The sequence below is a fragment of the Pelobates fuscus genome, chromosome 6, assembly GCF_036172605.1.
Source record: "Pelobates fuscus isolate aPelFus1 chromosome 6, aPelFus1.pri, whole genome shotgun sequence".
NCBI lineage: Eukaryota > Metazoa > Chordata > Amphibia > Anura > Pelobatidae > Pelobates > Pelobates fuscus.
Genome location: NC_086322.1, coordinates 208,924,135 through 209,047,745, shown reverse-complemented (window position 1 = coordinate 209,047,745; position 123,611 = coordinate 208,924,135). Strand labels below are relative to the sequence as shown.

At 43.9% G+C, this 123,611-nt stretch overlaps 1 protein-coding gene across 1 annotated transcript; it reads right to left on the bottom strand.

Moving 5' to 3' along the window:
- Positions 1 to 40,050: 40,050 nt before the first annotated feature.
- NAAA (N-acylethanolamine acid amidase) lies at positions 40,051 to 122,896 on the bottom strand. Its single transcript, XM_063458692.1, has 10 exons — positions 122,634 to 122,896; positions 115,708 to 115,875; positions 92,709 to 92,835; positions 84,022 to 84,115; positions 63,482 to 63,561; positions 62,006 to 62,178; positions 57,044 to 57,106; positions 55,314 to 55,380; positions 45,490 to 45,518; positions 40,051 to 41,102 (listed from the first exon to the last, which is right to left on the bottom strand). The coding sequence occupies exons 1-10, from the start codon at positions 122,816 to 122,818 to the stop codon at positions 40,994 to 40,996; spliced, it is 1,095 nt and encodes a 364-aa protein (XP_063314762.1). The 5' UTR covers positions 122,819 to 122,896; the 3' UTR covers positions 40,051 to 40,993.
- Positions 122,897 to 123,611: the final 715 nt, after the last annotated feature.

The following is a 123,611-nucleotide window of genomic DNA, read 5'->3' as shown; positions in this document are numbered from 1 at the left end:
AGCTGTAGTAGGGCATAGGAGCAGTGGTGTGTGTGAGTGGTGCAGTGTGTGTAAAAAGGTTCAGTGTGTGTGTGTGTGGGGGGGGGGGGGGAGGGTGTAGTGAGTGAATGTGTAGGGTGTGTGTGTGTTTTGGCAGTGTATGTGTGTATGGGAGCAGTGTGTGAATGTGTATGGTGTGGGGGCAGTGTGTGTATGGGGAGGGCAGTGTGTGGGGGCAGTGTATGTATGTGTATGGTGTGTGTGGGGGCAGTGTATGTGTGGGCGGGCCGTGTGTGTGTATGGTGTATATATAGGTGGGCAGTGTATGCAGTGTGTGTATATATATATATGGGTGGGCAGTGTGTGTGTGTGTATATATGGGTGGGCAGTGTGTGTGTGTGTGTATATATGGGTGGGCAGTGTATGTGTATATATGGGTGGGCAGTGTATGTGTATATATGGGTGGGCAATGTGTGTGTATATATGGGTGGGCAATGTGTGTGTATATATGGGTGGGCAATGTGTGTGCATATATGGGTGGGTAGTGTATGCAGTGTGTGTATATGTGTGGGCAGCGTATGCAGTCGGTGTGTATATAACGGTGGGCAGCGTATGTAGTGTGTGTGTGTATATATATATTGGTGGGCAGTGTCTGCAGTGTGTGTGTGTATATATATTGGTGGGCAGTGTCTGCAGTGTGTGTGTGTATATATATTGGTGGGCAGTGTATGTAGTGTGTGTGTGTGTATATCAATGGGTGGGCAGTGTCTGCAGTGTGTGTGTGTGTGTATATATGGGTGGGCAGTGTGTGCGTGTATATATGCGTGGGCAGTGTATGCGTATATATGGGTGGGCAGTGTGTGTGTATATATATATGTATATATATATATATGTGGGCAGTGTATGTATATGGATGGGCAGTGTATATATAGGTGGGCAGTGTATATATATGGATGGGCAGTGTATATATATATGGATGGGCAGTGTATATATATGGATGGGCAGTGTATATATAGGTGGGCAGTGTATATATATGGATGGGCAGTGTATATATATATAGATGGGCAGTGTATATATATAGATGGGCAGTGTATATATATAGATGGGCAGTGTATATATATAGATGGGCAGTGTATATATATATATATATATATGGGTGGGCAGTGTATATATATGGGTGGGCAGTGTATGTACATGGGTGGGCAGTGTATGTACATGGGTGGGCAGTATATATGTATATATGGGTGGGCAGTGTGTGTACATGGGTGGGCAGTATATATGTATATATGGGTGGGCAGTGTGTGTATATGGGTGGGCAGTGTATGTGTATGGGTGGGCAGTGTATGTGTATGGGTGGGCAGTGTATGTGTATGGGTGGGCAGTGTATGTGTATGGGGGGGCAGTGTATGTGTATGGGGGGGCAGTGTATGTATGGGGGGCAGTGTGTGTATGCGGGGGAAGTGTGTGTATGCGGGGGAAGTGTGTGTATGGGGGGGCAGTGTGTGTATATATGGTTGGGCAGTGTATGTATGGGGGGGCAGTGTGTGTATGGGAGGCAGTGTGTTTATGGGAGGGGGCAGTGTGTGTATGGGGGGGCAGTGTGTGTATGGGGGGGCAGTGTGTGTATGGGGGGGCAGTGTGTGTATATGGGGGGCAGTGTGTGTATATGGGGGGGCAGTGTGTGTATATGGGGGGGCAGTGTGTGTATATGGGGGGGCAGTGTGTGTATGGGGGGGAAGTGTGTGTATATATGGTTGGGCAGTGTGTGTATGGGGGGCAGTGTGTGTATGGGGAGGGGGGCAGTGTGTGTATGGGGGGCAGTGTGTGTATGGGGGGTGCAGTTTGTGTATGGGGGGCAGTGTATGTGGGGGGGCAGTGTGTGTATGGGGGGCAGTGTGTGTAGGGGGGCAGTGTGTGTAGGGGGGGCAGTGTGTGTATGGGGGGCAGTGTGTGTATGGGGGGCAGTGTGTGTAGGGGGGCAGTGTGTGTGTGGGGGGGGCAGTGTGTGTGTGGGGGGCAGTGTGTGTAGGGGGGCAGTGTGTGTAGGGGGGCAGTGTGTGGGGGGGGGGCAGTGTGTGTATGGGGGGGCAGTGTGTGTAGGGGGGGCAGTGTGTGTAGGGGGGGGCAGTGTGTGTAGGGGGGGCAGTGTGTGTAGGGGGGGCAGTGTGTGTAGGGGGGGGGCAGTGTGGGCCTGCTTACCTGTAAAATCTGATGTTTTCTCCCTCCATCTCCTGAAGCAGCACTTGTCAGGCCAGGCTCCTCTTCTCACCCTCCGTTCATGCTGTGAGTGCTCCGTGTGAGAGGGAAGCAGCGGGTGATGTCACTTCCTGCCCCCCCTCCCATCCTCACACGGAGCACTGAGCAGGCAGAGAGAGAGGAGACCTGGCAGTGAGAGGCATGCTGCCAGGTCTCTCACTGAATGATGGGGGGGAGGTATTAGCAGATTGATGGGTTGCAGGGGCCCTTCGACTCATTATGGACCCCTGCAACCTTCTTACAGCACTTTCTTTAACTTCCTTATGCTGTGGAGATCTCTGATCTCCACAGCAGAAGCATGGCTGTGCTGCCGGGCCCCCTGACTGACTCGGGCCCTCGGTCAGTGACCGATCTGCCCGACCTGTCAGTCCGCCCCTGCATGCGGCGATCCGCACAGAGGTAACCACACTCAGGGCTGAACTTACAGCACAGGCCACCAGGGTGCAGGCAACTGAACATTCTGTGCAAGCTATAGGGGAGAGAGTGGAAGCTTCAAACCTTGCAATCCACAGGCAAGGCAATATGCTTTTACATTTAAGACGCCAAACGGAAGATCTTGACAACAGGGGTCGCCGATCAAACATAAGGGTCCGCGGCCTACCTGAACCAGATGGGACAGAGGACGTGGAGGCCAAATTACAGACGCTATTCCGAAACATATTGGGACCGGAAGCGCCGGAATCCATGGTGTTCGACAGGGCACATAGGGCTAATAGAGCCCGCGCAACCGATAATTCGGCAAGAGACATTATATGCTGTATGCATTCCTACAAACTAAAGGAGAAGATAATGAACAGAGCCCGTTCGAGACCCACCTGGCAATTCAGTGGCGCTGAGGTGGCCCTCTACCAGGACCTGTCTCCCCTTACGCTGGAGGCCCGTAGGGCCCTGAGACCTATCACTACGCTGCTCAGGGATAGAGGGATACCATATAAATGGGGTTTCCCCTTTATGCTTTTAGCCAGACACCACGAAGAATGGTTCCCGTTAAGATGGCCAGAGGAAGTACCACGATTCCTGCAGCGCCTTAACCTTCCACCCACAGAGGTCATTGACTGGATCCTGGGGCCAACAGACCAGAGGCAAGGGACCCGAACCCCAGGCCAGCAGCGCAGAAGACGAGACAACACACCACGGCGCCCGCAAGCCCGCAGGCAACTAATACCCACGGATCCTGAGGAGTGAGGTTAGGCACCCCTCCTACTCCCACCAGGCATGAATGGCCGACCACGACACGTGCACCCTACCAGAGCAGGCAGATACCTTCGGACGCCAACGTCGTCCCGTGTACCACAGAAGACAGATAAGTACTGTTTGCACACATACACAAGCAAGGGGTATTCACATGGTCCCCTAGACCAGGCATGGCAGCACAATAATAGCACACCCCTTGGACCGGGAGGCTACCCTGAGTTGACTGGGGTGGGGGGCCTGTTGGGGGAGGGGCACATGGCACATCATACTCACAGGCCCATGGTGGGACAAACCCGATTGTGCACATGTACTGCAAGCTGTGGCACTCCACGGGACTGTTGGCAGATTCCGGGACACTATGCTCAAGCTACAGTGTAATATTTCTGGTACTACGAAAGTGTTCCTGTCGTGCCAAGATGGCACTCTAGAGACTACCTGAAGATTTGCCAGTGGGATGGTCGGGGGGGGGTGGGAGGTGCCTAGAGAAACCTAAACATGGGATATTGTATTGTTTTGTTGAAAATGTTTTATCGGGCTTTATTAGATGAGGTGGTCCTGCGGGTGGGAACAATGTAGTGAATAGTGTATCTATAATTGAGAGCGTAGTGGGATAAGGGGGGGGGACAAATTGGGACTGAAACTATGTCACTCTGGGTTATACACAGTCTTAGTAGTGGGAATATTGAAGACAAGCTTGGCAGAGCGGGGCATAAATGGGTTCCCGGACAGTACAGATGAGTAACACAGTATACTTGATGTAATGTATTTTGTGTGAGCATGTGAGAGAGAATCGCAGCAACACACGCTGGAACTCACCGAACGGATATCCGAACTGGAAGCACAACACAAGCGATCGCAGCTTGAGGAGCAGTACCGCTCACTACTGGATGCCCGCCGACAGTTAGCGGAACTCGTGGCCCGCAAGCACCACAGAGCGACACAGCGGTCCAAGGCGTTCTTCTACATTCACGCCAACAAGAGTGGGAGACTCCTAGCCCGCACGATCCGACCCCAACAAGCCAGGGCGCAAGTACACGAGATACGGAAGACTGATGGCACCCTCACACAATTCCCGGAGGCAATAGCCACTGAATTCCGTAACTACTACCAACAACTGTATATATCACCGACGTCCTCTGATGCCCATCGAGTAGAGCTGCAGGACGCAACAACGCGATACCTACAAAGATTCCGTCCAGACGCCCTAACACCTGAGGAAGCGGACCACCTGGAAGCCCCAATCACCACGGAAGAAGTACTAGCAGCAATTAAGGCAGCGAAAAAAGGGAAAGCACCGGGACCAGATGGACTCTCAGCAGGATACTACAAGTTGTTTAAAGACATCCTATCTCCCCACCTCATGGCAGCCCTTAACCGACTCCAACAGGGCGACAAATTCCACCAGGAAACTTTAGCGGCCACAATCACAGTGCTGCCTAGGCCGGGCAAGAACCCCGAAAGCTGCAGCAGTTACAGGTCGATTTCGCTCCTTAACACGGATGTGAAACTCTTCACTAAAATCATCGCCACTAGACTCCAAACATTTGTGCCACTCTTCATTCACCCAGACCAAACGGGCTTTATACCAGGTAGGGAAGCCAGGGACTGCACACTTCGAGCATTTTCCATACAAGCCTTGGCGCTAAAAGAAAAAACGGGCTTGCTTCTGCTCTCGACGGATGCCGAAAAGGCATTTGATAGGGTTACTTGGAGCTTCATGTTGGCAACACTGCGTAAAGTCGGCATGGGGAGGGGTATGATGACCTGGATAGAGGCGCTCTATACCGACCCCAGCGCTCGAGTGAGGGTGAACGGCGCACTCACGGACACCTTCACTATTCACAACGGCACTCGGCAGGGCTGTCCATTGTCGCCGCTCCTGTTCGCCCTTACCCTAGAACCATTTCTGGATAGGGTTAGGCGGAACCCGGAGATTCGGGGGTATAAACACGGAAACCAGGAACATAAGGTGGCCGCATATGCGGACGATATGCTCTTCTTTGTGGGCAACCCCGCTGACTCTGCTGACTATGCCAACCCTGATGAGGGAATTCGACACATATGGCCAGTTATCGGGGCTGAAGCTTAATTTGACTAAATGCGAATTGTTGAACGTTTCGACCCCCACAGATGTACGAGAGCGGAACAAACGCGAGTATCCCTTCCACTGGTGCCAGAATCAGATGCGATACCTGGGAATTTGGATACCCAGCAACCCGAAAGAACTGTACACTAGGAACTATGCTCCCCTATTACGCACAATACTACTCGATCTTAAAAACTGGAACTACGACCACATCTCCTGGCAGGGACACATAGCAGTGATTAAGATGAACATCCTCCCAAGACTGCTTTACCACTTTCACACCATCCCCTGGCACATCCCACCAGAATTCTTTGCAACCCTTAAGTCAGCAGTAATAACATATGTCTGGAAGGGAGAAAGAGCACGACTTAGCCACGACAAGCTGTGCCTGCCTAGGAATTGGGGCGGCCTAGCATTACCGGATATACGCAAATACTTCCAAGCCGCGGTGTTACAGCGGATCAGGGACTGGCATGCGGCGTCCAACAACAAATTGTGGGTCGCACTAGATAGGGAAAGCACAAACAACGCCCTTCGCAGATTCACATGGCAAGGCTCGGCAGACGCGACATCGAAATTGGGCAATGAATCACCCATTACTCAAACACTAAAGACATGGTCTCTCTTAAGGCGGAACCAACTCATCTCTCCTCAACCAAGCCCCTTGATCCCGATAACACACAATACTGGAATAGGTGGGGGGCTACGCAGATCGGCCTGGCCAATCGAGGGAGATGGGGACTGTTATGTCCCGATATCCGAGGTCCTTAGCAATACTGGAATGAAAACCATACGGGAATGGAGCGAGGTACCACAACTGACGCTGATGCACAGATTTCATTATGCACAACTACGTCATTTCTACTACAACCTCCCAAACCGGGTAGAAATCCACAGAGAACAGACGTGGTTCGAACACCTCTGCATAGCCGACTCTGGTGTAGAAGGTAGAGTTTCAACTATCTACCAACAACTGATCACAGGTGATCACACGCGGAACACTGCGTGTAAGAGGCAATGGGAGGAGTTGACGCCTAGAACGTACACCGAAGCACAATGGGAACAGATACTGATCTTACAACACAAAAGTTCCATAAGCACCAAGTATCAGGAGGTCAACTTTAAACTACTCTCCCATTGGTACAGGACCCCGTCGCTACTGCACAGAATATTCAGGGATACCACAGATGTCTGCTGGAGGTGTGAGCCACATACTGGTACCCTCAGGCACATCTGGTGGGACTGTGCAAGGATTAGGCCATACTGGGAGGACGTACGAAGGGAAATAACGGCTATCCTGGGAGACTTACCGGACTTTAGCATAGAATTGGCCCTCCTTCACTGCACGGAAAGCTCGATAGCCAAATACAAACGATCAATATTGTCCCCCCCACCCCTTCCTCTTCCCCACTTACCCCATCTCTTCTACCTACTTACATCCATTATGTTTACTCAAGTCCATATGACTTCTCTGAAGGGCATCGCTGGGGCGGCCTGACCTGCGCCTGAGGGGGTCGGGGCGGGGAGGACCCGATCATGCTGAAGCACGATATATCGATATGACACGAAGTGATTCTTACTGGTTTGAATCATTGACCTAATAAACTGTCGACCGACGGAGGTAATAAGGAACTGAACGTATGGAGAAATAGTCTCCAAAATATGACACCTTCGACCGACGGGAGGAAGGGGATGTAGCACCAGATACGTGACATTATGGGGCGACACAACACACACCTGACCAGCGGGTTACACTATTAGGCAGACACAAACAAGCTTCTATATGTCACACACGTGACCCATGGAGCTACTCCGTACCCGAATTCTTGACCACATAACGATCCAACTTACCAAGCGACCAATTTCATTTCATACACTCAGCCTCATAATCCGTAGGACAGGGGTCTCTAATGATGGTCGCGAACACTCTCCTGCTCCACCTGTCACATAATTTTGATACTGAAGCTACAACCTTCATTTAAACTGTCCGATTTATATGCTTAACTCTCCAGAAGACCCTTAGAATAGGGTTCGGAAACGACTCCTTGTTTGCATTCAACCAGTTATTGTTACTGTTATTGAAACTGCTCTAGCTATGAGACATGCATCCATCTAAACTTGTTAAACTTGTTTATATTCTATTGATTGACAGCTTTTACGATGCTTGACACATGTGAGATTGTTAAAAAACGATAATGCCTATTGTTAACACTATTGATACCATTGTTCGACTTGTTTTTCAACGCATGTATGATGTCGTGGTATATGCATGTGTTACAGTACTCACTTGAACATCACAATAAAGAATTTACAAAAAAAAAAAAAAAGAAATACTACTGGCGATTTGTGAATACCGTCTTGAAAGAAAAAAGATGAAGGGGCAGAATTAAAAGGACTGAGCCTGAGGTTAAGGGAAGAGGGGGAGGGTTCTTGTGGAATAAATAAATAAATAAAGTTATTTGCTGTGAAACTATAAGAAGGGGGATGCTGGAACTGGAATTGACTACTAAAGGAATTCTGCACAAAATTATCTGGTGGGTTGGTGAAAGGCACAGAAATGCTGGGGAAACAGGGGAGAGAGAGAGAGAGTTGGAAATATGTTTAAAAGAGAAGAGTTTAAAAAATGAAAAGAGTAAGGGGAAGAAAGAGATTGAAAATGGCTGGCGTGGGAGACAAAAGGAGCTGCAGGGAGATAATAGAAAAGGTTAGCAGAACGAGGGCCGACTGAAAAGAGGAAGAAGGTCTGGAATCGTGGTTATTTTCAGTTTTGGACCATGATTCAGCATTACGTCTGCCTTTGTGCCGGTCACACTGTGCTTATGGAAGGTTCTATCTCTGTAAATATGTCACACAGCTTTATCCACTTGTTTCTTGTTTAAAAATGTTTTTTTGCGTACTTGAAAGTAGTCTCAGGCTTTTCTTGTGGAAACATACCGAAGGACTAAAACGGAGCTAGTATATGGAATAGATTGTAAAATTGCTCATTAATATATTGATATATATCACTACCACTATTGGTCAATTTATTGTACTATTATTCTTCATTTGGCTGTATTGTGTTGATAAAGTTACAATACATCTATCTCAATTGAAAAATGTTGCAGATAAACTCTGCTTTGCTACAACCTTACTACATGAAATAATAATAATAATAATAATGTGACGGTGAAGAGTGAGCAGCAGGCAGCATGCATGCCTGGTAGCATGCATCCCTGGACTTCACAAAATAATGTGTCTATAGGCAACCACTATTAAAGGTTCTGCAAATACACTTTCCCTGTTCATTAATTTACTTACTCTGTCATCTCTGCCTGTTTGCTGTTCCTTTTCTAAAGTTGTTGACAGTAACAACAAGGACAAGAAGGCCCTCCATCACCCCCTTCCAAAATGCCGGGCTTGCTGCATATGTTATAGGGTGTATGAGTTTATAGATAGGGTATATTTGCATTTACTTACATATATTCTATATCCTCTACCCAGACTGACAGAAAGCTGCTCACTGAGAGCACCAAACAACTTCCTCTCAGTCCATATGGAGGAAACAGAAGATCCTCCACCAGGGTCCATGTGGCATGGTACAAGAAGCTATGCAGGAACACCAGGAGGGAAAAGGGACAAGGCTGGATGGGAGCAGGGAGGGGGACGACAAAGAGACAAAGTGCTGGGGGGAGACACAGAGAGGTGCTGAGGGGTACACAGCAAGGGACTTGGGAGAAGGAGGAACACAAAGGGGCGTGGGGAGGGGACAAATACACACAAATGTGCTCAGAGGGAGGAACACACAGAGAAACTCGGGAAATAAAGAGATACCATAAGGGACGGGGTGAGACACAGACACACACACACACACACCAAGAGGCGGGGGGGGGGGGGAGCGAGGGGAAAGACACACTAAAAGGCATAGGAAGAGGAAAAAGAGACACACAGAGAGGTTACAGGGGAGAGAAAAGGTACAGGAATGAAGAGACAATGTGGGGCTGGGGAGACAAGTAGACCTTCAATGGGGGCATGGGAAGGGGAAAACTACACACACAAAGAGACTTGGGAAGAAAGAGACACACAAAGGGGCTGGGGGCAGTAAGAGACACATTATATATGTTTTATAACCGTGGAACTCCAATATGTACTTTATACTGCATATTGTTATGGCTTTTATTGCTGTGGAATTCTGTAATACACTTATAAGCACTGAGCTTTACTACGGCACATTGGTGTGGATCTTTCTGATGCACTTATACTTGTACGCTAGACTAAGTTATTTCACTGCGCATTGCTATGAAGTTTATTGCTGTGGAATTCTGCGATACACTGCACATTACTGTTTTCTTGCTGAAGAACTAGTAGATTTATCATTTATTATCCATTTATGGCATACCCGTATAAAACTGACAATGCTACTTCTCAAGCAATGTTTACTCCTATTTTGCTGAGTATGAATCTTTAAAAAATGTTCTTACTGCAACTCACTGTATTTTGTGTTATGGCTTGTAACTCATAATAGGTTGGTTTTTTAAACATTTGCTAGGTAATCCATTATAATCTGGTTTAGGACAGGAGGCAGAGCTTAATTGATTGGGCGGGGTTAGATTAAATGGGTGGAGTCTGGCACCACACCATTTTAAAATATTTTCAGCCACCACTGCTGGACACAGAAGTACTTACAGAGGTAAGCTTTAATAGCATTTACTGGGGTAAGCTAATGGTAAACTGTCATTTTCAGATATGTAGCAGTCCCACTTTAATAATGGATTGCAAGGCATAAATACTAGAAGCTATGCATTATTTTGGCAAAACTAGCAACAGGTAGGAATTATAGGTACTGTGTATCTAATAAATGGCAAGATCAAATAATAAAATTAAGAGCTTTAAAGGAACACTCTAACCACCATAACCACTTCAGTATGCTGTAGAATTGCCCTGGCGCCATCCCACAGTAATGTGTCAAACCATTCTAACATGGTTTAACAACTTATCTTCATCCCCCGGAAGTGCAGCAGCCACATCTGGTCTCCAGCAAGAGAAGCCGAATGTCACTGTAGAGTAAAGCACCGCGGATGCACCTAGCAGGCAGGTGAGGCCTGGTGCGGGTGGTGGTGGGATCCAGGTGTTAATAAAGTTACAAAACATCTATCTCAATTGAAAAATGAGATATCTCTTTAGAAACTTTATCAACACAATACAGTCAAATGAAGAATAATAGTATAATAAATTGACCAATAGTGGTAGTGATACATCAATATATTAACCCCTTGAGGACGCAGGACGGTTCAGGACCGTCATCGGCATTTTTGCTTTGCCGACCGACGACGGTCCTGAACCGTCCTAAATTTAAAATGTACTTACCCGATCGCCGTCGTTCCCCCGGCGGCGATCGGCGGTGCTCCCGTTGTGGGGAGACTGCCTGCAGCCCAGACAGTCTCCCCATGGCGGTTTAGGACCCCTGGGGCCATGTGATCGCCCAACAGGGCGACCACATGGTCACAATAGGTGTCCTAGACTCTGCCTGCAGGGGGACTGTCTGTGCTGACAGGCAGTCTCCCTGCATGTGTAAAATCATAAAAAAATTTAAAGTTATAGTTAATAAAAAAAAAATATATTATTATATATGTGTATATATATGATATATAGACATATATTATACCTATATAATATATGTCTATATATCATATATATAATGTCATGCTAAGTGTATTTTTATATTAATATGTACATATATTAATATAAAAATACACTTATAATTAATTTGCACACGTATATATATAATATATATAATAACTATATATATTGTATATATATATTATTATAAAATACGAATAATAAATAATTTAAATTAAATTAAAAAAATTAAAAATAATAATAAAAAATTGAAAAAAAATTATATATCTATACGAAATTTTATTCTAACTGTATTTTGATATTAATATATATATATTTATATCAAAATACACTTAGAATGAAATTGTATATATATCTATGTATATTTAAATAAATAAAAAGAATGCGAACTATTCATATGTCGATATACAAAATTACATAAATAATTATATAAATATACACGTAGACTTCAAATATATAAATATGCATATATATTTAAATTCTACGTGCGTATTTAGGTAATATTTTTACATAATTAAGTTATTTTATTGATTGCAATTTAAGGGACCTGCCTGCCAACCCAGGCCGAAAGACCAGAGAATTTAATTTGCTATCACTGTATTTTACCCTGTAACGTTCTACGACACCCTAAAACATGTACATGGGGGGTACTGTTTTACTCGGGAGACTTCGCTGAACACAAATATTAGTGATTCAAAACAGTAAAACATATCACAGCGATGATATTGTCAGTGAAAGTGACTTTTTTTGCATTTTTCACACACAAACAGCACTTTTACTGATGATATAATTGTTGTGATACATTTTCCAGTTTTGAAACACTAATATTTGTGTTCAGCAAAGTCTCCTGAGTAGAACAGGACCCCCCATGTACAGGTTTTATAGCGTTTTTGAAAGTTACAGGGTCAAATATATAGGTCAAATATTTTTACATTGAAAATGGCCAGGTTGGTTATGTTGCCTTTGAGAGCATATGGTCAGGGCCGGCCTTAGGCATTTGGGCGCCCTGTGCAAAAAATCTTCACAGCGCCCCCCCCCTCCCCCACTCCTTACCCCTTCCCACACACCCTGTCACACACACACAGGCAGGCAGACAGCCACACACAAACACACACACAGACATAGAATGTGACGGCAGATAAGAACCATTCGGCCCATCTAGTCTGCCCAGACAGTCACACATAGGCAGTCACACACAAACACACACACACAGGCAGACAGCCACACACACAGCCACACACAAACACACAGGCAGACAGCCAAACACACAGAGGCAAACAGCCACACACACACACACAGTCACACACACACAGACAAACAGTCAAACACACACAGACAAACACACACTGTCAGACAGACACACACACACAGACAGACAGACACACACACACACTGGCAGACAGTCACACACACACACGCAAACAGTCACACACACACACACGCGCAGACAGTCTCACACACACACAAACATAGGCAAACAGTCACACACACACAGGCAGACAGCCACACACACACAGTCAGACACACACACTCACTAACAGGCAAACACACTCACAGACACACACTAACAGACACAGACACACTAACAGACACAGACACACTAACAGACACAGACACACTAACATACACAGACACACACTAACATACACAGACACACACTAACATACACAGACACACACTAACAGACACAGACACACACTAACATACACACACACACACTAACAGACACAGACACACACTAACATACACACACACACACATACACACACTAACATACACACACACTAACAGACACACACACACACACACTAACAGACACACACTAACATACACACACACACACACACACACACACTCACCCACATTAACACATTTTTTTAAATTTATTTAGACCCCCCCCCCCCTCCTTACCTTTGGGAATGCTGGGGGGGGGGTCTCTTCCTCCCTGGTGGTCCAGTGGCTGCTGGGCTGGGTGGTCGGGCGGGCGGCCGGCGAGGGAGCACTTCCCCTGACCTGTTTGCTCAGCTCCCTCGCGCGCCGCAGAGTGAGGCTGGGAGCCGGAATATGACGTCATATTCCGGCTCCGCCTCCCAGCCTCACTCTGCGGCCGGCGAGGGAGCTGAGCAAACAGCTCAGGGGAAGTGCTCCCTCGCCGGCCGCCCGCCCGATCGCCCAGCAGCCAGGCATGTCTGTTAGCCGCAAGGCTAACAAGACATTTGCCCTGGGCATTTGGGGGCGGCTTTTTTTGCCGCCCCCTGGAAAATGCCGCCCAAGGCAAATGTCTTGTTAGCATTGCGGCTAACAGACATGCCTGGCTGCTGGGCGATCGGGCGGGCGGCCGGCGAGGGAGCACTTCCCCTGAGCTGTTTGCTCAGCTCCCTCGCCGGCCGCAGAGTGAGGCTGGGAGCCGGAATATGACGTCATATTCCGGCTCCGCCTCCCAGCCTCACTCTGCAGCCGGCGAGGGAGCTGAGCAAACAGCTCAGGGGAAGTGCTCCCTCGCCGGCCGCCCGCCCGATCGCCCAGCAGCCAGGCATGTCTGTTAGCCGCAAGGCTAACAAGACATTTGCCCTGGGCATTTGGGGGCGGCTTTTTTTGCCGCCCCCTGGAAAATGCCGCCCAAGGCAAATGTCTTGTTAGCATTGCGGCTAACAGACATGCCTGGCTGCTGGGCGATCGGGCGGGCGGCCGGCGAGGGAGCACTTCCCCTGAGCTGTTTGCTCAGCTCCCTCGCCGGCCGCAGAGTGAGGCTGGGAGCCGGAATATGACGTCATATTCCGGCTCCGCCTCCCAGCCTCACTCTGCGGCCGGCGAGGGAGCTGAGCAAACAGCTCAGGGGAAGTGCTCCCTCGCCGGCCGCCCGCCCGATCGCCCAGCAGCCAGGCATGTCTGTTAGCCGCAAGGCTAACAAGACATTTGCCCTGGGCATTTGGGGGCGGCTTTTTTTGCCGCCCCCTGGAAAATGCCGCCCAAGGCAAATGTCTTGTTAGCATTGCGGCTAACAGACATGCCGTGTGAGCTATGCGGCCGCAGGGCGCCCCCTGCACCATGGCGCCCTGTGCGGCCGCACAGCTCGCACACCCCTAAGGCCGGCCCTGCATATGGTAGCCCAGGAATGAGAATTACCCCCATGATGGCATACCATTTGCAAAAGAAGACAACCCAAGGTATTGCAAATGGGGTAAGTCCAGTCGTTTTTAGTAACCACTTAGTCACAAACACTGGCCAAAATTAGCGTTCAATTTAGTTTTTTACTTTTTTCACACACAAACAAATATGAACGCTAACTTTGGCCAGTGTTTGCGACTAAGTGGCTACTAAAAAAATCTGGACATACCCCATATTGAATACCCTGGGTTGTCTACTTTTAAAAAAATATGTACATGTGGGGTGTTATTTAGCAATTTATGACAGATAACAGTGTTACAATGTCACTATTGATACATTTTAAAAATGTATGTTTTGAAACCGCAATATCCTACTTGTACTTATAGCCCTATAACATGCAAAAAAAAAGCAAAAAGCATGTAAACACTGGGTATTTTTGAACTCAGGACAACATTTTGAATCTATTTAGCAGTTTTTTTTCATTCGCTTTTGTAGATGAGTAAAAGATTTTTCACATAAAATTCAAAAAACGTGTATTTTTTTCAATTTTTCATCATATTTTTTCATTTTTTTAAAATTAAATTAGATGAGATTATATAAATAATGGTATGTAAAGAAAGCCCCTTTTGTCCTGAAAAAAACAATATATAATTTGTATGGGAACAGTAAATGAGAGAGCGGAAAATTACAGCTAAACACAAACACCACAAAAGTGTCAAAAAGATGCCTGGTCGCAAATGTACAACATCGCAAAAAAAGTCCAGTCCTTAAGGGGTTAATTAGCAATTTTACAATCCAATTCCATTTTACTAGCTCCATCTAAAATTAAGATACACTAGCATTAATCAATCAACACATTTCACTACTAAATAATATGAAAAGTATTAAAGTTAATGTAATAGAAAAGACTGGATAATATGGCACCATTTTTTCAGAACAAATTCTAGTTAACAAAATAAATTTTGTAAAAATACTGCAAAAAAAAATAAAAAAAAATGTGTTGCTAAATTCTTGGATATTTAAAACAACAGCAACAACAAGCCGGGCAAATATTAAACCTTCAATTACTGTTTATCTGAGAACCTATTTCTTACAAAGCAAGTCTCTGCATCTGTCACTTACTCAAACAGGTAGTACATAGTCTCCCTCAGGTAAGTGGAGTTGTATTGCTTGAGCACTGGCTCCCAGCGTTGGTCAGCAGGTACGTCCAGGCTGATATTATATTGAGGTGGCACAAAGTCTTCTCCTCCTGAAAGAGTGATTAGGGAAGGGAAGCTCAGAAGAAGCAAGCAGACAATGCCAGCCATGGTGCAGCCGGGGAGGGAGCTACACTCCAGGAGTTAATGGTTGGCACAGAATTCAGTAAAGTTACTTTAAGATTCTATTATAGAGCAGAGCAGTTCAGGTGTGCACTGTGCAGATTTCTTCACTGAATGGACCCAAGGGCAGCACAAGTTTTAGAGTAGGAGTGTGTTTCTATGAGTCAAGGAGTTTAGGGAAGCAGAGGATCATCCCGAGTAGTGTCAAGTGGGAGGGACAAGAGGATAAAGAGGTTTCACTTTTGCACTGCAAGCTGAATGTGTAATGTAGTCCAAGTAATGTGAGCTAGCTGCATGGTGTTTGTTTACTGGAAGCATTGCTGACTTAGAGGATTTTTCAGCTCAGCTATTCTGGCCTGCAATTTTAAATTAACTTTGAAATACATTTTCAATTCTCACTATAGTGAATAATCCTGTCAGTGTGCAAATCTTAAAGGACCACTCTAGGCACCCGGACCACTTCAGCTTAATGAGGTGGTCTGGGTGCCAGGTCCTTCTAGGGTTAACCCATTTTTTCATAAACATAGCAGTTTCAGAGAAACTGCTATGTTTATGAATGGGTTAAGCCTTCCCCCTATGTCCTCTAGTGGCTGTCTCATTGACAGCCACTAGAGGCGCTTGCGTGCTTCTCACTGTGATTTTCACAGTGAGAGCACGCCAGCGTCCATAGGAAAGCATTATGAATGCTTTCCTATGTGACCGGCTGAATGCGCGCGCAGCTCTTGCCGCGCGTGCGCATTCAGCCGACGGGGAGGAGAAGAGGAGGATCGGAGGAGGAGAGCAGCGGCTTTCCAGAGCCGGGCGGGAGGGGGTCCCTGAGGGTGGGGGCACCCTCAGGGCACTCTAGTGCCAGGAAAACGAGTATGCTTTCCTGGCACTAGAGTGGTCCTTTAAGAATTAGACAAACACAGTTTGATCAAGTGCAAAGCATTGTTGAAGATGGATGATAAAGGGCTTTATTATTTTATGTGGTAAGGACAAAGTATTATGCTTTTCTTCCAACCAATCAGAATGACTCATATGCTATAATTAGGACTACCTCTACTGCACTATCCACTGTCTTTGAAAGATCCTTGATCAAATGTAAGTCAGTGTATAAAAATCTTCAAATGGCGCTTTAAAAAGTTACACTAGGGGGCGGGGCCTGGCCGCCGTCCGGATCAGACACGCTTTGTCTGAGCTCCTGCCTCGGAGCCGAAAAATCGGAGCTAACGGCGGACCATGGCTACACAACAGCTTGAAAATGCGAGCATAACACCACCCATGCGATGAGGATTCCAGGGATACCTGATGGGTCCCCCAAGGCACCAAAGTCACCCGATCGAGGCCTGAGGCCTACGGGCTTGAGCTCGGGTGAGACGGCCGCTCACCCAGTTCTCTGGCCGGCGGTCTGCCACCCCCCCCCCCCCCCCCGATGGCCGAGCGCTGTGGAACGGACAGCGAGTACCAAGATGGGCGACGAACAACTAAACGGCACAACCGCGAGCAGCGCACAAGCAAGTCTGGCTGTAACCTCGTGGCGGAGAACTGCCGCGGCTCCCTATCCAAGCCCACCTGATGACATCTGCGTTAACAACGGAAGGGAATGCGGGGATAGAGGGAGAGCAGGGGAAGGACAGGACCTCCCTGGGCACTCCTTATCAGACTCGAGGCTGGCGCACATAATGGGCCCACCTGGGCTGAAGACCGCCGGGGATGGAATCCCAGAGCACTGACCGCTTATGCTGACTAAGACACACAGCAGCCCCCCCATAGGGGAAGAACTCGGCCTCCCACGTGAGTCACCCGGTTCGCGGACTTGAGGTGCAGGCCTTCACACAAGCCCGGGACTATAGGGGGGACTTGGACAGACCCTGCCCCGCATACTCGCATTTTCCCACACACCCAAACCAGAGATATGACACGGGCTGGGATGGGACTTAATACCTCAAGAAGCATCTACACGAGGCACTGTAACCCGCCGAGACAGCAGTACCATGCCAGACTGCACATATTAACCATGTCTAGCCGGAGACACAGCCAAAGATGACATGCTTTTGTTTTCTAACCTGTTTGTTTCGCAGCCCAGTTTAGCACTAACCTCTAGCACTAACCATAAGCATACTTGTATTACATAGAGTAGAAAAGCCTGTAACCTATTTAGCAGAGAAACTAGTATACTGTAATATACATAGCACTGTACTCTTTGAATAACTCCTATTGTGATAACCTACCTATACTACTTATCATTTACCATTTAATCGAGAGAAGCTTGTTTTTTTCGCAGCCCAGCTTAGCACTACCACAAGCATACTTGTGTTATACAGAGTAGAAAAACCTGTAACCTATCTAGCGGAGAATCTAGTATACTCTACCATGCATAGCAATGTAATCTTTGAATGACTCATCTTGTGATAACCTTCCTACACTACTTTCTTAAACAAAAAATAGTGCACGTACACGCAATTACCCCATTGTTACTTATGTCTCAATGTTACGTGAGGATTGCCGTTGGGGTACCCCACGCACGTATGTTAACTCCATATGCACTGCAAAAAAAAAAAAAGTTACACTAAAAGGGAATAGAAAATATTTAACAAAACCACATTATCCCACAATTTACTGAAAATGCACTTTGCTTCTCTTATTGTGTAATAGCACAACTGTGATACAATGTATACATTTGAGATATTTATTAAAGGACCACTATAGTGCCAGGAAAACAAACTCGTTTTCCTGGCACTATAGTGCCCTGAGGGTGCCCCCACCCTCAGGGTCCCACTCCCGCCGGTCTGAAGGGGGAGGAAGGGGTTAATCCCTTACCTTTTTCCAGCGCCGGGCTCCCTCGGCGCTGGGACTCTCCTCCCTCTTCTGACGTCCCTAGCAAGAGCCGCGCGCGCATTCAGCCAGTCCATAGGAAAGCATTCTCAATGCTTTCCTATGGACGCTGGCGTCTTCTCACTGTGAAAATCACAGTGATAAGCGCGGAAGCGCCTCTAGCGGCTGTCAATGAGACAGCCACTAGAGGCTGGATTAACCCATAGGTAAACATAGCAGTTTCTCTGAAACTGCTATGTTTACAGCAGAAAGGATTAATCCTAGATGGACCTGGCACCCAAAACACTTCATTAAGCTGAAGTGGTCTGGGTGCCTATACTGGTCCTTTAAAACAAGATATATTGGCCTTCCTGGGGAGATGCCACCGGGAGGGGACGCAGACACAAAAGCTCCAAACAGAGCTATCGTTGAACCTGCCTAGAAAGAATTTTCAAAGTCACCAAAAGTTTTTACCCAGACAGTTTAGTATTCATAGACCCACCCTGCCACCAAAGGTATTGACTTCGAACACACCGGCGGGGTGGAAGAGCACACAAATGTCACAATTTGGGACAGACTCACTCAAGCGGTACTCTTTCTGGGCATGCAAAGGAAAGGAACTTAGATCAACCTAACGCAACATCACCAAGTGCTTTCAAGAACTCGGTAAAGTGCAGTGCAGCCACTAACAACTAACAGGCTGGAGGTAGGACTCATCTCCGCATCAAGACAAGCAATATGGCGAAATAGCACGTGGATATTGACTCCACAAAGCCAATAAACTAATTGGCCTTCATGGATTCCCTCTCTTTCTAAGTCGACGTGCAACATACTTTCTGGAAGCAGAGCCCCATTCCAGACCCAAAATTCTTCTTAAAGAAGGACTTTGTATATATATTTTTCTTTTATTTTTTAATTAGGTTTATGTTGCCATTTTTATCTGCTTCATTTTGGCTACAATACGAGTCTTTTTACCACAATATGCCCTAACTATTGTTTGATCTTCTGCAATACAACAAGAGTGATTAGTAAATCAGTACCCTAGAACATATGGGCCAAGTATCTGCTATACTCAATTCAATATCCAACCACCTACTCGGTTAAAAATCAAGCCTTGGTAAATCAAGTTAAACCAAGAACTGTAAATATGTGATATTCATGATTTTATCTTCATCCTCAGTTATTGCCATATTTTGCTACTGTAACCGCTGGCGGTTCCCTTATTTACCACTATAATGTCTTAAAGCATAGAACTTAGTAGGGCTAACCATACAGATATCTTAGCCATAATTTTATATAGTTAGTAAGAGATCCTCTATTTAACATATATAAATAATTGAGAATACAATATAAAATAAGGATTGTCTTGAAAGCAATAGATTTTGTCTTTTAGATATTTATTATATAAAAATATAAATATAGACATATCAAATCCATTATAGCAGAGTTTATAAGATGAAATTAAATGCTTGCAAATATCATTAATAGGTTAACATACCCTTCTGAACATGTCATCATGTCAGCCTCTCAGTCATTTTAAGATGGAGCAGCGTCTGTCTCCAAGTCTCTCCTCTGTTTCTTAACATTTAAAAGTACACTTATTTATACCTTAAGTGTCGTCATTTTAGAGTCACCATAGTTCATATATGAAAAAGTAACTTGTCTACTTTAAATCAATTTAGGACCTCCCTTAATTTGGCAAAGATACAAGGCCATAACTAAAGGGTGTATACGTCATGGAAATTTTCCTGACTTAGTTCAAGATGGCATCTGAAAGTCTGAATAGCTTATCTGTTGTTTATACTAAGACGTAAGTGCACAGTCGTGGGAGATTCCCGGATTTGGGGAAGTTCCATTAACTTGGGGTTACCACAGTATATTGTGTACTGAAAGAGTCGTAGAATAGCCTTGAAGCTTGTTTATGCATTATTGTTATTGTAATTCGTCTGGGACAAAATGGCACAAACATATTATGCACTGAGGTTATTGCTTAAAGAAACATCTATGAAAAACAATATGTTCCATTTCTAACACCTTGTCAGTTTGCAATATCTCTTAAAGACAAAGTACACAGTTTAAGAAATACAACATTTCATTCTAAAACTTGTAATATTTGCATTTGCCCATAACACTACCACATGTTGTCAAGGTGACAACAAGCTCTACCTGACAAAAGACGAGCCACGTGCATATAGTTTGCAGTGGAAAACCACAAATGTCTTCTACCATGGTAATTAGTACTATGACATAAAATGTGCTAGACTTACATCATGTATCAGCGGCGTAACCAGAGTTATGGTTGCCCGAGGCAGAAAAAAAGTTTGTGCACCCCAATGTAAAGAAGTATAAATCAGGGTAGAAAGAAGGGTCATATGTATACACATTATTAAGGGAGGAAAAACCATAAGTCCTATTCATTGCCAATAGAGTGATAACCACATCACATCAGTTAATTGTCATGAATAGGAGTCATCAAAATATATTGGGCATAATTGCTATGTTTTGCCGATGTATTGCAGCCTACAGACACACGTGATTAAATAAACCACGTCTGCCAAGCTACAATTTACAAAGGCATTGATGGAAATGTCCTTTGAAGTCTGATTACTGACCACTGATGAAGGCAGAATATAGTCACAAAACTTACAGTACCCACATTTGAAAATTCCTTTTGTACTCTGAACAAAATTATAAACGCAACACTTTTGTTTTTGCCCCCATTTTTCATGAGCTGAACGCAAAGATCTAAGACTTTTTCCATGTATACAAAAGGAATATTTCTCGCAAATATTGTTCACAAATCTGTCTAAATCTGTGTTAGTGAGCACTTCTTCTTTGCCGAGATAATCCATCCACCTCACAGGTGTGGCATATCAAGATGCTGATTAAACCGAATGATTATTGCACAGATGTGCCTTAGGTGGGCCACAAAAAAAGCCTACTCTAAAATGTGCAGTTTTACTGTATTGGGGGGGGGGGGGGTCCGAAAACTAGTCAGTATCTGGTGTGACCACCATTCGCCTCACACAGTGCAACACATCTCCTTTGCATAGAGTTGATCAAGTTGTTGATTGTGGCCTGTGAAATGTTGGTCCACTCCTCTTCAATGGCTGTGCGAAGTTGCTGGATATTGGCAGGACCTTGAACACGTTGTCGCAAACGCCGATCCAGAGCATCCCAAACATGCTCAATGGGTGACATGTCCGGTGAGGATGCTGGCCATGCAAGAACTGGGATGTTTTCAGCTTCCAGGAATTGTGTACAGATCCTTGCAACATGGGGCCATGCATTATCATGCTGCAACATGAGGTGATGGTCGTGGATGAATGGCACAACAATGGGCTTCAGGATCTCATCACAGTATCTCTGTGCATTTAAAATGCCATCGATAAAATGCACCTGTGTTCATTGCCCATAACATATGCCTGCCCATACCATAACCCCACCGTCACCATGGGCCACACGATCCCCAACGTTTACATCAACAAACCGCTCACCCACATGATGCCATACACGCTGTCTGCCATCTGCCCTGAACAGTGAAAACCGGGATTCATCCATAAAGAGAACACCTCTCCGAAGTGCCAGACGCCATTGAATGTGAGCATTTGCAAACTAAAGTCGGTTACGACGACGAACTGCAGTCAGGTCGAGATCCTGATGAGGACAACGAGTATGCAGATGAGATTTCCTGAGATGATTTCTGACAGTTTGTGCAGATATTCTTTGGTTATACAAACCAATTGTTGCAGCAGCTGTCCGGGTGGTGGAGGTGAAGATGCTGGATGCAGGGCTGGATTAACATAGGAGCTGATGGAGCTGCAGCTCCAGGCCTAAGCCCATGGAATAGGCCCATTGATTTAAAAAATAAAATCATTTTTTTTTACACACTACACTTAGGGTTGCCAGGTATTTTGTAGGGTTTCCAGGTATTTCTCAGAAGTATGTATCAGGTATTTGAGGCTGCCTAGCCGGTGCCGGTATTGCAGTAATACCGGCAATACAAATCTCAGTCTCAGTATAAACAGAGATTATTCTGCAATACCAGCGCCGGCAAGTAGGGGTTGCTGTTTCTGTGGAGAGAAGCAGGGATAAGAAGTTACAACATCTCCCTCCCTCCCTCTCTCTACTCACTGATCCGCAGGGAAGCAGCTCTGCACAGAGTCCAGACAGCAGCTCCGAGCCTGCAGAGACAGCCAAAGCTCAGGTAAGTGAGGGATGGGGGAAAGGCTGCAGGGAGACATGGGGACACAGACACTAGGGGGCACTGGGAGACACTGAGACACTTGGGGACACTGGGAGACATAGGGATACTTGGTGACACTGAGACACTAGGGGGCACTTGGAGACCTGGGGACACTGAGAAAATAGGGGAAACCGTGAGACATGGGGACGGTGAGAGACATAGGGACACTGGGGAACATGGAGACCCTGAGACACTAGGGACACAGTGGCCCCATGTCTCCCAAGGTCCCCTAGTCTCCCAGTGTCCCCATGTCTCTCAGTATCCCCTAGTATAAAAGAAAAAATCTTAGGCACTCACTGTGATAGATTTAAGCAGGTTTCTGGACACCGCAACGCTTCGACCTGTACCCAGGTCTTTATCAAGTCTCCAGTGTCCCCTATGTATCACAGTGTCCCCTATGTATCAGAGTGTCTCAGTGCAATGCCTCACGTCTCCCAGTGTCCCGTAGTCTCATAGTGTCCCAATGTCTCACAGTGCCCCCAAGTGTCTCAGTGTCCCCTAGTATAAAAGAAAAAAATCTCAGGCACTTACTGTGATAGATTTAAGCAGGTTTATTGGACACCGCAACATTTTGACCTGTACCCAGGTCTTTATCAAGTCTCCAGTGTCCCCTATATATCACAGTGTCTCCTATATATCACTGTGTCCCCCATGTCCCCTCGTGTCTCAAAGTCACCCAGTGTCTCCATGTCTCCCAATGTCCCCAAGTGTCTCAGTGTCCCCAGGTATGCATGGTTCCTTAGTATCTCAGTGTCCCCATGTCTCTCACTGTCCCCTAGTGTCCTAGTAACATAGGGACACTGGGAGACATGGGGACACAGACACTAAGGGACTGAGAGACATGGGGACACAGACATGCCCCCCTTTTGGGTATGTTAACCCCTTTTGGCAGTTCTGGTTATGTGATTTGCATCAGTGGCCCACCCTTTTACCCCATCCATAGACTTCCTGCTTTACTGGACACTGCTGTTGGGGGGTATGTATTTACTTGAAAGATGAAAGCGTGAGATTAGCATAGTGATGTGGAAATCAATCAATAAATTTATTATTTTGTGTATCTGCCCCTGGCCAAATTAAGAAACAATGCGTGCACGCTCCCTGAAGTAATTCACACCGGACACAAGTTTCAGGTTAATGAAAAACTTGAGGAATGTTTATTCAGAGGGGCAGGCGACCCCTTATAAAGCACAATTACATCATGAGCATTGTCAGAGATAACATAGAATTATAAATCAGTAATTGGTTAGGGATTAAGTGGTTGATTTATTGCTTGTCCTACCGGGTGTGATGTCCTTGGTATCTTGCAGGTCTCCCCCAGATTCCAGCGCCATCTTGTTAGTGAGGGTATTATTCGATGACTAAGGAAAACTCCCTGGCCCTAGCGGACATTTTAAGTAAATCATATAAAACGATAAATGCTGATTGAGAACTATATAAGTAAATAGACATTTTACTAGTTTAGAGAAATCAGGATTATATTTCATTTCCACAACAGTCCCCCCTTAAAATGGCTATTTACTAAACAGACAACTACAACTGCCCCTAATATGTAAATAAATAGCTGCAGCACATCTGTCTTAAAAGGCCTCGAACACTTCACTACTTCTCCCACGAGAGACTTCTGCCCGCAGAGACAGACGCTATCCCTACACAATCCCTATAGGAATGCAGTTGTCCATTTGAACTGGTGAGACTGCAGGGGTGTGTGTGGTGTGTCACATTCTGTATCATCAATGTCCTGGTGTAGAAATGTGGGAGTTACGTTATCAATAGTCTGTCCTACCGTTTTCTGTAGATATTTCTGTATGCAAGGTAGTACGCAGCATGCCAGGAAAAGGAAGATGACTGTTACCGTGAAGACTGCTATTCCTATCTGGAATAAGGTCTTCTGCCACCGATTCATCCATCCAAACCATCTATCCCACGTATTGGGGACCCCAGAATTCTTTTGCAATTCGTCGGAGAGGCTGCCTAACTTTTCTATCGCCATGGTCACCTTCCCATTGGGCCCGGTATTGTCAGGAATAAAGGTGCAACAGGTCATAGTGTCGGGGAGTATTTTACATACTCCTCCCTTTTCGGCTAGAATCATGTCTAAAGCCATCCTATTTTGAAATGTCATTTGGGAGGTAGCTTGTAATTGTTCTGCTAAGCCCTGTAGGGCATCTCTGGTGTAATTAACAAACCGCTGTTGATTATAATAAATGTAGTTTATCCAGTTGACATTTTTGTTAGCGGTGATTAGTGGAACTAGGGATTCAAACCCTGCTGCTACCTCATCCCTTGCATTAAACTCATTAGGCACCCCCCTTGGCACCCCTATGGCATCAATATAAATATGTGGGTCGAAACTTTCACGAAGGGGAACTTCTCGTTTAACTCGGAAATATGCATGTGGTGAATCTAGTGGGCCTTGGTGATCGTCTGAAATAATATGAATGGGCATTATAGCCTTAGTCAGAGTACATTCCCCCCACCATAGGCCCGCTAACTGGGATCTTAATTGCATATCACCAGATAGCCAATAAATATCCCCAACTGATTTGACATGATTTAACAGTAGTGTTATGGGTGGGGCATGGTAGATGGCACAGTAGCCTGATGGGAATCTGCCCATGAACTTACCTACATTTTTAGGTACCATGTAACAGGTGTAATTACCTGGATATACCGTGACTCCATCAGGTGGTTTGACATTCCCCTGGGTAATGGGATACACCCTTTTCCATGATTCACATGTTGACGAATTAGTAGACGTCTATACATAAAGACTGAGGAAACGCAGCTCAACCTCAACCTCAAATGAGGCCTAGCCCCGCCACATACGTAACAATTAGTCTTGTTGTGTGAATTAGCATTATATCTCATCCATTCCAACCACAGGTTAGTGTCTGAGAACCCAGTCTCGACTGCCATGGTGTCTTCAAACGTAGGGTTGGCAATAGCCACCATATCCTTTAAAGTCTTAATGTGGGGTTTCAACGGATTTACAGTCATGTGTGTGGTGCCTACCCAGTCAGGTGATGTGAACATATCCTGTAAATAAAAGGTTCCCAACTGGTTGTATGAACCTCCTCCCTTCCAATACATTCCCATTACATATTCCCCAGCGTCCCCTGGGCTGGGATGTTCAATGTTTATAGTAAGTTTCATAGGAGTCGACCCTGCGGGTTTACACAGTGTCATTCTATATAGTAGGGACTTCCCATTCCTGTCAACCTTGTTTAAGGCACATTGAGGTTTATAGCCCCACGGTCTACCCGTGTTCCATCCTGCTGCTTTCCAGGAACTACAGTGATGTCCCCACTGGCCCCCTGTCACGCAAATGTATGGATCCTTTTTATTGGGTATGTCTTTATATATAACAGAGTGTTGTGTCTGTGGGAATGTACAAGTAACAATATCACAGTAATCAAAAGTCAAAGTAGCCACATGTGTGTTTGAGGAATTGTACCAAAATGTGTAAACATGATTATCTTTAGTAATAGCAACTTGTTGGGCCTCTACTAGGCCTAGCAGCAATAACACACACAGGAAGCTCATGACACTGCGAGGGTAGCTTCCTCTGGATCAGGTGCTTTCTTGCAATGCGAAGCGTGTATCCAGGAACTTTTTCCGGCCAACTTCACCGAGGTAGCCATGGTCAGTAATACTTGGTAAGGACCGTCAAATCTTGGTTCAAGAGTGTGTTTCCTTGGGAACTTCTTAACCATAACCCAATCACCAGGAAGTAACTTATGAGTGCCTGTATTTGATTCTGGATCTGGATAAGAAGAGAACACTTGGGCATGTATTTTGGTCAAAGCATTAGAGAGAGCAGTCACATAGTCTACCATAGCATCTGACTGAATCTGAAGCTGCTGTGGAAAATAACAACCTAACCTAGGTGCAGTTCCAAACAAAATCTCGTAGGGAGACAAGTTAAATTTCCCCCTTGGGGTATATCGTACACTGAACAGTGCTAAGGAAAGACTCTCGGGCCAGTGCATATTGGTTTCTTGTGACATCTTAAGCATTCTGGCTTTTAACGTGCCATTCATGCGTTCTACTTTACCACTACTCTGTGGATAATAGGGTGTGTGAAAGGCAAGGGTCACCCCCAGTGCTGTCCAGACTTCCCTTGTTAACAGAGCGGTGAAGGAGGTTCCTTGATCACTTTCAATCACTTCGGGAACTCCATACCGGCAAACAATTTCTGTGAGAAGGTGTTTTGCTGTGGTTTTCGCCGTGAGGTTGGCAACTGGAAAGGCTTCTGGCCAACCTGAGAACATATCCACTATTACTAATGCGTATTCGTACCAACTACTTTTTGGCATCTAGATATGGTCGATCTGAATCCTCTGGAAAGGGTACTGTGGTCTGGCTAGATGATTGGGTGCGGCCTTAATGAGTTTCCCGGGATTACAGATAGCACAGGATCTACAATAGTTCTGTGTCAGGGTGGTAATTGTCAGGGTACCTGAAGTCTCTACCTCTGAGGGAGGTAGAGACTTAGAAGTTCATCCGTCCAAAAGGGCTGTTTCCTCCGTCCCTCGCGGTCCTTCCGGTCATTTACACGCAGGCCGCGAGGGATCCACTTCCTTTTGTAACACGACGCCCAGCAGTCGACGTCATGACGCCAACCCGGACCGACCTGTCACTCAATTGTCTGGTAACTAATCAGGACTCGTCGGAGGCGTGTCTACTCTCCTGAGCCAGGGTATTTAACAGTGCTTCTTCCATTTGCTCGTTGCCCTGTCGTGGTTCTAGCCTGTCTAGTCACCCAGCGCTCTTGTATTCCAGTTATTCCTTTTGGTTCCGACCCGGCTTGTTTATATTTCTCTGCTTATCTCTGTTACCCTTTGACTTGGCTTGTTCCTCGCTTACCTGTCTTCTCCTTCCCTCGACCTCGGCTTGCCTTTGACCATTCCATCTTTCTCCGTACGTTAGTCCGGCCATTCTAAGGTCCGGTATACGTACCTTTCTACTGTCTGTACTCTGCGTGTTGGATCCCTGTCCCGATCCTGACATTACGACAGGGCCAATGGATCCTGCAGGTACAAACAGTCAGCTTGGTCCTTCCGATCCTAGGTTTGAAGCCATGGAACACAGAATGGATCAGATGGCCCTAGCACTACAGGCGTTATTATCTCGTGCTAATAACCCACCAGAGGAGACGCGTACTACTTCTATTTCCCCTGTGAGTTCAGGCCTAGAGGTAGCCACTGTAGGTGCCTCTTCCCGTATTACCCCACCAGTACGTTATGGTGGTTCACCTGAGAAGTGTCGTGGTTTTTTAAACCAGATCAGTATCCACTTTGAATTACAACCTCGCTCCTATCCTACAGATAGGGCGAAGGTTGGATTTATTATCACCTTACTCATTGAGAGAGCTCTGAGATGGGCCAACCCATTATGGGAGAATGATAACCCGTTAGTATATAATTATAACGCCTTTGTAGCTGCCTTTAGAAGAACTTTTGACCCTCCTGGTAGAAAGGTCAATGCAGCTAGATTACTTTTGCGCCTGAGACAAGATAACCGAACACTTGTGGATTATGCACTAGAGTTCAGGTCTTTGGCGGCAGAAGTTAAGTGGAATGAGCAGGCTTATATTGATGTATTTTTGAACGGGCTATCAGATGTAATCCTTGACGAGGTTGCTACTAGAGAGCTTCCTGAAAATTTGGAGGATTTAATTTCGTTCATTTCTCGTATTGATGAGCGTTTAAGAGAGAGACAGAACACTCGAGAGAGGAACTTTAGACCTTCCTTTAAATTAGCTCCCGCATTTCAAAGTCCTGATTCCACTACCTCACTGTTTCCTGAACCTATGCAGATAGGCAATACTCGCCTCTCAGAAGAGGAGAGACAGTACAGGAGAAGGGAGGGATTGTGTATGTATTGTGGAGTCAGAGGTCACTTACGCCTGAATTGTCCTAATCGCTCGGGAAACGCCCGCACCTAAGTTTCTCTAGAGGACAGGCCTTGGGTGTTTCTATTTTGTCCTCTACTCATAACTATAAAGATCACAGGCTTCTGCTACCAGTTTCTTTAACTTGGGAGAAGGGAGTACTAAAGACCATGGCTTTGATAGATTCCGGAGCTGCTGAGAATTTTATCGACCAGGCCTTTGCTACTAAACACACTATCCCATCCCAGTTAAGGGATACACCCTTGGCCGTTGAGGCCATAGATGGTAGACCTTTACTTAAGCCTGTTATCTTTCGTGAAACCATACCCGTTAACTTAACTGTTGGTATCTTACACGAGGAAAACTTATCGCTTATGCTTATTTCGTCCCCTTCTGTTCCCATAGTCCTGGGTTACCCATGGCTAAAGAGACATAACCCTATTATTGATTGGGAGTTAGGGGAGATACTCTCATGGGGCCAGGGTTGCCAGGAGAGGTGTTTACGGAGGGTTTCCCCATTGGGTGTAACCAACACACCAGGTAGTTCTACCCAGTCTACAGATTTACAGATACCGCCTCGGTACCTGGATTTAAAAGCAGTATTCGACAAAAGGAATGCTGATACTCTACCTCCACACAGGACTTTTGATTGTAAAATGAACCTACTACCTGGTACCATGCCTCCGAGGGGCAATGTATATCCTCTATCCACCAAAGAGAATTCAGTTCGAGAGGAATATATTCGGGAGAATCTAGACAAAGGATTCATTAGGAGATCTTCTTCTCCTGCCGGGGCTGGTTTTTTTTTGTTAAAAAGAAGGATGGTTCCCTAAGACCTTGCATTGATTACCGAGGGTTGAATAAAATAACCATCAGAAATGCCTATCCGATCCCTTTGATTACCGAGCTGTTTGATCGCCTAAAGGGCTCTAAAATTTTCACCAAGTTAGATCTCAGAGGGGCATATAACTTGGTGAGAATCCAGCAAGGACACGAGTGGATGACAGCGTTCAATACCCGTTATGGGCATTATGAATACACGGTCATGCCTTTTGGTCTTTGTAACGCACCGGCAGTATTTCAGGATTTGATTAATGAAGTTCTCAGGGAATTTCAACATGATTGTGTTATTGTGTACCTGGACGACATACTTATACACTCTAGGGAGATTGAGACCCACCACAGACAGGTCAGAAAGGTATTACACAAACTTCTTCAACATGGGTTATACTGCAAATTGGAGAAATGTAGTTTTGACCAGTCTCAGATAGACTTTCTTGGTTACGTGATTTCTGGGGAAGGCTTTAAGATGGATCCCGACAAACTCCAGTCTATTTTAGATTGGCCTTTGCCTAAGGGACTCAAGGCTATTCAGAGGTTTATTGGTTTCTCCAATTATTATAGGCGCTTCATTAAGGGATACTCTTCTATTATTGCGCCTATTACCAATATGACCAGACAGGGGGCGGACACTAAGACTTGGTCTACTGAAGCTCTCGTTGCTTTCAAGACTCTCAAGGAACTTTTTGCCTCTGCTCCAATTTTAGTCCACCCTAATACGACTCTGCCGTTCCTACTCGAGGTCGATGCCTCTGAGACAGGCGTAGGTGCTATACTGTCACAAAGGTTAGGGGTGGACAAACCACTACACCCTTGTGGTTTTTTTTCCAAGAAACTGTCTGGCCCTGAGAGCAGATATGACATCGGTGTCAGGGAATTATTAGCGGTCATTATGGCTTTAAAGGAGTGGAGACATTTATTGGAGGGGACCTTACATCCTGTTACCATTTTAACGGATCACAAGAACTTGTCCTTTATTGGGGAGGCTAAGCGACTGTCCGCCAGACAAGCTTGTTGGTCCTTATTCCTGACCCACTTCAATTATGTGCTTACTTATAGACCTGGTTCTAAGAACTCTAAAGCCGATGCTTTGTCTCACCAATATGAACCTTCTACTATATCTGAACCTGTTCTTTCCTCTATAGTGCCGAAATTTAATATTATCGCTAACACGAATCTCAGGATTCACTCTCCGTTACTTGCCGAGATCTTAAAGCTGCAACATCTAGCCCCTAAACAGACTCCCGGGGGTCGACATTTCGTTCCTCCTGCTCTTCAACTGGAACTGCTACAATGTTTCCACAACAGCAAGGTGGCTGGACATCCTGGCATTCGCAAGACGTGCGCTTTGATCTCTAAAGACTTCTGGTGGCCTGCTTTACGTAGGGATATCAAAGATTTCATCGGTGCGTGTGAGGTTTGTACTAAGACCAAGCAACCTCATACGCTTCCATGTGGATTTCTGCATCCCTTAGAGGTTCCAGAAAAGCCGTGGTCCTGTTTGGCTATGGACTTTATTGTCGATTTACCTATATCTAAAAAACAGACTGTTATCCTCACCGTGGTTGACAGATTCACCAAGATGGCTCACTTCGTTCCTCTGCCTAAACTTCCGTCTTCTCCCGAGTTGGCAGAGATATTCGCAAGGGAGATTTTTCGTTTACATGGGATACCCTCCCAAATTGTATCTGACAGAGGTTCCCAATTTGTTTCTCGTTTTTGGAGATCCTTCTGCTCTCAACTGGGTATCAAATTGAATTTCTCTTCCGCCTATCATCCTCAGTCTAACGGAGCTGCTGAACGCACCAACCAAAAGATTGAACAATATTTACGTTGTTTTGTTTCCGAACACCAGGACAATTGGGTCGGTTTGATTCCTTGGGCGGAGTTCGCGCACAACAATCTCGTTTGTGATTCTACTCATTCAAGCCCCTTCTTCATGAATTATGGCTTTCATCCATCCATTCTTCCCTCGGTTTCGCCTTCCCAAGGGGTACCGTCGGTTGATGTTCATGTTGCCAATTTGAGGAAGTTGTGGGATCAGACTCGACAAATTCTTCTGCACAATTCTATGCTGGTTAAGAAACACGCTGATAAACGTAGAAGGTCGGCTCCGGTTTTTGTTCCAGGCGATAGAGTATGGTTGAGTACTAGAAACATTCGTTTAAAAGTGCCTTCCATGAAGTTCGCTCCTCGTTATATTGGACCTTACAGGGTTTTGACTCGAATTAACCCAGTTGCGTATCGTCTAGCTCTTCCATCTGCCTTACGCATCCCTAACTCCTTTCATGTTTCATTGCTGAAACCGCTAGTCTGCAACAGAGATTCCTCTCCTCGCTCTGTTCAGGTGGAGGGTCAGGAGGAGTATGAGGTCAACTCTATCATCGATTCTCGAATCTCCCGGGGGAGAGTACAATATCTGGTCGACTGGAAAGGATATGGTCCTGAGGAGAGGAGTTGGGTACCTCAAGAGGATGTTCATGCTCCTCGCCTCCGCAGGGCGTTTCACTCCCGCTTCCCATCTCGTCCCGGTTCCTTCTGCCCGGTGGGCGTATCTGAGAGGGGGGGTACTGTCAGGGTACCTGAAGTCTCTACCTCTGAGGAAGGTAGAGACTTAGAAGTTCATCCGTCCAAAAGGGCTGTTTCCTCCGTCCCTCGCGGTCCTTCCGGTCATTTACACGCCGGCCGCGAGGGATCCACTTCCTTTTGTAACACGACGCCCAGCAGTCGACGTCATGACGCCAACCCGGACCGACCTGTCACTCAATTGTCTGGTAACTAATCAGGACTCGTCGGAGGCGTGTCTACTCTCCTGAGCCAGGGTATTTAACAGTGCTTCTTCCATTTGCTCATTGCCCTGTCGTGGTTCTAGCCTGTCTAGTCACCCAGCGCTCTTGTATTCCAGTTATTCCTTTTGGTTCCGACCCGGCTTGTTTATATTTCTCTGCTTATCTCTGTTACCCTTTGACTCGGCTTGTTCCTCGCTTACCTGTCTTCTCGTTCCCTCGACCTCGGCTTGCCTTTGACCATTCTATCTGCTCCGTACGTTAGTCCGGCCATTCTAAGGTCCGGTATACGTACCTTTCTACTGTCTGTACTCTGCGTGTTGGATCCCTGTCCCGATCCTGACAGTAATACCCGGTGCTTCGAAGTATTTATCAATCAAATAATTCATCAAATGTTTAGACAGGTGAGCAGGTCCGTGGGCCCACTGTACTACAGCTGAATACATATTTCTGGGAAGACAAAACTTGAGGTTAACAGTGTAGACATCATTGTGGAGAGTTGCCCCTTTGTCTTTCCAGCTCTGTTTCTCTTGAGGCGTTGCTGTTTCTCTCAACAATCTGAGATCCGTGGGTAAAGTTTGCATGGTATAAACTGGGATTTCCTCAATGGCCACTCTACTGTCCACTTCCCATCTTTGACGTGCTGCATCCTTGGCGGCTTGATCAGCCAGATGGTTACCTTGGGCCTCTTCTGAGCTCAATCTGCCGTGTGCCTTTACCTTCAGCACAGCCACCTCTTCAGGGAGTAATAGGGCATCCATTAGTTTCTCAATAGCCTCCCATATGTTTCACTGGAGTACCCGTAGCAGTGAGGAACCCTCTGGTTTTCCAGATTAGGCCAAAGTCATGCGCCACTCCCAAGGCATATCTTGAATCTGTGTAGATGTTGACACGTGTCCCTTCAGACAATTTACAGGCCATGGTGAGGGCTGTTAGTTCGGCCTCCTGAGCTGATTTTGACGGTGGGAGTCAGGCAGCTTGTAAAACTTGGTTTTTGGTAGTGACTGGTCATCAGCGAATCTAGAACCGTCTACAAATAGTGTGCTATCTGGATTTAGCAAGGCAACTTCATGCACGGTTGGTAAGTGAGTAGTTTCCATTTTCATCTGTTCAAAGCAATCATGGGGAGCCTCTGGATCCTGGCTCATGGGTGGTTGGTCTTCACATATTTCAGTATGATACCCGGGATAACCGACTGTGTTACAATTGATGATTTTCTTAATCACCCCTGCTGACTCAAGTTGTTCTTGGGTTGCAATACTCCAGGATTTGGCTAGTGGGCCAAGGTCTTTCCATGAAAGGTCAAGGGACTTGGTGAATGAAACATGTGGAACAGCTGTGTCCCAATGGTGGTAGAGGTGTGATACTTCCATTGGCAGATGAACCAATGAAACCATGTTCCCCTTGGAGTCCCACATCAAATCTGTGAGTGTGATGCGTATTTCCACTAAGTGGAATAGCTCTTCCTCGTAATGTAAGTCAGGGCCTGGGGTGTCCTTGAACCACAGCGTACAATGCAACAAGTTCTCGGGTTGTTCATCATGAAGAGCCATGATGGTGGGTACTTGAAATTCCATCCAGACGTCAGGGTTAATGTCCAAACTATACCAGTAGTGTGGTACTCCCCCCTTGGGAAGTGGCAGGAGAGCAGGTTCAAGGTATAACATCTTTGAAGTGTGACATTATCAGGTAGCAGGAGGGAAGTTTGCAGGCGAAGATGGCGTTGTGAGGAAAGGTGTTTAGGCTGGACTTGCTGTAAAATGGCTGAAATGTCATGTGGTGCAAGAACAGTCAAGGGATGACCCAAGACAAAATCATTGGTCTTATCCAGTAAGGCACTGGCAGTGAAGACTGCACGAAGACATGAAGGACTACCCCTGGCTACGGGGTCAAGCATGCATGAGAAATAGACAATTGGCCTTTGTCTGAGTCCGTGTGTTTGGATAAGTACCCCTGAAGCATGGCCCATCTTCTCTGAGACAAACAGTTTAAATGGCAACTGGTAGTTGGGTAGGCCCAGGGCAGGTGTAGAACAAATTGCCTTTTTCAGGGCTACGAAACAGTCCATTATATGTGGTGACAATGTAAATGGCTCATTCTTCAAGACATCATAAAGTGGTTGCATAAGTTGTGAGGCCTCAGGAATCCAAGATCTGCAGTATGTAATCAGGCCCAAGAAGGCGTGTAGCGTTTGGTGGGTCGACGGAGGAGGCAGATTCAGTATAGTTTGAATTCTGTGTCTGGTGAGATGACAGGTGCCATGGGAAAGACAATGTCCCAAGAAGACCACAGAGGGCCGGCACCACTGTAGTTTAGATTTGGAGGCCTTGCACCCTTATTCAGCCAGGTAACAAAGAAGGTCCTCAGAATCACGTTCAGCAATTAAAAGGTCATCAGCACAGAGGAGTAGATCATCAACATACTGGAGCATTTTTACTGGGAATTTTGTGCCCCCTGGGGCATGACTGTCCAAGTAAACTGTTGGCGGTCATGTGTGAAGGCGAAAAGATGCTGACAGGATGCATCCAAGGGCACACTGAAGAAAGCATTGGCAAGGTCAACTACTGTGAATAACCTGGCAGTGGGTGGAACCTGAGAGAGCAAGGTGTGTGGATTGGGAACCACAGCTGTGTCCCAGACAGTTACATCATTAACAGCACGAAGATCCTGGACCATACGGTATTGATCAGGTTGGCCCTTTTCAGTTTTCTTTTTGACAGGAAACAATGGAGTATTGCATTGTGATACACACTTGATAAGGGCTCCTTTTGCTAGAAGACTGTCAACTTGTTTTGTAATAACGAGTGCCTGGGCATGCTTTAATGGATACTGGGGCCTCCGTGGCAGGGCGGCTCCAGGAATAAGCGTGACCACAACCGGTGGGACATGCAGGCAGCTTATGTCATCATGGCCTGTAGACCAGAGTTTAACTGGGATTCTGTCAAGGGCATCTGTGACCCTTGGGCCTTCAGTGGGGGATGTGAGATGCAGCAACAAGGGTAGGGAACACAGAACGGAGGTGTCCTTGCGTGATAGGGGTGTGAGTAGTTGTACCTGACCATCAGCAGTGAACGTAATGGATGCCTGAAGACGGGATAAAACATCTGCCCCCAGGAGGTTGATGGGACAAGTGGAAGAAACTACAAACCGTGAGAGTATATCAGAACCTACACGCAGGAGCTTGGTTAATGGATTATTGCGGGGAGTGCCGTCAACACCTACACAAGATACATCAGTGTCAGACAGGCAGGATGGGTCTGGCAGGTCTTGTTCCCTAAGGACACTACGGGCTGCACCTGTGTCAACTAAAAAGGTGGTAGGATGTCCCTCAACGGGTAGGACAACTGTAGCAAGTGGTCCCCCCCTATCCCCTGTAGACACTGCCATAACAGGGGTGTCAGACACAGGCTTGCCGGTTACCTATTGTAATAAATCTAAGTGTGCCTGGTCAGGGCCGGTGTACCGGCGTGTGGAAGTAGTAGGGAGGCTTGCCTGGGGAGAGGTACGTGCAATACGTCCCTGTCTGGATGTGGGGCATTCCTCTTGTGAATCCTCATTAACATACCCTTCGGCAGGCGCTGGGGGGTAAGCTCTGGCTTCTGGAGGGGGCGGGGGTGCTTGGGAGTACTCAGGTGGAGGAAAATACGGAACTGGTGGAGGTGGCGGTGGTGGAAAGTACCCAGGAGGAAGCCCAGAGGGATTAGTGTATCGGGGAAGCAGTGGCTGTGGTCTGAGTGCAACCCCGAATCATGTTTGTAGCCTGTGGCTGTAAGGAGTAGACCGGAGATGGGGGAACTTCTGTCAGACCTGGGACAGGCGCTGGGGCAGCAAGCATCAGAGGACTATTTCTTCTTAGCTGTGACACAGATTCTAACCCCTTCGCTACCAGTAAAAGTGTATCTAGTGGGATTATTCTATACTCGGGGCGGGAGAGTATTAAACCCTTGCGTACGCTCTCCTTTAAACCGGCTACAAAGGCAGCCAACAACATCTGAGTATGTGCTTTGTTGTAGGAGCTAAAACCAAGGTCAGAGAAAGTTTGGGTTAAGCGTGAGTGATATTTCTCTACAGACTCGAGTTTATCTTGAACAGTATCATTTATACAAGTGGCTTGGTCAGCTAGCTTATCTTGGGCCCAAGTCCGGTGTTTCTCACAGAAGGTGATACCTGATTGAAAATCCGTGTCAGTGGTCAGTATTGCATCATTAAAACTTTAATTTCACACAGACTGTAAAGGTCCCGCCAAGCTGCGGAATATGTTTTACGTATCTGAGCCAACCTATGGTAGAAGGGCATAGGCTGGTTTTCAGGGTCTGGGAGGGAAGTGACCAGAGTGGCCGCTTGAGAAGGGTTGAATGTGACATACATCGGTGGAGCCCCTTCAGTAGAGGGGGGTACCTGGAGATGCACTCCAGAGGCGGGCTGTCTCTGAGATGGCCTGTTGTCTCGGGACGGAACAAGCTATGTCCATGTGTGTTATCGTCCTCAGGTGAATTAGGAAGGTCGTGGTATGAAGCTACTTCAAGGGAAGCCGGGGTTCGCACAACTGTGGGCCTGGCCTGGGGGGGATCAGTGGTAATATTACGGGGAGTAATCATCTGTGACGTGGTGGGGTGGTAACCTGAGGCCGCCGGGGAACCACCCACAGCATGGGGTGGGCCCGAAGCCGCAGACTCGTCCGAGCCGACTACCATGAGTGGATAGCTAGGTTCTGTATCGGGAGATTATGGGGCAATGGGCATAGAAGGGTTAGAAGCAGGTTGGGTCAGGTGTGGAAACCGGGCAGATAGGGCTGAAACAAGAACAGACAACGGATCAGAGGGTACAGGGGTAGACACGTGAGGTGTAAGAGGCAACGGAGTAGGAAGGGTAGGGGCGTCAGCAGCAAAGGGGCGGGTCAGGATGGAAAGGGCAGCAAGAAGGGATGGTGGGTCAGTTACGTCTGGAAGTGTAGTGGGAGGAGTAGGAGAAGTGGGATGGGTTAAGGAGGAGAGGGCAACGAGGGGGGTTGATAGATCGGAAGGGGAGGAATTAGGAAGAATGTTGGAGGGTGTAGTGGGAGAGGCAGGATTAGTGGGATGGGTCGAAGAGGAGAGGGCGGTGAGGAAGGATGATAGATCAGAGGGAGGAGTGTTAAGAGGGTTAAGGAGGGGATCGGAGATGAGAGCATCAGTGGGTGGAGCAAGTGAGGTGGGGTTAGTGGGATGACTGAGAGCAGTAGAGATATCTGTGAGGAGTGACGAGATGTTAGTAGGAGGGGGAGCAGGTGGGGGTAGCACAAGAGAAGAGGAAGAAGAAGAAGAAGACGAAGGAGCAGATGCATCGGAAGGGAATGGGATGGGATCAGAGATGGGAGAGGGAGGGACTAACGGGGGAACAATAGGAACAGGCGGGGACATCGGGAGGGGTGGCGGATAGATGGGCGGTGGGGCGTAGGGACGTCTGGGGAGGCCTTGGAATAGGGTGATGACAAACCTGGGTCGGGAACTTGGAAATGCGACTGTGGTGGGGGAACATGTGAAAGAGTGTGAATCGGCACAGGGTAATAGTAAGCTCCATCGGCTCCAATCACGGGACACAAGGGGGTGGGGGCATGTCCTACATTACTGGGGGGTGGAGTCTGGGCGTTAACTGGGGAAGCTGGGCGGGATCCGCTCAGCACACTTTGGGCGCCATCATAGGGTGGTGGCCGTGGGGTAGCGAGGGGTGCATCATCATTACATACATTTCGGTGATATACATAAATCGTTTGCCCCTCAAAATCTAGCTCTTCCTCTGTCCACCCTTCCCGTTTAAGTCCCCTTGCAACCCTATACCAGGCTTCCACAGCCTTTGTCAACCCATTATCCAACAACAATCCCTCCTTATCGACAAGTAACTTCCTCCAAAACTCAGCCTGTAATCTACCGCTAGGTGACATTTGAAAACCACAAACTTTGGCTATTTTCTTAACTTTCAACATTGCTTCCTCCCCCGCCCTTTCTTTCACGATATCACAAGCCAAAAATCCCTTAGCAGGTCTAGCATGATCCTGCCCCATCTTTACTAAACAAAGAGCGCCACGTGACAGTGACAGTGGGAGAGAAAAGAAGAAGAAGGAAAGTCTACAGTGCTCGACTGCCACGAGGACCTGAGTCCTGTGCGTCTTCCCTAAACGTAGACTAGTCATGAAGGTGACCACGGACCGGAGCGAGCGAGCGTGGGTGACTAACACAGCTCTGGGCAGCAATCACAGGAGAGATAGAGCATGAAGGAAAAGATGAATGTGGAGAGACTGAATAAAAGACACTTACAAAAATCACACACATAGAGATGAGTGTGAACTCCAGAATCCAAGACAAGACACACGACACACACGCACACACCGAGGGTACCCACACTATAACAACAATTAAACAGGATCCACAAAATAGCAGAGAGCAATATGGCCATGTACATAGTAAAACATTAGGCATCAATTAATAAAACACAATGATAACCCCACCTCGCACTAGGTGGTCCCCCAACCTTCTTGCTCAGGTGGTCCCTAGCCCTTTACTGGCTATCAGGAGCGACCCTCTTGCTCAGATTGTCCCCAGCCCTTCACTGGCTGTCTATTTCCCCAACCTTCTTGCTCAGGTGGCCAGCCGTCTTGCTCAGGTGGTCAATAAATTCCCCAGCCGTCTTGCTCAGGTGGGCAATAACCCCACCGTCTTGCTCAGTTGGTCCCTAGCCTCCACCGGCTGTTGCGTCCCCTGCCCGCTAGGCAGTCAAGCTAAAATTATTAAAAAGGCAAATCACAAACACCGTCCGTCATACACACACACATACAAACACTCAGGAGGCAGATAGACAATCGACAGGTTCATTTAAAAGGGACACCGGATAAGAATTTACCTGTCTTGTAGCCTTCTGGAAGCCAGAAGTGGACACGGAGACAGACCGACACAAAACAGGAGAATACAGACAACAGCTGTATTTGGAGGTGATCAGGCTCCGGTTGTCCCACTTTCCAGAGGTCCGCTCCGGTCCGTTGGTTTCCGGCCCTCCGAACCGGCCAATCCGGGGCCCCACGTTGGGCGCCAACTGATGTTGAAATCAATCAATAAATTGACTATTTTGTGTATCTGCCCCTGGCCAAATTAAGAAACAATGCGTGCACGCTCCCTGAAGTAATTCACACCGGACACAAGTTTCAGGTTAATAAAAAACTTGAGGAATGTTTATTCAGAGAGGCAAGCGACCCCTTATTAAGCACAATTACATCATAAGCATTGTCAGAGATAACATAGAATTATAAATCAGTAATTGGTTAGGGGTTAAGTGGTTGATTTATTGCTCGTCCTACCGGGTGTGATGTCACTGGTATCTTGCAGGTCTCCCCAGATTCCAGCGCCATCTTGTTAGTGAGGGTATTATTCGATGACTAAGGGAAACTCCCTGGCCCTAGCAGCCATTTTAAGTAAATCATATAAAACGATAAATGCTGATTGAGAACTATATAAGTAAATAGACATTTTACTAGTTTAGAGAAATCAGGATTATATTTCATTTCCACAATAGTAGGGTATGTGTTTTCTCATAGCTGCATCCTATGAGTTTCCCTTGTTTACACTTGTGAGGTAGGACTGTTTTTGGTCAATAAGATTTTGTAATTAGGCCTATCATAATTGTTAGCACCAGGCCCACTGGGCTCTTAATCTGGCCCTGGCTGGATGTGGAGGTCCTGGGCTGCTGTGGTTACACGTGGTCTGCAGTTGTGAGGCCGGTTGAATGTACTGTCAAATTCTCTGAAACACCTTTGGAGATAGCTCGTGGTAGAGAAATTATTATTCAATTCACGGGCAACAGCTGTGGTGGACATTCCTACGATCCTTCAAAACTTGCGACATCTGTGGCATTGTGCTGTGTGATAAAACTGCACATTTTAGAGTGGCCTTTTATTGTGGTCAGCCTAAGGCAAAAGCGTTGCATTTATAATTTTGTTCAGTGTAGAAATTAGCCACATAGATTCTGGCCGTCGGTTTAGAAACAAAACTCCAAAAATGTTTACTTCTGAGATCTATTGTCAATTTTAAGACACTTTCCAAACAACAAAGCAAACACAAAAGCCTTCAAATCCTTGGACTATAGCTATGCTAGTCAAATTAATTGACCATTTACCAAGCAGTAGGAGTAGTATTTTAGAGAGAGGAGTGAGCACATAGCTCCAATTCTGTAAGAATGTGAATGCTTTTGCAATGCCTGTGACATTGGACGTGAAAAGGTTAGGTTTCAAAGGAATCTAGTTAATCCATGGCAGGAGTATTTTTTATTAAAAAAATAAATAAAAATTAGCTGCAACCTCAAATCAGAAAGCAGAAAAATTAAATATTGAGGCACATATAGAGAGATGAACCTGCTGTAAGGATGATGCTCATTAATAATCAGATTGTCCTCATTGTTTCCATCGTTTCCAAAATGTTGTTAAAATTAGCTATACGCTGAATTGTTTTACATTCTAATTGTGTTTCTCTTTAAAACATAACATTTGAAGAACTATTTGAAATGTTTTATTTCCCACATTGGATATAAACAATATTTGCTTCATATTGAGTGTGTGTATGTTGGCATGGTAATATGAAATGAGTGATTAATAAAAAAGTTTCTTAAGCAGTATTTTTCTGTTTCTTGTTTAGTATTTGAGTGTTCAGGATTCTAAATATTTGTTTGGTCTATTGAGCATGTATTAGTGGGCCGGTACTGCCCCAGATTCTGATTCACCTCACTGGTTGAGTGCCTGAGCCTTCTTATATTTTTAATTTCCAATAAAAAAATTAACACATATGTATAACAGAAGCAGCAGCCACCATCGTGAGAAGAAACAGCCAGCCAATCGAATAGGTTTCTGCCTTGTTACTTGGCACCCGGTTTTCTCCACCACAATTTAGGGATTTTATTCCTGATTGTAGTTGCGTATTTCTCGGGAAACGCAGCACTCATGACTGTAGTATGGATTGTTCTGCTAAATATATAAAATACAATTATTTAGTATGGTTTATTGCATTTACACAACTACAAAATATAACATTTTCCATGTCGTTTTTGAATTTAGCAAATAATCTAAAACTATATCTTACGATTTGGCAAATTAATAAAACATTGATAATGTGAAATGCATATGAAATTAAATCATTTTTAATTTTCATATATTAACAGTGGTGAACATAGGTGTTCAATTCAGAACCTACCTTAGATATAATGACATAATTTAACTTGGGAACTGGTCCTTGATGAACCCATTAAGAAAGGAAATTTTGTTTTTCATGTTTAGTATGTATTGAACATTTTCATATATAACTGTGAATGTAAAAGTAACATATTTTGTTGTACATCATTCGATAGATATTTACATGGAAATCAAGCCACTGATTTTGTTACTGCTAGGCACATATTGAAAATTCGTCTGTGAGAAGAAAATGGTCAAAAAGAGGGGTAAGAAGGTGAGGGGTTAACCCATGGGGGCTTTAAGGCCCAAATACTTGGTTCACATTTTCTCACAATTCCTAATACTTTGTATGGACGACATTATCACATCCATTGGTGGGGTTACTAGGATATGTAAGATGAGAGATGCATTGAGTTTTGTGATATGAGGAGGGAGCATGTCTAGTAAGATGACATGGAGTTGATAGGAGATTATGTCCATAATGTCCGTAACCATCGCGATTAGCTGGTGAATCCTTCTCCAGTACGGTTGAATTAGTTTGAAGTGCCAAAACATGTGGGAAAGGTTTGAAGCATCTTCTCTGTCTCTCCAACTTCTTTGTATCTGTGGGAGTCAAGGCTGTATAGTTTTGGGCTAATCTGCTGGGAACCAGGTACCAGCGAAATACGAGTTTACAATCAGTTTCACAACGTGCTAGACATCTCAATGCAACCTTGAAATAAATTATCACTGTTTGCCATTGGTTGCTAGGGAATATAGTTTAGAGTGCAGATTTCCATTGAGTTTTTCCTGTGATATCGCTAATAGTTGATTAGTAAAAATGGATTGATAGCAAGCAGACATGGGCCTAGAGTGGGGACTTGGGCTAAGACTGAGGCTCTGGAAAGAGATTGTGGGAAACGTGTGATGAGGATGGTGTGAATTCTTTTGTAGGATGTGCTTTAAGCATAAGTATGAAAAGGAATCTGCTGATGAAAGCAGGTAGGGTCTGGAGCTATGTAGGTATACTCAGCAGCCCATTGGCGGAAAATAGTTAGTGTACTTTGGTGACCACCACTGCAGCCAATCTCCAGGCAGTAATATCCTAGGACAAAAGCTGCAACAAAGTTATTTGTGCATAGTATAGACTTGTCACCGTGATAAGAGTTCCTCTCTCAATATCCCAAATTCACAAGGCATGCTTTGTTGTTCTCAAGGCTTTCTTAGTAGGTAGGTACAAGTGAGGATTTATCCACAATAGTTAATCTGTAATGTAGGGAGAGAGGTAGGCATTTTTGAGATGCAAACAAGTGGCTGCTCAGTGGAGCTGTAAGGATCCAAGCATTGATGCATAATATTGTGATCTTATATCTGGGACTCCAAATCCTCCTTTGTTAAGCAGCAAATGAAGAGATTTTTTAAATTTTTCACAGTGGGCGTTTCTTCCATTTATAGGAATGTATTATAGATTGGAAATTACACATAAGCTGAGTAGACAAAGAAATCAGAAGGATGCAAGAGAGGTAAAGTATCAACGATAATATGTACATTTTGATTGTGTGTATACGCTCTAGCCAGGAGATGTTTAGTTGTTCCCATTTGGTCAGCTGTGATTTTATGCTCACTATTAATTAGATTTTTTATTTTATTTAATTTTTTATATTGTGGTCCCAGTAGCAGCTAGTTTGACTCCATTCAAAGGTGTATATCTTTTTTAGAACTTCTTCTGTGTTGGCATGGGAGGCATTAAGAGTGCTTGAGTCTTGCAACATGATTTGTAGATACCCTTTCATACTGATGGAACAGGGGTTAAGGACTCCATGAGCATCAAAGACAACAAGATGTCACCGCAAATGAAAATATTTTTGAGAACCTATTGGGGGTTGGACACCTACAGTGTTCTGCAGTGGCGTACACACAACCCATGGGGCCCCGGTGCGAAAACTGATCCGGGCCCCCCCCCTCCCCCCGCGCGAGCGCTTACTCTGTGCAGGCTGGGGCCGCAACACATGGCGGCGGGCACCTGGTCGCAGGGCTGCGACCCGTGCAACCGCGGTATGTATGCCAGTGCATGCATAAACACATACACTTAAAGGACCACTACAGACACCCAGATCACATCAGCTCAATGAAGTGGTCTGGGTGCCAGGTCTCTCTAGTTTTAACCCTGCAGCTGAAAACATAGCAGTTTCAGAGAAACTGCTATGTTTCACTGAGGGTTAATCCAGCCTCTAGTGGCTGTCTCATTGACAGCCGCTAGAGGATTTTCTGCGATTCTCACTGTGAAAATCACAGTGAGAAGACGCTGAACGTCCATAGGAAAGCATTGAGTAATGCTTTCCTATGGGCGGTTTGAATGCGCGCGTGGCTCTTGCCACGCATGTGCATTCGGAGCTGAGAGGCGGATGGGGACGGAGAGATCCCCAGCGTTAAGGGAGTCCGGCGCTGGAGAAAGGTAAGTGCTTAAGACACACACACACACACACTCTCATGAACAGACGCACACATTTACTGACAGACACACACTCAGTGACAGACGCACACAAACATACTCAGTAACAGACACACACACTAACACACACACTCTAACACACACACTCACTAATACACTCACTAACACTAACACACACACACACACACACTAACACACACACTCACTAACACTAACACACTCACTAACACACACACACTCACTAACACACACACACACTCACTAACTAACACACACACACACTCACTAACACTAACACACTCACTAACACTAACACACTCACTAACACTAACACACTCTAACACACACTCACTAACACGCACACTCTAACACTAACACACACTCACTAACACTAACACACACTCACTAACACTCACTAACACACACACACTCACTAACACACACACACTCACTAACACACACACACACTCACACACACACACACTCACTAACACACACACACACTCACTAACACACACACACACTCACTAACACACACACACACTCACTAACACACACACTCACTAACACACACACACTCACTAACACACACACACTCACTAACACACACACACTCACTAACACACTCACTCACACACTCACTCACTAACACACTCACTCACTAACACTAACGCACACACTCACTAACACTAACACACTCAAACGTTTTTTTGTTTTTTTTTTAATCCCCCCAGCCTCCTTACCTGTGGGAGAGCTGGGGGGATTCCCTGGGGTCCAGTGGTGTTGCTGGCCAGGCTGTCACCCGGCTGGCTGGCGGGCGGGCGCGCGAGGGAGCACTGTCCCCTGGGTGCTCCCTCTTCAGCTCCCTCGCCCGCCGCGTACTGATGCCGGAGCCGGAAGATGACGTCATCTTCCGGCTCCGGTTTCAGTGCGGTGCGCGAGGGAGCTGAAGAGGGAGCACCCAGGGGACAGTGCTCCCTCGCGCGCCCGCCAGCCAGCCGGGTGACAGCAGGGCCAGCCTCGGGGGGCCCGGAGGTGGCCGGCTCCTGGGCCCCCCAGCAGAAGAGGCTGGCCCAGTGACCTACATACCTGGGTCGCAGGGCGGCCGGGCCCCCTGGTGGGCCGGGCCCGGTCGCAGCCGCGACCCCTGCGACCCTGGCATGTACGCCACTGGTGTTCTGTGAAGACTTGTATACCAAGGTTCTAGAGTCAGTATAAATATCAAGGGCAAAAGTGGACAGCCTTGTCTTGTATCATTAGTAATAAGGAAAGGATCGGAGACAAAGCCTGAGTTAAGTACTCATGCTGATGAGTTTGTGTATAGGCTGAGGATATTTTTAAGAAAGGATGGTGATATATCACATTTTATGTAGAGTATGCACCAGATATTTTAAAAATTCTGGGAGGGGTGCACTTGATCCCTTATTGCTTTGGGGCCCTATAAGCTGTCAGTCTGCCCCTGGTCTGTAGGGATGGTTCCAGTTTCTCTAAAATAGTTGATTAGTAATGTTAAATGTGGAGCTAAAAAATCTACAAATTTTTAACAATATACATTAGCGAAGCCATCATATCTTTTAGCTTTGGCAATGAAGACTCAACACTGAAAAAAGGTGAGTAAAAAACTTTTTTTTTAAAATTATATTTTACTGCAAACTGGGGGGAGAAGCAGCTGAATATTACTAAGGAAATAGACACGATAGCACTACAGTGTATATTAGAAGAATTATGTAGTAAATAAACAGTCATACTTACTAATTTAAAACTGGCCTTACTGAAAGCACCTGTGAAAATATAAAAGAGGGATTTTTAGTATTATTTTGTAAAGCATTGGTTACTGTAGCAGGCTTAGCTGATTTACTCAGTATGAGCAGACAATGCATGCCCACATCAAAACATATTTCTACACATGAATTCTTACAATAAAATATTTGTAAAAATGAATTTCTTTAACTAAAGTGGGTTGGAGCTCAAACTCCCAGAAATGTATGTAACAATTTAAAATGTGAGCAGGCAGGATCAATGTCCTGCAATTGGCTGAAGTATATATGATGCTTAGAGCTTTAAAGGGACAACCTTTGTACAAGAACCACTACTAATGTAAGGGTTTAGATGCAAAGAAACAATCCAAGTATTCTCAGCACTGTAAACACTATGTTTTCTGTGAAGAAACTAGACCTGAATAATAAAAATCCATCAGAACTGATGTCTGATCTAAGCTTCATATATCCCCCCTTCCTTTTTTTCTCCCCCCTTTCCTCTCTCTTATACCTCTTTTTATACTATTATACCTCATTACCTTTCCCACCTCCTGAACCAGTTTCCTCACCTCTGGAAGTGAAACAGTGGATGGATTGTGTTGGGAAACTTTTTTTTTACCTATGCAATACTTAGTGGATTTATTCCTCTAGACATACAGAGCTTTATATATATATATATATATATATATATATATATATATATTATGTTACAGGGCATCAGTCTCGTGTCCTTCTTTCTACTTCTGTATTTCTGTATACATAGCTTGAATGACCAAATGGTCAGTAGACCTGAAAGAGTTAAACTCGCATTTTTAAACATACAATATTTTTCTGTTCTTGTGCCATGACACCATCTTGCAATATCCTACACTTGAAAAAAAATAGCATTCTTTCTAACACCTGCAATTTTCAACTAGTTCCTAAATCTAGGCCTGTCTCTTGCATCAGTGAACAGGAGACTAACTAACAGCATTAGGAAATGTTATATGAAAAATTATACTTTTGGTTCTGAGACTCCCATGATTGGTTAATGTTGCCATTGATGTATACACCACTAGACAAACTGTGTTTTATATATACGATGTACTATGCATTAAAATCTTTGAATGCTTATTGATACTACATCTGACTGAGTGATGTGACTTCATTGAGCATGTTGGTTGGTTGGTTTGCTCACGGAGCTAGATTTGCTACGACTCAAGGAATTGAGTAGGTAGACATTGTTGTCTTAAATAGCAATTACCAGACATTTATGTACATCAGTGACTGGAAACAACCGGACTTTAATCTGAGAAACGTTTTTACATGCCCGGGAGAGCTTGAATAAGATTTCCTTACAAAAAAAATAAATAATAAAATTATATATATATATATATGGTCAATACAATGTTAAAATATCAAATATCTGCACGCTACTCAAGCCATAAGACTTGCTGTTCCCACAGAAATCACAAATTTGCAGTGATGTTACTACCGCAAAGGATTCTGGGTGGGCATATGCAAATTAGTTCAACATTTTTGCCTCATTCCATTTTAAATATGGTTTCTTTTGAGTCTATATTTTCTGTATACAACAACTTTGAAACACAACTTAGGAAAAGATGCAAAGCCAGTGAACCACTCATGGACAGCTGTTTAATTGATAATGCAAATCATCAGCGTGAGGTTGGTTACTGGCTTGCTATTGAGGCTTGGCAGTACTTGTGAAGCAAAAACCCAAAAAGTTATGTTGGGGAAAAATTGTGATTGAAAATCCCTTCCACCTGAAGTCAGTTGATAGTCAATACAATGTTAAACAAATATATGCACACCAGTCAAGCCATAAGACTTGCTGTTCCCACAGAAATTACAAATTTGTAGTGATGTTACTGCCGCAAAGGATTCTGGGTGGGCATATGCAAATTAGTTCAACAAGGAATCACATTTTTGCCTCATTCCATTTCACATCACAGCAAATGTTTGATTTCTGTGGGAAAAGCAAGTCTTATGGCTTGACTTGTGTGCATTTTTTTTTTTTTTTGTCCTAAGGAAAGTCTGAAACGTCAACCGGCTATTATACTCTTTTTCCCACATAGTATGGTGGATGTTCATTACAAAAAATATTGAATAAAGAAAATTTTTGAAACAAACACAAAAAGACTGTGAGTGCAGCCAAATTATTTTTATTATATATATATATATATATATATATATATATATATATATATTTTAAATCACACAAGTTTGGCTGCACTCACGGTCTTGTTTTGGTGCAGTTTCTTTATCCGTCTTGATCTTTTAGGTTTTTTTGCTACATGCGTTCCAAGGCTGGAACGCAAGAATAAGTACGACGATATGCGTTCCACTGCTGGAACGCGGAAGTATATGCACGCTCGAAAGGACGCATGACGTTCGCCTAAGGTGTCCAATGAGGAAGAACGTATGGAAAAACCCGGAAGTGCCCGATCTCGCGGCTTTTTTGAGAAGTTCAATGAAAATCACCTGGATCTACAGATATAAAAAAGGAACGTTTAGGAACAGTACTCACATCCCTGAAGAAGTCTCTATAGACGAAACGCGTTGGACTGAGTATTTATACTATTTTATTTTATATTTGTATTTATTTGTTATTTGTTCCAGCACTTTATATGGTACGATCAGCTGTTTCACCATCTGCATCATTGATCCATTTTGCCATCCTGGTCCACTTGTTAGTGGAGACATGCTTGCTGATTGTTACCTGAATGTAAGTGCAATCAGTGTAATAAATTTTTGATATTTTTATACAGTACTACTCTATGTATATCTCTCTTTTCTGCCCATTCTGAGGATTTTACATTTTGGAAGAAAATTTATCGTTTATTCCACACATTGATTCGCTGCAGACACCCGAAAGGGAGATAAGCGCAGAACACCTATACCTTTTGTAAGTTCTCTACCTCCTGGATACTCACCCTCTTGTTCATTCATACTTCACCATATATTATTATATTTATGTTTTAGATCTGTTCAAAGATCCCGGCCCGTTCTAAGGTTGTATTCTCTATTGATGTGCTATCCCTCCCTTTTAGCTTATATTGCTTGTATAGCCATATCTGCTATTTTTTGCTTTTGTATTGTGTATTGTTGAGTGAGTGAGGTACACTCTTGGTGATAGCACACTCTTGATTTTGGATTAACGCTATAGTACACACCTTTTGTATTTCCTTATAATCTTTCCTCACTTGTTACTATATCGTATATCCTTATGGCATCCAATAATGTCTTCAACGAAATGCGCCAAGAACGCAACAAAATAATTAATCTACTATTCCATCAAGATACTTCCCCCATAGATAATACTCTTTCAAAAAAATTCCAAACATTAGAACATTTATTAGAAAAAGAGACTAAAAAATGGTGGGAAATAACTTCATTGGAACAATATTTGGCATCAAATATCATTCCAAGAGGCCTTAGAGTCCTGAAAGTACCAGCTTATGGAATGGAGGATAAACAATTAATGGAAGAATGGTTTAAGGCTAGTGATGAGTGTTCCAATAAGCATATTCAAAGTCTTATAGACTTTCAAAAAAGATCTCTTATACAAATAGAGGATGAAATACAAAAATTACAAAAATGAAATACAAAAATTAGAAAGTGAAATAATCATTCAAAAAGACACCAAAAATGTAGAAATCAATGTTCATTCAGAACATTAACTCCAATCAATATAATCTAAAATTCACCTCAAATATACATAAAGAGACTATTGACTTTCTGGACCTGACCTTGTATGTTGAAACAGGATCACTCAACACAAAAACCTTCTTCAAAAAAACTGATTGTAACACAGCCATTAAAAAAACTAGTCTACACCATCCCACTTGGCTAAATAATGTCCCTAAGGGACAAATAACAAGGATACGAAGAAACTGTTCCAACATTCAAACTTTTGATGAACAGTCAAAAATAATAAAAAATAGATATTCTGAAAAGGGATATAACACAGAACAAATGGAAAAGGAAATTACACATATAAAAAGAAGGGATCGCTCAGAATTTCTAGTTGACAATAAATAAAAAAATAAAAAAGATAACACTCATGTAGAATTTGCATTTATCACTAAATACAATATACATGCCAAGAAAATAGAAAAAATCCTTAAAAAACATTGGGCCATTCTAAAAAAGGACGAAGTCCTGGGCAACGTTATACCTGATCGACCAACAGTTATTTATAGAAAAGCTGATAATTTGAAAAATCAATTAGCCCCGAGCCTCTTACCCATACAGATTCCCAAGTCCAATAATAACAATTTTCTACTCTCTCAAAAAACTGCAGGATTCCACAAATGTGGTACTTGCTCCACATGTACCCATCAAAAGAGAAAGACTATAACTTTTACAGGCACTTACACCAAAAGGACATATACCATTAAGAAGTTTATCCACTGCACATCCACATATGTAATATATTTACTGCAATGTGGATGTGGAGCGCAATACATAGGCAGAACCATCAGGCCAGTACATATCAGATTCCGAGAGCACTTTAATAATATTAGAACCAACAAAGTAGAACATAGTGTTCCGAGACATTGCAATACGTGTACATTCTTTAACTGGTCCACTTTGATTGCAATTGGTATAGACTCTATCGAAAAGCATTGGAGAGGAGGTAATAAAATGCACGAGTTAGCTAAAAAAGAGGCACAGTGGATATACAATTTAAAAACACTAAAGAATGGGCTGAATCAAGACATCGATCTTACAGGATTATTATAAGACCCCTTTTGGTTGTCTCTCCTTCTCTCCTCTCTTTCACTGGGTGGGTTCATTGGAATTTGGAGTAATATATATGGTGTATTCGCATTGACTCGATACTAATTCAAATTTTCTCTCTTTTATAGAACATCTAAGAAGTTTATGCTTGTTATTTAAAATATTATATGTATATGTGTTAGTTTGAAAATATTATTTGTATCATTTTGTAATTTGATTTTTTCTATTTGTGGTCTGTTCTTATGATTTACATGTACATATGGGCGGATTTACATGATACCCTACTGGCTTAATTTTTATGTTTTTCAAGATAGGTTTTTTAAGATTTTTTTATGATTTTTTTATGATTGTTTGTACCTTTAATTATTAAGTCCTATCGGATGACCAAATTGGTCATATATTTCCTATTTAGACCTTTGGGTCTCTTTTAGATCCGCATATATATTGATCTATTGTGTTTTGAGTTTTTTTATATATATATATATTATGCTCCTCTATGTACTCCATCTATGAGTTCGGGCTATCAGGGGGTGGTCTTTTCCACCCACTGCCGTCTTGATCTTTTAGGTTTTTTTGCTACATGCGTTCCAAGGCTGGAACGCAAGAATAAGTACGACGATATGCGTTCCACTGCTGGAACGCGGCAGTATATGCACGCTCGAAAGGACGCATGACGTTCGCCTAAGGTGTCCAATGAGGAAGAACGTATGGAAAAACCCGGAAGTGCCCGATCTCGCGGCTTTTTTGAGAAGTTCAATGAAAATCACCTGGATCTACAGATATAAAAAAGGAACATTTAGGAACAGTACTCACATCCCTGAAGAAGTCTCTATAGACGAAACGCGTTGGACTGAGTATTTATACTATTTTATTTTATATTTGTATTTATTTGTTATTTGTTCCAGCACTTTATATGGTACGATCAGCTGTTTCACCATCTGCATCATTGATCCATTTTGCCATCCTGGTCCACTTGTTAGTGGAGACATGCTTGCTGATTGTTACCTGAATGTAAGTGCAATCAGTGTAATAAATTTTTGATATTTTTATACAGTACTACTCTATGTATATCTCTCTTTTCTGCCCATTCTGAGGATTTTACATTTTGGAAGAAAATTTATCGTTTATTCCACACATTGATTCGCTGCAGACACCCGAAAGGGAGATAAGCGCAGAACACCTATACCTTTTGTAAGTTCTCTACCTCCTGGATACTCACCCTCTTGTTTAATTCATACTTCATCATATATTATTATATTTATGTTTTAGATCTGTTCAAAGATCCCGGCCCGTTCTAAGGTTGTATTCTCTATTGATGTGCTATCCCTCCCTTTTAGCTTATATTGCTTGTATAGCCATATCTGCTATTTTTTGCTTTTGTATTGTGTATTGTTGAGTGAGTGAGGTACACTCTTGGTGATAGCACACTCTTGATTTTGGATTAACGCTATAGTACACACCTTTTGTATTTCTTTATTCAAAGTACACAAAATCCAGAGATCAATGTTTCAGTCCCTCCTGGGACTTTCATCAGGATCAAGATATATTTAATGGTGGGTGGCTAGGATATTAAGGATCCCTAGAAACCCAGATGTGAGTAGGGAGGGGATAAGGACATATTAATAGCATGTCCACCCATATATATAATAACAAACATAAAACAGACTAAATATACACGTGTAGATTGTGATGAAAATAAAAGATTATTAAGGGAAAAACTATCCAGATTGATATAGTTGATTAAACATGCTAGGTTCATGAGAAATAATACCCCTGGCTTCACTATTATACCAGCACTCCAAATAATTTTAAACAAAAAGGCATAGAAGCAAGATATTGTCAGGGTAGGTAAAATGCCTGCTGCAAATATTGTCAGGCCACTAAATGCCTGAGGTAGGACAGTACATGATGGAAGAGCTGCAATCAGCCGGCTACCAGAATAGGGAATCTCAGAGTGTACACAGGAGTTTTGTCTGGAAAGGAAGATGAGCAATATCAGGACGAGATGTCCCACCAGCCCCAAGCCCAAATTGGGGCCTGACATATAGAACAAGGCTTTTCCCATCTGCAGATTCTTCTCCTTGTAACAACTTACCTTGGTTGGAGTCTGTAGCGCAGATAAGTATGCTCACCCTTGCAGATAGACACAGTCCAAGGTGACCAGGTAAGAAGCCACCTGAACTGTGAATCTGTGCACAGGGACTGTGCAGGAAAGGTGATTCCAATACAGTATCTACAAGGATACAAACAGCAGGATAGCCAAAGTCAAAGGATGCCAGAAGTCAGGATAAACGAAGTGTAGACAAAGTCAAGGGGTGCCAGAGGTCAGAATAAACTAAGACAGAAGCCGGGGTCAATATGGAGTATAAGTTCAAGAGACTAGAACACAGGAACTGAACACATACACCAGGATCAAAGAACTGACAAAGTTCCCAGGACGAGTCAGTGCCTAAATACCCAGTTCATGAGTGATCTGCCTCAGGTGAATCACAGGTAATATACAGGTATAACAAGGGTAGAACTACTCAAAATAACAGAATCTGCTGTGGATTAGAGGCAGTATAGCAGGATCCAGGACATGAAGGACCAAGGTTCAAATACCCTGTTGAGTACTTTAGGGAGTGGCCACGCCATCTGGATGGCACACACAGTGACACTCCTAGCCGGGAGCTGCTTCCAGCAGACATTCATCTGCTTGTGTGCACGGTGAGGAGAGGTCAAGCTTGGTATGAGCTTTGGCCCATGCAGGCCAGCTCTCCAAGGGCCAGGCACTTAAGTGGGTGGTGTGACCGGAGGAGGCCCTACCACTCCCTGCGTCTCCGGACTCCTGCTTGTACCACCAACTCCAGCTTTGCCCAGAAGCGTGTGAATATCTCATCTAGTTGCATTAGGGACCTCTCAAGGGACTCATGCCAAGCCCTTTGTTGTTGTAGTAGGCCCTGCTCTCCAGGTAAAGTTGCATCAGCCATCTTAAGCATTAGAATTGCGTGTAGGCAAGAGGTAGGAGTGGGTATCTGGATCAGTGTGTTTAGTGAGATTAAGCCCATTGGGGACCGGTATAACTAGTCCAGGTGTGGGGGGTAAGTGTGCAGCAGGAACAGGATAACAGACTGGAACTCAAGAAGATCATCCATCTCTCCCCAGCCCCACCAGTAGTCAGGTACCTTAGGTCTCCAGCAAAGTATAAGCCTCCTAACCTGCTGTGTGGGTAGGGGGAACATAAGAATGTACCCAACTTATTTTTATTAAATAGCCACCATCCGGTGGGGGAAGGACAGTGTCAACCCTCATTTTTTTTTTTTTTTTTTTTATATGTTCCCCATCCGATGCTCACAGGGAGGATTATGGCCCCCTCCCCCCACCCCAAGTTTTTTTCAAGACCCATCCCATCCCTTTTTTATTAAGCCCAAAGTTTTTGTTTTTATTTGTTTATTTACGTTTTTAGTGTGGCAGGTGTCTGGGAGTTAATTACCGTATATACTTGTGTATAAGTCGATCTCATGTATAAGTCGAGTGCAGTTTTGTGACCAACAATTGTGAAATATGCTATGCCTCGTGGATAAGTCGAGGGTAAAACTTGGGGCTATGAAATTCTGTGATTTTTATAATTATATACACACACACTCATACAAACACACACACTGCATTATATACACACACACACACACTCATACAAACAAACACTCTGCATTATATACACACACACTCATACAAACACACACTCTGCATTATATACACACACACTCATACAAACACACACTCTGCATTATATACGCACACTCTGTGTGTATATAATGCAGTGTGTGTGTGTGTATATAATGCAGTGTGTGTTTGTATGAGTGTGTGTGTATATAATGCAGTGTGTGTGTTTGTATGAGTGTGTGTGTATATAATGCAGAGTGTGTGTGTGTATGAGTGTGTGTGTATATAATGCAGAGTGTGTGTGTTTGTGTGTGTGTGTGTAGTGTGTGTGAACTGGGTGTGGGGAGGGCATTTTTATTATTTTCAATTTTTTTATTTTAATATTTAAATTTTTGGTATTTTAATATTTTACAAAAATGTATTGAAGTATTATTTTTTTATTTTATTATTTACATTTTTTTTAATTTTAATAATTACATTTTTTTGTATTGTAATATTTTTTTTTTCGTCCCCCCTCCCTGCATGTTAGCTGTGTAGGAGGGGGGCCCCCCTCCCTGGATGGGCTGTGTAGGAGGGGGCTGGCAGAGAGCAGTAACTTACCTTTCCTGCAGCTCCTGTCAGCTCCCTTCTCTCACCTCCGGTCCGGTCAGCTCCTCTGTCAGCTCCCACTGTAAGTCTCGCGGTCTCTCGCGGCTCTCGCGAGACTTACAGTGGGAGCTGACAGAGGAGCTGACCGGACCGGAGGTGAGAGAAGGGAGCTGACAGGAGCTGCAGGAAAGGTAAGTAAGAGCTCTCTGCCAGCCCCCAACAGGACCGCCGGGCTTGTAATGAGCCCGGCGGTCCTGGTCTGTATTATGGCAATGTAAGTTGCCATAATACAGACATTAACTAGAGTATAAGTCAAGTTGGGGTTTTTCAGCACAAAAAATGTGCTGAAAAACTCGACTTATACTCGAGTATATACGGTAACTATTTGTCCGTTGGCTGCTAGCGCAATAGTACTTAAAACTTCCCATTAGGAAGGGGGGGAGGGGGAGGGGGGTTCTGCATTACATGACAATTTTTTTTTTATTTGGTCAGTATCATGGACTTAACCCTGCAATGTAAATATTACAAAGTTACATTACAAAGTGTTGGAAACTGCAAGGATAGGGACATTTAACCAAGACCACTTCATTAAGATTAGGTGGCCTGTGTTATTTTAGTGTCCTTTAACCCCTTAAGGACCAAACTTCTGGAATAAAAGGGAATCATGCCATGTCACACATGTCATGTGTCCTTAAGGGGTTAAACCTATCAAATCCCTATATTCCAACAGTTTTCTGCTTTATATTTTACGTGGGTTAACAGACCTGTTGGCTGTTATATATATGACTGCAAGCAACTGAGAAATACATTTAAATACATAGCAATCCACACATACATGTAACTCACCTTAAATAAACTATCTAAGTTGACGTTTGCCTGACCAGTTTTGTTCAAAGCTGTGCAGGCTGTAGTGCTGTTGGACAAAATAAAATATTCACATATAGAATGTTTAAAAGCATCCTACAGTAAGACAGGAATTTTTCATTTTTCACATTTGATTTACAAAACATATGTTATTAACACAAAGTAACACTGTTGCAAAAAAGATTGTAGTTAGCAATCCACTCAATCAGATGTGAGCAGTTCATTTTGTTAAAGGGATACATTTGCTTTGTTAAAAAAAAAAAAAAACACACACAAAAAGGAACACTATAGTGTTAGGAATACAAATGATTATTCCTAACGCTATAGTCAGGGCCATCTTTAACAAGGGGCAAACATGGCAACTGCCCCAAGCCCAGTTACTCCTGGGGGCCCCAAAGCAGCTGTCCCATGGGTCCACAGCACGCAACAATTCGAAGGGGCCTATCAGGTGGCCCATGCATTTAGGTCCACCCCATGGGTATAGCTGAATAGGGGCTCGGTCGGGTGCCATGGCCTCTTAAGAGTGCAACCAAGCCCCTGAAATATCGGCTGCTGGTAGGAAGTGACAGCCGATCACTTTATCCAAGCTTCATAAAAGACCACCGTGTGGGAGGGAGGGAAGGAGGCAGGAGGGCACATAGGCAGCATGGGGGAGAGAGCCAGGAGTGAACTGCTGCATACCCTCATGTTCACTCCCATCAGCCTCAGCCAGCATCTCTAGGACTTTAACCAAGCCACACTCCTGGACATAAAAGGTAAACTAACAGGAGGGTGCAACAAAATCTGAGAATATGAGAACTCTGAGAATGGACAAAGATTTAGAGGAAATCAGTAGCTTGCCCTTCGGTAAATACCTGCTGAGGTCTCAAAAAAGGCTTTGTTCACTTGTGCCATTACAGAGAGAACCAGTTCCAAGGCACATCAGACAAATCTCACCCATAAGGGCAGTCCAGAAACAAAATGTCGGTAAGTTCTCTCTGCAGGAGAGATACAGCAAACCCGGATGATCAGTTCGGCCTTCTTTGGGCAAGATACTGAGTCCTTTATGGTTTTGTCCATTTTCAGAGTGCTCATATTCTCTGATTTTGTAACATGAGGGTGGCTGCAAATATAAAATTATAACGTGTATGTGTCTATGTATGTCAGATTGTGTGTGTGCGCATGTCACTGTGTGTGTATCTGTGTATGTGCCATGGTTTGTAACTGTTTGTCAGTGTGTGTGTGTCTGTGTGCCAGTGTGTGTATCTGTGTATGTGCTCGTGTATGTATCTGTTTGTCAGTGTGTATCGTGTGTAAGTTAGTGTATCTGTGTGTGTATCTATGTGTAAATATGTATCTGTGTGTCAGTTTGTTTATCTGAGTGTGTGTGTATGTGTGTGTGTATGTGTGCAATATAGTGTGTATCTGAGTGTGTGTATCTGAGCGTGTGTCAGTGTGTGTATATGCCAGTGTGTATCGGTGTGTTAGTGTGCGTATATGCCAGTGTGTGTATCTGTGTGTCAAGGTGTAACCAGTATAGTCACTGAGTCCAAGTAAACGTAATATTATTACTGTATCTGCCATGACTGAATGCATTACTCTATTACCAGACCTCCCAACAATCCACATTTAGTTTTAAGGTCACGTTCCACCATCTTTATTTTGTTCTCTGGTGTGCCCACCCACCTATCCCAATTCCATACCTCCCAATGTTATATTACATTTTTACATACCTGCGGTCATCATGCAATGGTGGAGCAGTCCAGTGGTCGTAATTTGTTTCCACACGGAACCATCTGCTTTACAGAACAAAATATAAATAAACTGTAAGAAATTATATCAGATTATTTTTGAGTATAAGGGTATCTTAAAATTTACAGTAAATCCTGTATGAATTAACAATGAAAAACAACATAGCATACTGACAACATATTTGACACATATGTAACGGACCGTTTCACACACAAGAGGATAAAACCCAGTTTAGGCGCTAATCCCCTTTTTGAGAGACAGGCACAGCTACCGCAGAACACCAAACTCCCGAACTGGATACAAGATAACACTCCGAACTGGAACAGCTGAACAAGAAAAGCATACAATCCGCTTACACTCCTGGCAGTCAGCTTACAATCCAATTCCCCCCAAGAACGAGACGACACTTCATTTTGAGGGTTAAACAGGAACTGAGGACTGGCTCATCCAGCCTGGCTTTTATTTCCAACTCACACATACAGGCCACACCCAGGGGGAGGCATAAAAGAACCAATGACATAGATGTTACCTCCCACACATCCCCTCCCCTTAGTGTGACACATAATCCCATTATGCATACAGTTTAAAATATACTTTTACACAACTTTCCTAACTCTAAAACCATACATCACATTCACATAAAAATACATATCCACAATCAATCCATTCAGGGGAACAACATATTAAAAAATGGCATGGATCAGACCAGGGGTTCAAAAGTTAGTAAAGTATCTTTTAAAACCCCTAGCTTCCCAGCTCAGACTGTTTTTTACAGAGCCTTCTCTGTGCTGGAGAAGTAATCTAATTATCTCCAGCACAGAGACAGACTCCATTAACCACATGGTTACAGAAAGACATAAAACACTTTAAAATACAGAAAGTTACTTTTTAACCATAACACACAGACATTTCACATATCCCCAGATAGCTGGGATCTGAGCACACAAAACTACCGAATAGCGCGCAGATCCTATTCACACAGTACAATTGCCATGGAGCTAAAGTCTTTCCCATAGTCTTTCATTATATGAATAGGCTCCATGGTATAGCTATCTGGGGTATCACATTCCCATGAAGTCTGGTCCATAGTCCAAAGGCAGCAGGCGGGCAACCAGGCTTCTCCAGTTCACAGTGGCGAAGTTGGTTTCGCCACAACATACCCTTGGATATTTTCACTGTACACAGTAGCACACACATGATATGCTCAAAACAATTTGTCATCATTAATATACGTAGTACTTAAGAACACTAGGAGGGAATTGCATTTGTCTTTAGTAATGTCTGTAGTATTATTAATTATTATTATTATTATTATTATTATTGGCACATATATAGTGTCAAGAACGCACCCTACTTCAAGAGTGTGCGTGACGTAGTTGTGGTGGGGAAAGGGTTAAAGTTCACTATTTGTCTGCACTAGACCGGAAATAATGACAAAATCCACCTTAACAGCACCCACACTTAACCATAATAGTATAATTATTACTATTTTAACTCTGCCACCACCAAGAGTATTTATAAATGAGGGGCCTTGGTCCACCAGGTAAATCAATAATAAAAAAACCCCACCAAATACAACTTAGCACAATGTCTAAGCAATTGCAAACTACTAATTAGTCTCTTCGGGTAGCGTGAGTCTTTTACCAGACAAAGGCAAAACTTAAAAAAGAGATATTTATTATAAGGAAAAAGAATAGTCACAGTGCATACAAATATAGATGAAAAAACAAATTATTTACACCAACAACAGATAAAAACAAAAGGGATAAAATAACAGAAAGTCCTAATCATTTACTCAGCTCTTCAAAGTAAATACTTCTGCCCAAGGGGGTCTCTGGTAGGAAAGATGGTGACTCACTTAGAATTAGATTCTGGCCCCAAGCAAGTACAATGCACACTTCAGTCTCATTAGAGATATACCCTCTGGATTACCACACCTCACCCAGAGGTGGAGTTAAAGCGTATCTATAGAGACCCTAAGTTACCACCCCCTTGTGTCCAGATCCACATCAATCCAAATGGAATTCTGTTATGTACCTGCCACAGAAATAATAATTGTATCTACGAATTTATTATTTCCCCATTCTATAGATATTTCGCACTCCGTACTTGTAACCCAATATGGCAGACATCACAATTCCCTTCCCTATGGTCAGGTTATGCCACTCATGTTTGGGCTAGTTTAGAAGATGGTGCTTGTCACATTCCAAATATAACAAAAATGAGGCTTAATTATTATTCTGTGGGTAAATATTAATGTGTTTTCCTTTTGAATATGAAACTGGACCAAGGCTAATGGCCATTAACATATCAAAGAGATTGACTCTTCAATTAAGAAGTACAGGACACATGGCTTGTGCCAAACATTCAGGCTTTTCCACTGTAGAATCTCACACCTTGCAGCGCCTTTGATTAATCACAGGATACATGTTTCCCCTTTTCAGATTGCTATGCAATTTTACATTACCCCTTATGTCATCTGACCTCTTTGGGGAGTCCAAGCTTCAAAAGAGGGATTAAGGATGTAACCCTCCTGACCTTCCATACAATCAAATTAACCCCTTTTGACATTGACAACCAGGCGGGCAGGTCATGAATGCATTACACAAATTACATTAAAGGACAATATTCCACAGCGTAATAATGAGTTATGCACCATTGCCGTGACACATAGCGCCAACTTATTCTGCAGCTCTTTAAAATATTATAAAGGCGGAAATGTAACCATAAATGAGACAGTTATAAAATGTTACATGAACGATCGGTTGATGAGCAAACTGCTTCAAAGAGCTTACAATCTAGAGAAGGTGGTGAATAAAAACACAACAGGAAGGGCAGCAGAAATGGAACTTTAAATTATCACCATTATCATGAAGTACAAGTAAGAATTTTTGGGGTCTTTGTCTGTTTTGTGAAAAGCTGAAAAATAGCAGTTTCAGTATACAAAATACTTTTGATCTCTATCTTGCCAATTATGTGTTTCCCACTCTTGTGACGGTGCCCCAGTGAAAAGGTTTAAGGTATTGTTTCTCAATGTGTGGCATGTGTGCCCCATGGTTAATGCAATGTACAATGGGTACACACAAAAGGCTTTTTTTTCCAACTTTGTTGCTAATTGTTAACAGCCAGCCATTATTTACTAAAGTGTTTGTCACTTCTGTGTCAGGATCGGGACAGGGATCCAACACGCAGAGTACAAACAGGTACAGGGTACGTATACCGGACCTTAGAATGGCCGGACTAACGTAAGAAGTAGTAAAGAATGGTCTAGAGACAAGCCGAGGTCGAGGGAACGAGAGAGCAGGTAAACGAGAGACAAGCCAAGTCAAAGGGAAATAGAGGTAAACGAGCTAGCACAGACAAGCCGGGTCAAAACCAAAGAAACTAACAGAATACAAGAGCACTGAGTGACTAGACAAGCTAGAACCACGACAGGGCAATGAACAAACGTAGAAAGACCTCTTTTATACCCTGATTCTAAACAGGTAATCACGCCCCCGACGAATCCTCATTCGTGCTTGGGGCTTGATTGACAGATCGGGTTGGGTTGTCGTCATGACGTCGGCTACTGAACGCCGCGTCATAAAAGGAAGTGGATCCCTCGCGGCCGGCGTGTAAACGAGTGATTCAACCCTTTTGCGAGGAAGAACGTCCAAGTGTCTCACCTCCACAGAGGTAGAGACAGCAGGTACCCTGACATTCTGTTAGTCAGTAGCAGCTCTCTCCAAACATGAAAATCCTACAAACTACAAATTAGCAAAAAAAAAAAAAAAGAATAACTTAAAAACTACGAAACCCCATACATATAGTGATAGCCAGTTGGCCGATACACGCAAAGCTTATTGTCTCTGTTAATACAGGTATTAAATGATAAAAAAATGTGTAGATTGCAATAATCTTGGAGATAACCTCAACAAGTGGAGATGCCCAGTCTTCTAGACTTTTTTATATACAAGTTATAATCCTGATAGGGCCCAGAAAAAAACAATTTTATGTGAATTTTTATTAAGCCATGGAAAATCCCAGTTTATGAGCCTATGTGTCCAAATAATGGGAATCTTACACACACACACAAACAGCAGCCCATACACATACACACACACACACACAACACAGCCTCCCACACATGCTGAATGAGGAATAAAAAAAGATGAGGAATAGTGGCCGTCACCCTTTAATTTAATGAAGCCCTCAAATTAGAGTAAGCCCACATTGTGCGCATACATAGTAAGTGCTTATGTTACAAATGGTAACTAGCTGCAACATGTTGCACCGCAAGATAAACCTAAACAAAAATAAAAACATCCCATACACAATCACAGTTCAATCTACTAATGCACATCCCATTCAATATTGTTGCTCTCTCCTAAAATAAAAAAGAGCTGCAGTCAGGGGCATTAATCTAAAAATACATTAAAACTGAAGAAAATCACATTTCCAATTGGTGTTCCTATTAGAGGTGCGGCTGTAAACCCAGCCCTGCGCAGTGCATGCTGTCTGTAAATACTCACGTGGAATTAGAAATTATGTGATTAATAGATGAAGTATAAATTAATTGTCATACTCATATTGTACAAAGCTTGTCAGGTGAAGCTCATCAACACATGTGCCAGGAAAACAAAGACAACAGGCTTGACCTGCATGTGGCCATATGCACTGGTTTACCCACAACAATGCTGATAATGATTTAATTTTTTTTTTAAATTAACGGTACCCATCAGAAAAGAAACTGTGGAGATGCACAGACCACAAACGGAACATGTCAGTACCTACAGGACTAGATCAGAGTGAGCTGAGACTAACTGGATATTCTACAAAAGTCAGATAAAATCTCATACAACACGGGAAAATACAAGCCTAGAAACAGCAGTGTTTTTTTTATTTTGATTTATATCCCTTCTTAGTTTAGATGACTGAAGGAAAATTAGATATGCATAACTCACTCTCCCAATAAAGGATTTAAACTCCATACAAGGGCTGGTCCATCCCTGTTTCTAGTAATTGCCAGGCCTTCGTTCGGTTTTGTCCCAGCCATGATAAGGTAAGCTTCAGCAATTATGGGTGTGTAGGTGAGCTTTATAGCAGCTGATTGGAAATCTTTGGCATCATTCAGAGTCTGGTGAAGAAATAAAGATATATTAGGTGATACTTAAAAGAACACTATAGTGTCAGGAATACAAATGTGTTTAGTTTTAAAAGCACAGTTTAGGTCCCCCTCTCCTTACTTTAAAAAGGTAGTTTACCTACCTTTTTTCCCACGCTGCACCAATCTCGCAATGACTGGCTCTAGCCTGCTTCGCCTCCTTGGTCGAGATCACCAAATTTGTTGATCTCAGCCAATCCAATGATTTCTCATAGGTAAGCATTGGGAGACTATTGTACATGCAAGGCAATCAGCATCGCCTCATAGAGATGCATTGAATCAATGCATCTTTATGGAAAGCATTCACATCTCCATGCAGACCACAGAGACGCTTAACATCGCTGCACATTGTGCAGCACTGACCAGGGAGGCACCTCTAGTGGCTGCCTAAGTGACTGCCACTATATGTGTTTCTAGGCAGTAATGTGAACACTGCCTTCTCTAATTAGCTATAGTGTCCCTTTAATTCCTGTTCCTGGTGTTTTCTAAAACAGATGAAAATATTATCTGATATTTGCAATAGAGATGTTAAGGTATAGCAAAAACAAAGTTGACTGTAACCAGTGATTCATTAAAGGGGAGCTCTCACTTCACAAGATTATTAATATTACCTTTATGTACTTTTTTTTGTACTTTTTGATGTGGCAGCTGGTAGGCAAGCACCGGCCAGCTGCCACAGAACTTAAACCATTGTAGAAGAGGGCAGAATTGAAGGTAGTGTCTCCAGATGTTAGCCAAGTTTCATATTTAGATATGAAAAATAAATTGCACACTTCATAAAAATCCGAGAGCATGGGGGCACAGGTTGGTACTCATAGAGTGTGGGTATGAGATTGGTAAAGTGTTGGCATAGGTTTGAGTTAAACAAGAGTGGGATCAGGAAACAATTGAAAGGCCAGAATATGGTGAGATATCCATAGTAGACAAAAGAAGAAGAATTGATACTGATATCAAGTAAGTGTGGATCTCATGGGAGCGGTCTCTACAGTCTACCCTGGAATCAAGAGTAAAGAGTGTTTTGAGAAAAGAAATAAGCATGTGAGAGGTCAGAAGACAAAGATGGCATGAAGGTAATTTATTAAGGAAAAAAAAATACAGTGATTGGTAAATTGCTTATATTTTAGGATGTCCTGAGTGAGGACCACCTCTGGATGATATTCCCCAATACAGTTGTCAAATTTCACACAGACCGATAACAGTACAATAACACTGCTATCAAATTGTATTTTTTCTGAGAAACTTTTGTTTTAAAGCTATGATATAATAATATACTTACATCTCTGATTAGCCAGCCGACTGCAGTACCACTTTTCAAGTAAGCAGAGTTTAGATTCTCCCACCATTTACCAGAATGCTCTACGGTTAACAAAATGATTATAGGAAAGTGTTAGAGTAAAATAAAACTACAATTGTATGTTAATTTTTAGTTTTTTGTTTTTATACAAACACATAATTTTAATGCATTTTAAATTTCCAAATAGGCAGCACTTTTATTTGATTGCAACAAATGTAATTATTAGTTTACTTTCCCCAAGCGGTCTTATTATTTTCTTACTCAACCATAATATATCAGATTCCTCTGAAAGGAAGGATTAAATGGGGAGGAATCATCATATAAATCCAGTGGTACACCAGGAAGGAGACATTTTGTGAAAGATCCATCTCAAAATGACACTCTACGCACCACAACCACTACAGCTCATTACAGTGGTTATGGCTTCAGTCCATTTTTAGTGGTTTCACACAAACCAAGTGGCTCTTCTGGGTGATTGTCCTCGCTCATTTTATTGCTTTTGCGAAAGTTACATGCTGACCTGCTCACCCAGTCATTACTGTTCAATATTGTTGTTTTGCCAAAAATAAAATAGCAACCAGTAGAACCAATCAATGACACCCACAGTCTGCTGTCATCATAACCACTTTAATGTCTTATGATTCTTAGACTTACCCATAGAGCTGTCATAATACTGAAGAACTATCATCCTGGGGTATTTGCAAAACTGTATACTGCCATTGATAAAGATGGCACCTATAATTTGACTGAACATTTGACTTTTTGTTCCTGCTAAAGTCACTGAAAACTGAAAATTATGGGGGCGCCCACCCACGCCCTACCTAGTCCGCTGACAATGATGCGGGACTGAATGTGGTGTGTATAGTGGAAGTGAATTAGAATGTGTGTAATGGATGTAGTGTTTGTGTGTATTAGATACTGTTTGTGCAGTGAATGCAGAGTGTGTGTTTGTGTAGCAGATGCAGTGTGTATAGTGAACACAGAGTGTGTTTGAGTAGTGGATGTAGTGTGTGTAGAGTGATGTAGTGTGTGTTTGTGTAGTGGATGTAGTGTTTGTATGTACTAGATGAAATGTGTTTAGTGGATGCAGTGTCTGTAGTGGATGTAGTGTGTGTATTAGACATAGTGTCTGTGTATAGTGAATGCAGAGTGTTTCAATTTGTGGTGGATGTAGTGTGTACAGTTAATGCAGAGTGTGTGTCAGTATAGTGAATCCAGAGTGTTTGCATAGTTTAGTGAATGCAGAGTGTGTGTTAGTGTGTAATGAATGCAGAGTGTGTGTTAGTCTGTAGTGAATGCAGAGTGTGTCAGTGTAATGAATGTAGTGTGTGTGTTAGTGCAGTGAATGCAGAGTGTGTGTAAATGTGTAGTGAATGCAGAGTGTGTGTTAATGTGTAGTGAATGCAGAGAGTGTGTTAGTGTGTAGCGGATGCAGAGTGTGTGTTAGTGTAGTGAATGCAGTGTGTTAATGTGTAGTGAATGCAGAGGGTGTGTTAGTGTGTAGCGGATGCAGAGTGTGTGTTAGTGTAGTGAATGCAGAGTGTTAATGTGTAGTGACTGCAGAGAGTGTTTGAGTAGTGGATGTAGTGTGTGTTTGTGTAGTGGATGTAGTGTTTGTATGTACTAGATGAAATGTGTTTAGTGGATGCAGTGTCTGTAGTGGATGTAGTGTGTGTATTAGACACAGTGTCTGTGTATAGTGAATGCAGAGTGTTTCAATTTGTGGTGGATGTAGTGTGTGTACTGTGAATACAGGATGTTTGTGTAGTGGATGCTGTGTGTACAGTTGATGCAGAGTGTATGTTAGTGCAGTGAATGCAGAGTGTGTGTCAGTATAGTGAATCCAGAGTGTGTGCATAGTTTAGTGAATGCAGAGTGTGTTAGTGTGTAATAATGCAGAGTGTGTGTTAGGGTGTAGTGAATGCAGAGTGTGTCAGTGTAATGAATGTAGTGTGTGTGTAAATTTGTAGTGAATGCAGAGTGTGTGTTAATGTGCAGTGAATGCAGAGAGTGTGTTAGTGTAGTGAATGCAGAGAGTGTGTTAATGTGTAGTAAATGCAGAGAGTGTGTTAGTGTGTAGCCGATGCAGAGTGTTTGTTAGTGTAGTGAATGCAGAGTGTTAATGTGTAGTGAATGCAGAGAGTGTGTTAGTGTCTAGCGGATGCAGAGTGTGTGTTAGTGTAGTGAATGCAGAGTGTGTCAATGTGTAGTGAATGCAGAGTGTGTCAGTATAGTGGATGCAGTGAGTGTGTTAGTGTGTAGTGCATGCAGAGTGCATGTTGTATTAGTGAATGCAGTGTGTGTATTGTATTAGTGTATGCACTGTGTGTGTTAGTGTATGCAGTGTGTGTGTTGTATTAGTGTATGCAGTGTGTGTGTTTTGTTAGTGTATGCAGTATGTGCGTTGTGTTAGTGTATGCAGTGTGTGTGTTGTGTTAGTGTATGCAGTGTGTGTGTTGTGTTAGTGTATGCAGTGTGTGTTAGTGTATGCAGTGTGTGTTGTATTAGTGTATGCAGTGTGTGTTGTGTCAGTGTATGCAGAGTGTGTGTTGTGTTAGTGTATGCAGTGTGTGTTGTGTTAGTGTATGTTGTGTTAGTGTATGCAGAGTGTGTGTTTTGTTAGTGTATGCAGTGTGTGTTGTGTTAGTGTATGCAGTGTGTGTTGTGTCAGTGTATGCAGAGTGTGTGTTGTGTTAGTGTATGCAGTGTGTATGTGTGTGTTGTGTTAGCGTATGCAGTGTGTGTTGTGTCAGTGTATGCAGAGTGTGTGTTGTGTTAGTGTATGCAGAGTGTGTGTTGTGTTAGTGTATGCAGTGTGTGTGTTGTGTCAGTGTATGCAGAGTGTGTGTTGTGTTGGTGTATGCAGTGTGTTGTGTTAGTGTATGCAGTGTGTGTGTGTTGTGTCAGTGTATGCAGAGTGTGTGTTGTGTCAGTGTATGCAGAGTGTGTGTCGTGTCAGTGTATGCAGAGTGTGTGTTGTGTTAGTGTATGCAGTGTGTGTTGTGTTAGTGTATGCAGTGTGTGTTGTGTTAGTGTATGCAGAGTGTGTGTTGTTAGTGTATGCAGTGTGTGTTGTGTTAGTGAATGCAGTGTGTGTTGTGTTAGTGTATGCAGTGTGTGTTGTGTTGGTGTATGCAGTGTGTGTGTTGTGTCAGTGTATGTAGTGTGTGTTGTGTTAGTGTGTGTGTGGGTTGTGTCAGTATATGCAGTGTGTGTTGTGTCAGTATATGTAGTGTGTGTGTTGTGTTAGTGTATGTAGTGTGTGTGTGTTGTGTCAGTGTATGTAGTGTGTGTGTGTTGTGTTAGTGTATGGAGTGTGTGTGTTGTGTTAGTGTATGCAGTGTGTGTTGTGTCAGTGTATGTAGTGTGTGTGGGTGTTGTGTTAGTGTATATAGTGTGTGTGTGTGTTGTGTCAGTGTATGCAGTGTGGGTGTGTGTTGTGTCAGTGTATGTAGTGTGTGTGTGTTGTGTCAGTGTATGTAGTGTGTGTGTGTTGTGTTAGTGTGTGTGTTGTGTTAGTGTATGTAGTGTGTGTGTTGTGTCAGTGTATGTAGTGTGTGTGTGTGTTGTGTCAGTGTATGTAGTGTGTGTGTGTTGTGTCAGTGTATGTAGTGTGTGTGTTGTGTCATTGTATGTAGTGTTTGTGTGTGTGTGTGTGTAAATGTGCAATCTGGGGAGAGGGGGAGAGGGAGGAAGGGGCCTTTTTTTTTATATAATTCTTTATTTTTGTTGTGACAGTGAGAACAACATGCTTGTAAAGCCACGACAGCTGTATCAAGCTCAATAATAACAGTAGAAAACAACATGGCATACAGAGTAACGGCCCAATTTTTTAAAACTATGAGTGTGAAGCAGGCTTATTATGTGTGGCTAGACTATGTTCAACATAAGTTTAATCATCTCTTAACTTGTCTGAGTCACAAAGGCTATGAACTTTAGAACACCCCAATGGCCTCCCGAGCGAGTGAGCAGGAGTTTGGAGTCCCTGGTGTCCTGACTTAAAGTTGTATGCAGCAATGCGAGCACAGTGAGAGGTAAATCATAGAGGGTGATGCAGGGGAACCGTGTCTCACTACTATGATGAGTGTCACCTTGTGGTAGTTGGTAAGTAGATTAAAGTGTGAGAATAAAAGGCAAACTATTGATTGGGTGTGAGAGGTTCAGGTAGGATAGGATGAGTGTTACAGCTCCAAGCTATATATGTGGGTCAAAGCCCGGGTGGTGTAGGGAGCTGGGTTGCTTATATGGCCCTTGAGAGTGAGATCCCCCCCAGAGACCCCCACAGCATGCAGATGAAAGGAGTCAGCAATACTTTAGGCATTGTCAAGATACATTTAAGTGAATTTGGTCTCGATTATAAATGGCAAACATTGTTAGGCAATAAACACGTTGTGGCAAATTAGACATGTATATAGTTATCAGAGCGTTCGAGTGAGCGTCTGCTCTGCTGATTACGGCCAGTGGTTTAGTGTGGGTCCGCTGTGGTTGTGCTCTCTCCAGGCGTTGCAGCCCCTGCACGGCAATCTGGGAGGTGCTGCGGGTCCGGCCACTAAGCTGGAGCGGTGCTTCGTGTCGGGACCAGTCTTCTCGGGTAGGTGCGAGGGTAAGTGTGAGAGGGCAGCCCACCTTCGCTTGTTTTCGTGTTGCGTCTGACGGTTTGTTGTTTCTCCGGCTCCCCCACTCAACCAGGACCGGTGCCTGTGCTCCCTGTTGGTCCGCGCGTGGTAAGTGCAATGCTGGGGAGTTATGTCTGTTACAGCTTTCGCCTTGTGTCGAGACTGCTCATGCCAGCTATCTTCTTGTGGAAGGGGCCTTTTTTAACATAATTTTTTTTTTAATTAAATTTAATTAAATAGTTTCTCCCCCCTCCCTGCTTACCTGTGTCCAGGGAGGGGGGAGATTCCATCCCTGGTGGTCCGGTGGGGGGCCCCCCGGCTCCCTGTTACCGCAGAGGGGGCCCAGGCAGCACACTGCTTCTTCTCTTCTCTCCTCCAATAACTCTCGCGAGACCTGCGGAGCGTTGCCATGGCAACAGGGTCTCGCGAGAGTTATTAGCAGAGAGGAGAAGAGGAAAAGCAGTGTGCTGCCTGGGCCCCCACTGCGGTAACAGGGAGCCGGGGGCACGCGGCTGCACACATAGATAGCGATATTCGCTATCTATGTGTGCAGAGAGGGAAAGTGGGGCCCAGGACTGCCAGTGCAGTCCGGGCCCCCCAGGGCCGCCGGGCCCGTGACAACCGTCATGGTTGTCACCCCCTGAAGGCAGCCCTGGGTGTGGCTGACCAAGCAACGGACTAGACGTGCTTCAGTGGTGTTCCAATTAAACCCAGAGACTTTATACATAAAACGACACTAAGCAATGCAGAAGTAGCCTCTCCACTACCTCCCCCCTCCCCCCCCAGAGACACTATAGGGCACAAACACGGCAAATTTCACGGACCAGAGCCCCCTAACCAGCCATATATACGGCTCTCGTTTAAGCAGCCTATGCCACCCACGCCTCCCAAAATGGCGCCCACGATGAGCCACATGGAAAACATCTCGGAGGAATCATTGGAAGATGATGAAGAGGTACCTACCTCTCCCAGACAAGGTGAAATACACCAGACAGCGGAGTCCGACGATGACTCGTCCAGCGCATGAAAAGGGGACATAAAGCAAATGCTCCTGGAAAGGCGCCAAATATGGAAGTCTGACCTCTGGGGGATACAATGTGAAGTGGGATCAATGAAGACAAAGCTCCAAGAGATGGAAGTGCAAGACAAGGAAAGAGAAACAAGGCAGCAAACTACAGAAACCTAAGTGGCAGGGATTGCGCTGCAAGTCCAGAGACTGAAGGGCACGGTGGCATCCCTAGAGTCCCGACACAGACGCTGCAACATATGCTTAAGGGGAATCCCTGAAGAGGTACAGGGGGAAGCGCTCCTACCCTACATCCAACAGCTAATTGCAACCATAGGCTTAAAGGGGAGAACAAACCCTGGCATGATAACTACTGAGTTCCGAGTCAGGAAAGAGAGCACAGCTCCAGTGGCAGCCCCAAGGGACACTACACCCTGTTCCACATTATTATGCAAATTCTATTTAAGTGTCACAAAGATTAAATATTTTGTTTTTCATTTTAACTCATGGATGGCATTGTGTCTCAGGGCTCTTTTGATCACTGAAAACAATCTCGGACACCTGTGATAATTAGATTGCCAGGTGAGCCCAATTTAAGGAAAAACTACTAAAGAAGGGTGTTCCACATTATTAAGCAGAGCACTATTTTCATGCAATATGGGGAAGAAAAAGGATCTCTCTGCTGCCGAAAAGAGTGAAATAGTTTAATGTCTTGGACGAGGTATGAAAACATTAGATATTTCACGAAAACTTAAGCTTGATCATTGCACTATTAAGAGATTTGTGGCTGATTCAGAGCACAGACGGGTTTGTGCAGATAAAGGCACATTGAGGAAGATTTCTGCCAGATCCATGCATCGGATCAAGAGACCAGCTGCTAAAATACCATTACACAGCAGCAAACAGATATTTGAAGCTGCTGGTGCCTCTGGAGTCCCACGGACATCAAGGTGTAGAGTCTTCCAGAGTCTTGCAACTGTGCATAAACCTTCTATTCAGCCACCACTAACCAATGCTCACAAGCAGAAATGGCTGCATTGGGCAGAAAAATACATAAAGGCTAATTTTCAAACAGTCCTGTTCACTGATGAGTGCCGTGCAACCCTGGATGGTCCAGATGGATGGAGTAGTGGATGGTTGGTGGATGGCCACCCTGTTCCAACAAGTCTGCAACGTCAGCAAAGCGGTGGTGGAGTCATGTTTTGGTCCGGAATCATGGGAAGAGAGCTGGTCAGCCCCTTTAGGGTCCCCGAAGGTGTAAAGATTACCTCTGCAAAGTATGTGGAGTTTCTGACTGACCACTTTCTTCCCTGGTACAGAAAGAAGAACTATGCTTTCCGTAATAAAATAATCTTCATGTATGACAATGCACCATCTGATGCTGCAAATAATACCTCTGCATCAATGGCTGCTATGGGGATAAAAGGAGAGAAAGTCATGGTGTGGCCTCCATCCTCCCCTGACCTCAATCCTATTGAGAACCTTTGGAGCATCCTCAAGCAAAAGATCTATGAGGGTGGGAGGCAGTTTACATCCAAACAGCAGCTCTGGGAGGCTATTCTGACATTTTGCAAACAAATTCAAGCAGAAACTGTCCAAAAACTCACAAGACTTGTGAAGCTGCTATCAAATAAGGGGTCCTATGTTAAAATGTAACGTGACCTGTTAAAATGTTTAAAAACACAACAAATGAAAATTTTCAGTTGTTTACAACCTATAAAGTGTTTTGAAACTTACTGTACGTAATAATTTGGAACAGTGCATTATACGTTTTTTATGTCTAAAAAAAAATACTGCTATCAGGAGGTTTGTTCAATAAAATTTGAATTTTACTCTTAATAGTTGATAACATGAGAATTATGCTGACTGTATTTACATCAATTATTTAGATAAATGAGAAAAATATAATTTGCATAATAATTTGAAACAGGGTGTATAGTAGTTACCAGAGACATTGCTGTGCGATCGGTTATCATGGCCCATTCTAGGGATATGGGGAAAGTGAGATTTGAGGGAGTCACCATCACCTTCTTCAGTGACATCCTTTTCGCCACGCTTATGGAACAATGAAAACTGGTGCCGGTCGCCAAGAGGTCAAGAGACCACTATATGTGGTATCAATGGAGAGCAGATGGAGCCCTGATTGTGACAACTGGTGACCTGACTACCACCCTCACCTCTGACGAATACCCGGAGAAATTGTTCCACAATCTGGGCCGGCGAGACCCACTGACTGAAGCGGGATTGAGCAGTCGCAGCGGAGAGACGGTGCAGGAGGCCTTAAGAGATAGCCAATTGGCCAGCCAGCACAAGATCAGCAGACTGGGAGTTCAATGACTCTGAACAAAGCATGCCGAGTAGGGCACCTACCACACACACTAGTAGCATAGGCCCAGACCCTACGGCATCCCAGCCTCCCGACCCACGACTGCCACCCATGTCATCATGCCTGCTCCCTTGCCCACCAAGCATACATGCCAACACACAGAAAGAGCAACACCCCTTAGCCTTAGATTGAGGCGACAACATGCATCAGCCACACACAGCATGACACTTACTATAGCACTCATCCAAAGATGTGATACCATACACAGAGCCATGTTATACACATTATCATGTTATAATATTGATGTAGAATTATTAAAAAATCTTTATTGTACTTGTATTGAATTATTGCACTAACTCCATTTTAACCTGATGCTGTGACAAATCCTCCATTTTGTCCTCATAACCTGACTTCTCCATATGAAAACCACATTACATGACAGAATTTCTCAGCACATCTAACACAATAGACAAAGACTGTATTCTCCATAAAGATATGACTAACCCAGGAACTGCTGAATTTCCCCTAACTCGCAACATAGTATAATTTAAAGGCCATGAGAACACAGTAGTAATGAAATGTTCTATTCATAAGAGACCTTGCACCTAACCACGAGATCTGACATCACCGACCGAGTAAAATGACGCTCAAGACCCCCTTGTCCCCACCCGTGTCTAGAATAATACCACCTCCTGGTGGGTGGACACGGAACTAACCACTTAGTTTTTGATCCAATTAATTATATTGATAGGTGGACACTAATCCAGACACTTAACAATTTATCCAATTAATGATGTTTATTCACTGATATCTTGATAATCAATGATGACGAAAATGTCTCTTAAAAGGGCCTGCGCGCCCTCTGATTCTTCACTTGCCAATAAATTTCCTCGAAGTTATTTTAACCTGAACTCCGTGTGTCAGACTGAATTACTTCAGCGTATATACGCAATTCAATTCTCTTTAATTTGGACAGGAACAGATAGACACTTAAACATTTTGGTTTACTGGAAAAGTACCATAACAACTTTGGCGCCCGAACAGGGACTCCGGGCTATGTCTGGCCGGTGAGCCGTCCTAAGGAAGACAAGGGTGGACGGAGGAATCCAGGGGGAAGGAAAGGAGATTGATCACCTCCAGGTACACGGTAGAGACTTCTGCAGAGCCACCGGTATGTTCCGGCCCCTTTGATTGACCCGTCCACGTGTCTGTGACTGCTTCCCGGGAGGACATCAAAGACAGGTAATATCTTGCCCGGAGTCTTATTACCCATTTATTACCTGCATTTAGTCTATCTGTTGCCTGGGTGTGTCTAGTTTGGTTGCCCGAGCTGAATGTTTATTTGTTTGTTTCCCCTTTTTGGGATAAAGGGGGGGTGGACCCGTGGTAGTTTGCCTGAGGGTCCTGTGTTTGTCTGTTTCCCCTTTTTGGGATAAAGGGGGGTGGACCCGGGGGATTTGCCTGGAGTCCTGTTGCCTGTTTTACTCCTTTTAGGAGCCACGTGTTTGTGGCTGTAGGGAAAAAGGGGGGTTGACCTGTGGAAGTTTCCTGGGGGTCTTCTTTGCCTGTTTACTTCTTTTAGGAGCCTCGTGGCTGTGGCTGTATGGAAAAAGAAGTTTGTGGAACTGTGGGATCTGTGTAGAATCATAGTTTCCTGTGATCCAATTTTGTGTCACTCTGATAGCCTAGCTAGCTTCACTGTGCGCTTTCGGACCCTCCAGCTCTAGTTGAGTTGGGGGCATCCTGACCCGGACCCTCCAGCTCTAGTTGAGTTGGGGACGTCCTGACCCGGACCCTTCGGCTCTAGTTGAGTTGAAGGTCCACTGATTATTTAATTGTGGTAGGAGACTTAGCCTTGTGGCAGGGGACTCAGTTTCCTGGGGGGATTCAGGCAGGCATTGCTTGTTTTCCGCATCACGTGGTAGTGAGACTTAAAGTGGGTTTTATAGGGGCACTACGGGAGTGAGGGTGGCGCGGCCACTTTAAGTGGACTGCTGTAACGAGGGAGGCTAGAAAGGATTTCGGACCGGTGTTAGCTGTTATCCTTGGCCGCTGGTAGTGAGACTTACGAAAGTCGTTCTTCCGAGCGGGGACACTACGAGATTGAGGGAGGTGACTTTGGAGTAAGCACATGATTAAAGGAAAGGGATTACTGTTGATTTCATTTGAACTGTGATGCATGCACTGTATTTCAACTGTATTGTTGTCTTGTTTGTTTAATGTGGAGTCATTTAAACTCCTGTGTCTGTCTCTAAGGATTTTTTTTCCTTACTCTTTACCTTTTCTACACTTCCTGTACTATTATACTATCCACTCCCATTCCTCTTAATAGAGAAGTGATTGGTCACACACTTCTCACCTCGCTCCAATCCGTGTCTACCACCCCGGGTAGGCGGATTCAGTGACTAGTCTACGTTTTGGGAAGACGCACTTGAGAAGGACCCACGATTCTCAGGTGGCAGTCGAGCATTGTAGACGTTCCGGTTCAATTTTCCTTGTCTTTCCCTATATCTAGGACGCTGGTGTAGGGGGAAAGGGATTATGGGGCAGGATTTAAGTAAGCCCAGTAAGGGCTGGTTGGCATGTGATTTAGTTGATGACAGAGAGGGTGAGGAGATGGTTAAAGGTGTTGAAAAGATTGCAAAAGTATGTAAAATTGCTGTGCCGACATGTGGCAGATTGCAACCAGAAAGTTGGCGTAGATTATTGATGGAAAAGAGAGGCAAGCTTGCAAATAATGATTTATTAAAAACAGCTGAAGCATGGTACAGAGTAGCGAAGGCTATTCAGCAAGAAGGTTGGGTTGAGGAAGAAATAATTCACAAGGGTGTGAAAATGTTTGTGTACCATAATGATTGTGTCGCTGGGGCTTGTCCTCAGCCAGCGCCCCAAAATGGCGCCCAGGGAATGTCTATCCCCAAGGTTCAGTCAGCAATGAGAGATTGCCAGCTGACTATGTATCCAACTCCCAATCCTCCCAACCCCCATCCCGTTACCTCTCCCGTTTGCCCAGTCCTAAATTCTGATGGATCTTACTTTTCCCCTTCTCCTTCCCTAACACTCCCATCATCCTCATCCATCCCTAAACCACCCTCTATGTCTAATGCTAACATCTCATCTGCTATTCCTTCCCCACACTTTGTCTCCGTTGATAATCCTACCCTCCCATCTGCATCTGCCCAGTTCACTAACCCCTCCTCCCCTGCCACTGTCAATCTTGCTGATCCCACTCCGGCTCCTCCTTCTTCACCCGCCTCTACTGATTCATCTCCATCCTCTCCCTTGTCCGTCCCTACCACGGCCCAGGTTCCCACCCCCTTTGCCAACCCCTACCCAACCTTCCTGCCCACTCCAGGTTCCGCCCCAGCACCCACCCAGATGGCTTGGCCATACCCCTACCCATACCCCATGTCCATGCCCTATCCTAATTATCCATACCCCTTTCCCCAAGCCACTCCCCAGGTTCCGGTCATGCCCAGTCCGATACAGTCTGCCCCGGATGTGCCCACATCCAACATGGCCGCCACTTCTTCCCTTAACCCCAATGCAACTTCCTTCCCCGCCTCCAATATGGCGGCCCCCAGTCATTCAGCACCCCTGATGCCGGTGCTTCCCGGTGATTACCGGTCCCATGATTATGACCCAATGGCGACTCGCGCCTCCGGGACTCCCTCTCATCCCCCGGCCCTGTCACCTCAGGTGATCCCCTCACGCAGAAGGGCCCAGATCATAGAATTAGATGAGGAAGAGGATGACAGGGATGACAGGCTGTCCCAGGATTCATTAGAGGCTGCAAGAGTCTCGACCCACCGTTCTATTGAAGATCCCTTCGGCCATAAGGGTCGGGGAGAGCGGGCCCCTCCTAAATATGTTGCTTTCAATCCCACACAAGCCAGTGCTTTAATGAAATCTCTCCCTGACCCAGAGAAACAGCCTATGCCTTTTTACCGAGGGATAGTTCAGATACAAAAGACTTATTCCGCCGCCTGGCGTGACCTACTGAGCATTTGTGCTATTAAAGCAGGGGATGCATATTGGCCCAGCATGGCCCGCCACCTCAGTACAGATCTGCTTACAAGTGATGTTGATTATCCCTCCGGAGTAACCTTTTGCAATCAATTAAGAGATTGGGCTAAGGATAAACTTGCAGATCAAGCTGCTGGCCTTACTGATGTTGTGCAAGACAAAGGAGAATCAGTGGAAAGGTTTCATGCAAGACTATATCAAATGTTTACAGATTTGGGATTTGATCTCACTGACAAAATTCATTCACAAATGCTATCAGGTGCGTTTGTCCAAGGTGTTAAAGATTCCATACGCAAGGGAATCATTGCTGCACGCCCTGAATACAAGGTTGTTCCCCTAGATACGTTACTCCTAGTTGCTAGAGGTTTGGAATCTGCCCAAACCCCCAGAAGACCCAATCCAGCTCCTCTCATGGTGGCCCGTGCCGCCCCTATCACCCCTGGCACCAAGGGTGTCAAGTTAGAGGACGTAACATGTTTTAATTGTGGGGCTAAGGGACACTACAGAAGTGACTGTCCAGAACCCAAAAGGGAACCGGGGGAGCCCAAAAAGTTTCCCACAGGGGAGCCCAAAAAGTTTCCCAAGCCTGCCCCGGCCCCTAAGGCCAAGAAAACGGTTCCAATTGTTGAGGAACCAGATGATGATTAGGAAATTGGCAAACCTGTGTCATTAACCCCTGTCATGGCAGTGTCTACAGGGGATAAAGGGGGGGGGGGGGGCACTTGCCACAGTGACTTTACCCATTGAAGGCCAACCTACCACATTTCTTATTGACACAGGCGCAGCCCGAAGTGTTCTCAGAGAACAAGACCTGCCAGACCCATCTTTCTTGTCAAGTATTGATGTCTCCTGTGTTGGAGTGGATGGCCAACCGAGACACAGTCCTCTAACAACCCCTCTGCGGGTTGGCACAAGCTTACTTGCTCGTTTTGTAGTTTCCTCCACATGCCCAATTAACCTGTTAGGCGCTGATGTCCTCTCACGCCTGCAGGCATCTATAACCTTCACTCCAGATGGACAGGTAGAAATGTTTACACCTCTATCTGTTTCTGACACTTCAGCCCTGTGCTCCTTATCTTTGATGCTGCAATTAGAAAAACCCAATGAGGAAGCAACAGAACCTAGGTCCAATTTCCCAGATGAGTTAAAAACTCAGGTGCCTGCTAAGTTATGGTCCTCGGGCCCAGAGGATATAGGTCACCTAAATGTCCCACCTGTGGTGGTTAAGCTTATTCCAGGAGCTAAGTTACCAAGGAAGCCACAATATCCTCTAAAACCAGCACAGGCTGCAGCCATTTCTATTCACATCAAAGCACTCCTGGAAAAGGGTGCTCTAGTGAAGTGTAAATCAGAATGTAACACTCCATTATTTCCTGTAAAGAAAAAGACTCTAAAAGGAGAGCCAGTGAAATACAGGATGGTTCAGGATCTCCGTGCTGTCAATGAAGCCACTGTCCTGGACACCCCTCTTGTACCAAACCCCCACACTCTGCTCTCTGGCGTCCCACCTTCTGCAAAGTATTTTACAGTCATTGACCTAGCTAATGCTTTCTTCAGTGTTCCACTGGATCCATCCTGTCAATACCTGTTTGCTTTCACCCATGAAACAGTATACATGGACTGTCTTGCCCCAAGGGGCTCAAAATTCTCCAAGTCAATTTGCCAAAGCCATGTGTACTATCCTTGACCCATGGCAAGCTGACCACCCAGAAGTTGTTTTACTCCAGTATGTGGATGATTTGCTGCTCTGTGGAGATGATATACCCACTACTGAAAAGAGTTCAATTAGTCTGCTTTGCTATTTGGCAGAACAAGGATGCAAAGCTTCACTTCTCAAACTGCAGTTCTGTCAACCTTCAGTGATTTTCCTTGGACATTGCCTATCTCAAGGTACCAGACATCTCACTCGGGACCGAGTCAGAGCAATTCTGGACATTCCACCCCCAAGGACTTCAAAATCTCTTCATGCCTTCTTAGGCCTCATTTCCTATTGCAGAGCATGGATCCCAGAAGCCTCTCTGCTTATGCAACCTCTCTATGATGCACTCAAGTCAGACCCATTCGGCCTGACCAACGAAGCTTTGGACAATTTCAAATCTCTCAAACGTGCCATTGTCTCTGCTCCTGCCTTGAGCCTACCAGACTACACCAAACCTTTCAAATTATTTGTCTCTGAAAGACTAGGCCATGCCACAGGAGTTCTTACCCAAACTAATGACTTAAAAGGCCGCCAGAGGCCTATTGGATACTTTTCATGCCAACTGGACATTGTGGCTAGAGGGACCCCTTCCTGCCTTAGGGCTGTTTTTGCTGCAAGAGAACTCATTGAAAGAACCTCAGACCTGGTCCTTGGCCACCCTTTGGTTGTTTTGGCCCCTCATGACATCTCTGCCATTGTTAACCAAGTCCAGCTCAAGCACGTGTCCCCCGCTAGACACCTGCGTCTGCAATGTCATCTTCTTCTGCCTGACAACATTTCTATACAAAGATGTCAAGTTCTTAACCCATCCACTCTTCTTCCACTCCCTGAGGGGGGTATCTACTATGGGTTTGTCACAGATGAAACCTACATCTACCTTCTCTGTGGATGTATCAAGAAAATGCATCCACATTTAACTTTTCACAAAGACAAGACACCTCTGTGTGAAGGTCCGGATTATGCCTTCTGTACCATGTGGTACAAGCCGGACATTACTCCTGAACCTTGCTATGAAGATGAGCTCTACCACTGGTTTGAAGTAAAGCTCACTGCCCAAGATTTCTATTGTGATTCGGAAGGCAACAGCGTGGTCCTGATCCAACTGCCTCCAGAACTCAATTACCTATACCGCCATTGGGATACTGCTATTCCACATATTCCTGTTACCAAGTTGAAGACAAGATCATGGAATGACCTTGGGCCCATGGCAAAATTATGGGCCACCATGGATGAATCACAACTACAGGAAAATGGCATTGCCAAATACCCAGCAACTGACCTTCTTGAAGCATGGCCACGCCATTTCCTAGAAAAAGAATTCAAAGACCTAGTTATAACAAATGACTATGACCCAGAAACTCCTCATGACTGTTTCGAACAGATGAAAATGGAAACAGTACACTTACCAACCGTGCATGAGAATCCATTACCGGATCCGGATTTTACTCTGTTTGTGGATGGTTCAAGATATGCTGATGAAGAAGGAAAATACCACACAGGATATGCCGTAACCACAACAGAGGAAGTTCTCAAGTCATCATCTTTACCGCCAGCAATGTCTGCGCAAGAAGCTGAATTGCAAGCCCTGACTACAGCATGCAAGATCTCCGAGGGAAAGCGTGCCAACATCTATGCAGATTCAAGATATGCTCTGGGTGTGGCACATGACTTCGGCCTCATTTGGAAGACAAGAGGATTTCTTACCACTGCCGGTACACCAGTCAAACACAACTCTGCAATCAAGGAGCTAATGGATGCCCTCCTACTCCCTGAAGAAGTGGCCGTTTTGAAAGTAAAGGCACATGGGAAATTGGATTCAGATGAAGCTAAGGGCAACCATTTAGCTGATCAGGCTGCTAAGCAAGCGGCCAGAGATTTGCAGGAAGTGGATGAAGAAGTGTCCGGTCAAGAAGAAGAAGTTCCTATCTTTACCTTGCAAACTCTTCCTACTGACCTAAGAATTTTGCGAGAACAACAAGCTGCAATTACTCCTGAAGAAATCCAGAAATGGAAAAAGAAGGGAGCTGTCCTAAAAGACGGAATTTACTACAACAACTCTAAATTTTGCCTTCCGAAGAATTTATATCCAGCAGTTGTCCAATGGGCACATGGGCCTGCACATCTGTCAAAAGACCTAATGGCCGCCCTCATTCAAAAGTATTATGAAGCCCCTGGAATCACAACTTTGATCAGCAATTTCTGTAAGGCCTGTGTCATTTGTGCAAAATGCAATCCAGGAAGACCAATCAGGGTGCCTGCAAAGCACCTAGCAAAACCCATGTACCCATTCCAGAGAATTCAAATTGACCACATTCAAATGCCCAAGAGTGGGCCTCATGAATATGCACTAGTAACAGTGGACATGTTCTCAGGCTGGCCAGAAGCCTACCCTGTGACCAATATCACTGCAAAAACAACCGCAAAACGCCTACTTACAGACATAGTATGTAGATTTGGACTTCCAGAAGTCATTGAAAGTGATCAGGGTCCAGCCTTTACAGCAACAGTGACTAAAGACATTTGGACTGCTCTGGGGGTGACCCTAGCCTTTCACACCCCTTACCACCCACAAAGTAGTGGTAAAGTAGAGCGCATGAACGGCACTCTAAAAGCCAGAATGTTAAAAATGTCACAAGAAACAAAGATGCCCTGGCCAGAAAGCCTGCCAATAGCTTTATTCAGCGTTAGACACACACCTAGAGGGAAGCACTCGCTATCCCCATATGAAATTCTATTTGGGACAGCACCCAGACTAGGTTGTTATTATCCGCAACAGTTACAGCTGCAATCTGATGTTTTAGTAGACTATGTAACTGAACTTGCAAGTGTCTTGAACAAAATACATGCCCAAGTTTTCTCTTCAATTCCAGATCCTGATTTGGACACAGGTACCCATAACCTGCTTCCCGGAGATTGGGTTCTGGTTAAGAAGTTCGTGCGGAAAAGTACCCTGGAACCAAGATTTGACGGGCCATTCCAAATTCTCCTGATCACCGCAACCTCCGTCAAATTGGCCGGCAGGCCACATTGGATCCACGCTTCCCACTGCAAGAAGTCTCCTGCCCCAGAGGAAGCAGATACCGCACAACCATGTACCTCTGGTACATTGTTTCCTTAATTAGTTTAATTAAGGCCCAGCAAGTAGCCATCACTAAAGATGTTAGTGGGTACACCTTCTGGTATAATTCATCATGTACCCGTGTGGCTACCTATACCTTTGATTATTGTGACATCGTAGAATGCCCATTCTCTACAACACAAATCCAGAATATCTATAGAGATATCCCTCATGCAAAGGACCCATATGTTTGTGTAGTTGACAAACAATGGGGGCACAAATGTGGCCGTTGGGGGGCGGCGGGATGGAATGCCGGGCCTTCCTGGGGTTACAAGCCAAAAAGTGCCTTATCTAAAGTAGATGATCATGGTAGGTCCCTCCTTCAAAGAATGACTCTAAGAAAGCCTGGAGGTGGCACACCAATGAAATTAATTCTTAATATTGAGCATCCAAGCCCAACAGATGCAGACCGATATGTAATGGGAATGTATTGGAAAAAGGGTTCCTATACTAAATTAGGGCATTTCTACCTTAAAGATATGTGTAATTCCCCTGAGTGGCGAGGAGCTACTCACATGGTCATAAATCCATTAAAACCACACATCCAGTCCTTTAAGGACATGATGGCCATTGCCAACCCCACCTTTGAAGACACCATGGCCGCTGAAACAGGTTTTAATGATGTTAACCTATGGTTAGAATGGATGAAATATAATGCCAACAAACATAACAGAACCGCATGCTATGTGTGTGGTGGTGCCCGGCCTCATCTGGGCACTGTACCTTTAACCCTGCCAGTAGATGTAGAAAATTGTGTTTTAAGTCTCTTTGCCTACCAATATGATTTCAACAGGTCTCTATGTCAAGCATGGACAGCGGAGTATCCTCTTCTAGCCAAAAATGTCAGACCTCCTAATGGTATTACAATATATAAAGGTAATTACACTTGCTATGCCATGCACGATGGGATTGGTAAATTTGTGGGTAACTTTCCCGAAGGATATTGTGCTACATATCGAACTGTTCCTGTACGTTTACTGCAGCATCACACTAGGTCATTAGGAGATATTTACTGGTTGTGTGGGGATTTACAGTTAAGATCCAGAATGGACACAGAGTGGTGGGGGGAGTGTACTTTGACTAAGGCCATTATGCCTATACACATTATCTCTGACACACACCTCAACACCCATGAACCCAGCCACACTAAGGTTAAGCGTGAAGCCCCAGTAAAAGGAAGTTTTGACCCTCACATTTACATTGATGCCATTGGGGTGCCTAGGGGGGTACCCAATGAGTTTAAAGCAAGAGATGAGGTTGCTGCAGGATTTGAATCAATTTTTACCATAGTTACCGCAAACAAGAATTTAAACTGGATAAATTATATTTATTACAACCAACAGCGTTTTGTTAATTACACCAGAGACGCCCTCCAGGGATTAGCCGAACAGTTACAGGCCACATCCCAAATGGCCTTCCAGAATAGAATAGCCCTAGATATGATCCTAGCCGAAAAAGGAGGGGTATGTAAAATTTTGCCCGACACCATGACATGTTGTACCTACATCCCAGAAAACACAGGCCCTAATGGTAAAGTTACTTTAGCCATAGAAAAATTAAATGACCTCTCTGAAGAGTTAAAAAGAAATTCTGGGATAAAAGATCCCTGGGACAGATGGTTTGGTTGGATGACGGGTTGGCAAAAGGCTTTAATGCATATTGGAATGGCAATTCTAATTTTCCTTTTTATCTTTGCTCTTCTCTTTTGTTGTGTCTTCCCTTGTCTGAGAAAAGCCCTCACGAAGACTGTTGACCAAGTGGCACCCACTTTCACACATCTTGAAGTTGATGACCAAGATTTCCAGGATCTCAACTCACCCTGTTTGCCGCTGCAATCTATCCCTTTTGATGATAAAGTGCGAGAGTTCTAGGAAGGGACCACCTTAGGGACAGCATCTGTCAGTGAATGGTAAAGGCCCCGTGTGGAGAAGTGGTGGGTTAGCCGCCATGGGACACCCATGGGTGTGAAGTGTTCGAGAGCCATACTGACAGATGAGTTAGCCTATTAGGGTCAGAATTAGGGACAGACTTGCACTTTGCATTAACACCTAGCTAGCGGCCACGGGGTTTCTGTGCCTTTGGGCTAACACGTCTTCTGATATTAACAAATAAAGTTTTTATCTCTTAGAATTTAACATTTCATAGGGGGGACTGATGTAGAATTATTAAAAAATCTTTATTGTACTTGTATTGAATTATTGCACTAACTCCATTTTAACCTGATGCTGTGACAAATCCTCCATTTTGTCCTCATAACCTGACTTCTCCATATGAAAACCACATTACATGACAGAATTTCTCAGCACATCTAACACAATAGACAAAGACTGTATTCTCCATAAAGATATGACTAACCCAGGAACTGCTGAATTTCCCCTAACTCGCAACATAGTATAATTTAAAGGCCATGAGAACACAGTAGTAATGAAATGTTCTATTCATAAGAGACCTTGCACCTAACCACGAGATCTGACATCACCGACCGAGTAAAATGACGCTCAAGACCCCCTTGTCCCCACCCGTGTCTAGAATAATACCACCTCCTGGTGGGTGGACACGGAACTAACCACTTAGTTTTTGATCCAATTAATTATATTGATAGGTGGACACTAATCCAGACACTTAACAATTTATCCAATTAATGATGTTTATTCACTGATATCTTGATAATCAATGATGACGAAAATGTCTCTTAAAAGGGCCTGCGCGCCCTCTGATTCTTCACTTGCCAATAAATTTCCTCGAAGTTATTTTAACCTGAACTCCGTGTGTCAGACTGAATTACTTCAGCGTATATACGCAATTCAATTCTCTTTAATTTGGACAGGAACAGATAGACACTTAAACATTTTGGTTTACTGGAAAAGTACCATAACAACTTGTTATATTACTTTATGTTAGAATTTTTCAATCATTATACCCTGACATAAATGTCTGCTTTTATGCCAGAAATGCAATAAAATACCAATTACAAAAAAAAACTTAAAATTATAAAGAACAATTATAAAAATCTAAAGTCCATAGCATTTGGAAAATGTCAGAGCTGTGTGACAAATACCAGCCATATGTTCTCACCAAAGTTCTGTTTGTTTTAGCTGGAACTAAACTAAAACTAAAATACTGATAATAATCAAAGTACATCAAGATATGTAATTGATTTTGAGACCATGAGTGAGAAACTAAAACTGTTTTTCATAAACTATGTTGTTCTGTGTTGTCCATACAGTAATTAACCTTAAAGGGACACTATAGGCACCCAGACCACTTTAGTTCTTTGAAGTGGTCTGGGTGCAGTGTCCCTTTTGCACTTCATTGCAGTTCCAGAGAAACTAAGTCTGAGAGACAGCCACTGGAGGCACGTCCTACATCCAAGCGGAGCTTTGGTCCGGTATCTGACATTGAACATCCTCACGCTCTGCATTAGGGCATCCATCGTCAGATTTTTCCCAATAGGAAAGCATTAATTCAATGCTTTCCTATAGGGATGTCTAATGCACACATGGCATTTGGCGTGCATGTGCAATAGTGCCCGCTCTTCAGGGATGTCGGAGGAGGCAGAGCCATGACCCAGCACTGAGGAACATCGGCGCTGGAATAAGGTAAATAAACACAGGGTTTTTAACCCTTTATTTAATTCAGAGGGGGGCGCTAGGGAGGGAGGAGGCAGGGGGAGCAATAGTGCTAGGAATACAGATTTGTATCTCTTTAATAAAAGTAAAAAAAATATGTACCTCCTCTTGCGTTACCAGACACAGTGAATTTGTGGGGGCTTTGTCCGGTCCATAGGCCAACATATCCTATATATGTGGTTCCTGTATATGCGATCTGGAATTAGGAGAGACAGTAATAATTAGATGAAATTAATGCCATGTCCATTCACAAATTGCTAAATAATATATGTCAACTTTATATTATTTAAACACATGACTACAGCACTCCATAACAACATTTCAATTAAGGTAACTATGCCTACATTATCAAAAAGTTAAGTTGTACAATTATGTTTTAAATAATTGTTTATTGTAGAGAAATTAAAGTCTTTTACTGTCCTCATTCAAAGAAAAATAATGTTTCTAGACCTCTCATGATTTTGAAAGTGGAGGTTTACAATACGAGGTCTCAATTTAACATTGCCACTGTGGAAAAACAAAATGTATGTCTTCCTTGGTAACTTTCTTACCTTCCTGACTGTAAGAGGCCACAAGATCAACATAGGGGATAGATTCCCTGTTAATTGGAGAAGGTATGAATACCTTTAATGCAATGCTTTGAATCCTCCCTCTATACTACCTACTGATGTCAGATCATGCCATGGAGCTAAGCAGAGAAGGAAAGAAAGAAACGAATGGACAGCAAAACAGAACGGTTGAAGCAGAGCACAAGGCAGGTCTTGTCGCCTCTTAGCATAAGGAAGGAAAGGAATTGATCAGGCAAGACATCAGTTTTATCCTCCATCATTAGAGGCCACAAGATAAACATATGAGATTTTGTACCCAAGCATAGAGAGCATGACCGAACTGCGGAACTGGGACAAAAATTTTACCTGGGTATTTACATGCAGAACAGCCAAGAGAAGAGAGGGAATCTGAGCAATGTGATTGTGCACAGCAAGACCCAGTGTTGACTTTCTCTCTCCTGCTATCTTCTGCTGCTGCACAATGATGCACTGTTTCTGCCATTACTGGTCTGAAACTGATATGGGTAAGTTGGAGAGGTGGGGATGAATCAAAAAACTCTCCTATCTGAGAGGTGTAGCCTATAATGTATCCAAAATAATGTAATCTGACCAAGTTTATAGTAAGGTTATACAGATTATTACATACTTTTCAAAGTTCTTTTTGCTTTATTCTGGTTCATTAATGCCTAAAAGGTTAAGACTGAGAGTGTTGCTCCACTTGAATCTGAGATGTATGTATTTATCATGAGAAATTATAAATATTTGTTGACTTTGGTATATGGCAAAAATAATTTGTGGCTGTAGAATTGCAAATCCCTGTTACAGCCTTACAGCAAAAAGGTGACTGGTTAACACAGAATAAAGTGCTACAGAAATCAAATCAATTTTATGTAAACAAATCCTTATGACCATAGGGTATTCATCCTCAGGTGCTTAGAGGGAATAATGTAGATATATCCATTCCATTGTTTTTAATCTTTCAATATTCTTTTCTTTCAGTAATTGTGCCACAGGATGGAAGAATAGCATATTCTGGAAAATACAGACCTTAAAGGGACACTGTAGTCATCAGAAATACAGCTCCTCAGATGGCTACAAGAGGTATTTCCTGTGGCAGTGCTGCACAATGTGCAGCACTGACATTCAGTTTCTCCACCCTCTGCATGGAGACACCAAACTTTACGCATTAAGATGCATTGATTCAACACATCTCTATGAGGAGATGTTGATTGACCAGGGTGGTGTTTCGGCCCGTCCCGCCTCCTTGGCTGAGATCATCAGAATTGACAATCTCCTATGGGGGCAGGGGCGCTAGACAGTGTTTTTAAAACTATAGGGTCAAAAATACATGTTTGTGTTCCTGACCCTACAGTATTCATTTAACATCTGTGGTAGAGAAATAATATGAAGGACTGTTAAGGGATAATAATCAAGCATAATTTTGAAAAACAATATTATTAACAGGAATCAACATGGTTTTATGAAAGACAAATAATTCCAAACTAATTTAACTTTGTTCTATGAAGACGTTAATAGAAACATAGATTAGGGTGCTCCACTGGATGTGATTGACTTAGATTTTGCAAAAAAATTTGATATAGTTTCACACAAAAGGTTATTATTAAAGGATCACAAAGCGGTTTTCCTGACACTATAGTGCCCTAAGGCTGCCCCCACTCTCAGGGTCCCCCTCCCTTGGCGCTGAAGGGGTTAAAATCCCTTCAGCTACTTATCTTAATCCAGCGCCGGTGACCTCTCCTCCGCGCCAACGTCAGCTCCCGAGTGGAGCGGAATGCACATGCGCGTCAAGTGCCGCACGCCATTCAAACAGTCCATAGGAAAACATTTCTCAATGCTTTCCTATGGATGCTCTGCACGTTGGATGTGAAAATATGAGGGATTTGGAGGGAGGGGGAGAAAAAAGAGAGTGACAAGGGAGGGAGGGAGGGGTAGAAAGAGTGACAAGGGAGGGAGGGAGGGGGAGAAAGAGAGTGACAAGGGAGGGGGAGAAAGAGAGTGACAAGGGAGGGGGAGAAAGAGAGTGACAAGGGGGGGACGGAGGGGGAGAAAGAGAGTGACAAGGGGGGGACGGAGGGGGAGAAAGAGAGTGACAAGGGAGGGAGGGGGAGAAAGACAGTGACAAGGGAGGGAGGGGGAGAAAGAAAGTGACAAGGGAGGGGGGGAGAAAGAGTGACAAGGGAGGGAGGGGGAGAAAGAAAGTGACAAGGGAGGGGGGGAGAAAGAGTGACAAGGGAGGGAGGGGGAGAAAGAAAGTGACAAGGGAGGGGGGGAGAAAGAGTGACAAGGGAGGGGGGGAGAAAGAGTGACAAGGGAGGGAGGGGGAGAAAGAAAGTGACAAGGGAGGGAGGGGGAGAAAGAAAGTGACAAGGGAGGGGGAGAAAGAGAGTGACAAGGGAGGGAGGGGGAGAAAGAAAGTGACAAGGGAGGGAGGGAGGGGGAGAAAGAAAGTGACAAGGGAGGGAGGGAGGGTGGGAGGGAGGGAGGGGGAGAAAGAGAGTGGGGAGGGAGGGGGAGAAAGAGAGTGACAAGGGAGGGAGAAAGAGAGTGACAAGGGAGGGAGAAAGAGAGTGACAAGGGGGGAAGGAGGGGGAGAAAGAGTGACGAGGGAGGGAGGGGGAGAAAGAGTGACAAGGGAGGGAGGGAGGGGGAGAAAGAGAGTGACAAGGGAGGGAGGGAGGGGGAGAAAGAGAGTGACAAGGGAGGGAGGGAGGGGGAGAAAGAGAGTGACAAGGGAGGGAGGGAGGGAGGGGAAGAAAGAAAGTGACAAGGGAGGGTAGGGAAGAAAGAAAGTGACAAGGGAGGGAGGGAGGGGAAGAAAGAGAGTGACAAGGGAGGGAGGGGGAGAAAGAAAGTGACAAGGGAGGGAGGGAGGAGGAGAAAGAAAGTGACAAGGGAGGGGGAGAAAGACAGTGACAAGGGAGGGAGGGAGGGGGAGAAAGAGAGTGACAAGGGAGGGAGAGAGATTAACATCCATCACACACACACACACACACAAACAATCACACAATCATGCATTCCTTACACACACAGAAACACAAAATGCATTCCTTACACACACTCAATGCACCCCGTGCACACACACACACACACACACACACACAATCATGCAACCCTTACACACACAGAAACACATAATGCATTCCTTACACACACTCAATGCACCCTGTACACACACTCAGTGCACCCCTTACAGACGCACACACTGCAGCCCTTACACATACAAACACAGATTCACACTATGCATTCCTTACACACATATCAGGACATCCCCTACACACTCCACCCCCTGTGAACAAACTCATTGGTGGAACATGAAGGTGGACCCTGGGACCCAGACCTTGAGCTGTGTAAAGGGCCCCCCAAAAATGGAGCTGCTTCCCGTTCTCCCAGAACATTGATTTTTGTGATCACAGTTACAAACAGCCTCCAGAGAGCCTGCTCTACACCAGACCAGTGGAGCCAGACTGCAGCTAGAGCCCATCATCATCCTCATCTGGTTGTAAGTAGGCAATCTAGCATATTATTCGTGGCACTAATCTCTAATTTACCTCACATTAAAGAAACACTATAGTCCCCAGAACCACTGCAGCTTAATGTAGTGGTTCTGGTGTCTATAGCCTGTCCCTGCAGGTCTTTTAATGTAAACACGGCGGCACTCCAGCACTGGCGTTGGTTAACATGGCAGAAAAATCATTGGAAAGGGTTAGGTGGGCTACTAATAAGGATAGGGGGAGAGGGGTAGGTAGAAAAATAATTGGAAGGGTTTAGGGGGGCTACTAATATGGATGGGAGGAGGGGGAGGTAGAAAAATTATTGGAAGGGGTTAGGGGAGTACTAATATGAATGGAAGGGGTAGGGTGGATTCTAATATGCATGGAAGGGGTTAGGAGGGTACTAATATGCATGGAAGGGGTAGGGGGTTAATATGCGTGGAAGGGGTAGGTGGGGTTCTTTTGTGCATGGAAGGGGTAGGGGTGGTTCTAATATTCATGGGAAGGGTAGGGGTGGTTCTAATCAGGAGGATCCCGGCGCTGTATCCGGGTAAGTAAAACCCCTTCCCTGTAGTGACCCTTTAATGTTATTATTTAATCATTTATATAGCGACTGCAAATTCCATAGCGCTGTACAATGGGATAAACAACTCCTAGTTTACGGATTAGAATATACCCGGCGAGTAAAAATGCTATCCCCCCAGATTTTTTGGGGTTCCTACGCCCATGTATGGTAACACTGGATGATGTTGCTAGGGTAGCGTGGTACAGGGTCCTGCAGACTGGCTGGTTATGATAAGGCTCTGCTTGCAGCCGCGTGCGTCCCACCGATTTCTCCACCGTGCAGTTCCAATTTCCACCTCGGCAGTGCTTTGTGGTAAGTGCCGAAAAACAAAGTGCTTGAAAAGTCCTTACGCGTTTCGTGAGTGTACTCCATCAGAGGATGCCGTTTGCATGCGGCAGTGGAATTTAAATAGCCGATATAGTCCTTATGATTTGTTAACCATTTGATTGCCAAAGATGGTTAAAGTGGCATTTAAATAAACACTTACTGTACGTATTAACTTAATAATTACTTAGCTAAGTATACATAAATAAACTTGGGAATACATTAGACTAGAATACTTTGATTTAAAAAAAGCGTTTTGCAGATTGCAGAGATTTAATAACATTTAAAAATTAAATAGTATGAATACATAAAATTAGGATTATCACAATTGAAATGTGCTGAATATTACTTTTTTATTAGGCATATTTCCTATATTGTTCCTGGAATACTATTAGATTATATCTAATCCTTTATCTTAGCTTTCCACTTTGGGGTTATCTGGTGGGAACCCTATTATTTCCAGTCAGAGTAATACCTCTATTCAGACTATCAACTCCTTGCCTATGAGTTTTTTTTACTTCACTATAACCACTGCTATGTTTACAGCTGAAGGGTTAAAACCTGTGGCACCTGGCACCCATATCACTTCAGTGAGCTGAAGTGGTCTGGGTGACTATAGTGTCCCTTTAAAACTGAAATCACTTGGTTTAGATGATAATTGTGTTCTTAGATAGAACAATAGCTTTAAGACATAGAGCAGAAAGTAGTTGTAAATTGAAAATGTTCAAATTGGGCAAAAATGTTAAGTGGTGTGTCCCAGGGTTCTGTTGTGGGTCCAAGGCAAGACTGGGACAACATTTTGGCTTTGGAATTTAAAGGCAGAGCAGCACAATAGGAAGGGCGATTTGTGTAATCACTCATCCACTCACCCCAATGTGGGTATGTCAGGTTGATGCCTCTCTAGGCATGCCAGTAAAGATGCATAAGTAAAAATGCATTGCGTTTAATGAAGTGCAAGTGATTGTAATGATGTGTTTGCTGGTGACTTTCCTCTGGTTTCCCCATAAGTGTGACACAAACCAGAAAACACAAGGAGGACAGGGTTAAAAGAGGGTAGAGTATGTGTTTGTGTGTGTGAGGGAGAGACTGCATGTGGTGTTGTATCAGTTTGGATGTTGATTGTGGAGTTAAAGGAACATTACAGCGCTACTTTCCTATGGGGATTTTGAAGACGCTGGACATGGAGTTAAACTGCATTAAAAAAAAAAAAAAAAAAGACTGTCTGGGAGACAGCCACTACAGACTGTCTTAAAAATGCCAAGGGTTTTGAGGTTTGACTGACGGTGAGGTTTAGGGACACGGCTTCTGTTTTGTCGATATTTAATTTGTATCCGGAGACTGCTGCGTAGTCCTGCAGTGCGTCAAGGAGTGGGGGTTTGGACTTGAGGGGATCTGTAATAGTCAGTAGGAGGTCGTCCGCATAGGCGGCCGTTTTAAATTCTTTGTTTCGGACTTGGATTCCTGTGATGTTCGGGTTGGACCTGATGGCCTGAAGAAGGGGTTCGAAATAGAGGGCAAAGAGGATTGGGGAGAGGGGGCATCCTTGTTGCTTGCCGTTGCCTATTTTAAAGGAGGGTGGGTGGGTGAGTGGGAGGAGTAAGTTCGCCGTAGGTGTGGAGTAGATTGTGTGAAGTGCGTTCATGAATGGTTGTGGGAAGACAAATTTTTCAAGTGTCGCAAATAAGAAAGACCATAATAGTCGGTCGATAGACTTTTTGGCGTTGAGCGACAACACTAGCATCAAGGGTCCGCCTGTGATTTGCCACCCAGATAAGGTCGAAGGTGCGCCTTATGTTACCGTATGCTTGCCTCATGGGGATGAAACCGACTTGGTCAGGGTGGATCAGTTTAGGCAGGAACGGGTTTAGCCTTTCAGCAAGTGTCTTTGTGAATAGTTTGATATCCACATTGAGTAGCGAAAGGCCATATTTTAAACAGGCACTTAGCCAGAAGTGTAACACGGGAGGCTGAGAAAATCCCCACTGGCCAGGGGGAGTTTGGGGCCCTGTCACAAAGCAATCCGATCGATCAGGAAAATAGAGATATAAGATGAGGAGTTTTTCTTGACTAGGCATGGCATCAGGTACATGTTGGAGGCCCCCAACCTCAACTCCCATATTCAGGAGAGGGAGTAGGCCAGAATCGTCATCGTAGGTAAATTCTGTTGGCTTTCAGTTGCAATTTAGCATATCATATTGCTGATATTTTCCCCAAATGAATTCCAGTTGGTAATCAAACTTATTGGGGATTAAGGAGTGAAATGTATCTGTTACTTTTCCCCCTTACCTAGTTCCTGTGTTTCTTGCTCCTGTTGTTCCTGTTGCTCCTTCCTTAACCCCTCTGTCTCTTTCATCCCTTAGCCCCTCCATGTGTCTTATTCCCCCCAGCTTCTCCATGTGTCTCATTCCCCCCAGCTTCTCCATGTGTCTCATCCCCTTCAGCTCCTCCATGTGTCTTATTCCTCTCAGCCCCTCCATGTGCATTTACCCCCAGCCCTTCCATATTCGTCATTCGCACCCCAGCCCTTCTATATTTGTCATTCCCACCCCATCCTCTCCATGTGTGTCCTTCCCACCTCAGCCCTTCCATGTCTGTCATTCCCACCTCAGTCGCCCATATATGTCATTCCACTCCCAGCCCGTTCACGTGTGTCATTCCCTTTGTGCCAGCTCACCTTTCTCCATGTAGCGTGGCCAAGCAGTGGACCATGGTAGAGGAGTTTCTGTTTCCTCTCCCCAGTCTGGCAGGAAGCAGTTTTGCGCTCCCTGCGGGAAAATATGAAGAAAAAGAGACAGAAAGTGCAGAGAGAGAAAAAGGAGAAAGTTGGAAGTGTACATGAGAGAATATGGAGAGCAAGATAGAGAATGTTGAGGCAAAAATAATAGGAGACAAGGTAGGAGGAAAATATGGAGAGACAGAGAGGGGGGGGGATATAGAGAAAAATGAAGGTGTGGGGTAATATTTGAAAAGAGAGATATAAGGTGGGAGAAAATATGAAAAAAAAGAACAAAATGTGGGACAGAAAATCAGGATAAAATGACGTAAGAGGGATATGGAAATAGGGACATCACTAGGGAAAGGGGGATATTGGAAGAGATACAAGGAGGCAAATGGAAAGTATTTGTAAATAAGGATGACATGAGAATTTTATTGGTGTGGAACTCGATTCTGTGTGTGTGTGTGTATGAATGTATGTATATTTATATATACGTATGTATATATATGTATATCCAGCACTCACTCTCCTGGTCTTGTCCTTGCCTGGGTGCAAATCACTTGTGCCAAAATATTAATATCAAGGAAGGTTCCCTCACAAGACTTTGTAGATTAATCGTGAAGTTTAAATGTGCAATTTTACACTAGAAAATGTGTTGATGTTTCATTTCTCTATGGGACTTGATAGAGAAATATATATAATACAGTATATTATCTGCATACTTACATATACACAAACATGCAATACACTACGCTGCAATTAAATGTTTAGTGTCCAGAGAATGGGCCTGGTTCCGCCCCTGAGTCCAACCCTAAAGTCTAATGTGCTCTATAAATCACAATTGACATCAAACCTCTTATTGATTTTAGAGTATTAGATTAATTTACATTCATAAACTCCACACACTTTATTAACCTCAATCCATGCTGTATTAATTCTTAAGCCCACTTCATTAAAACCCTGCACTCCAAGTAATATCCCCATATTGTGCTGTATAATTAATGTAACGTTTGTTTTTAGTGACAGAATTGGATGATAACCTTATTTTGAAATAAGTTCCTTATGAAACTTAATGACAATTTATGAAAATTGTGTCTTTGTCTCATGTGACTGATGTACTGTACCTCTCCATTCCTGATAAAATGCAGGTCCACCGTCAAATGTCTTAATATCATATGCAAATCATGGTCGAGGTTTCTACCATGGTAAATATTTCCTTGGTCATCTTGAGCTATTATGCTTGTGCAGTACCTGTATTGAAGAAAAATAATGCAAACCAAATATTATACATTATTATTTATTCTATAAAGCACCAGCAAATTTCACACAGTGGGTGATCTAACAGACAAGTATTTGTAACCAGATGAGTTGGAAGCACAGGAGCAGACGGGGTTGAGGGCCCTGCTCAAACAAGCCTATATGCTACAGGGAGTGGGGTACAATGACACAAAAGGTAAGGGTAGGATAGAAAAGTAGGTTGCTAGAATAGTTTTCAATTAGAGCTTAATGTTTTGGTTTTTTTTTTTATGACACAGTTGCAGGAGAAGAAGCAAGGTGTGATAACAGAAAGCTATTAACAGTTTAATTGTTATGCTGTCCTGAAGAAGTGAGTTTTCGAAGATTTTTTTGGAGACTGAGTAAGAGTCTAACGGAGCAGGGAAGGTCCACTATCATTGGAACGACGCAGGCCTATAGATGTTTTGAAAGTGAGCATCAGGGTTGAGAGTACGAACAGAGGATAGACACAGGTTGTCAGATATATTATGCTAGAAAATATTAATATTATTGTATTATACACACTGCACGTCCCAATTAAGACAAACAATATCACAGCCATTTTGTAGCTGTTTTAAACCTAATAGGGGTACAATGTTTTTCTGACAAGGAACACTATAGTCACCTAAATTACTTTCCTTTAAGAGTAGCTGAACCAGCAAGTTGTTCATTTACAACCAAATGCTTTCTTAGACAATGGTTTCATTTAATTGATGACTTAAATCACTTTAAGACAGTAAACTGATTTTGTTGATTTTGCCGAGTTATAAATTAGTATGTGCTAACTTAAACAAAGAGAGGGACTACCATCTCATGGTGAATAACAAGAATCAAACTCCACACCGCACCACCATATTTTTAAATGGTTTGACTGAAATTTAAGTTAGAAGGATATACACGTTAATGCAAGTATAATTATTATATTAATCTTCATATAATTTTTTATAGTATAGCATGTATATATATATATATATATATATATATATATATATATATAATTTTTCACATTTTTTTCACTTATATATATATTTAGAAGTGTTGGCACAAAATTAAGAACCTATTTTAAAATATTTTGAATGAGCGGTGCCACTGCTTCATAAGGTTTTAGGACATTTATGTTTCTAAACTTTGGAACCAGACATGGTCAATTTACCATGGATTATAAACACAGACAAACTAATTTTAGTTGTTTGACATATTGTTTGGATTAAGGCTCATAGGATTAACCTTATCTATATTTCCAAAGACTAATACAAACACTAATGCACACATGTCAGCATTATTTTAATTAACAATTCCATAAAATAGGCATACATTTTAATCATTCATAAGACAAGAGTTACAGCTGGTGGTGAAACTTTGTTAAAAGTTCTGTAATGAAGTTCTTTTAATTATCATATTTTACATCCACCAAATCTGATTGGAGAATATTAAATCCATAGGTGAGAGTTACCTCAGATAGGAAACATTTATAATGGTATAGGAAAGGATTACTCCTCAATATACTCTTTTGGACACACTCTCTTGATTAATTGATACACTCTCTTGTTCAATCACTACTGAATAGATCACTCTATTCAATAACCTTGTCTAAAATTATCTCTATCTCTTAAATCATCATTCTCTTAAACTGAATTTATTTCACCTATCAAACTGTAATATTCCTTTCTCCTGACAACTTGAAACTTTATAGTAAATTATCTAGTCATTTTCCATTTATACTTCAAAAAAAGCTTTATTTGTGTCATCAAGATAATTACGGCAGTATAGAAAGGTGACTATGTAATGCAGGAGACTCGCAGGTCTCTCGTATAAACATGCATCAATGTTACACAGCGTAATTAAGTCGGTCTATAGCGATTTTGTATTGCTTCTGCCGAAGGTCATATCACATTGTTGGAACAGTGATTTTGGTAGTGTAGCTGTTACCGTGTTGCCGTTACCGTGGTGGCATCTTTGTTATCAGGGTGCCTCTGTTTGTGTAGGGCGTAGAGAGAATATATGTTCTCCATATGTTGGCGTTTTAATTAGTCTGTCAGTTCACAGCGAGGTATGGTATATTAGCTGTGAAAATGCGTAGTGCTCTGAGGCTGTTGGCGGTTCCTCTGGGCCTTGGTGTGGTGCAGCATTGATTAGTCATTTTTAGAGTTGAGCGAACCCGAACTGAAAAGTTCGGGTTCGTAACGAACATTACATTTTTTGGACCCCGAACACGGACATGTAAGAGTTCGGCGACTTAATTACACGTTTTGCAAGGCTGCAGGGCAGCCAATCAACAATCGTTTGACTCGTGTGCCCTTAGAAGCCATCACAGCCATGTCTACTAATGGCATGGCTGTGATTGGCCAGTGCAGCAAGTGACCCAGCCTCTATAGAAGCTGGTCACGTAGTATTAGTAAATTATGCCCCTACTCGCTATACCGCCTGTGGCTGCTCACTGTTAAAAAAAAAAAAATGCCCCCTCCTGAGCCCCCACACGGGACGCACGAGTGGGGGCTTTTAAACTAAAGGGGGGGCCTATTGCCCCCCCATCCCCCACCCCTGAGCGGTGGTTGGGGGCCCTAAATAACAATAAGGGGGGACCTACTGTTTACCCCCCGGCCCCCACCCCTATGCGGCGGATGGGGGCCCTAAACAACAATAAGGGGGAGGGACCTATTGTCCTCCCCCCTGGCCCCCACCCCTGAGCGGTGGGTGGGGGCCCTAAATAACAATAAGGGGGGACCTAATGTCCTCCCCCCGACCCCCACCCCTACGCGGCAGGTGGGGGCCCTAAATAACAATAAGGGGGGGACCTAATGTCCTCCCCCCCGGCCCCCACCCCTGAGTGGTGGGTGGGGGCCGTAAATTAAAAAATTCAACCCCCCCCCCCTGGTGACTAGGGCTGATTTTAGAAGAAAGAAGACATCAAATGGTAAGTCTATTTATTTTTTTTACAGGTATTTAGACAAGGGTCCCCCCTCAGTATTTTTAGGATGAGGGGGGTAGGTAGGGGTAATTTTTTTGGGGGGGAGGGGGGTGACTAGGGGATTGGGGACCCCTGGTCACCTGGGGGGGGATTTTTATTTATGACCTCCACCCACCGATCAGGGGTGAGGGCTGGGGGGAGAACCTTAGGTCCCCCCCCTTATTGTTATTTAGGGCCCCCACCCACAGCGCAGGGGTGGGGGCCGGGGGGAGGACATTAGGTACCCCCCCTTATTGTTATTTAGGGCCCCCATCCAACGTGCAGGGGTGGGGGCTAGGGGGAGGACATTAGGTCCCCCAATTTTTATTTATGGCCCCCACCCACTGCACAGGGGTGGGCACCGGGGGAAGGACATTAGGTACCCCCCAATTTTTATTTATGGCCCCACCCACTGCTCAGGGGTGGGGGCGGGTGGAGGACATTAGGTCCACCCCTTATTGTTATTTAGGGCCCCCACCCGCCGCGCAGGGGTGGGGGCCGGGGGGGAGGAGGGAGAGGTTATGCCTATATTGCAGTAGAAAGGGACATATGATAACTAATTGCCCAGTGCGTCCAGATCTTAGGTGTCATGGAGTTGTCATCTAACAAAAACAAAAGTAGATTCCTCCTTGAGGTATCTATTTCCCTTAATAACAAGAAGTTTTATTGCAGTGCCCTAATGGATCCTAAAAAAAAACTAGAGGCTTTACTACACTGGCTATTACCCTCTGGTTTAAAAGCCATTCAAAGGTTTATTGGTTTTGCCAACTATTACAGAAGATTCATCAAGGGATTTTCTTCCGTAATAGCCCCCATCACTAATATGACTCGCAAAGGTGTTAGTAGCACGGTATGGTCCAAAGAGGCTGTGAATGCTACTAGACTCTTAAACAAAGATTTGCCTCTGCGGACATACTAAAACATCCCGACACCAGTAAACCTTTTATATTGGAGGTTGATGCATCCAAAACAGGGGTTCTCTCTCAGAGAGAAAGCCAGGGAACACCATTGCATCCTTATGGCTACTTCTCCAGAAAGATGTCTCCTGCTGAGCGCAACTACGATATTGGCAATAGAGAACTGTTGGCCATTATTCTTGCCCTCAAGGAGTGGCGACATCTTTTAAAGGGTTCCAAGGACCCCCTGTTGATCATAACTGACCACAAAAAACTGGCATATATAGGGGATGCCAAACGTTTGTCTTCCAGAAAGGCTAGATGGTCACTGTTCCTTTCACGTTTTAACTTCCTGGTTCTAAAAATCAAAGAAAAACAAGTTACCTGCGCTCTCTCCTTAATCCCTATGTATTTTTAAACAAATTGAGTTTTTTTAGTTACCTCCAATGGCCATGAGAGGATGAGCCCACCTGCAATGTCAAGGCAGACCCCCCTAGGTGGGTCCTAACTCTAACCATTCACCTTGCTTCCTTGAGCCTCTGGCAAAAATCTCTAATGAGACAGAAAGGGGTATTTTTTCAATACACCCCTATACATTATTAACCCTTAGTAGGGAACACGTAGGATGGGTGGCTGCATTGTAACAAGGCTGAGTAATACAAAAAATGGATACAAAGGCAGAAAGAAAAGTCCTGCGCTCACTCACATCACTGGGCGGCTGCAATGACTACAGTACACATCAGCCCCAATATATAGTAAAAACCAAAGAAAAACAAAAACAACCCAAAGGCAGTTGCCAGGTTACCATTTGCATAATTGCTGCTCAGCATTAACCCTTCTGTGGATTTGGTTGCTGCTCGGCACAACTTTTCCTGTGTGGACAGTAAATGCCATTAACCACATTTTTATAAGTGGATGAATACGTGACACAGGGGCCCTGAACTCTGGTCGGGGAGAGGGCCTGTGTACAAGGGGGGCCCGAGGCTCCACACGGGTTTGAGGTTTGGACGATGCAGGGTCTATGCGTCGGCGATCCGCATACTCATCAGCCAGGCGGGCCGCTTCCGTGAGGGTATGGGGGTGTCGATCTCGTACCCAGTGGTCCACATCCTGCAGCACATTGTCGAAGAAATGCTCCAGGAGAAACAGCTGCAGCACCTCCTCCGCAGATACCGCTTGGCAACCCTTAATCCAGTGGGTAGCGGTGTGGTGTAGCCTGTGTGCCCATTCCATGTGGGTATCACATCCTCGCTTCTTCGTTGCTCGGAATGGGATACCGCTTGAGTAAAGTGTCCTTGAGGTAGGTTCCCTCGTCCACTGGGATAGACCGAAAGGCTTCTAAGGCTTTCCTGGATAGCTTGCCAGCTAGTATGGTGACCTATTTCTCTGTGGGCACCTGGTGAAGGGCGCACTGCCTTTCAAAGTCCGCCAAATAGCCATCGATCTCCCCTTCCGCTTCCAGGAACGCTCTAAATGCTGCAAAGGGTACTTTTCGCTTCTCTGGGAGGGCAGGAGCAGGTGCGACTGTGGGTGGCTCTGCAAGATGTTGAGCGGTCACCATACTCAGCTCGTATTCCCTCCTCTGCTGGACTTCTGCAAAGGTCCGCTCGATCCGGTCCTCGGACAGGTTTGGCCCATAAATCGACAGCCTTTCTCGGACAATCCTGTAAATTTCGTCCCCAGTGGGCATAGAGGGTTCTGCCATGGTGGAGTTACGATCCAATCGCTGTAGCTCCACAATCAGTTCTCTTTTAGGACAGCTGCTAGCAATTCCTCCATGGCTCTCCAGTAGATCCTTGAGAGTTGTCCTTTTTAGTTGCTCATATCGGTTTTCCATCCGATCTGCACGTATCCTGGGATAAAAGGACCATCCCACCGCTGCCACCAAATGTGACGGTTACCCCTATGGAGTAGGGTATCTACCGTCTGGGAGTCCTCCTTCCCAGTACTGGAGACCATGGCAGTGCTCCAACTCAAGGTCCTGTAGAGTGGGTAGAGGAGGGTATAGCTGGGGCTCTCCTTCCAGAAGGTGTAGCAGGGTAGCTGGAAAGAGCCCTTATAAGAGCTAGTAGGTATATAGCTGGCAAGCAGGCTTATCCATAAGCCAGAGGAACAGGGCAGTTTGGCACATGGAAAGCCAGAGGCCAAATGGCAGTTTGTCACACCGGTTTTAAAATAACAGATTTTTTCCCAGCAGAGTTAAAGGGCCAGACATAGTTTTTAACATCCAAGACGCAGAAATTGAGTTTTTTTTTTTTTTAATTTGTAATCTGTTTTTATTTTTTTCCATTAATTAGGGATACAAAAAAGATCAAATAGAATAGGTTAGCATCATATAAGTCATTACAATACAGATACAAAACGTATCAAAACACAAAAGAAGGGGGAGAAAAAATAAATAATATATATATATGTATGTATGTATGTATAAAAAATAATAATAAGGAACATCCCAATATCTTCTGTCACTTAACTCCAACTAGAGCACTTAAACAAATGTTGTCAATAGACAACAATAAATACTAATTGCATTAACATTACCTTAATATTCCGATTTAATCACTTATAAGTTAAGTTCACATTACATATGTAACTAATTAACTCTTTCTAAACATTCTAGGATCAAAATATCTTTATAAACAATATGGTATATTCTTTAAAAACCTTGCTCCTCCTCCCTATTTAAAGTTACCAATCTCCACTTGTTCCAAATATCCCATGCTGCTTTCGCAATTTGCGTAGTCTGATATTCCTTATTAAAGCAGCATTCATAAAGCCTCTGCTCATCCAATTCAAGGTATACCCTCTCAATTTTAGGAATTTTAGGAGTTTTCCACGCTTGTGCGATACAGCGCTGGCCCGTTAATACTACATGGAGAATTAATTTTTTAAGGTGTTTGGGTATAAATGGGGGGGGGGGGGGGGAGATTCAATAACAAAAATATTAGGGGATCTTGTAGAAAAGTGTGTATCTCCTTCCAAAAGGATTGGATTTGTGGACATTTCCACCATATATGTATTACCGATCCAATATTATATTGACACCTCCAACAAGTAGGTAGAGTAGAAGGATACATTTTATGGATCCGCGCTGGGACCATGTACCACCTATAAATCATTTTCTTATTTTGTTCTATGAGTGAGGCTGATTTAATCAATTTCTTAGTTTTTATGGATATATCAGTCCACTGTTCCCTGGAAATCTCAATGTCCAAATCTTCTACCCATTGTTTCCCAGGTGTGGCTTCTGAAAGAGGTGTATAATCTAATAATACTTGATAATAGGTGGAGATTGGTTTACATAGTGTAGATAATTTTTTTATCAATACATAATTTTTCCCATATTCGAAGTTGATCCATAATTATATCCTGGGATAAAGGCTGTATTCCTTGTTTATGCTTAAAAGAGTGCAATTGTCTATAGGAGAATTGAGAGGTCAAAGGGATGTCGTAAAGTGATCGAAGAGTCTGAAATTCCTGTACCTTGAGTTAGCATAAAAGTGAATTAAATGTGTAAGACCCCTCTCCCTCCATGGTTTTGCATGAAATGTAGGGATGCAATATGTGAGAGCCTCCGTAGGAGTAGCAAGCAGGGCCGGACTGGGAACAGAAAGCAGCCCTGGAAAAAAAATATTTCAGCCCTCTAATTCATTGTGTCACATAGTATGCTTGTATTGTTTATATGTATGCACTTTGAAGAAGACTTTTGTCTTACCTGCAGCCCCTCGCTCTAGATGATCCATGGGTGTTACAGTGCTATAACCACCACCCTCCAGGACGCTCCCTGTCCGTTGTGACTGGCTCTGCTTGGGGACAATTCTTTAAGCAGGGAAACACTCCATGCCAATATCAGCATATCGGCATCAGTGTGTCAATTGTATAATTTCAGAAAATATGTATATATATATATATATTAAAAGAATGTCCCACATTAATAAATCACACTAGTTCAATGGCACATACACTGACTACAGAAAAGCTCACTGACACAAAAGAGCTCACTACAGACAAGCTCACTGATAAACACAAAAGCTCTCTGACACATACACAAGCTCACTACAGACAAGCTTACTGCCGTACACAAATTCACTGACATTCACTCAAGCACACTAGAGACAAACTCAGTGACAAACACAACCTAACTACAGACAAGCTCACCACACACACAGCGTCTCTGACCAACACAAGCTTGATAATGACAAACACAGAAGTGCTCTGACCCACACAAGCTTACTGATACACAAACACACCACAAGCTCACGGATATATACACACAAGCACACCACAAGCTCACTTATGCACACTAGAAGCTCACTGATGCACACTAGAAGCTCACTGATATACACAAGCACACTACAAGCTCACTGATGCACACTACAAGCTCACTGATATACACAAGCACACTACAAGCTCACTGATACACACTACAAGCTCACTGATACACACTACAAGCTCACTGATATACACAAGCACACTACAAGCTCACTTATACACACTACAAGCTCACTGATACACACACAAGCACACCACAAGCTCACTGATGCACACTACAAGCTCACTGATATACACACGCACACTGATGTACACTACAAGCTCACTGATGCACACCACAAGCTTACTGATGTACACTACAAGCTCACTGATGTACACTACAAGCTCACTGATACACACACACACTCTCTCACTCACACTCACTCACTCACTCTCTCACACTCTCACACTCTCTCTCTCTTAGTCTCTCACACTCTCTCTCTCTCACTCTCTCTCTCTTAGTCTCTCACACTCTCACTCGCTCTCTCTCTCACACTCTCTCTCACACTCTCTCTCTCACACACTCTCTCTCTCACACTCTCTCTCTCTCACACTCTCTCTCTCTCTCTCTCTCTCTCTCTCACTCTCTCTCTCTCACTCTCAGTCTCTCACTCTCTCTCACACACTTTCAGGCTCTCTAACACTCTCACACTCTCTCTCTCTCTCACTCACACTCTCACTCTCTCACACTCTCACTCTCTCACTCTCTCACACTCTCTCACTCACTCTCACACTCTCACTCACTCTCACACACCCTCACTCTCTCTCACAGTCTCTCTCTCTCACAGTCTCTCTCTCTCACTCTCTCTCACACACACACTCTCTCTCTCACTCTCTCTCTCACACTCTCTCTCTCTCTCTCTCACTCTCTCTCTCTCTCACACTCTCTCTCTCACTCTCTCTCTAACACTCACTCTCTCTCTCACTCTCACTCTCTCTCAGTATCAATCATACAATTACCTGTCACTGGCAGTGTGGATCCTGTTCAGGTGCTTCCTGTACTTCCTCTTCCTGTGTGAAAGTTCACCAGGCTGAGGCTGGTGGGCGGAGCTCCAGTGCAGGGGCTGGATCCTACCAGACAGGCCGTGCAGAGGAGCTGGCAGTGTGGGAGACTCTCTCTCCTCCCTGCTGGAGGTGGCTGCCACCTCTGTCTGTTTAACAGCCACCTCGGTAATTATCTGCCCCAGCCTCCAAACAAAACCTCACAGGAGGGGAAAATGTGTCAAATGCTGCACTGCCGGCCCCAAGTCCACCAGCCCACCGGGAAATTCCCCGGTATCCCGGTGGGCCAGTCCGGCCCTGGTAGCAAGGGAGATTAGTTGTCTACTTAACTTATATCTGTGTATATCACAATTTTGTGTTAACAAGGCTATCTGATCCGGAACTGTTTTTAACCCCTTAAGGACCAAACCTCTGGAATAAAAGGGAATCATGACATGTCACACATGTCATGTGTCCTTAAGGGGTTAAAGAAGGCCGAAACTGTTTAGGGAGCCATAAAATATGTGTAATATCATATGGCGACACCATTTGTTGTTCCATTTGAACCCACTGAGAAAGATTGTGATTATCAAAATGTGCCATACCAGCCGCTAAAATAGATGCATGGTAGTAAGTGCGAATATCAGGGACCGCTAGTCGCCCTGGCTGGTGCTCTCAGAAGTTTCAGAGACAACCGGGGGCTGTCTTTGCACCAAATAAAATTAATAAGATCCCTTTGAATTGATTTAAAATAGGACTGTGGTATAGACAGCGGGAGATTCCGAAAAATATATTGTAGCCTAGGGAGGATGGACATTTTAATTGCAGCTATTCTTTCTGTCCAGGTGAAAAAAAGGGACCTCCATTTAACCAATGTCCGCTTACACTCCTTCCATACCCTAACGTAGTTACATGGAATCAAATCAGCATATTTCTTAGAAAATATTATCCCTAAGTATTTAATATTATTACGCCTCCATTCAAAGGGATATGTTTTATATGGCATATTTGGGACTCAGTCGGGTAAATCTATCGCCAGAGCTTGCGTTTTGGTAGTATTTAATAAGTAGTAAGAGTGTAGCCCATATTCTTTTATTAGCTGTATAAGTATTGGAAGTGTATTTATAGGGTTGTTAATATAAAGTAAGACATCATCCGCCAAAGCACTGATCTTATATTCTATACCGTTGATTTGGATACCCTGTATGCTGGAGTTATTTCGAATAAGAGGGGTTCTAATGCAAGCACATACAATAGCGGAGACAACGGACACCCCTGCCTCGTTCCATTGGTTAACTTAAATGAGGGGGACATAAAACCTGCCTGTAATACTTGGGACATGGGTTCTGCATATAAAGCAAAAATCTGTTTGATTATCTGCTGCGGGAACCCATAGGCACACAACGTCTGTTGGAGGAAGGGCCAGCTGAGGCGGTCAAAAGCTTTTTCAGCATCTAAAGCTAACAAAAGTCTGCCTCCTCTGGCCCTTCTCAGATAGTCCAAAATTAATGCTAGTTTTCTAGTATTATCCATCCCCTGTCTCCCCAGTACAAACCCTGTCTGATCGTCTCCAATTAAAAATGGTAATACAGGGGGCGGGGCCTGAAAGCCAAGATGGCTGGTAGCACATCCTAAGAGGTCCAGCAACAACTGGCACAAACGAGCTAAAATCGTGCAACATACTCACACAAGCGGCACAGAGTGACCGGGAACAGACTCAGAGCAACATGCCGAACAAAACGGTACCAGTCCAGCACCGGTGCACTGCCGACAAATCGCTACCGGCCATGCGGCCTACACCAGAGCACAGCCTGAGGTCCGGAGGAGGCGGCCGCTCTTCTGACACGGGACAAGCTCATAAGCGAGAGCCCACTACAGCCCTGCTGCCCCCCCCCCCCCTGGACCGGTGGGGGACATCCCGGTCCTCGCTGGGGACGACCATCCCCATACTACCGCCTGAACGAGCGACAAAATCTCCAGCCAAACGGGATAAACAAGGCCTAGCCAAGATGGCGGCTCAGACGCAGCCTCGGACCAAACAAACACATCGGAGTTCTTTAGCCGGCTATGCACCTACTTCTGGGCGAAGTTTAAACCCTAAAGACAAATCTACAAGCTAGCGCTGAGGGAGGTGATGGCGTGGATCCGCCCGGCTACCCGGCGTCTCCTGCAGGGGAACCCACCCTGTAACTCTTGAGCGGCAACCCGTCGGAAGCAAAGCCAAAGCTCATCATGGCAGGAAACAGCACCGGGGCCCTAAGATAACAGCACTCACGGCTACAAGCCCCAGAAGAGGGCCTGTCGGCACACGACCAGCCTCCCATCAAGCGACTCCACCAACCTTCAATCAACAAAGTGCAGCCCCGCGAGGGGATGCACACAAAGCCTGCTGTGTTGCTGACCAGGACGCAGCAAAGACATCTGCAGGTGGACGAAGCCAACAGATGACCCTTTTGCAGCCCACCGGGGAGGAGACCCAGATGGGGCGCAAACCCTGCCACACAGGCAAAGTCACTAGGAAAGGCATCGGGTGAGACGAACCGGATTGACACGCTCAGAGGCCCACGGCCTGAGACCCTGCTCGGGGCACGGGGATCGTTACCTCACTCAGCCGGAGAAATAAACCATTCCCGTTGCCACCTTACCATGGACTGTGGACTATGGATAATGCCATGCTAACACAAAGACAAGCACAGAATGTAATGTGCACGGACTCAGCAAGAGACGGCATCTCACTGGTTACAGTAAGACATCTTAGCCCCATGCTGCAGCCATCATGCTCGTCTAGACTGTCTCTATCACAAACCGGTCACACATAGACAAAGCATCTTATCATACCTTACCGACACTAGCATAATTAATCTAAAACTGTTAAGTGTTTATTACCCTCACTTGTCTTGGTCACCTCTATTCGATAGCATGCTAGCCACAGCGTAGAAAAGCTAGGATAAAGAATGCATGTCTGATAGTCTTGTTTCTGCTTCACTGTGCCTCAAGCCTGTTATTTTTTTATTTTATTTTATTTTTATTATTTATTTATTTTTATTTTTTTGGAAAATCGCGCTGCGGCATAATATTAGAGATGCAGACCAGAGACAAGGGACCTGCAACGTTACTCTTCCGTGCCATGATATGTCTGTCTTATCCCAACCTTGATCCCGCCTAGCAAATAATGTGACTCAAGGAAATCTTTGTCTATATGCCCACCTGCATCCACTCAGAACGTAGGTTTAGACTGAAATGTTTTGTTTTAGTTTAGGCTTGTTGCCCATCTACGCTACCTATTTCTCAACTGTAATAACCTATAAACGACTAGCAAGCAAATGCAAAGACAATATCTTCATGTTAAATCTTAATGCATTAGCCTGCCTCCGTGGCAAATGTTATGTCACAGCAATACTTACCTTGTCTAGTATCATGCCTTGAACCACTACGTGTACCACAAATGCTTAGTTTAGCTCTGGTTTGTTTATGCCTGTTTAGTCTAACCTCATGTGCAGGTCCACAGCATGCCAAAGTGTTAATGTAGAAAGCAATGTGTTCAAATAGCCATCAGCACTTGTTTATTGGCAAACGAGGATACTATAACCACTATTAAGCCTTTTATCCTCGACTCAATTTTGTAAAGCAATGTTTTATAAAGCGATGTTTTAACGTGACCTTTATCCCTACCTTTTCCTAAACCACGCTATTATTCGGTGAGCAAAGCGACTGTTTCCTCTAGGTGGTTAGGAAGTACACGATGTACACCTGTTTGTTTTTTCTCTTACAAAAAAAAAAGTGCAATGTCTTTGATGCCATGTAAACAGATGTAAATGACAATCGATCTGCACCAGCTAATGTGGCGGTGCAAGTCACATGTTTCATATCTGCACGAACAAAATAAAGAATTAAAAAAAAAATGGTAATACACTTTTAATCCTATTTGCCAAGATTTTCGCATAAATTTTCGCATCTGTATTTAAAAGAGATATTGGACGATAATTTTTGCATAAATCAAAGGATTTGTCAGGTTTCAAAATGGTTACTATAGTGGTGTGAAGCATCTCCATTGGGAGCTTACCCGTGACTGCGGCCTTATGAAAAACTTTTAATAAGTGCGGACCTAGGTTTTTTGCGTATTTTTTATAATAGGCGTTCGTCAACCCATCTGCTCCTGGTGATTTCCCTTGTGGTAGTTTATCAATTGTGTCTAACACCTCCTTAAGCTCAATAGGCTTAAGTAATATATCTAATTGATATTATTCTTAACCTAATCTCTTCTGAAAAATCTGTATCTGATAGCAAGGAATCATTCAATCGCCAGGGCCCCCGATCTCTGACTTGGAATGCCTCACAAAGAATTAAATACACTGGACTATGATCCGACCAAGTTATCTCCCCTATCTCGCATTGCATTAATTGTGGTAAGAACGTTCTATTTAAAAAAAAGAGGTGTCTATGCGAGTATATGTATTATGTACTGATGAATAAAATGTGTAATCCCTGTCAGATGGATGCAGAACTCTCCATGCGTCATATAAATCATATTGGTCTAATAGCTTAGTAAAAGCTTTGGTTGAGTTTTCCATTCTCTTCTTATATGTACCTTTCAGGGTTGTTATCGTATCTAGCTCTGGCGATTGAATGCAGTTAAAATCCCCGCAGAGTATCAAATCTCCCTGTCTATATTTTAGAATCTTACTCAAGAGGGAGCTCAAAAATTTCCGTGGATAATCATTAGGAAGATAGGCCGCTATCAATGTCAAATGTATATTATTAAAGTGGCCCACCAATATAACGCATCTCCCTCCTGGGACTACGTACTGTCCTTGCGGGATATAAGTTGTGTCTTTATGAATAAAAATCGATACTCCTTTTGATTTGGATCTAGACAGGGAATGTACTTGTGTAGGGAAGTGTTTGCTGAAAATAGTTGGGGTGTAATTATTCTTAAAATGGGTCTCTTGTATGCAGGCTACATCAATAGCATTCTTGGTAAGATCTGTAAGAAGCAGCCTACGCTTACCCAAGGAATTTAAGCCTTTAACATTATATAAGATTAATTTCATAATTATGTCTGTTTATAAATAATATAGTCCCTTCCGATAGTAACTCCTACAGTGTACAATGCCCTTAATAAATCCATTCCAGAATAAATGCGTCTTACTTTATTAACACGTTTTGTGTGTTTTTTCATATAGTAAGTTGGGTAAGTTGGATGTACAATAAAAAAATAAATAAAAAAAATAAAAGGGGGGAAACAAAAACCTCACAAGAACATAAGAAAAGAAAAGAAAAAACTATAAAATAACAAATAAACAAAAAAAAATAATTGACGTAGGCTAAACGCCCTATTTTGCTCCTTATCGAGGAGCCAAATGCCCCGAGTAATTCTCAGATGCATAGTAAGGGGGTCGGGGGAATGAGCATCCCGTTCAGGGTAATAGCTCATTTTAGGGGCGTTGCGGAGTTCTAATGCTTAATAACATCTGGTTAAGCTAATTAGAATTATAGTAATAATGATATTAATGATATTAATGATAGGGGGTAGTTTAACGATCTTCAAATAGTTATTACGGCTTAGACTCCTTAACTCAAATTAACATCTCTGAGTGGAGATCAGGTGGGATAGACCCAAAGGATATCGTGGGGAAGTATCCCCCTGCTTTTCTAGGCAGAGAAACTGCCATCTCAAAGTTTAAACCTCAAATTTAATTTATATTCAAAAGTGGAAACAAATTTAAAGATCCTATATATACTAGGGGCTATATAGTTGTATACTCCTAAGAGCAGTTCTTACCTTAAGACTCTCAAGGCAAGACCTGCTCTTACCTTAAGGCTATTTCCTTATTTTAGTTATCGTCTTTCCAGCCTCCGTAGTTCTTTTACTCATCTAGCTATATATTACCAAACAATAAACCTAGCGGTTTTGAAGAGGACATTTCGTCCTTTAATGGGCCTAGGGAAACTTAATTCTTATACCGTATTAGGAGCAAAAGTGCATAAAAAAAACTACCCTTTTATGAATAACATCACTCTTCTAATCAAGATAAGCCGATCACATTAGGTGAGTTTCAACATCTTAGCAAAAATGCATTTAAATCTTATTACCTAACCCATAACAAATATGCATTAAATGTCTCAAACTTGGTCATGCGTTTACCAAGCGTTCTTTTTAATCTTCCCCATGTTCCTAATCACATGCAGTACTGCTTGGTTGTCAACTATTAGTATATATCACTGACTATGACTAAAATTTGCAATTACTCTTCATTACCAATTATAATCTTTCAAGCCTCTTCTGCTCCTCTATTTATAACTCTATCTTTACCCCTAAACAATAAACCCAACGGGTTTTAGGAGGGCAATCTCCCTTTACGGATCTTGGGGATCCTAATACTTATATAGTATTAGGGGAAGGATCTTGACCGCTTAAAGATGACCTTATTGTGAATATCTCCACACTTCTTTACCCAAGATGCAATAATTCAAATTAGGTGCAATAGTTTTAGTTGCCAACTAAAAAATATGTATAGCTGACTGTAGCTAATAATTATACTTATTCTTAATCCCAACATAAGTAACGAGAAGGTCAATTTATATATATATATATGCGCCTAAATTTCTCTTTTTTTTATCTCTTTTTATTTATTTATCTATTCACTTCTCTTCCCCTTTCCCTTCCCTCTCCCTTTCCTTCCTTCCCTCTCCCCACTTTTCCCCCTCCCTCCCCTTCTTCCTCCTCTCCTTTTCGTTTACTTCAAACTTTTCTAATCTTTATTTTTTTAATTGAGGCTTTCCCCCTTTTCTTCCATTCTGGTTGAGTATTTATCAAATCCACCCTTTGATCCAAGTTTGCTATTTCTGCAGTATGCTTGATCCCCCATTCTTTTAAAGTAATTAAGCCACTAGCTCTATCGTCTATTGTTATTAATTTCCCATCTTTCCACAATAGAATTTTTGTTGGAAAACCCCATCGATAGGGTATTTTATTGTCCCTTAGTGCTTTAGTAATTCCAGCCAGTTCCCGGCGTCCTGCCCGGGTGATAGGAGATAAATCCGTGTAAAGAGTTAATGCTTCATATGGGGCAGGGTGAACAGAAGTCTTGCGAATTGCTGAAAATAAGGATTGTTTAGCAATATATCGGTTAAAGCATACGATAATGTCCCTTGGTGTATCCGCTGCAAGCCTTATAGGTCTCGGAAGTCTATGTACTCTCTCTATTCCCCACATACTCTTATCCATAGACGGAACCAAAATGATGCATAATGTTGTAACATATTCCTCCAGTTGATCGTCCAAAATGGCTTCAGGGACACCTCTAAGTCTTGCGTTATTTCTACGCGACTTTATGCCATAATTTCTTGTTTTCTTCTTCCAATGTACTAACTTTCTCATCCAGCAGATTGTGTGCTTTACAGAGGTTGTCCGATTTTTTTCTCTAATCGATCGGTTCGATCACCTAATTCCGATAGTTCTTGATGTATGCTTGTTATTATATTTGCGAAATCCTCCTTTATGGTTACCCTTAACTCTTGCAGAACTTGTTTTAAAAACCCTTTAGAAATATGCCCTTCTTGTGAGTTCTCTTGCGCCGAATCTAATTCCAGTCCATAATCCTTCGGATCTGTTTCTATTTCTTTGTCTTCTTCCTGCATTTGTCTTTGCTTATCTTTCTTAGTATATCATGCCGAATCTGTTAACTTAGTTTGTTTTGAAGGTGGCATTCTTAGTGTGCAAGAGGGTAAACCGTAATTACAAGGTAACCGTAATTTTAACGTTTGTATTATACCCCAAACTGTATACAATAAAGGTCTATAGGATTGCTCAAAGTATTTTAAGAAGGTCTCTGCATACACCAAGTGATTTAAACGTCTAACTATTCTCAGAAGACCATTGCAGCAGGAATCCTCCTTAATCCTCCTTAATCCCTCTGAATAATCAATTTATACGTTGCTTCCTATTTGCTTCTTTCTTCCAATTCCTTTATTCATTCCTTTCTCATTTATTTAGGTACATTAGAACCTTCAAAACAAAAGTATCCTTATATAAATCAGTAATTTAATTGTATCAGTTATATGATTGTGCCAGTTTGTATCATTTGTATCAGTTGTATCCCTTTATCAGTTGTATCAATCTGTGTTACAAAAGGAAACACCAATATCCTCCACGTGTAGCTTCCAAAAAAATAAAAATTAATTAATCCGAACATCCAGCAACAAACCGCAAATTGGATATAAAGGACGATAGATATCACACTTCAAAAAAATATATATACATATATATAAAAAAAATTAAATAGGCAGTAGATAATCGCTAGATATGCAATCAATAGCAAATAAGCAGGTAAGTCAATAGCAAATAAGCAGGTAGGTAGCAGGTAAGTAGCAAGTAAGTAGCAGATATACAACCGGTATCCGGTAATCGATGCCAATAAAAGGTAAAGTGACAGGCAACAATGACAATTAGCCAGTTGCAGATGACGGGAGATTAGCTGATATATAATTCACGTATGCCCGCACAGTTCTTATCAATAATCAAATAGTCCAATGGCAACAAACAGCAAATAGTAGCAGAGGAGAGAGCAGGTAATGCACGTAATGCAGGTAATGCAGGTAATGCAGCAGGCTACGAGTAACAGGTAAGAAATAACAGCCAGCCAGCGTAGCAGTAGCAACAGCCGTAGCAGTAGATAGCAGTAAATAGCCGCAGATGATTCAAAAAGCCCAGACGCTCAGCCTCATCATAGCTCGATAATTTAAGGTAGTTTAAAGTTTACCCGCCAGCAGGCTTTAAGAGTCTCGGACTTGGGGCAGGGCCTGACCAGCATGGAAGACAGACGTGCCACTGCAGAGCTCCTCAGAAAATAGGGCAAAAAACGACTTTTCAGCCCTAAAAGCTTGACAAATGGCAACCCAAATAGTCTCATCTGACCCACGAAAGGGCACTAAGCCGACCTTGCAGCCTGCGTGCACTCGGGGCCGGCTGGCAGACCGACTTGCGCCATGAGGCTTGGCGACCGTAGAGCGGGAGAGGCGGCCGATCCCCCGGTCCGGTGCCACGAGATGCTGACACAGCGCAAGCAGGAACCCCGTTACTCCCCCCCTGGACCGTCGGGGGTGATCGCAGTCCACACGTGAGAGACAAATTGAGACCGGAGCGAGAGCGGAGGGGAAATGCACGGGGAAGTATGCAACACAACGCTGCACCCAACATGGCGGATGCCAAGCGTTCCCCCAAACCTACAGACCCACAGCATGGAACCCGGCAAAGACTAGAAGCAATCTTTGACAATTTCTGGCGCAAGCTGGAGGCCAAGCTGGAACTGACAGCCTCACCACAGATAAGCGAGAGTCATAAAAGCAACAAACTTGGCGCCACCATGAGGGCCGCCGAGCCACAACTCAAACAGAACTGCATGGGCCTACCAATGCAAGAGCAGAAGGTAACCTGTAAACCTAAATCAAAAGCCAAACCAGCATCTCCCGTCAAAGGGGCATACAAAGCTGCTGTCCCGACTGCCCGACATCCTTCTGGGCCGGGAGCCCACCAGGGGTTTACCCCATGCCGTCCATATACCCGTGGGGACACCCAGGACAGGGAGAACCCGCAGGCCCCCGAGCCAACCACAGTGTCTGAGAGGCTCCATGGACACAAGGCGAGGGCTCTCGCTAAGGCCCAGAGCCAGAGAGCCGGGAAGTCGAGCCGCAGCGGGAACACCCGAACGGAACGGCGAGACCACCATCACATGACAAGCCAAACCCGGGCTGGAGGCTTTGGGCGGCCCAGATGCCACCACACCAGTCACCCTAGATACCCATGGGGACACTATCATAAACTGAGCCACAACCTAGGAGACAGAAGACAAGAGGAAATACCCCCAGCATGGCTCGCAAGTGGGGTTGGTTGAACGCCGCCGGGTGCAATCGTTCGCCACGCATGCAGGGAACAGAGACATTCTGCGCAATTTTAAACCAAGATGCCTGGAAAACCTCCCAGCGAGATGTGTGCCTATATTTACAATAAGCCTATAATTAATATGTACCTCAAATTCATATATGCCTATAACTGATGTATTCCTAGCTTTCCTATTATAACTTACACCCAGATTAGCAATGTTCCTATGCATAGATATGTAACAGAGCGTTAAAGATCACACTAGAATACATGTTGCACTAGTAAGCAAGTCCAACAAGCCAGACCTAGAGAAGCTACACCCAGAATTTTTAGTACCACAGTGCACATATCCACATATATGACACCAACTGAACCACAACTCCATGGCTACACAACCCACCATGCAACATTTCTATTGCTGTGATGTAAATGCCGGTTGTTTTACCTTTTTGTCTCTCCTCTGATCTCTCCTAACGCAGTGCTAAACACCTTCACAGGAAAAAACTTATATCGTGTACATACCTAGTTTAGCGTGTTAACATGTACACTAATTAATGTTAACTACCACGACTACCTAGCTTGACCACTTTATGTTATAGCATGTTTCTTAACCACTACAAATACTGTTGAAACTTTCATTTAACAAGAAAAAAAAAAGAGGCCGTTATTCTCGGGAGTACATGCAACCCTTGTATAAACCAGTTATGCATAACGTGTATTTTTAATGCATTAACCCCTTGTTTTACTTTCTGTAATGATCCATTTTTTGCCTCAAAAAAAAAAAAAAAAAATTAAAAAAAAAAAAAAACGAGTCTCAGACTTACCAAGCTCATGCACCTCATCTTTAGCGTTCTATAAGTCAAATCATTAATTAAACCGCTCAATTAGGTTCCTCACTTGATTTCTTGTCTGATCCAAGAATAGCTGGACCCAAGAATAGCGGGGTCAGATAGTCAGTCAACTAGTCAGCTTAATCAGCAATTATACTTTTGAGCGGAAAGTTTAGCGAATGCTCAGACCGCTCTGGACGCCCTAATCCCTTTCTCCGCAGAAATTGAGTTTTTAACAGGTAATTCACTCCAGGGGCCATAGTCCCAGGGTAACCAAAGTCTAGGAGCATGTTCTTGGTTGGAATACAATGCTAGTACCGTGATCCACACCATAACCACTGTGAGAAAAATCACCATAACTACTACAAGCAATGAGGTATTTTGTTACATATAGTGTCCCTTTAAATTATAAAATTAAGTTAAACTACAAGAATTAAAATAGTAGGTATCTCTTTAAATTAAAACTGTGGGCGTGATCATATAATTACTATATATATGAATATCAATAAAACTATATATTTTTTTCATAATTTCGTATTTCCACAAAATAGTATTTTAATATTTTGTCCCACATTTATCCCTACAAGCCTTTCGGCTAAGCGTTGGGGCCTGAACAGGACATATTGGTGTATGATAGAGGATAGGTAGGTAGAATCATTATGTAGAGATTTGTAAGCAAGCACCAGAATTTTACACAAATTTTAAATTGAGCCCTAGATATGACGGAAAGCAAATGTAGAGACTGACAGAAGAGAAAGGATGCGGGATGATGAGCTTCACAGCCACATTCAATATAGACTACAACCGGACAAGTTGGGAACACGTAAGATCACCGAGAGTGGATTGCAGTAGTGAAGGCAAGAGAAGATAGCAGCATGGACCAACACCTTAGCTGACTCATCAAATAGGGGTGGATGCACACTATATTTTTTGAGATGGAAGCAGCAGGATTTGGACATAACTGGCACGACTCCCGGCATCTCTGCCGTCAGAGATGTTTCAAACTTACCTTGGGCTCGGCGAGCAGCTACCCAGTCTCCCTCCATTCCAGTCCCTTGCGGGTGCGACATTCGTAGGAACGCCGGCCACTGCGATTGGATTTTTTATAAGAAACTTACCTATGCCCACATCAAAGATGGCGCCGACGTGCGTGCGGCCTCACGTCATAGACGCGCACGCATGTTTTGGGGTCAGAGGTTAGAGACAGTCAATTACAGCCTAAGAAGGGTTATTTAAACTCAAATTACCTTTTTGTTAGTGCCCTGTCGTGGTTTCCACTAGCTGGTTATCTGAGAGTGTGCTCCTGATTGCGTTTTTTTGTTATTTGACTTTGGCTTCGTTTTGACTTCCCTGATTTCTGGTATCCTTGACTTCTGGCTTTCCTCATCGTTGTGTCTCATTCTGTGTCCCTGACCTCGTCAAGTATTTTGAATATTCTGCGGTATCTTAAGCCAGGCCATTCTATTGTGTGCTGGATCAACTATAATTCTGACAATAACTGGACATGAGGGGTGAAGGAGAGGTTGGAGTCAAAGAGAACCACTGGGCAGGAATCATGCAAGGTAGAGCTGATGGTAGTGCCATTAACTTGAAGGGAGACAGACACGAGAGTAGCAAAACTTGATGGAGGAAAGACAAGAAGTTCTGTTTTAGACAGGTTAAGATTAAGGAAGTGAACAGCCATCCAGTTAAAAATAGCAGAGAGGCAGTCAGAGACACGAGTCAAGAGGGATGGCAAGAGATCAGGAGAGGACAGATAGATTTAAATGTAATATGCATAGAAAATATATTGGAAGCCAAAGAAGCTGAGTTTACAGAAGGGGAAGCACTTTTGAGGAAGCCTATGTTTAGGTAAAACTTTTGTCTACTTTTGACTGTTTTATCTATTTTTTTTTTACTTTGCTACTGTTTTTATTATTTTTTTTATATAACAAATATTTTTTTATTGGACCTGTTTCTGCTGCTGCTGCTGGATCCTTGGGCTACATATCCTTGGTGGGGATAATACCACCTAAGTGTATTGGATTGAGCAAACAGTACTTTGCTCTAAAGCATGTGAGTAGTTTTTTTTTCCTTTTATTATGTCTTGCACTCCATAATAATGGTGCACTGTGGTTTTTATTTTGTTTCTATTTTATACAGACCCACAGAGAGATACTGATTATACCACTTAACACACTATTTTTGGAGCCAATTTTAAAGCTCCACTACATGTGAGTGCACATTTTATATTTATACCTACCCCTGCTTCAAAGCTCAATATATTACACTATACTACAATTTGTATCGTTTTATTTTTATGAGGATGCCTTCTACAACAACGACCACGTGAAGAATCTGCAACTTATGTGCCTGGGCGGAATGATCCCCTTAGACGGGGATCATTCCACCCTGGTGCATAAGTTGGAGCTGCATTGAAGCTCTGTAAAAGTGTGAGTGCTCATTTGTATCTTATTTATACCAACAACAGTTTTAATATACTACACTATTTGTTTTTTTCTGTTCTTTTCTTCCTTGTCTTTGCATGTATTCAAATAAGAACTATTTAGGCGCTGTACCTACCCCTCGTTTTATCCAGCTTTTACTGGAAAAGAGAACTCTGTATTTGGTGATTGAGTTGCCATTGGACTGCAATTTTATAAGCACTGAATTATACATTTTTGTTCTTTCTATTGTACCAAGTTATGCCTACATCTAGCAGCAGAAGTATTCAGGGCCGGAATGCCAACGTCTTATGTCACATACACTGGGCTGTAACATACAAAATGCACAAGCCAGCACACTCGCTCATTCAATAAACAGCTATTTCAAGTCTCAAAGATTGTAATACTGGTAGTTTTATTTAAAAACACCTCACCTAGGCAAAAAATAATAATGGGGGTTTAGTTACACTATATAATCATACATTGCATAAGCCTGCCACAATGTACATTGGTATCAAAACATTCTACATTTTCAGACATTAAAAATAAACACATAAAAACTTTAAAAGTTGGTACTTACACAGTCAGTTCATAGAACAGATTTATAAGAAACACGTCTCCAACACTTATGTCCAGGATTCTTGATATACTCCTGAGCTCTGAAGCATAGGGCTCCGTAACAAAAAAGGTTAAATGAAACTCTCCAAGTGGACTGGCAAATAGACGAATCCAATTAGGAATAAAATTCCTGGAAAAAGTAAAGCATCCATAAATACATTACTGTGCCAATGGAGCCTATAATTCAGTAAATTAAAAAAAACACCCATCAATAAATGGCAATGGTTGTAATAACACATACGAGAAACACTGGAACAATATGCATTGGAGTTGGACTTTTTTTTTTATTTAGAAATGTACACTGCAGTATGTATGTGTTTAATATGAACACAAGAACATAAAATGGGGTTGGGAAGAACCAGGATGAATCACAGAAAAAAAAAAGAATGAATTGGTGTGGGCTGTAAAAAAACACCCAGGTGCTACTAAGTTTCCTGAAATTGTAAAAAATGTTCTGCAGGAACAGAGCAGAGAAAGAGAATACATGGATTTCACCAGGTTTGTGGGCAGGGGTGCACCTAAGTTATATGGCACCTGGGGCAGAAGTGTATTACGGCACCCTGAACTGTAGTTTTATTTTCTCACTAGTAGGGGTTGCTGTGTGTGAAGAGAGGCAGAGATAGTAAGTTACGGCATATACCTGCCTCTCTTTACTCACTGATCCACAGGGGAGCAGCTACACAGGACAGAGTCCAGACAGCAGCACCTAGCCTGCAGAGGCAGCCTACAGTTTAGATAAGTGAAGGATGGGGGGAAAGGCTGCAGGGAGATATAGGGACACAGAGACATTAGGGGATACTGGGAGACACTAAGGGACACTGGGAGACTTGGGGACACTGAGACACTTGGGGACACTGGGAGACATGAGGACACTGAGACTTGGGGATGCTGAGAGACTTAGGGATGCTGGGAGACTTGGGGATGCTGGGAGACTTGGGGGTGCTGGGGGACACTAGGGACACAGTGTCCCCTAGTCTCTCAGTGTCCCCATGTCTCTCAGCCAGTGTCCACATGTCTCCCAGTGACCCCATGTCTCCCAGTGTCTGTGTCCCCATGTCCCTCAGTGTCTTCTAATGTCTTAGTGTCCCCTTGTCTCCCAGTGTCCGCTAGTCTCCTATTGTCTGTGTCCCCATGTCTCTCAGTGTCCCTAGTGTCAGTATCCCCATGTCTGTATCCACAAGTGCCCCCATATCTCCCAGTGACCAAGTGTCTCAGTGTCCCCAGGTCTCCCAGTGTTCCCTTGTGTCCCAATGTCTCTCTGTCCCCTAGTATCCTAGTGACATGGGAACACAGACACTAGGAGGCATGGTGACCGAGACATGGGGACACTGGGACACGAGGGGACTCTTAGAGACACTGAGATACCTGAGGACATTGAGACACTAGGGACACCATTTCCCCATGTCTCCCAGTATCCCCATGTCTCCCAGCCAGTGTCCCCATGTCTCTCATCCAGTGTCCCCTAGTCTCCCAGTGTCCCCATGTCTGTGTCCCTAGTCTCTCCCAGTGTACCCAAATGTCTCAGTGTCCCCATGTCTCCCAGTGTCCCGAAATGTCTCAGTGTCCCCATGTATCCCAGTGTCCCAAAATGTCTCAGTGTCCCCATGTCTCCTAGTGTCCCCTAGTCTCTCAGTGTCCCCAAATGTCTGTGTCCCCAAATGTCTGTGTCCCAATGTCTCCTAGTGTCCCCTATTCACCCAGTGTATGTGTCCCCATGTCTCCCAGTGTCCCCATCTGTATCCACAAGTGCCCCCATGTCTTTCAGTGTCCCCAAATGTCTCAGTGTCCCCATGTCTCCCAGTGTCACAAAATGTCTCAGTGTCCCCATGTCTCCTAGTGTCCCCTGGTCTCTGAGTGTCCCCATGTCTGTGTCCCCAAGTCTCCTAGTGTCCCCTATTCACCCAGTGTCTCTGTCACCATGTCTCCCAGTGTCCCCATCTGTACCCACAAGTGCCCCCATGTCTCTCAGTGTCCCTAAGTGTCTGTGTCCCCAGGTCTCCCTGTGCCCCATGTTGCTTAGTGTTCCCATGTCTCCCAGTGTCCCCAAGTGTCTTAGTGTCCCCAAATGTCTTAGTGTCCCCAAATGTCTGTGTCCCCATGTTTCCCAGTGTCCCTATGTCTATATCCACAAGTGTCCCCAAGTATCTCAGTGTCCCTATGTCACCCAGTGTCCCTTTGTGTCTCACTGTCCCCATGTCTCCCAGTGTCCCCAAGTCTCACAGTGTCCTCATGTCTCTCAGTGTATCCTAGTGACATGGGGACACTGGGAGACACAGGGACCCAAATACCAGTGGACACTGGGAGACATGGGGACCCAGAGACTAGGGGACACTGAGAGACAAGGAGACATTGGGCAACATGGAAACATGAGGGGACACTGACACACTGTGATACATAGGGACACTGATACATAGGAACACTGGGAGACCTGGGGACACAGACACTAGGGGACACTGTGAGAAATGGGGACACTGAGACACTGGTCGACATGTAGGCACTGAGACACTGTGATACATAGGGACACAGACACTGGGAGCAATCCATCTATACAGCAGAATTAAACTGTAAGTAGTTTTTTGGTGATTTCACATTATTTTCTCTTGTCACTCCTTAAGATTTACATCATGTGATGGCACGCATACATAATTAATTATGCAAATAATTAAGGCCAGTATTTTTTTCCATGAAATGTGGCTACCCTTACCCTAGTATAGAAGCTTAAGAGGGATGTATGGGAACAAAACCTGTGTGGACTGGCTAACAATGAAATTAGTTAAGGTAATGCTGACTTTGGTCTCTCTAACACTGTGGCATGTCCCCTTTCTTCTACACTACATACACCTTTTCTCTGTCCCAGACTATATACCAGAAGCTTCTGCCTGCTAGTAAGAAGGTAAGGGGACACGTGGACATGTGAGTGCTAGGGGACAGTCCTTAGAAAGTGTGGAGTAGGCGCATCATTTGACGCATTTATGTCAAGCTCGGGGTGCGGTCTGCATAGTATGCCCTAAGCTTGGCAGCCTGACATGCATTCATGCCAGGCTGGCCTTCCAATAATTTAGGCATGTTCACCCCTTTCGGCAGTTCTGATTGCGTGATTTGCGACAGTGGCACACCCTTTTACCCTGCCCATTGACTTTCTGCTTCACTGGACATTGCTGTTAGGGTGTATGCAGGGCCATCTTTAGTGCGGGGCAAACGGGGCAGCTGCCCCGGGCCCAGTTGCTCCTGGGGGGCCCCAGAGCAGCTGCCCCGTGGGCCCCGCGATTTGAGCAGCCCCCATGTACCCAGCGGTGCGGCTGTACAGAGCCGCACCGGCCCGCCAACTAAGGAGGTCCCCCGGGTGGCCCATGCACTAAGAGCCACCCGGTAAACATGTGTGAGCAGGGGCCCGGTCGGGCGCTGTGACGCTTAAACAGCGTGACCAGGCCCCTTCCTGTACCGGCTGGGAGGAACTGAGTGCCGCGTATCACTTCCTCCCAGCGGAGATAACAGCCGCACGGGAGGAGAAAGGCAGGAGGAGGGGAGTTCCTGAGGAGAACTCCCATCTGCCTCATCCTGCCACTGGATCCCAGGGAAACCACCCTCCATAAAAAGGTAAGAACCTGGAGGGTGGCTAAATGTATGTCAGTATGTCTGTGTGTGTGTATGTCAGTATGTCTCTGTGTGTGTGTATGTCTGTGTGTATGTCAGTATGTCTGTGTGTATGTCGGTGTATGTCAGTATGTCTGTGTATGTGTGTGCGTGTGTTTGTGTGTTTGTCAGTATGTCTGTATGTATGTCAGTATGTCTGTGTGTGTGTGTGTATGTCTGTGTATGTGTGTATGTGTGTGTGCATGTCAGTATGTCTGTGTGTGTATGTGTCAGTATGTTTGTGCGTGTATGTCAGTATGTATGTCAGTATGTCTGCGTGTGTGTGTGTCAGTATGTCTGCGTGTGTGTGTGTCAGTATATCTGTGTTTGTGTGTATGTCAGTATGTCTGTGTGCGTGTTTGTGTGTGTCAGTATGTTTGTGTGTGTCAGTATGTTTGTGTGTGTATGTCAGTATGCCTGTCTGTGTGTATGTTAGTATGCCTGTGTGTGTCAGCTTGTCTGTGTGTGTCAGCATGTCTGTGTGTGTCAGCATGTCTCTGTGTGTGTGTTTCAGTATATCTGTCAGTGTATGTGTCTCTGTGTGTATGTATGTATGTATGTGTGTGTGTCAGTATGTCTAAATGTGTGTCAATATGTCTGCCAGTATATATTTGTGTGTCAGTGTATGTGTGTGTCAGTATGTATCTGCACATGTTTTAATATATCTGTCTGTGTGTGTGTATGTGTCAGTAGGTCTGTCAGTGTGATTGGGGGTTGGGCGTAATTGGGGGAGAGGGTGGAAGGGGCAGGGCCTAGGGGGCCTAAGAAAATGTTTTGCCCAGGGTCCTATTCATATTATACACGGCCCTGGGGGTATGGATTTACTTAAAAGATGATAGCATGAAATAGAGAGAGATTAGCATAGGGTAATCACATATTTATATACACATTTACAGAACTTGGAAAAAACAAAATAATAGGTCGCGCTGTACAGAAATAATACAATTTAAAGGTAAAATGAGAAATATAAAATAGATAGAAATTTTACTCACATATAGATATACACTAAAATAAATATAAGAAAAAACGTAATAGTCCCAATATGTGGTGGATCCAATAGGCTGATGGAAACTTGATACTGTAGTCAAGATAGAACGCTGGGTCTTCTATGGTATAGGCAATCTTGGTTCAATGAAGAGGAGGATCCTCTTCGCCTGGCTGTTTATGGGACTGACAGGTTACTCTGACTCACACAATCATTAGCCAGTGAGCACTATATTCTATATTTTTTTACTTCGAGGAATTACCCGCATCTATGTCCCGCCAGTGGGGGATAAACGCCACTGAATGCTGATTACACTTGAGCAAGTACATGCTCTTGCATAGGTGAGTGAAATACCTCCCCTACACCTATTTCAGTTTATTTTTCTTATGCCAATACAGTCTGCACTATTGGAGTCTCCCTGTCTTTCTATTTTGCATGCCCATCATTGAACCAAGATTGCCTATACCATAGAAGACCCAGCGTTCTATCTTGACTACAGTATCAAGTTTCCATCAGCCTATTGGATCCACCACATATTGGGACTATTACGTTTTTTCTTATATTTATTTTAGTGTATATCTATATGTGAGTAAAATTTCTATCTATTTTATATTTCTCATTTTACCTTTAAATTGTATTATTTCTGTACAGCGCGACCTATTATTTTGTTTTTTCCACATTCTTTATTGAGGACTTTAGAGGGAACCTCATACCCATAGGTTGCAGCTTCTCTCTTTTCTCTTCTCCTTTAGACCACCTAGCGCTGAGCCTATACCCCCTTTTTACATTTACAGAACTACTTACACAAAGACACATATACACACACCGACTCATACTCATACACATACACATTCATACTTACACACAGTTAATTTGTATTTTTTTATATGGTTAGGTCCACCCAATCTCTCTATTCTTACCTTGAAAGGGAGATGGAATGGACCTCATCACCTGAGTACAGTGTTTTATTGCTGGGATCTCTTTCTGCATAGGTCCCAGTGGATCACAACAAATAACACTTTAAAAAAAACCTGAAGTGGGTAGACTAGACATACAGTTGCTCATAGAGTAGTATATTTATAGTGAAAATAAAATGTATTATTTATTCATTAATACCTGTAATTTAGTTTTAAATATATTACTCTATCAGTAATTTATGTCTCCCTTATCCTCTTCTGATTTGTTACAGATGTTACTTTCTGGGACCCACAGAAGACTTATTGAAGATTGCTAGGCTGGCGTATTTGTTTTTAAAGTCAGCATTCATGTTAGTGTTGTGTTCTAATTCTATATATATGCCATAGACACAGACACACTCAGTCATAAATGCACACACTCTCAGGCACATAAAAAGGGTGCATAATCCTAATACAGAAATATCCAGTCCTCCCTCCATGCAACCTTCAGCCTTCTCACACAACACAGTAACATAACCCAGGGCTTTATAAAGGGGCCCCAATGTGGCACTCTTAATCCAGCTCTGAGTGAGGTCACGGATATCTACGTCTGATGCATAGTTTGGGAAATTCCCTATTTTCACTTTTTTTTTTTGTTTTTTATTAATTACCCAAATAAAGGTATCATATCTTAAGTTGTGTGTATCCTACCTTCCAATTCTTCCCTTTATTTTTCAAGTCTGGAAAAACACATACTGTTAGATTGTAAGCTTGTTTAGGCAGGGCCCTCTTCACCTACTGTCCCTGTATGTTATACAGGTTTTGTTAGAGTTAAATGTTTTATCTTGCTTCCTATTGTACAGCGCTGCAGAATATGTTGGCACTATGTAAATAATTGTCATATATGTCAGCAGACTTGATAAGAATAATAGCGTGGAACGTAATTTGCAGATAGAAGCTGTAAACATTTCAACAGATGCTTCTAGTTACAAAATAAAAAGTTCATACAAAGTCTTGTAGTAATGATACTTAGCCACACGATGGTGTGGTAACAACTAAAATAACAGTTCAGAATAAAGTCCCACAACTATGCTGTTTGGTCACCACCAGATGATGTGCAGACAAACATACAGATAGAAGCAGTAAAGAATCAGCAATCACCAAGTGCAGACAGTACGGAAAGCACCAAATTAACCTATACAGTCTAATCCTATGTGTCAAAATTTGTATTAAAAGGTAAAAAGACCCTTTGCTTATTTTAGTAATGGTATATACCGTTAGCCCCACACTTTATAAGTAATTAACCCCTGGTAAGAGTAAAATGCACACTGCCATGAATCTGAATGTGTTTGTGTTTAATGGTTAGTCACTTACTTTAGTAGATACTCTAGGGTGTCCCTTAGGTAAGTGGAGTCGTATTGCTTGAGCACTGGCTCCCAGCGTTGGTCAGGTGGTAGGTCCAGGCTGATATTATATTGAGGTGGCACAAAGTCTTCTGCTCCTGAAAGAGTAGGAAGAGAAGAGAAGCCAAGGAGAAGCAGCCAGACAATCCCAGCCATGGGGCAGCTGGGAAGTGAGCATTAAGCGTTAAACTGTGTTGGGATTGTGGAGCTGTCTCTGTATTTTATGATGTGTTAGGCGGGTCTCACAGCATTTATAATCTAGTGCTGGAATTCATAGTAGGAGTAGGTAAACAGGAGGGACTGGGAGGTACAGTGATCACTCTCATAACTACTGGGAGGAGCAGCAGAGTTCAGACAGATTATTAGTAACATCAGGGCCAGCACCAGAAATTTTGGGGCCCCTGACAAAGCACAAGGTCTGGGCCCCTCTCTCCCTGCCCGGCCTGCCTTTCCCCCCCCCCCCTACTCCAATGAATGCAGTATGTGTGTTAGTGTAGTGGATGAAGAGTGTGTGTTAGTGCAGTGGATGCAGTGTGTGTGTTAGTGCAGTGAATGCAGTGTGTGTGTTAGTGCAGTGAGTGTTAGTGCAGTGAATGCAGTGTGTGTGTGTCAGTGTAGTGAATGCAGTGTGTGTGTTAGTGCAATGAATGCAGTGTGTGTGTTAGTGCAGTGAGTGTCAGTGCAGTGAATGCAGTGTGTGTGTCAGTGTAGTGAATGCAGAGTGTGTCAGTGTAATGAATGCAGTGTGTGTTAGTGCAGTGAATGCAGTGTGTGTGGGTCAGTGTAGTGAATGCAGTGTGTGTCAGTGTAGTGAATGCAGTGTGTGTGTCAGTGTAGTGAATGCAGAGTGTGTGTCAGTGTAGTGAATGCAGTGTGTATGTTAGTGCAGTGGATGCAGTGTGTGTGTTAGTGCAGTGAATGCAGTGTGTGTGTTAGTGCAGTGAGTGTT

Excerpts from the sequence above, each read along its gene's own strand:
- NAAA (XM_063458692.1), bottom strand. The coding sequence starts at position 122,818 with ATGGCTGGGATTGTCTGGCTGCTTCTCCTTGGCTTCTCTTCTCTTCCT. Across the intron at positions 92,836-115,707 it reads CTGTTCTATGAACTGACTGT|GTACTGCACAAGCATAATAG; the intron begins GTAAGTACCAAC and ends TCTTCAATACAG. Across the intron at positions 41,103-45,489 it reads GTAAGGCCAGTTTTAAATTA|CAGAACAATCCATACTACAG; the intron begins GTAAGTATGACT and ends TTATATATTTAG.